Source organism: Hirundo rustica, chromosome 25 (genome assembly GCF_015227805.2).
Source record: "Hirundo rustica isolate bHirRus1 chromosome 25, bHirRus1.pri.v3, whole genome shotgun sequence".
NCBI classification, from domain to species: Eukaryota; Metazoa; Chordata; class Aves; order Passeriformes; family Hirundinidae; genus Hirundo; species Hirundo rustica.
In genome coordinates, this window is record NC_053474.1 from 1258508 (window position 1) to 1386420 (window position 127913).

Consider the following 127913-nt stretch of genomic DNA (forward strand, 5'->3'; position numbering starts at 1 on the left):
ACTGGGGTCCCACCCTGGAGTGACCTGCCCAGGGGCAGGAATGCCAGAGCACAGCAGGGCAGCACGGCTGTGCCAGCCCAGCTCTCCCCTTCTCTCAGCGTTTGTCCCTGCAGAAGCTCTCCGGGGGAACATCAGCCACTGACCCCTTCTCACGAGCTTCATGTGGCTCTGAGACCCTTTTCTCTCAGGACCAGGTAACCATTGTGATCCCTTTTCCCTGGCACTGGAGGTTCCCTGACCTCCAGAGCTGAGCTGCAGACCTGATGGACCCTTCTCCTACCTCATCCCCAGAGGATCATTTGTCAGCTGCCAGCAGTGAGGGAAACAACAAGGCTCCCTTGACGTTCTGGCTGCTGGCAGATCAATACTTGAATTCATTTGATGACAACAGCAGCGATCCACCCAGCTGACACCTGGCAGCCTCTGCTCCCAGCCTGGTGTAGGAGTGTTTGTGTGGCTTCTGACAAAGCAGGTTGCTTTCTCTCCTGCTGAAAGTCACTCCAAGTGACAACGTGAGACCTCAGCCCCCTGAAAGAGCCTGAATGCCCCAACCACACGGCAGCTGCAGACCTGGATGTGGTCACTGGACTTGCTCAGCAGTCACAATGGCAAAGTGACGTGAGGAACCACGACATATCGCCTCCAGAGCTCAGCAGTCTCCTTTTTCTGGCAAAATTTTCCCTCTGCCCCTTTGTTTTTTTTCCAGATTCTTCCACAACCTGTGGGCCAGGCTGGTTCAGCCTTGGTGCAACATAACACGAAGTGATGCCTGGCTGCTGGCTGATCCAGCTCCCCGTAACCGTGCTGACTCGTGAGCCTCACAGCTCTGGCCTGTCATCCACTGGGAGCTCATCTATGCAAATGTGCTGCAAGAAAATGAGGTCTATAAATAATGGACACCTTGGGCCTGCATGTCGGTACAAGGTAATCCATTGCCTCGCTTGAAACGCATCCGGCTATATTTCATGCTTCCACCACGTGAGAGTTACAGGGAATGAGAAGCACCCAGGATAAAATCCAACCTGGACTCGCCTTCTGACCTAAAAAAAAATAAATAAAATAAAAATAAAAAGAGGCAAAAAGTTCCTCTGTGGAAAGTGGAACTGGCACGGCAGGAGATCAGCCCTTGGACCCTGTGCTGAGGGGAGCTGTGCTGAACGCTCCTGCTGCTCCTGCCTCCCTCACAGAGCCTGCCCACCTCCCCGCTGCTTTGTCCAGAAGGAATGTGAGAAAGCTTACTGGTGCCATTTGCCCAGCAAAGGGCTAGTGGAGATGCTAACAAAAACCAGACTGTTCGGTTTCTTTAAGTATTTTCAAACAGAATGTGTGTGCCCCACAGCAGAGGCACTTCTCTCCTGGCCGCTGCTTTGGGTGGCCCAGTAGGCTTGGGGAACACAGGTCACAGAAATCCAGATCAACTGTTCAATTCTTTCTCTCTCCTAGCTGGCAAGGAGTTTATAGACACAGAAAATGTTCAGAAATGTGCATCGAGGTCGATGTGTGGCATGGAACAGCATCCACAGGAGGAACAATCTGTGATTCCGCAGTGTGAGAGACTTCAGGACTGTGAGCCGTCTCTGGAATGGGGAGCAGCATGAAGAAGGCACCCAGAGGTGAGTTCTTTTCTGGTTCTTCAAACAGAAGAAGGTTGGCTCTTTGCACAGTGTGTCATTTATCGGCAGAAATCCTTGCTGCAGAATGGCATGCACGCTGAAGGTTTACATAAACAGAAAAAAAAAAATAAATAAACCAGACAAAGTTATGGAAGGGTTAAAAAGGGCTAGTGGCTATTGAATAGCAAACCTCACTTCTGTCAAGGGAGATCTCTGCGAGCTGTCAGGCCCTGGACTACTCTGGAGAGGCACTGGGGCGAGCTTTGTGCTGTCCTGACAGTCCTCCCACACCTCTGCTGCTGGACAGAGCATTTTTCCTCTGAGCTCCTGCAGGCATTTGATGTTATGTTCCTGTGCTTCTTCTCACCCATCATTTCCACCCCGATTACCTTTTTCTAAAAATCACAGATTTAATGTTACCATTAAATTCTGCATTAGATATATTTTTTTACTTCGAAAAGCATCTGGACAATTCTTTCTGAAAGCACCTTCTGGCTACCCATGGAGCATTCTGAAAAGGATGAGCCTTTAGATAGGCTGGCAAGTCACATAAATAGTAAATACTCTTGGTTCTGAGAATTGAATTTTCCCTGGGAAGTCTGAATCTCTAGTCCTATAACGGCTTGGTTATCAGATAGATGATTTATATCTCATTAGGTATTTCCATCTGTGGATGGAGAAAGGTTCCATTGCATAACGTTCCTTACGTCTCTCACCACTGCCAGAAGTGGTTTTGGGCCCCCAGATCAGCCTTTTTAAATAATCAGGCTCAGATTTTGGGGTGCCCCAGGCCACTGTCTGCAGGCACTGGCCGCACGCCCCGAGGACAGAGCTCTGCCCCGCAGCTCCTGCCTCTCCTGAGGATGGTTTTTCCGAGCTTACACAAATCTCAGCTGCTTCTTTTTCAGCATGTGCTTGTTCACTTTTGGTCAAGCTTGACCAAAGGACAGAATCTGGGTTTCTTGCAGTTTTGGGGGAGTTTTGCAGTGCAGCTGCTCGCAGATGTTCAGCCTTGCAGGTGCCTGGGGGAAAGGACGGTATCTGCAAAGCCAAAGTGCATTCCCACATCGCTCTCCACATCTCCCACCTCGTCCATCTGCACTGCTGCTCTGCTTCTGGAGGGTGAACTGGAAAACAGCAGTGCCAAGGGTAATCATTTCCTGGGAGAAATTCACTTTGCTAAAGAACCCCGAGGATTTTAATCACTCACAAGCAGCACAGGATGCATTGCACCGAGCAGTCAGTGGGAATAGATCACCCTCACACGCACAACAAAGAGCCTGGAAACTGCATCCACGGGCAGGTTAAACGGAATATTTAAAGAGTAAAACGAGGGAGAGCGTGGACATGAGTGAAAAGAGGAGGGAAATACTGGGCTCAGTGCCTGATTCCTAATCCCTAAACTGCCTTAGAACAGTATTGTGAAAGCGAGGAGAAATAAACCCAATGCCACAGTTCCTATCAAGAAACTACGTATTAATTCTGTACTGCTAAGGTAATTAACCAAATCAGACTCAGTCCAGTGCTGAAAGGGATTTCTTCCCCCAGGGATAAGCAGATGTCTCAATCTAATTATACAAGTTATTTAATCAGAACCAGAGGCCGGGTATCTAATGAAAATGCTGCGCAGTGTCAGGGGGGCAGTTGCAGCTCTGACGCAGCGCAAAGGGGGGATGCAACATTCCGCACCAGTGCAGTTCCTGATGCTCTGCCTTTGAGTTACTGTGCTTAACTTTAGGATCTCGGGACAGGAATTTGAAAGGGAAAAAAGAACACGTTCTAGCAAAAGTCAGCTTCTCTGCCTGGTATGGAAAGAAAATTCTTCTAATAATGCGACTGGTGCCCCACCCAGCCACACTGCTGACACGGGAACAAACAGCTGTTGTGTCTGAGGCAGCTGAGAGGGCTGCAGAACCGTTTTGTGAGCCTTGCCTCACCCAGATAAGAGCTGTAACAGGTGTCTGAACCTGCCCACAGCCCAAACCTGCCAGGAGCGGGGGTGCCGCTGCTGGCAGCGCAGGCTCGCAGGGAAGTGCTCACTGTGCTCCCAGGAACAGGCAGAGCCCTGAGCCCAGCGTTCCCGGGAGACACAGGGGTCTGAAAAGCAAGTGGAGTGTCATTCCCACTGGGAATGTTGCACTGCTAGCATCAGAACCCCCTGAAAATCACAGACTGGGACATGTCCAAGCTGCCAACTGCAGCAGGAAGAGAGCAACTCTTCTGTGCTGCTGCAAGGAATTTTGTTGAGAAGGTTGCAGGGAATGTTGACCCAAATGAGTGGGACTGGGAAGAGAAGGGTTCAGAACAGTAGTCAGAGTGAAGAGATGACACAGCACTGCACCATGGCTGGAGAGAAGGAGCAGATCCTGGGGGCCTGCTGACTGCAGTGGGGGTGTGATGGCCCACAGTACAGTTAAAGAAAATACAAGAAATACAAGTTGTGGCACTGATCAGAGCTGGATGAGACAGTCCTGTAACCAGTCTGAGAAGTCCTGGGCCCACGCCAGTAGGGTACTTGCAACACACAGGAACAAAGAGAAATTTGACTTTGAACTCTGCTGTCCTACATCCATCACATGGGAGCATCAGCAGCGGTCCGGTCACCTTGGGTAGGAATAAAGTGCACAACCCAGCGGTTCCACATCCTATCAGCTGCTTCCTAAAGCTGCCACACACCCCCCAAAACAGGAGTAAGGCTGTTTGTTTCATTCTGGCACTTGCTGGGCACACGGGATGAACCAATATTGCATTTGTGAAGAGAAACCGGGAGAGACATAACGCAGAGAGAGGCTGCAGTGCAACACACGTGCTCCAAGTCCTGCAGAGCCACCTGTGGAGATGGGCATGTGCATGAATTCATCTCTGTGCACACGCACAAACCCTGCTGGAGGTGGAGAGAGGTGAGGAGAGCTGGTGGGTTATCCCTGCCTCCTCCTGCGTGTGATAATCCTAAAGGCTGCGGGTGCGTGCTGGTGGATGTGTGTGTACATCCTTTTCCCTTTGTTTTGTTTATTACTTTTAATCCCCTGGGGCATATCTCTGAGCTGAAGAACTTTAGAGCTGATATAGCTTTTTCTTTTTTTTTTTTAAAGTGGGGATTATGTAAATGCATATTATGGGGCTTTCATAAATAGGGATTATTTGTCGGCTACATTTGAGCGCTTCCTTTGGAGCCATTAAGGTCTGTTGTGTAAACAGGAATTTAGTGACTGCCTAATCTAAATTTCATTGATTCAATAAAAGATCACAGCAGCGTTTTTTTTGCATTCATTTTGGTCTCATGAGAACATATTTCTGGACAATTTTCAAATAATTACAGGACTGTATATGACTACAGCTAATCATAGTGAGCATACCTCGCACATTTGTATTAACTGTTCTCCGTGATTTATCCCCCAGTTCTCTTCGTCTCTCGTTCTATGGCTAACTTCACTGTTGTCCCAGCCATTAACTTGTTAACTGTCACTCACCAAATTAAAAATTCTACTTGCTTAGATGAGCAAAGCAGAAATAAGACTTTGCCAAAACGCACAGCCACCCCAAAAGCTGTAAAAATTTCTCATCTGTGCTCCCAGATGTCCTAGGCGAAAGACATTTAGGCAGCGTGCTAAAAATTCTGGGAAATGCCGCCTCTTCTCAGGGCAGTCCCACACTTACAGGCAGGTTCTCCTTGGAGAATTGCCTCTTGGCCTCCTCTCTGCTGACGGGCAGTGCTGGTGCCTCTCCTGGCTGCAGAAAGGGCGCAGAGCCCCCGCTCCAGCGTCCCATCCCCTTGTTCCATCGCTGTCCGGGATGGGCCCAGCCAGGAGCAGCAGCTGCTCGGGGCAGGAGGCCCAGGTGTGGGGCAGTGATGTCCTGACAGGACTCAGCTCCTCGTGGCTCTCATCCCCAGGCATCCTGAGCCCCCCTGCTCCCTGGGGCTGCCCGGGGACAGGAGCACACGCCGCACAGGGAGCAGCTCCCCGGCTGTGCACAGCACCCCCAGCCCTGCTCCCTCCGTGCTGAGCCCCCTCGTTAGCCCAGAGCCCCCTCCGGCCCCAGAGCCGGCTGCGCTGAGGCAGGGTGTGACGCTGTCGCAGCCGCGCAGGGATGGATCACATCGAGCATTGCCCATGGGGTTGTTTATCCCTTGAAGAGGGAACGGACTGCATGCCAAGAGCCCTGGCAGGGCTTAATGAAGGAGCCAGCTTTTGCTAGGAAACCTGGATGCCCTCCTACAGGGATCTGCTGGATGGTGCGGCTCTGAAAATCTGTGTAAAAATAAGGACAGATATAATAAAAATTATTCTTTTTTTTTTTTTTAGAAAAAAGGGAAGACGTTTTAGACACCTTCGACACAACGAAATCTTGGCAGGGTCTTTCAAGCTGTGCAACTCCTCAGTCCCAGACCTCAGTGGAGACAGGGATACCAGGGATGCAGGTCTGGCTCTCAGAGTTAGTGCTTTTACAGGCATCTTAATCCTTCCTGTCCTCTGCACTGAGGGTCAGCAGCCTCTCCTATGCTTTTATCTCCTTCGCGTTGTTTGATAAAAGAGAGAACTTTGCCACCTGGCTCTGACTTCTGGAGCTGGGAATCACTGAGGGAGGAGTTAAATGGGAATTTGTCATCCTCCTCTGCTGTTTGCTGTTCCCAGTTTTTAAACTGTACTTCTATTAAGCAGAACAAGCCCAAAGCACAACTGGTGCACAATGCCTTGGTTTACAAAGATCATTTGATCAAACATAAACAAACCAGCATTACTGTGTAAACAGTCTGTGATGGGGACCTCAGTTATCACACACAACGTGTTTTCTCCTTCGGTAATTTCTGAAACATATAGAACAGATGAAAGTTTGAAATGCAATCCAGTCTCCAGCCTTTGGAAATGATTCATTCTATTAATGATTTACTGATTTATACACAGCTTATTTTGCATAAAGTTAGAGCTGGGCACATTTATTCATTGTGATTCCCTTAAAAATGGATATAAATATCAAAAACAATTGGCTACCAAAAATTTTAATATTATAGCACTGCATCATGGAGACTTGACATGAATATGAGTCCAGGTCGGAAAAAAATTTACAGAAAATGCTTAACTAAGTATGATATTTTACAGCATGTCACTGAATCATTGGAAAGGCTTCTATTCATTACAAACGTAGGCAGCGTGTGCAAGGGACTCCTCAGGAAAATAAGAAAGATAAATTATTCTCCTAATGAAATATGGAACCCATCTCTCCGGCAAAGCCCAGCCTTCCTCTGGGGCTGCAGACCCGAAAAGAGACGCCGGGTTCGGTGAAAGGAACTAATTACAGGTAATCGCACAAAATGCACGTGTTGAGTCCCAAACTTGTCCCCGAAGACCGCGGATGGCTGAGGCTGCCCAGCAGCAAGGTGTGCCCCTCTCCTAGCTGCTCTCCTGCCACGGTTCGGCGAAACGAGGCCCAGCAGCTCCCCGGGCCCCTGATGGGATGCTGAGCTCTCACCACGGAGCAGCACCAACCCCCTGGCTGCAGGTTTGGCCCTGGGCTGGTGAGAGGCAGGAGCGGTTCCTGCGGGGCTGGGTGGTGCCACCCGCCCACCACAAGCCTGGAGGAGCAGACGAACCTTCCCAGCCCTGTGTGATCCCACAGGGATCCCTCCAGGAGCTGGGTGAACCAGGACGAGGGTCAGGGTGCGCCAGATCCGGGGGATCACGGGGTGGTTTGTGGGCAGCGTTTTTCACCCTGTGGCACCGTCCGTGCCCTCAGGGCCACGGCTGCACCGGGACAAGGGAAGGCAGAGGTGGGCACTGCGCTGTGCACGGCGCTGCACGGGTGCCAGGGTGGGGGGTTGCAGCTGCCCTGCTCGGTCTCCCCCAAACCCAGAGGCCAAAACTGGTTCTTCTGTCTGCTGGCTCCAACAGTCCCAGCACGCAGGGCTGGAGAAGCCGAGTCCGAAGCGGCGCTTTGGAAGAACGTTGAAATGACAAAGCGCCTGCAACGCACAGGGAAGGGATGTGGCACCTCACGAAAAGCCCTTCAGGAGACTGCAGTTAATGTCCTTAAGAGCAGCAAGCCACCCTGCCCAGCTGAGGAGAGTGCAGGGCATCCGTGTGCGGCCATTGACATGTTACACTCGTACACATATTGATCCGACGGTTCATTGTTCACCCGAGCCCTTGGCAAAGGTCGCTGTCTCTGCTCCCGTCTTACAGACGGAGCACAGAAGGCAAAGATTAATTTTCAGAAGTGAGGAATGTTCCTGGTGCCCACCCTGGTTCACTTTGGGCCTCAAGCCCCAGATGAAGTCTGGAGCTGGCTTAATTAAGACGTCCCTTGCCCCTTTCCCAGCACTGCCAGACGTGTCTGTTTCTTGTTGTCATTTTCTTTTCCCACAAATTCCTCCACCCTTTATCCCGTGCCAACCCTCAAACCGGCTCAGAGACTTGCCTCTGAGGCAGCATCCAAGACTCACATTTCCCATGACTCCCAAACCATCTCAGATCCTCATTTCTCGGCCCTTGCTGCCCTATCCTACGGAGCCCTTAGGAAGGCGCTCCCACCTTTCCGGGGTCTAAGCCCACCAAAAACCTCAATCGCGACTTTTAACGTCCCGAGCGGGTCTAGATACCCACGCGGTGCAGCGGCCAGGCGCCGGAGGCCCGCCCCGCCCGCCGCCCGCGTTCCCCACGCCGTTCCCCACCGCCCGAAACCCGCGGGGCGCGGGGTCCGCGCCGCCCCCGCTCCCTGCCCGCGCGGCGGCCGGGCATGAATGAACCGCGCTCCTCCAATCAGCGGCCGCTCCGCCGCGGGCGGCCCCGCCCGGCGCCCCCCGCCGGCCAATCCGCTGGGCAGCGCCCTCGGGCCGCCGGCCAATGGCGAGCGGGGATCGCGGGGCGGCGCCCCCCCGCGGCCGGCGGCGCCCTATGGCGGGGCGGCGCGCGCCTCCCGCGGCGGCGGCCGGGCCAATGGGGGGCGAGGGGCGGGGCGGGCGCGCGGCGGCCCCGCGCCCCGGCGCGCGGCTCTAAAGCGCGGCGCGGGCGGCGCGGCGCACACGCCATGGCCGCCGCCGCGCAGTACCTGCCGCGCTCCGCCGCGCTGATGCACCCCGACGGCGACCGCCTGCACCAGGGCACCACGTACCGCGAGGTGCAGAAGATGATGCACCACGAGTACCTGCAGGGACTGGCCCCCGCCGCCGGGCACGCCGTCGGGTTGGCGCACCACCAGTGGCTGCCCAGCGCCGGCACGGACTGGGGCAGCGGCGGGGGCGGCGGGGGAGCGCACCTTCCGCCCGCCGAGCACGCCAAGGGCGGCCCGCCGGGGCCCCGCGAGGAGCTGTCCGCCGCCTTCCACCACCGCCCGCACCTGGTGCACCAGCCGGCGGCGGGCGGAGCGGCGGGCGGCTGGGCGCAGGGCGGCGCGCATCACCTGCCGCCCATGTCGCCGCCGTCGGGGCAGCCGCTGCTCTACGCGCAGCCCTACGCGGGTCTCAACGGGATGCTGGGCCCGCCGGCGCCGGCGCTGCACCACGGGCTGCGCGACCCGCTGGGCGCCGAGGAGGCGGGCGGGCACGAACTGGCCGCTTCGCCGCCGCCGCTGGGGCCGCCCGAGCCGTCGGACGAGGACGCGCCCAGCTCCGACGACCTGGAGCAGTTCGCCAAGCAGTTCAAGCAGCGGCGGATCAAGCTGGGCTTCACGCAGGCCGACGTGGGGCTGGCGCTGGGCACCCTGTACGGGAACGTCTTCTCGCAGACCACCATCTGCCGGTTCGAGGCGCTGCAGCTGAGCTTCAAGAACATGTGCAAGCTGAAGCCGCTGCTCAACAAGTGGCTGGAGGAGACGGACTCCAGCACGGGCAGCCCCACCAACCTGGACAAGATCGCGGCGCAGGGCCGGAAGCGCAAGAAGCGGACGTCCATCGAGGTGGGCGTCAAGGGCGCCCTGGAGAACCACTTCCTCAAGTGCCCCAAGCCCTCGGCGCACGAGATCACCTCCCTGGCGGACTCCCTGCAGCTGGAGAAAGAGGTGGTGCGGGTCTGGTTCTGCAACCGGCGGCAGAAGGAGAAGCGGATGACGCCGGCCGGGGTCCCGCATCCCCCCATGGAGGACGTTTACGCACAGGCGGACGCTTCGCCGCTGCACCACGCCTTGCCCGGCGCCGTGCAGTGACTGCCCGGACCCCCGCGGCCCCGACGGCGGCGCGGCGGGCGCGGGCAGCGGGGGACGCGTTTTAATTTATTCTCAGACTTGGCCCGGCCGCCCCGCTCCGCGCCCCGCGCTCTATTTATTCGCCCGCCGGAGCCGCAGCGGCCGCCGCAGCAGTAGCCAAAGGTTTGCGATCTCTAATTTATTCCCTTCTTCGCGCTGCCGGGAGGCGGCGGCGCCCCCGGCTCGGCCCCTCCCGCTCTGCCCGGCCCGGCCCGCCCGGGGGGACGCTTCGAAACCATTTCCCGGCCCGTCTCTCTATTTATTTCTAACCGTGCGCGGAGCTCGCACCCTCCCGTCGGTGGGTTCAGTCCGGTCCGTTCCCTGGGGTTTCGGTTTTTGTTTGTATCTCTTCTTGCAAAACCAATGTAGACTGCGAGGGTACGTTTCTATTTATGTTATAGTAAATATTTTATTACTTACATAAACCATTTACCCAGGAACCGGTCTCGTGTCGTCTTTGCAGGCTGAGCGAGCGCCCGGCCGGCAGCGGTGCGGCCGGGGGAGCTCGGCGGTGCCTTGGCCGAGGGTCCCCGGTCCCGGTGGGTGCCGAGATCCCGGAGAGCTCCGTTCCCGGTGACCTCGGTGACCGGAGAGCTCCGTTCCCGGTGACCTCGGTGACCGGAGAGCTCCGTTCCCGGTGACCTCGGTGACCGGAGAGCTCCGTTCCCGGTGACCTCGGTGACCGGAGAGCTCCGTTCCCGGTGGCCGCGGTGCCCCGCGGTTCGCCCCGGCGGTGCCCGGCGGGGTTTGCCCGCCCGGTAAAACGCTTCGGGCGAGCCGCTTCCCTGCCGTGGATGCGCTGCCGTGTTCCCCGCACCTTCCGCAGTGTTTGTGGGTTTTTTTACTGATCCGAACGCAGCTCTCCGCGGTGTGAACAGAAAAGCAGCCCGCACCTAACTTTCGTCCCACACACCGCAGGGGTAATACACGCACACCGAGTAGATTCCTTCTGCCCGAACCACGCTCTTGCTTTTTCTCTGGTGTCACCAGCTTTCCTTCTCGTGGTTTCGTGCCCGAATATTTCGTGGTTATGCCAAGAAAGGCTGAAAATACGGGGTTTTTTTCTTTTTTTTGCGTTCTCAGTTCTTGGAAGAACGATCCTGCATCTCTGCTTTAAACCTTCTCTTGCAGCACCAAGGAAAGTCGCGTGTGAGGATTGTTTGCCTTTGCAGGTCCTTGGATTCCTGCGGTGTTGGGAGAACTTTTGAAACACGTCCCCATGCAGAGCTCTTGCACTGATTAAATACTTGATCGAAATCTGGTGGTAAAGGACCAAATTCTTTTTCAGTTGGCAGAGAATTTACTGATGTTCTCAGACATCTGGCACTGGGTGGTTTCCCCACTTTATTCAGCACAAATGATGTGCTGTGAAAACAGAAGCTTTAAAGGGGATTTTCTAGTGAAAGGGCTGCATTGTGCATTGCAATTCGTGTATAATTCTTTTTAATAGAGATACAAATTTCTAACATGCCAAATGTAACTTACTCTTGAGAATTTATACTTGAAAATCCTTGTCTTCGTTGCAGTTTGATTTTGTTGCATTTTGTGCCTTTGGTGGGGGTGTATATTACTTGTCTAAGCAATGTCACATTTGCCATTGATAATGTTATAATTTATTCCATTTTCAATGTTTCTTATAATGTAGCTATTCTACATCAGCCAATACAAGACTATTGAGTTCTCATTCGAAATTCTAGTAAACTGATTTCTGAGATTTTAAAATAAAGTCACTTTGAGCAGTTATTTAATCAAATACTCTGTAAAGAAATGGTTCACTCTGTGATACAAACAAGCTAGTGGATGCTGTGGGTCAGGGTATTAATAACTTCCCTTGGCATGCAGAGCATAACACAGGATCTCACTTAAAGGGTTTAGTGTGCAGTGTGTGTTCTGTCTGCTTTTGCTGCAGGCTTAGTTTCCTTTTTTGTAATGAGACTGGATTTTATGGAAGAGCAGGGATTGGTAGAGCTGTTGTGGAGATCCTGAATTCAAAAAGTTTTGCTGTTTTTACTAAATATTTTCGAAATTCTAAATAGCTTAGCACATGTAGTAGCTCAGGTGATACACTCCAGTAAAAAAAGTAAGGGAGGAGGATGATTGAAGGGTTTGAGTCAATATATCATGACAGCATTTAAATTAATTTCCAGCTCTGAGAATCTGTCTTTAGCTGTTACCTCGTGCGTTCCCCCACACACGTACCATTGTTTTTAGTGTTTTGTCATGCTGTAATTGCAGCCTTTGCTTGAGAATTTCTGTGTGGCAGCCAGGCTTTAAGGGAAGAAGAAACAAACTCAAAACCGAACAAAAGAGGGGATTTTTTTTGTTTGTTCACTCGTTTCTCAAAGAAAACCAACTCTTTAGCGCTGAATGTTTGATTGTGCTGATTTTCTATAGGAGGAGGCATTTCAGTAACCTCTCCACTCTGAGCTAACCTGGATGGCAAACAGGATTTGTATCGATACTCGGAAGGGAAGGGTCAGTTTTCACATTGCGTTCTCCTAATGGATGAGATGTGCTGTGAGTGCTGGGGAGTGCGAGCACCCTTGGGTTGTTCTCTGTGTCACATTGGATAAGGCGCCGGCAGCCCCGCTGCATTCGCTCCTTCGTGCTGTTGAGCAGCAAAATGAAAATATTCCTTGTACATCTCCTTCCTGCGGTGCCGCAGCGCTCAGCCGTTCTGGAGAATCAAATGCCCCAAAGGTTTGCTTATCTTGGAGTAACTTGTTCGTTTTCCTGGGCAGGGATTAAATAGCAATTACTGGAGGGAGACCTTTTTTGTTTTTTCTTTTTTTTTTTGGTGGTTGTTTCTCACTCAGGTGAAAGTGTGACCTGGTACTACTACATCAGTAGTAAAGCAGGGAAAGGCAGGGCTGTGGTGTTGCTGCGTTAAAGAAAAGCAGATGTACAAATACTTATTTAACAACGCTCAGACAAAGTAAATGGTAAACAAACAAAGTAGGAAGTGTAGATAAAGAACGGAAGCGCTGGCAGTGCGGCTTAAGAGAGGTTTAGGTCTGTGCTGAGGGGAAATCTTTGCTCTAACCAAGGAGCACTCTGCTGCTGAGCACTGCCTGGCCCCAGCAGATGCCCTTCAGAGCGTTCAGGCTCTGCTTGGTCCCGTGGTGGCACCGGGCTGTGCCCTTTGCACTTGGGGCAGGTGTCATCCATCACCAGGGACTGGGGTGATCTTGTCTTGCCCTGAGGGGCTGCTGACCCAGGGTTTACATCTCAGACTGCTGAGGAGAGCTGAGGTGGTGACCACAGGGTCTTTGGCCAGGTGGAGAGGTTGGTACCAGGTGAATGCAGCCCTGGTGAGGGCTCAGCCCTTCTGATGCTCACAGAAGGGTTTGAGCTGTGCTGTGCCACCCTTGCCCGGGCAGAGAGCCTGTCTGCATGCTCCAGGGACGTGGGAGGGCAGCTGTGCTTCCCCAAACGCTGTCATCTTACAAATTGGACATTGGTAATTTTAGGACATTGCTGTTTTCTGTAAGGCAGACAATATTCAATAGGGGATCACTTTTTCCATTTTAAATGGTGAAAAGGTGGACAGTTGCTGATCAGCTTTCATGCATGCTTAGGAGAAGGTTGTCGTATTCCAATTTCTTCCAGATTTCTTGTCTTAGACTATGACTGCTGCCACTTGCAAGAGCAGGGAACATTTGCTGTGTAACAACTGCAGGAGTGACTACAGCACAGCAGTTTGCCTGGCGAGGCACAGTCACTGGTAATTAGTAATGCTGTGTTCATCTTGTGCTTTCCACTGGATCTGGTCTCTTCTGACGGCTGCCCAGCCAGAGCTGTGCCTGATCCCAGCACAGTGCTGCCATGCCACTGGCCCCTAATGAGCTAAGGCAGCAGCTGAAACGCTATCATCTCTTTGCATGAAAATTCAGAGCATCAGCATGAACACCACAGCCTTGTTCCCAATTTTGCCCACTCCCGCTTGCTCTCTCCCCTAGAAGGAGATTTCAGTACCATCGGGTTAAGCCAATCTTGTGATTCTGTGCTGATGTTGTTTGCATCTATTTTAATTCGATGCTAATTCTACCGTTGGTCGTTTGGAGCTGGACCAGCCCCAGGACAGCTCAGAGTTGTCCTTTCACAGGTACTGGAAGCAGACTTGGGTCCTGCCCCAGGGCAGAACTCCCCAGCTCTGGAATTACTTCTCCTTAGCTGCCTTGTGCTTTTCTTACAGTTTGAAAGGAGCCCACCCTGGCTGGTGACCCGGAGCTGCTGCTTGCCCCTTGTCCTGTGCTGAGGACGGGCTCTCCGTGGCTGCAGCTCCCACGGGGGCTCTGCCTGCTGCCAGCACCTGCTGTCCCCTTATCCTCTGCAGCAGATCGGCCCCAGCAGAGCCAGGAGCGAGCTGAGGTGGCGTGGGGGCTGTTCTGGTTTTGTTTCAAAATGCTCAATGCCCACAGATGACAGTGTCTGGTCTCGCTGCTCAGGGGAACCAAGGCCAATGTACCTTCCTGAAACGGGCAGCTCCAAGGAGCAGGTTTTCGGCAGGCTTCCACCAGCGAGCAGAACGTGTGCTGTGAGCAGCAGCAGCAGCCCTGTTCTGCGTGTGTGTGCCTCCAGAGGAAACACACAGAGCAGGAGCTCGTTAAAGCCTCTCCTGGGAGCCCCCACTGCGCTTTGCCAAGCTGATTTACGGGCATCCAGCTTCGCTCCTGCTTGAGATTCGCTGGGAGTGTGGGTGTGTGCAGCAGCAGAGAAATGGCCAACTGTGCTTCCTCGGGTGTTCTCTGTCCTCGAAGGAAGCTCTGCCAGCAGAAGTTCCCCCGGTCCCAGTTTGGGCTAACACCACCCGGGGATCGCCAGGGCTGTGTGATGCTGCACACGGCGTGGAACGTGCCCCTTAGATCACACCTTCTGAATATTTCATATTCCTTGATGTCGCATTATTTTTGGTGTTGGGCAAATCGAGCGTTATTCCTTGTAAGCCTCGCAAAGGTTGCACCGTTTCCCTGGCTCATACGCTGTGGAGAGCGCTGGCTGCCGCCAAGAATGCTCTTCGTGCCAAACTTAAAAGATGTTTCTTTATTTTCCTTTTTCTCTCACCTTTCTTCTGGAGCGCTCTGCCTGATCAAGGCGTTTGTGCAGCACCAGCAGCATCCAGGAGCTGTTTTGTTGTGGACATTGGCTTCTCTCAGCTCCACAGGGGCAATCAGTGTGCTTTCCATCACTCGACGAGATTCTCTAGGGCCAAAACTCTCAGCAGTCACCACAGCCACAGAACAGTGTTTCCTACAGAACGTTTCCATGCTGGCTCTTCTGTCAGCACATGTAAGGAAGGTGGATGGCTCGCTGCAGCTGCTCAGCTCTGTCTCAGGAGCTGCACCCCAAACAGCAGAGTCCTTCAAAGTGAATCAGTGAGCAAGTGCACAAAAATCTCCTTGCAAATATCACATGTATGCACGAGAGGTGTTGGATGCTGCATGGAAATGCCAGCTCTGCTGCGGATCAGTAGAAGGTATGAGAGACCCAATGGGCAAATGGACATCTTTATATTTTACTGTACTTTTTGGGGGTAGTTTGGTTTGGGTTTTGTTTTTTGGGGTTTTTTTGGGGGGGGGGGTGTTTTGAGAAAACCTGTCCTGTGATTTTTCTTACCTGGAGCTCACTGTGTATTAGTACCTCTCAGTCACACTAAAGGCTACACAACTGAGATTATGCTGCATCATAAACTTGTAGCCAGACCAAAAAAACTCTAGGAAATGAATTTGCACATTTGCATCTTTTGCAGTGATTTGCGGGATAAAGAGTCAGGCTGTTGCATTAGACATCTTTACGTTTGGAGATGTTTTAAATAAATCATGAATTTTAAGTTGGAGATGTTTTTTCAGTCGTGTTGAAGACTAACCTGGTTACAGACCAACCCAACAGGAGAGGCAATGAGGGAGTTGTAGTACACGAGGGCAATTACGAGATCTGCCACAACACAGGCTTTCCTCTAAAATGCTATCAGACCTGCTGCATTTTACTCCCAGATCCCCTGCTCGTTTTTCTTGAGGACTGTGAGAAACGTTCAGGATTTCTATTTTTTCCCCAGTGTTTCTACTTCTCAAGAAGTGATGTCATAAAATACCGACGTTAAGCTGCAAGGGTTCATTGACATGGATTGCTGAGCCACCTCAGCAAAACCAGAGCTGCAGCAGTGTGAGCTGCAGAGGGAATTCTCGGTCCCTCTGCTGGGAAGAGCATCCCCGTGTGCTGGGCTCAGCGGTGCGGGCACAGAGCATCGCTGCCCCCTTCGCCTCTCCCGCCGCCATGGGATCTGCTAAAAAGCGCTCCTGACCCCGCTGCCCAGGGCTGTGGGGAGCAGGGCAGGCTGCTCGCCTTGAGGATACGTGCTGTGGAAGGGCATCCCGCAGTGCTGGAGCGCTCCCCATCAGCCCGAGCTGACAAGCGCAGCGCAGCCCGGTCTCTGCAGCTCCCGGCTGAGTCCCGGCAGCGCGGGGTTATTTTTACGCACGTGGCCTGTGGCATGTGTCTGCCAGAGCCGTCTGGAGGAGCAGTGACGTGCCGGGGGGTTGGACATTGTCCCCTGCCCCCGTTCCTTGCCAGGTAGGGGGTCAGGATGCAGCTCTGAATTTCTCTTCTTCGGGACTGAGGTCCCGTGTGCCTCCGTGTCCTCTGCGGAGCTGCGAGTGCCAGGAGCTTGAGAACGCTCAGCCTTCAGGACAGTTCTCGTGATGGGTTTGTTTTGTTTCTCCTGTGCCATGCCATGGGCTCGGGTGTCAAAGCATTTGGGAGCAAAGGGATGAAAAATGTCACCACACCTGACCTCGCATCCTACCTCCCTTGTGCTCCCCTCGCTGAGTCCGGGTCTGCAGGGTTGGGGAGAGCGCTGAGAGGTGAGAGGTGAGAGCACTGAGGAGCTGAGAGAGCTGAGAGCACTGAGGAGCTGAGAGCACTGAGGAGCTGAGAGAGCTGAGAGCTGAGAGCACTGAGGAGCTGAGAGCACTGAGGAGCTGAGAGAGGTGAGAGCATTGAGGAGCTGAGAGCACTGAGGAGCTGAGAACTGCCTGTCCCAGAGCATGAGCTGCTCTCCACCTCCTGCCCAGGGCTGGCTCTGTCCCCAGCAGGGCTCTGGCCCTTGCAGGCTGGCCCAGCCTCGCTGCTGTTGGGGACAGGCGCAGGTCAACGTCATTAAAAGGCAGAGAATCGAATCAATATCTGGAGCGTTTGATATTCTGCCTAGCGGAACGCTTGTTATGCCTTCAATTACTATTTCTAAAAGCACGGCGGAACGGAAAGCAAAAGGCAGAAAGAAATAGCGAGGGGGTGATCAATTGGGCGTGAAACCCTTGTTATTGATCACCTTTAACCTCTGCTTAAACTAATGACAGAGCGACCATTTAACTGTCCCCAGGCACAAAGCGCATCAATTGTACAAGTGCCACATAAATCACGGTGGGCTGCAGCACGCTGAGAGTGGTCCTTGGGGAGGGCAGGGTCCCCCGAGCTCGGGGGGGACACTGCAGGTGAGCTGAGCTGAGCTGCTGCTCTGATGCTCTGCACAGAAAAGCTCCCGAGAGCGAAGCCCCATCCCAGGGCTGGAGAAATGTCAGTATTGCCCCTCCACGCCTCTTTCCCCGTGGAGATAAAAGAAGATTTGTGCTGCCGAGGATCTCCTTGGTGCCTGCTCCGAGCCTCCACAGCGCTACAGAGGCTGGGTGAGTTTGCAGGAAGAAGGGCAGAGAGGAACTCCTAACAACAATCCTATGTCAGCAAGTGTTTGAAGCAGCAGAGTTTGGGGAGCAGTGACACAGGCACAGAAATAATCACTTTTTCCCGTGTGCCTTCAACTGGCTTCCTGACTTTGCTGTGCTGGAATTGCCTATGCTGCTCCTTATAGGGGTAAAAAAAAAAAAAAAAAAGTAAAAATCAAGATGTGCAATGGGCAGCAGAGTGAAGTCAGCACAGCCTTGCAAGATAACAACAATAATATTCATTAACATTCAATCTACAAATTATCCCTTGAAACCCCAGCCTGGAGATTTGCCAATTTTCAATCCGTGGCAATGTTTTCTAATATGTTTCCAGCACAAGAGCACTTCCAAGGCTGTGCTGGATATGTGGCATCACAAAGCCCTCAGCTGAATGTCCTGCCGTGCACAGGGCAGGGGCTGTGCCTGCCTTGGGAGGGGAGTGTTTATCTTTAAGACAGGATGCCTGCTCTGCAAATTCAGCTCCCCAAAGAATTAGGAGGTGATCTTTTTCTTGATGTCCACTCTTGATGTTAGTGAAAGCAGAGGGTTTTTAGGGCAGCTCTCAAAAAGCTGTTTGTTTCCAGAGCTGTTTAGGAAGCATTTGCGCTGAGCCCTGGGCAGGAAAAGGGCAGGGGGGTCCCATGGAGCAGCGTGTCTCTCTGTCCATCCCTCTTGGAATGCTCTCAGGATCACTCCTGTCTCTGTGGGGATGAGGAAAATCATCTGCAGTCAGATGGGCTGTGTGATGCTGAGCACACGTTTGGCCCTGGCGTGGCTGTGCACGTCCCTGGAGGGTTTTCTCAGGAGACCCTGGGTTAATAAACACTTTCCTTTTGTGCTGCCACTTGGAGAGTTTCTCCTGAAATCTTAAAAATCATTTGGGTGTCCTCATCCGTCAGCCACTGGGAACTTTATTGATAATACAATCATTCCTTTTTTGGTCACTCTGTTTCACGGGAGGGTTTTTTTTGTTGTTTTATTTTTTTCCCCTGATGAAGATCCTGTAAGTTGTCACTGCTGAAACGTTGAGAGATGATTGGAACCTGCAGCACGGGAACCTCGCAAAGGCAGCCCAGGGAGGGGTGGGGAGGGGAGGGGAGGCTTCTTGCACCCCTCTACACCCACATTTAGAGGTACAGCTGAGGGAAGTCTGACACAGCCCAGGAGAGACAGCAGCTTCGACACCCCAAGCTCTGCTCTGGCCAGGCTGGGGTTCTGGTCAGTGCCACCCCTCTGGTGTCACCAGTCTGGGTCTCTGGAGCAGCTTGTCCCCTCAGCTCCGGGTGCTCCCCAGTGACCTGGCTGAGCTGTGCTTTCCCAGGTGTGACCCCGGTGACAGAGCTGCTGCTGCATTGCTCCCACAGCCTGCAGGGGCTGCACTGCTGCCCTGCACAGCCCGTGCCAGGACTTGTGTTGGTACCAGCAGTGCTGCTGCCCCTCCGTGAAGGAATGGGAGCCACCAGCTTCCACTTTCTAAGAGCTTCTAAGGCCTGGGAATCTCGGGGCAGAGGGACACCCCAAAGAACCCGCACTGGGCCCTGAGCTGCCGTGGAGGATTCACCTGGATGCTCGTGGTGGCTGTGGAGGACACCAGAGGCTGCAGTCCCTGCACAGCGAGCAGCTGCTGGTCTGGCAGGGAGAGCACCTCAGTGCTCAGTAAAATCTCCTTCCATGTCAGTCCAGAGGGGCAGAGCTCCCCACCGACGGCAGCTGCACCGAGAGCTTGGCACGGATTCGCATAGATAAAATGGTTTCTCCTGCCATTCATTCAGGCTCCCTGTCTGCCAGCTTCCCTTGCTCCTCTCTGGAATCTGAGCTCCACACAGGGAGCATTCAGCTGGCCACGAGCTCCTCACTGGGCCTTGCTCTGCGCAGATGTCCCCGAGCAATGCCATGAATTGTTGCTCTATAGTCACTAAGCTGTTTGGGGAAACATTTCAGATAACTGTCCTACGCACTGGGGTGACTGAATTGATGGCATTTGAATGGTCAAAAAGATAGTGTGGATTGGAAACAATGCTGTCCCTGTCACAGGCAGCAGGAGAATTCCAGCTGGTATTTTCATTGTTAATGACCAAACCCAGAGCACTGCGTGGCCTTAATACCTTGGAAGGGGCTTGGAGAAATGCACAAACCAGCCTGTCACTTCCCCTTCTGGATTTTCCAAATGCCAGGGGAGGAATGCTTTTAAAACTGCCTTTCAGAGCTCCACAAGTGACACTGTGGCTCGCCCGTGGGGAGGGCAGGAAAGGGAACACAGTGCCGGGAGTCGCCAGAGGACTGGTGATGGCCACCGAGCTGGGGGGCCCCTCACCCTTGGGTGGCAGGGGGGCACCTGTGCCCAGCGAAGGTGGGAGCAAGCAGCCAGCGGTGCCTCCCACGCGGCGGCAGGCACGGCTCCTGGAGGCGCTCGGCGGCCGGGAGAGCGCTGCTGCGTCTGGGCGCAGCCACGCCAGCCGTGCATCACCCGCAGCAGCGGGCACTCGGCTGTCGCGTTACAATAATGCATCCTTACAGCGCTGTTGCCATGGTGATGTATTAGGGCAATTCATCATCAGGCACCTTCCACCCGTGATGAATTACTGCAACCGTGGCTCCTGCCAGCACCGGCACGGGGGCCACAGGGGAACTCTTGTGGTTTTGCACAAACTTCGCCCTTCCCCTAAGGATAAAAAACCGGAGAGTTGTGGCTTCGCTGAGGGGACACGGGGCAGGGGCTGGGCCCTCTCTCCTGAGCCTCCACTGTGTGATTTGCTCCGTGCTGAGCCTCGTGCTCCTCCCTGGGGACCCCCTTTTAGTGATGTGGGCAGGAGGATCTGCCTCTGCCGGGCAGAGGGACGGGATCTGCCCAGGCTCTGCCTCAGCCAGAGGGTCTGAGGCATTTGTGGGTGCATCCCGCAGTGCTGCTGGAGGGGTGGCACTGCTGGGACCCTCCTGGGAGGGGCTGCCTGGCCTCCTGCTCCCCGCGTCCCTCACGCTGTGCCCTCGTGCAGGGACTGCGCCGTCACTCTGGGAAACTCGTCCTCTCCTGTTCCCCAGGCAGCCAAACGTGCTAGTGGCATTTTTGGTGCCCAGGCCTGTGGCAGAGGAGACAGATGGACCCAAAAAGGAGCCCGTGGCTGCTGCCCTGCTTTTCCCTCGCTCTTCCTCTCAGCCCTGGGAGGAGCCTGGCTCTAGCCTGGAACAAAACCAAAAAGGTGAGCCCAGGAGAAGCTCCAGCCAGCTGGGTCCTCAGCATCCCCGGGGTCTTTGCAGGCCTGCACTCTTTTCAGCTCAGTGGGTTAAATAAATTGCTTCAGAGAGCAGATTGGGAAAGGAGGTTTCTTTCACTGCAAAGTATGTTGCGTGCATCAGATGTAATTTGATTTTAATTGGTGGACGAGAAAGCAGCACAGTTAATAAAGGATGCACTGCCTTTTGCAGGGATGCCAGTCCTGAATTCCTAGAAAATGCAATCGCAACAACAAGACCAGTGCAAGGTGAGCCAAGGCTGAGCATGTAAACAGAGTCCCAGGGGAGATCCCTGACCCCTGTGGTATCCCACGGTCAGGATCACAGCAGAGGAGCAGTTTGTGGAGCTCATGCTGTTATTTAGTGTGGAGATGCCCCAGAAGCCCGAGACAGAGTCGTGTGCCAGCTGCATCCTGCCTGCTCTCAGCTCGGGCAGGGGCAGAGGTGCAGCTGCCCGTTGCTTCCCTGTCTTTTTCCTGCACCTGGAGGGGTCTCAGTGCCTGTCCCACGTCCCTCAGAGGGCCCAGCCGTGACAGCGCTGCTCCTGGATCTCCCCATCTCCAGCTCTGCCGGTGGGATGCGGGTTCACCGGCAGCCCTGGGTGCAGCTGCTCACACAGAGGCTGTGTTTGGGCAGCAGCTCCTCTGGGCTCCCTTCCCAGCGCTGTGGGCTCGTGGTTAGACCACTTTAAGAGCCAGGCTGCCCCCACAGCGCCCTGCAGATGCACACTTCCTTCCCCTGAAATCCCTGTGGGGGCAGAGCCTGCCCACTCAGGCCAGGAGGGCAGGAATAAGAGGTTGGTTGTGCAGACTCGAAGTATGGAATAATTTCCCCTGGACCTGCCCCGCTGCCGCCTCCCGACCACCGTGGAGACGTGAGACACTTTTGTGTCTGCCCTCGGTGCCGATGCTTTGAGGGCTCAGCGCTCTGCCCTGTGCCCAGCACCACGAGCCAAGGCTGCTCTGAGCTTCCCAATCAACTGGGCTCAATTAAGTGATAACGTGAGCAGCCATTGCCTATCCCCGTATCAGGAAATCATCCCCAGGTGGTGCAGAGGGGTTTATGTGCCCTGGGCAGGAGGAGCTGGGCTGTGAAGCCCTGGTGAAGCTCTCCTGGGAGAGAGGAGCCGAGGAGGGGCTGCCCAGCGCCGCTGCTGTGACAGCGCAGCCCCCGGGCGGCCGAGGCAGGGTTATTTAAAGCGCTGTTTTCACTCTGTTCCCACCAGGACGCTCGGCCAGCGCCCACCCTGACGCGTCTGGAAGCGTTTTAGGGATGCTTTGGGCGTCTGGGAGAAGCAGAGCTGCCTCCGCACTGCCGTGGGGTGTGCGGGGCACCGCCGCGCTCTGAGGCCAGACCTGGCTGTGAGGGATGTCAGACATCACTAAACATCACTGTCAAAAAGGACAGGAAAAGGTTATTTATCAGAAAAACAGGCCCGAGAGGAGGATTGCAGCGCTGGGGCTGCGGCTCCGAGGGGTCCGAGCCATCATCTCCGAGGGGTCGGAGCCATCATCTCCGAGGGGTCGGAGCCATCATCTCCGAGGGGTCGGAGCCATCATCTCCGAGGGGTCGGAGCCTTCATCTCCGAGGGGTCGGAGCCTTCATCTCCGAGGGGTCGGAGCCATCACCTCCGAGGGGTCGGAGCCGCTCTCTCCGAGGGGTCGGAGCCATCATCTCCGAGGGGTCCGAGCTCGCAGCCCCGCACCGCTGAGCGCCCCGCACCGTTCCCGTGGGCAGCCCGGTGTCCCAGCCTGCCGGCAGCCCCGGCTTTCTCTCCCTTCCCCTGGTGCATTTAGGGCTCTGTGCGGTGTTCTCGGAGCAAGCCAGGCTCGGAACGGGCCGGGATTTCGGATCGGGAGTGCTGTGCCCTGGCCGCCGAGCTGCTGGGCTTGGGGAGCCGCTGTCTGTGCACGGGCTGGGGTCTCTGCATCTGCTGGGGCTGCAGTGTGTGTGGTGCCAGTGTGCTTCTCCGTGACCCGGCGGGGATGTGGGGACGGCGTTCTGCAAACCAAAACCGGCCGAGGTAATTAATTTTCAAGGTAACGCCGACGAGGACGCTGAGCCGCCGTTGGAGTGCCGATGGTTTCCTGTGCCACGTTCACCCTCGTGTACCTGCGGGTGATGCACGGGGGATGCTGGGGATGGTGAGCGGAGGGCAGGAACCCCCAGGGGCTCGGGAGCAGCGCCAGGGACAGGCACAGGACATCTGCTGGCACCCCTGATGCCAGGGCTGTTCCCAGAGGAGCGCTGAGGCCTCAGGGATGCCCCGAGCACATCCCCGGCACAGCTGGGGAGTTTTGCATCCTTCAAACCTGTCCTGACGCCGCAGTTCAAGGCACAGCCCCGGTGCCGTACCCTCCCTCTCCCCATCGCCTACCTCTGATTAGAGCCCTCAGAACAAACCTGCTAATGCCTTTCCCAAGCTCTCGCCCCCACACTTTTTGCCATATAAATCACTATAATTAAAGCGTTTGGAAAATGCTTTGGGAGCCCAGACAAGCATCCCCGCATGCTACACACCCAGCTTGGCAAGCCCGACTTCCTGCTGCACCCACCCTGCTGCCCGGGGCGCTGCATCCCTTCCCTCCCCAAACACCCGGCAGCGACAGGAGAGAGGACCCAGACCGTTCCCAGGCTGTGAACCTGCCCCCGGCTCCGCGCCCGCCCAGGGCACGGCACCGAGCAGCCTCCCGAAGAGATGGGGCAGGGAGTGGGACAGGACCCCTGGCAGCACCAGCAAAGCCTGGACAAGGCTGTGTGTGAGGGGAGGTGGGTGCTGGAGGTGCTGGGGGAGTCTCTCACACCTCTCTGTGTCACAGAGCCAGTGCTCTCTGCTGCGGGTAGAAAGCCCCTTGGGGAGGGCAGGGAGGGCACGGCACACTCCCCCCGGCTCTGGCCCTTCTGCTCATCTCGGGGGGATGAGCCCCTGGGCTGTCCACAGCCCCTTTCTCAGCACTGCAGAGGTGAGCCCTGGGGTGCAGGCAGGGCTGGTGGGGAGCAGACAGGGCACAGGCAGGGCCAGTGGGGTGCAGCAGGGCACAGGTGGGAGGCAGGGTCAGTGGGGCGCAGGTAGGTCTGGTGGGGAGCAGGCAGGGCACAGGTGGGGTGCAGGCAGGAGGCAGGGTCGGTGGGGTGCAGACAGGGCTGGTGGGGCACTGGCAGGGCTGGTGGGGAGCAGGCAGGGTGCAGGCAGGGCCAGTGGAGAGCAGACAGGGTCGGTGGGGTGCAGGCAGGGCACAGACAGGGCCGGTGGGGTGCAGGCAGGGCACAGGCAGGGCCGGTGGGGTGCAGGCAGGGCTGGTGGGGTGCAGGCAGGAGGGCAGAGCTGCTCTGGGGACTGGCAGAGCCTGCTGGGATGGCTGGGGCACCGGGATGCAGTCCCAGCTTCCCCCTGCAGCACAGCTCTGCGGGGCACGAGCAGGTCCCATCCTGCTCTAAACCAAGGCATGAGGAACATGAGGGGGGGTTTTGGCCTGTCTTTTTAACTTGGAGCAGAACAGTCCTTCAGGAGCTGGTGGGAGCCACCACCTGAGGGGAGGGAGCCATTTTTCAAGCCATGGGCAGCAACATCCATGAAACATTAATTTTTAACACCGAGCCCCTGGAGTGCAGATCAAAGCAGCTGTGTGAAGAGGCAAAGGGAAGGCACAGAGCAGCAGGCAGGGAGACAGAGCTGCCCGGATGGGAGTGGCAAAGGCGTGCGGCGACTCTCGGGAGCCCTGTGGACAGTGGCTGAGCAGAGCAGCTCCTGGCAGGGGCAGCCTCTCGGGACGCCGGTGTCCGTGTGGCTCCTCTTCTCACCATCCCTGGATCCTCCATCCCCTGGTGGCCTGGTCCTCTCCTGTCCTCCCTCCGGTGACCACTTTGGATGGTCCCCAGGCCGCTCATCCCCACTCTTTGAGCTCCAGGGTTCTCTGCTTGGCTCCTCCAGTGGGTCCCCGCCTGTTTGTCCTCCTCTCTCCCACCCACTGTGCTCTGTGCCAGGAATATTTGAGTCACCTGGACTTTCCTGTTCCATTCCCAAGAGCCCTGCTGCTCCCTGGCTCTGGCACTGCCACAGCAGCCCAGGTGCCAGCCCGCAGTCGGGGCCCCTTCCCACCCAGCCCCTGGCTCCTGCAGCTGTTGGAGGGTGGGGAATGAACCCCCCCAGTCTCTCCCCGGGGTTCACCTCCAGAGCTGGGTCCTGGTTGCACTGCAGCCCCGTGCTGGCTGTGCTGCAGGAGCTCCTTTAGCTGCCCCAGGGGTGCGGCGCCAGCTGATCCCCCAGCCCCTGCACAGCTGCACCAGGGCCCTCCCTGCATCCCCTGCTCTCCCTCTGCTTTCCCCAACAGGATCGAGATCCACGGGCAAGGACCTGCAGCTGTCCTTGAGGGTGGCCACGGCAGGGATTTCGCAGGCTGGCCGTGGGGAGCTCTGCTGTTGGCTGCTCCTCATCCTCCCTCAGCGGGGAGGCTTTGGCAGCCCTGCTCTCTGCGCAGACAGAGCTCACTCCTGCTCCCAGCTCCCGCTCAGCGTGTATTTTTACCTTTTAGTGAAAGCCACTGAACTGCCTGAAGTTGCCTCTCAGCTCTTCTCTGGGGCTTGGGTTGCCAAGAAATGATTGACGCATTTAATGGAGGCAGTGGGTGCAGAGGAATTTGGCAGGAGCCCAGGCTCACGATACACAAAGGACACTGCCGTTCCTGCTGAGGTTTTCTGAGCCTCTGCTCTCTCGGAACGCGCTGTCCTGCGTGGGGATGCTGCGCTCTGGCTCAGGAGCTGTGAGCTCAGGAGCCCTGGGAGCGGGGCAGGGGCAGGGAGAAGGGTTTGGGGAGAAGGGGTTGGGGCAGGGAGGGCTGTGTAGGGGCTGCAGGCTGGAGAAGCCAAGCCTCTCTCCCTGCCTTTTTGGTTTTCCTGCTGCTTTGAGCCGTGCAGAGTTTGTCCCCGCGCTGGGGCTGAGCGTGTGCAGCAGATTTCTGCATACGCACGCTCGTGTGTGAACCTGCACGTGGAATGGGGTTTTTTTTTCCCTTACATTTCCTGGAGAGAAACCCCCCCTGCCATGCACGGACTAGTTTGGGCCCAGCCCACACAGATTGCGTTTCGCACACCTACCCGTGCATGCGTGCTCGCATGCAACACGTGTGAGCTCCCCTGCACCTGCGGGTGCTCCCCTGCTCCCTGCCCCACACCTGAGCGCTGGCATGTGCCCTGTGACACCCACACGCCAGACAGGTGCCAGCCAGCAGCACAGACCTCTCTCGGCACCGAGGCAGGGCTGCTGCAGCCCCCCCTTCGCGCAGGAGCCAACTCCAAGGTTCAGACCAGCGCGGGCTGAGGGCTTTTGTCTCCGCAGCCTTCTGGGAGGTAGCAGAGAGTGACCCTTGGCCGCTCCTTAAGCTCAGGAGCGGGGTTAGGAACAAAGGAACAAAGCTGCCTGTCAGTCCCTGACCGTGGGCTCTGACCTCGGCTTGGCTTTGTCCCGTTTGAAAGGCGCCGTGAAACCACCACTGAAATTACTAATACCTCTCCCTTGGGTGTTTTCAGAGGGGCACCCATCCCAGCTGTCTCTAGAGAGAGGTTTCCAGGAGCAGCCTAGATAAGGCTTTTCTTGTGCATTCAATGTATGCATTGCTCATCCCCTGGAGCTTCCCTTCTCCTGCAGATAGAAAGGGCAATTTGTAGAGCTTACAAATGCCTATTAAAATATCATTGTGAAAGGGTGACACAAGCACCTGAACAGAAAAGAATAGGAAATATTTGTCTCATTAACCAGAGACTTAGCTGTCTTGTTTCCTCTTCCTTGTGTCTTCTTCCTACAGGAGGGCAACAGTGGTTTATTTCCACGTGTGGAGAGAGCAGCCTGACTCCTTGGAAGATGCGCCCGTTTCTGCGAACCCTCTGCACCTGGCTCGTGCTCCTGGCTGAGCCAGCGTGCCTGGCGCTCAGAGGCCTGGCACATTCTTTCAGATAATGCCAAAAGAGCAGCGTTATCCCCGAGCAGCGCGGCCTGAGCCCCGTTTGTGTGGCCGCAGCCAGTGTGGGCTGGAGCGCAGCACGGGCCGTGAGCGCGTACTGAACACAAGAATCACTCTGTAAGGGGCACAAGGGGTGAGGGCCAGGCAGAGCTTTAAGAATAAAGGCTTGTTTGGGAGAATTATTCACTCGGTGCCTGCTGTAGGTGGACGGCAGCAGATTAGAAGGAAACATTATCTCTCAGGGCAAGTTCAGAAGGACGAGCGAAGCCAAACTGGCACGGGCTGAGAGTCTCAATGCATTATTCTCTTTGCTCTACAAGCCTGGGAGAACAAAGTGCTCAGTGTAAATGCTCACCAGGGCCTTTTTTACCCCTGTAGGACCACAAAAGTTCAGCATGAGATGAAGGGACACGTGTTGGCTATTAGTCCGCTACAAAGAGCATTTCAGTTTAGAATTTAGAGTCTCATAAAAAACATTATTGTCTGTATCCCAGGACATTTGTTTGTTAGGGCAACATGGACTGAAAAAAAAATTTTAAAATGCGCCCCTCTGCACAGTTGTGTGCCTCAGCAGCCCTACCATGGCTGGCCCCCAGCCTGGCACCACCCTGAGGACAGCTCCTGAGCCTCAGCACCAGTCCTGTCCTCTCTGCAGGACAAGAAGGACCCTTGCCTTAAAGAACTCTTGGCCTGGTGTGTTTTGCTGTGGCAGGAGGTTGCACCTTGCTCTGGGTCCTCTCAGCCAAGCTGCAGCTCTGCACGGAGCCTCCGGCGGCGTTCCTGGCTCTGCTGTGCTCACACGTGTCTGCTGGTTATGCGTTCACCAGGTCTGAGGCGAGGATGAGGTTTATGTCCAAGTGAAAATCAGAGATCTTAGATGGCAGAGTTCTTGCCTTCCCCTGCCCCAGAGATCACGGTCGAGCTCTTGGGACCACCAAGGCATTTTGCCCTCAGCACTTCTCTGCCATCAGGAGCTCTCCTTCCTGGGGCTGCTGTGGCTCAGCCTCCCCAGGACAGACAACCCAAAACCCAGCTGGAGCTGCTGGGCTTGGCCTTGGCTCCCGGAGTGAGGCACAGTGGATGGCAGCACAGAGATGATCAGAGCACAGGATCTGACAGTCCCTCCTGGACTTGCAGCCTGGCATAAACAAAATTATGGACGAGCATTCCCGAGTACATCTGTGACACTTCTGGGTTGTAAGCTGCTTGCTGCCTTCCTGGTTTAGAACAGATTTGACAAAAAGCATCCGTATGATTTTGATACACTTAAGCCCGTGGCCAGGCTTTATCAGATGTTTGGCAATCTATGGGACAGTTTTTAGGAGCGTTTTGTTTTGCATTTGGATTGTCTTCCAGCTACCAAGACGATCGGTTTCGGGCTTAGTCAGTAGTGGGAGGAAGGTTCTAAGGAATTCTGCAGGAGGAGACTCGGCAGGGCCACCCCAGGTCTGTGGCTGCCCCAGGACACTGCCAGGAGCTGTGGGCTCAGAGCAATCCTCATCTCTCCCCCAGATCTGTTTGTCCTCCCAGCCTCAAAGGCAGCCAGAGCACAGCATCCGCCGCTTCCTCCAACAGCACACGGAGCATCTGCTTTTAAAAGGCTAAAAAAAAAAAAAAAAAAGGTGGAATATATTATCTATTCACAAAGTCATTGTAAATATTAAAGAGCCCATGAGGGGAAATGTCTCTGATGATGTCTTTTCAGGAGTGTGGGAGAAAAATCCATGCAAAGGCACTATTGAGGGGTATGGCCAAAAGGCAAGCGATGCTTTGAACTTGTTCAAAGCCACAGGGTCGTCAGTCTGCCTGGGACTGCAGCGGGGAGCAGCTCCCCATCCCTCCTCAGAGTCAGCTGAAAGGTCACTTCAGCAAATCCACAATTTAAATGAAAGATAGTAAGTCCCAGAGAGAGCTATTTGAAAATAAAAGGCATCAGAAGTGAGAGGGACGCATCTTTGTGAGTGGCAGAGGTCCTGGAGAGCTTCGGCTGAGTGACAGAGCGTGCAGTGCAGGGAGAGGACGGGGTGCTCCTGAGGGGGGCCCCTGCAAGCACCTGTGCCAGCAGGAATGGGAAGGGAGCCTCCACGTCCCTGTCTCCATCCCCCTGCAGCCCCTTGGCTGCACACAGCAGGCCCTGGGGGTCTCTCCTGCGCTGCCTCACCAGTATTCCCAGTATTCCCAGTACACCCAGGCTGGAGAACCGTGTCCCTGCTGCCACGGCGGCTCTCGTGGCCAGGAGGAAAGAAGCATCTCTCCATCACCCAGGAGAGAGTCGAGTTTGCAGGACTGTGCTCCTGAGGCGTCCCAGGCAAGGACAGAAGATCACTGAAAACTCTGAGGAGGTCCTCTGGCTGGAACGGCGAGCGAAGTGAAGCAGCCCCTGGTGTTATGTAACGCGGCTCTGTTGAAACAGCGCAGCAAAGTCGCCTTGTGCCAATAAATCAGGCGGCCACGGAGGAGCAGATGTGAATCACACCTTGCTTCATATGCCCTGCAGTGTTTTCACTTATTGTTCCAGTTTTAAAGATTAATGGCACTCAGAGATGAGTATTAGCTACGCTTCCATTTCATACTCATTATCAGAAGAGCTTTTTTTTTCGGCATAATTAGCACGGATCAAATTTTCCAAGTGGCTCGGCGGACTCGCTGCTGTTCCCTGGCTGCTGAGAACGCCTGGGACGTCCCACTGCTGCTGCTGGGCGCGCTGCACCCCTAAAGCACCCGCGTAGCCTTTAAACGTGGAGAGAGAAGGGGCACTACTGAGATGACAGCAGCCCAGAAATGGGGGTTCCCTGACCTGGGCTGCCAGGAACCCCGTGTTCTGGCACAGCTGGTGGGGGCTGAGGCGCTGGCAGCCTCTCTGCCAGCGGACAGGAGGTTCTGGCCGCAGGGGCTCAGCCAGCAGCAGGTGCTGATGCTCCCCAGCCCAGGCAGCAGCAGCCCTGAAGCCCCAGAGCTGCTCTGGGCTCCAGGCCGCTTTGCGTTGTCTGGTGCGCAGCAGAGCAGGGCACGGAGCGTTTGATACCCGGAGGAGCAGCGGAGGTGGGTTACCCACGCCAGGAACCCGGCCTGGCGCGGGGCAGCAGGTCTGGGAGAGAGGGAAGCTGGCGTGGGAGCGCCGGAGGGGGGGTGGCTGGGGAAGGGAAACTTGCTGGCATCTTCCAGGGCTCGTCTGGGGCTGGGGCACGCTGTCCCCGCCGTGTCCCCCGAGGGGCTGCGTGTGAGGGGCGAGCCCTGGGCGCTGTGCCCGCAGGGGAAGGGGGTTCAGGGGGGAGCAGGGAGGCTGTGGGTGCCCGCGTGTGCCTGCCAGCGGCGTGGAGAAGGCCAGGGAGCGCAGCGCCGAGCTCCCTGCTACACCCAATCAACCCGTGATCGTTTCTATCGCGAAGATAAACTGGCCATTGTTGCCAAAAATAAATGTTAGTGTTCCAAATCCACACTTCAATAGCACCAGCTCATTAGAGATGCATATCATTTGGCTCCAGTCCCACACCTTCTAGCTCGTTATAAATATGCAGTTGCTGCTGGCTCTACCCCAATCATCTCTGCAATCAGAGCTTTTAATTAGGTTAATTAAATTGTATCAAACCTCGCAGGGACGCAGTTCACTGATGCTGATGAGGCAGCCAAAACAGACCTTAACTCTAGCTCTAATGAAGGCCCTGCTGCAGCTAATAACAATGCATAATAAATTAGCGCTTCCCTCGAAAGGTGCATCGGGGCTTGCGCTCCAGCAAATGATGATCTGTATGCACTAATTCACTATTGCAGCCTTTAGCTCTGCCGAAGCCAGGGACATCCTGGGAATAAGTTCTCACTAAATAATGGGCTCCTGCCTGCCTGAAGCAATGCTGCTCACCTGGGTTCCATCAGGGCACTAACGGCTCCGGGTACAAAGCTGCGGGACCACAAAGCAAATATTTGCTGCTTTCGCCTTGCCCAGCCCTGGGTCTGCTCTTGGTGCCTGGCATCTCTCGACAGAAGCAGCAGCAGGTATTTCTTTATTTGAAATCTGCAATGGAATTTGGAGAGGAATGTTTTGTTTGGAGGGAAATGGGCAGCTGTGCCCAAGTGTGGCAGCGTGAACGGGGTCAGCGCCCTGTGCCCAGGCTCTTCCCACACATCAGCAGCTCTGTGTGGCTCCTGGTGGGGTGAGGAAAGGTCCAGGTGGCCGAGGAGCTGTGGAACAGAGAGGTTTAGGGCAGCCATGCTGAGCAGCAATTAGTCACTCCTGATTTACATGCTGCTCTTTCAACTCCCTGCTGTGAAGCTGCTCAGGCTTGAGTGGAGGAACTTCACCACCCTTTTCCCCTGGCTGCCCTTGGGCAAGGCACCTCAGCTGAACCTGGCTGCGGGATCCCAGGGAACAGCAGGGCCAGGGCTGCCAGTCCTGCAGCTGGAGACCCCTGTGCCCAGTCCACAGCGCCACTGGTGACCCTGGGACGGCGGCAGCTGGTGGGTGAGCAGTGGGGCGATGCAGAGGGCGCGTGGGAAGCAGATGGTAACGCAGGGGGCAGCCCTGGGAGCGGTGGGATGGCTGGGATCAAACCTCCCCTGCTCTCCTCTGTTGAAGGAACACAGCCTGGGGGGTCTCCAGAGGCTCTGCCACAGCTCATGGCCACCGATGGAGACCCCCAGAGTGGCTGTCCTGGGGACATCCAGAGCCTCCCCAGGCAAGGCAGCTTCTGTAGCCATGCCCCAGGGACCCCAGCGCGCTCTCCAGTCTGGTTCAGGAAAACGGGGCCCGCAGGAAAGCAGCTGAGGAGCCTAAGGGCTGGTGATGGTTGTCCTGCTAGTAAAATAGATTGCTGCAGCTGCCTAGAGATAACCCTGCATGTGTAGTCTGCTATTAACCTTTATAGACAGTCATTATCGATTGAGTTCTTCAGGACTGGAACAAGGAATTACACAAGGTTATTATATGGCACAATATTATTGAGTCACCTAAAATCTGAGCTGTGAATCTCTGGGGAATTTTGATATCTGTATCTTTCAAGCTGCAGGGGATCTCCTTGCTAAAGAACCTGTTGGTTCAGCTTTTGATGCTATAATTACCACAACCAAAAAACAGCTTGTGGGCATTTTCTCGCTGTCCTTCCCCCACGAGGGCCCAGCTAGAGGATGGCAGATGCCACCCCTGTCTCACTTTAAAATCCTGTGCTGTGGCACAGCGGGCTGGGTTTTTGATTCAGTTATAAGGGATTGGCTCTTTCCAGATCCTTGCAGAAACATTTCAGTGCTTCAGTAAGAGGATACCAAGCTTTGGGAGTCAAAGAGCAAGGTCTTTGAGAAGGTGGGGATTTTTTTCGTGGAAGCCATTGGGAACACTGCAGGGCAGCAGGAGTGAGTCAGCCCTGCCTTCAATGGAGAAGTTGAGAGATCAGCACCCTCCAAATCCTTCCGCACTGCAGGCAGGAATAGGTGAAAAATGTTTGTGCACAAGAGCCGGCACCTCCTTTTAGTCTGCTTTGGCCACAAGATGATAAAGCACCCCACAGGCTGTGGATTTGTCCCCAGGCTTTGGAGGTCAGGGTGCAGCAGGAAGCCTGCTCAGTGCGAGCACCACAGATGTGACAGTGCTCTGGATTCCCTTTGGTGAAACCTTCACGTTCTCCCAGGGAAAAGTGAACCAGAACAGGCACAGCTTTCGCTACCCAGAGCCCCTCTTGTGATCACCAGGCTGCGTGTCCTGGCTGGTGACTGCTCAAAGAGAACCTCGCAGCTGCCTGCTGCGTCCCGTAACACCAAACCGGCCAGAGATGCCTTTCTTCCAGGGAATTGGGCACTTGTGCCCGCTCCTGCGCTTGCTGTGCAGTGGGACACGGGGGGACAAGGCAATTGCTGGGCCTGGCCAGGTTGCCACTCTTCAATTCCTGCTAAAGGATTCCTTGGGGGTCTCCCAGCAGAACTGCTGCTTTGCTTGCCCATCCTTTCCAGCCAGGCTCTCGATGCAGATATTAATTAAGGGCAAGGATGAAATATTTATCTGTTAAAGCCTCGGTCTAAAAGAGATTTCCCTTTGGAGGCAGTGGGGGCTGCGAGGAGCGCAGTGACAGCACGGGAATGTCCCGGGGGACACCGAGGGGACACACAAGGGGACACGGGGGGGACACGGGGGGGACACACAAGGGGACACGGGGGGGACACTGAGGGGACACGGGAGGGACACGGCCCCGCCGCGCGCCGCTGCTGCCCCCTGCGGGCCGGGCCCGGCACTGCGGCCGCTCCGGGGAGAACCGAACCGAGCCGAACCAAGCCGGACCGAGCTGAACCGGACCGGGCTGGACTGAGCTGAACCGGACCGGGCTGGACTGAGCTGAACCGGGCCAAGTCAAGCCGGACCGGGCTGGACTGGACCAAACGGAGCTGAACCGAGCTGAAACAGACCAAAGTGAGCCGAACCTGACCAAACCGAGGAGAACCGGACTGAACCAGCCCATACGAGACCGAACCCAGCCGGACCGGGCCGAGCCGAAGGAAACCAAACCAGACTGAGCTGGACCGAGGCAAACCAGGCCAAGCCGAACCAAGCTGGACCAGACCAAACCGAGCTGAACCGGGCCGTTCTCACACGCTGGGCTTTGTTTTCCCCTCCCGCTCACCCCGCGGTTTAGAGCCGTTACAGAATGCACAGATTCCGTGGATGCTCCCCAGAAAGCTTCTCCCCACGGTGATCTCTGCGATGGCAGGAACAACCGAAGCTGCATTTAAGCACGTAAAAACACGGCGCTTCATCGCTGAGCTGCTGGGAAAGCTCCTGAGTAGCTAAGGGCCTGAGAGGAGCATCTTTTTTTTTCATTTTTTCCTTCCCCCCTTGCAGACCATGTGCTTTTTGCTGGCAGCGACAGGACGATGGAGAGAGATAAGGAAAGGAATGTTCGCAGGGAGGCTTCTCTGAACGTGCCTGGGCTGCTCCAGGACACTCAGGATGCGTCTGCACATCCCCCATCCCTGGCAATGCGGCGGCCCAAGGAGATCCCAGAAGACAAACCCTTGTCCCACACTCAGTTTGAACTGGAGCGACGCTGGAGCAAAAGCACGCAGTGGAATTGTGCAAACAGGAAAATGAGAGGGGTTGGGGGATGCTGGGGAAATGACTAGAGGGTAATTCACCTTGAACCTGAAAGAGCTGAGCTCAGTTCTCCTGGGTTTGGACAGGAGCTGACAATCCCCAGGTACCTTCCCTGTGCTTAAGCCACCTCCCAACGTTCCACTAGGGCCCTGACTCTTCACTGACTCTTTATGGTGCATCTCACCAGGACACTCAGGCAAATCTCACGGCTTCCCACTGTAAATATCAAGAGAACGCACTCTGATTTATTAATCAATTAATTAGCTGAAACACACTGATGGCTACCGCAGGCCCACAGTGATTTGTTTTAACAAAGTGCTGAGCTGCAGTTAAGAGCAGGCTGGCACCAGCCCTGCTCCAAAGGGATCTGGCTCCTCCTTTGTGAGCAAAGGCTGTAACAATCATTCCATGAAGCGGTTAACGTTTCCGCTGAAACTTGAATTTGTAAATAGCTGGACTGGTCTTTGTTTCTTTCTTCACCTTTACTTTATGAGTTTTGTCCTGGAAAAAAAGAACAAGTACAAATATTTGCTGCCATGCAAGAAAAAACAAAAAAACCCACCCACACAAATCAGAGTTGCTGTCTGGGTCTGACCATAAAAGAAAAATGGTCACTTCGCACCGTTTAGGTGGGGATTATAATTTTATCTGCTGTTTTCTCCTTCAGGCTGTCAGGCACAATCTGCTTTGCCCACAAGCACCAGAGAACAGGAGTTCCATTGAGACAAGTAATTTCTGTGGTCATTTTGGATCTTTAAGACTTTCTCATAACTTACAGAAATGGTTCCCTACTCCGGACTCTTTGTGAGCACCATTTTACAGGTGAGTCTTTGTCCTTGCTGACAAGGTAAGACTTGGACTAGCAGATAGAATTTACTGGAATGCCTCATCTCCTTGCTTTGTCCATACTAAAAAAGGATTAGTTATCTTTAGGAGCTATCTGGAGAATGAAGAAACAAATACAACACACACGGTACCAGACCTAATGGCCTGAACAGAACAGGTTTGGCAGAACCAGAACCAAATCCCTCACCAGAAGATCTTTGCGTGTCTGGATTTTCTGTGAGATGACAAACATGGCCTTCTCTCTCTCGATGCGCTGCCTCAGGAGGTCATATTGGTTCTTCCTCTGCTGGGCTAATTTCTGGAAATGAAAAAAAAAAAAAAAAAAAAGCTGTTTTAAGACAGAGATGAACAAGACACTATGGCCTAAATCCTCTGAATTTCAATGTCAAATGCAAGAAAACATTTGACTCCCTAATGAAAATCAACTTTATCCAGAGGATGGAAAACAAACAAAAAAAAGGACGGACACCAATTCCTGAAGTGCTCAGAGCCCACAGAGGCCTCTCAAAATGCAACTTGTTGGGTCAAGTTTGCCTAATGAGAGTGGATAGCTTTCCCAGCACAGGAACAGTATTACTGCAGGTGTGATCTAAGTAATTAAATTAAGGAGAACAGATCCCAACATGCTCCAAATATGACTCAGACATTTAGGAGAAAACTAGTCAGTCTACGACTCGTCCAACTGCTTTCCTGACAAGTCAAATTGAGACAGCTGGCAGGAGGAAAGGGACCACAGGGTGTTTATTATCTCACATCTGAGTCAGAAAAAACAGGTTAAAAATTTACCAGTCAGCAATATTAAGACAACTATTTTTACCTTACACACAACTGACTCGTACTCACCGGATTGTCCAACAGATCTGAGCTACCTGAGCAGAATCTACAGCACTAAAGCCAAGTGTAGCTACTTCTGTGATACTAAAACATCAGAATCAAAGCTGATTGCATAAGCTATTCATGCTGAAGAATCACAAAACAATTCAAATTAGGAAAGCCAGGAATTGAGACTATAGTTTAAATGGCTTTAGGAAGGAAAGTGAGGAGACAAATCTCAAGCCACTTTGGGCTCAGAACCAAACTGGAAAATACTGCAAGATCAGGAACAATGTAACAGAGGCATCTGTATTAGAATAAGCTTCTTTCTATATACTTAATTTAGGGGTGCAAGGGGTTTTGGGGAAGTGTGAGGGGAGATCTAACAGTGGATGGTGAAAAAAATTACACCTGAAACTGCAGCAGTCTAATGAAAAGACATTCCCATAGGTGTATGTTCCTTTATAGAGGAGAAATACCTCAGTTGTACAGGGACTCTGCCTAATCAGATCCACACCACCCTTTTCTGGCTTGTAAATCACAACTTATGGTATGCAGGGGATGCAGGGAAAGAGGATTCTGTGTTAGTCCAGGAGAAGAGGTGACTGCAGGTTCCAGGTGGTCACTTGGTGATTAAGTGACATCCGCTACTGCTTTGTGTCACCAGTAGAAGTTTTAAGAAAACTGTTTTGTTCAGCTCTACAATGGCACGATGAATCCTTTTCAGTGCTTGTGTTATACATAAAAGGTGTAAAACACTCAGAACTCTGTAGGACAAACAGCAGCAGTACCTTCAGGTGGACAGGATCAGTAGGTCCCTTCACCGCCTCTCTCTGCAGCGTTGCAATGGTTGGTCGGTTGTACACTCTATCCACGAGCTCAGGAACGGTGTCCAGGTGAGCAGCAATATCAAACTCCTTAACTATACATAAAAAAAAAAAAAAAATCAGGAATAAACTCCCATGTAGTTTGATAAGCAAATACATTGCTACAGTCAGCAACAGGAGCCCCAGCAACACGGCTCCTGCACAAGTGATGTCTCAGCTAGTAAGCAAAAGGGATTTCTAGAGCGTCTGAATTTTTATTCTTGAAAAGAAGTGTCTTTCTTTCCTGCCAGCCCACAGCAAGAGGGACAGAACGAGTTCTGTCGGCGGTCCCAGCCTCACCTTCCCGCGGCGTGTCCACGAAGAAGAGATGGCGGCTCGGGCCGCTCCCCGCCGCGTCCAGCAGGTGGAGCTCTGCCTTCAGGCGCTCGATTTTCTGCGGAAAGTCCAAATTTGGCCAAATTCGGAGCGGGTAAAAACCAAACCTCCCCCGAGGACATTTCTGTCCGGTCCTCGGGGTTACTCCTTCCTTCTTCTATCTCTGAAAACACATCTAGTCTATATTTATGACAGGTCTTCACAACCTTTCCAGGCAGAGGGTCACAGTGATTCTGGCTGTTACCCAGGCAAAGTGCATACATGCACCTGCACAACTGGGTCCTCTGTTTGGAGAGGGGAATGACTGCCATGGAACTGGCAGCAGAAGCATGAAGGAAAGTTTAAAGCTGGCTTTGATTTTTTTTTTTTTTTTTTTTTTATTCTCAGTGAGAATTTCAGTCTGTTTCGTGAATCAACATCAGAGCATGGAACATCTTCAGAAGAGGATCGTGGTTTTGTGGATAGCCTACCACACTCCAACAACCACAGAGGATCATTATATGGCACAGCCTACCGTACTCCAACAACCCACTTCAGATTAGGGAGACCTTCCCACAATCTGTAAGCCCCTGACAGGAGAGTGCAGCCTGTCACTTCTCTCAAGTAGCAAGTGTTTTCCCCTGCGCTCAGCACTGCTGAGGCTGCACCTCGAGTGCTGTGTCCAGTTCTGGGCCCCTCAGTTTAGGAAGGACATTGAGATGCTCAAATGTGTCCAGAGAAGGGCAAGGCTGGTGGAGGGTCTGGAACACAAACCCTATGAAGAACGGCTGAGGGAGGTGTTTAGCCTGGAGAAAAGGAGGCTCAGGGGAGAGCTGATCACTCTTTCCAGCTCCCTGAAAGGAGCTTGTAGCCAGGTGGGGGTCAGTCTGTTCCCCCAGGCAACCAGTGACAGAACAAGAGGACCACAGCCTTAAGCTGTGTCAGGAGAACTTTAGGCTGGACACTAGGGAAAATAATCTCTGGGCACTGGAATGAGCTACCAGGGACGTGAGGGAGTCACCATCCCTGGAGGTGTTTAAAAACAGACCGGATGTGATGCTCAGTGCCACGGTCTGGTTGACGAGGTGGTTTTACATCATAGGTTGAACTTGATCTTTTCTAACATAGCTGATTCTGTGATTCTAAGACAGGAAACAGCCTCAAGCTATGCTGGGGGAGGTTCAGGTTTGGTGTTAGGAAAGCTTCTTCCCTGGAAGGGTAGTCAGGCATGGGAACAGGCAGCCCAGAGAAAGGGTGGAGTCACCATCCCTGGAAGTGTTCAAAAGGCATGTGGCACCTGGGGACACACAGGTCAGTGGTGACCACAGTGGTGGCTGGTGAACAGCTGGACTTCGTGATCCGAGAGCAATCTCCCAACTTCAAGGATTTCACGATTCCTCTGTGGATATGCTAAGCAGAAATGTGTGTTTAAAGTCTTGAAATTTATGTAGAAATCACTGTGTTTTATACCAATGCACAGTGTCATTTTTGATAATCGCCACACCTTTAGGCTCTATATCCAGCACTCCACTGACACTTTCATTGTCCTTTCCAGCACTGTACAAATCAGACTTCACTGATCAAACACAATAGCCAGCAGCAACAATAAGAACAACACAGTAAAAACCCAACTCTGAGCAAACTAGAAAAGACTAAAAATGTGAGTTGTTACCTTGGCTTCCGCAACTCTTTTCATTTCTATGTATTTAATATCCTGTGTCCTCATCAGTTTCACTTGCTCCGGGGTAATTTCATCCTTTGGCTGCTTTATGACGTGGACTCCATCCTACAACCAGACAAACACAGCACTTTTAAACAGCCCATCCCACCTGCAGAGCCCTGTGCGGCCTGCAAAGAGCAGAACTTTGTCTCTTGTTCCTCATTTTCTTCAAAGCCTTCCACAGTCATCAAACCAATTTTCTCATTTATCTAATAATTCACACATACAGATCAAAACAAGGTAGAGGGGAAAAAAAATGCTACTTAGAGCAAGGAAGTGTAATCCTGCTTGAAGGCACTGGAGGGTCCCACCTTGACCTCCGCACGTATCATTTTGAAGTAGAACTCATCGGGGTTCTTGTCCAGAGCTTTCTTCTGCAGCGCCCTGAGAGCATTCTGCTTCTTGTGGTAGTCACTGCGGGGGGGATAAAACCGACAATCACGAGCTGTTCAGCAGATTCACCCCGGCTGAAGGGCCGAGTCTTTCCCAGCGATGCTCAGGGAAACCCTCCCGGACGCGGGGAGATCCCCGCAGCACCGCCCGCCCCCGGCGGCCGCACTCACCGCGCACGGAGCCGGTAATCCTTCTTCTTCTCCAGCAAGCCCAGCTTCGATCGGGCGGCGGGCTACGGGAGAGACGGGGAGCGTGAGGGGGAGAGAGCGCGGAGGGCCCGGGGGGGACGGAGGGAAGGAGCGCGGAGGGCCCGGGGGGAGGAAGGAGCGCGGAGGGCCCGGGGGGGACGGAGGGAAGGAGCGCGGAGGGCCCGGGGGGAGGAAGGAGCGCGGAGGGCTCCGCTAGGGGCCCGGCCCGGCCCGGTGCACCGACCTGGGCCCGCTCGCGGTGCGGGCGCTGCCGCGCCTTGGCGGCTTTCCTGAAGGCGGCCGACATGGCTGGGACGGGAACGGCGACGGCTCCGGGCGCCGGGCACGCGCGTCCGCACGCGGGGAGCGCGCCGGAACAGGCGGGGCCTGGGCTCAGGGCTCAGGGGCCGCGCGTCCATGGCGACGGCGGGAGCGCGTGCGCGGCCCCGAGCGCGGCCCCGCGGGGACCCCCGGGCACGGGCGGGCCCCGCCGCCGCCGCCGCCGCCGGGACAGCCCCGCGGGGCCGAGCGCCGCCGGTCCCTCCGCCGCCGCCCGGAGCCCGCCCGCGGAGCTCCGCGCCCGGCCGCGGGAGGAGAAGCGCCGGAGCCGCCGCCGCCGCCTCGAGACGGGGCTCATCCCGCTGCCGCCGCACGGGGTGCTCGGCGGGCGGCACCGGCCCCCTGCAGCCGCTGCTGGCGGCGGCGCAGCGCCTCCCGGCGCCCGAGAGCCGTGCTGGGCGGGCACCGGCCCCGGGCCGCCCCCGGCCCCGCCCCGGGCCGGGCTCCGCGCTCCGGGCTGGGGAGCAGCGCCGAGCTGAGCCGGGTCTGCCCAGCGTCGGGGCACCGAGAGCGGCAGCGCGGCCCCGGGACGCCGACCAGGTGGATTGGGTTGGGTCGGGTCGGGTCGGGTCGGGTCGGGTCGGGCCGGGGGTGGGAAGCGCTGCTGCGGCCCCGCAGCCCCGTGCGGGTCGGGCGGTGCGGGGGTGCCCGGGGGGGCTGAAGGGAAAGCGCCGGGTCCCCGGTGCCGTCTGGGGTCGGGGCATCCCCCGGGACCCTGCCGGGGTCACGGTGGCGGTGCCGGGACGTCGCTTGCCGCCGGAGAGCTCCGCTCCGGCAGCGCGGCGCGCACCGCTTTCCAAAAGGAGAAGAACCACAGTCTTTGGGCCGTGCCCCTTGGCCAGAATGCGAAGTTGAGAGCTTGAGCGGTGTTTTATGAAAAGGGTACTGAGACTTTATCCGACCAACAGACGCGGGAGTAAACTGTAACCAAATGCTCGAATGTAGCACAGGAAAATTTTCAACACATCTGGAGCGATTGCTGTTTTTCCAGAGAATCCCGGGGTAGCTATGGGAAAAGACTCTGAGCCTTGCTTTGTCTGTGTGTGTGCTAGACAAAGACTCGGAAGTCACAGTTTGGATCTCGCATTAAAAAATAGCTCAGGATTTTTGCAAATTTTTTTTCTTTCCTCAACACAGTTATGTTTCAGGTTTTATTTTCGTACAGGTAACTTTTTAATGCTTTCTTTATCCGTTTCCAGTTCTGTTCCTGTGGTTACTTTAACCACTGACACTTTCATTGAGAACTCACGGGGATGTTGGATACATTTTCCAGTTCGCCTGGGTGAAGCGTGGTGGTAGGAATTCCTCTCCACAGACTCGCAGCACAAACGAGGGCATGTGCCAGGGTTACACATGGGGCAGCGTTTGACACTGAGGTCTCTTCACTTAAATCTGACCTTGCTATCTTTAGTTCTTCCCAGTTTTAAAAACGATAAAGGAATCTTTCCAAAAAAGAAAACCTATTTCTAGGAGCGGAGGAAAGTTCGAAGCTCTTTTGGATGCAGCATCCTGGTGGCAGCACTGGCCTCTAGGGAAGAGTGTAGTAAAAGACATTTCTTTTACTCTTCTAACTCCTCTACCAAGCATTAGAAATCTGTGGCTCTCCTAGCTGCCCAGGTGTTGAAACCGCCTTATTTCCCTGAATTGCTTTGTCAATACGTGGTTTAACTTCATGATAGGCAAAGAGGAAAGAGGAAGTCTGACATTTCTCCTATCTTATTTTTGTGCCACCCTCTTTCCTTTTCCTAACATGGAGACTGTGTTGTTCCCTTGCTTTTCTTGCTGACCACTTCCTTTGAGGCATAGAATTGTCAGCAGTGCCCACTTCATTCTTCCCCAGCTCCATCTGTAATTTTGTGCACTTTTAAGTATGGTGGCAAAGCACAGGAGACAAAAATATAGGTGATATGGTTATATATATATATATATAATTATAGCAGATGCTCTACAGCAAAAGGTGTGCTTTGGAGTATGAACTCCATAAAGCTGTGCGTAGACAGGGAGTGGTGGGGCACACTGAAGGCAGGGCAGTTTTTAGAAACAGAATTCCCTAGCAGGAGGCCTTGTGAAGTGTTCCATGATCTCAGCTTCTGGAGCATCTCAGTCTCTCCATCTTGGATTTTTGGGGGTAAAATCTGTGCTTTTCCCCTGCCTGCAGAAAGCATCTGAAGAGCTGAGCGGTGAGTAGGGTGCTGAAGGTCACTGTGGTTCCCCAGTCTTTGGGAGGACAGGAGGTCACTGCTGCTCCAGCAGCACATCTCTGCCCTCAGCTCCTGGTTTGAGCTGTGGTTTCTTTAGAGCAGGCGCTGGAACAGCCCTGCCGTCTGAGAACACAGCTGATAGCTCAGCTTTCCCAGGTCATCCTGGGGAGGAAAGGCAGGAGTCTCTTTCCTGGCTGGTGTCATCGTGGTGTCCCTGATGATCACACGAGGGGTTTTTGTCTGCAGCGTACCAGGCTTGTATGACTGTAGTCAATATCACTGGTTGATTTCTGACGGGTATGAGTTTAGCCATGTTCTTTTCTGGTTTAGGACATAGCAGCTTCAAGAGTGAGGTGAACTGATGGAGCCAGAAAAAACTTCCCTGCAGGCAGGTTACCAAAATTCCCAGTGCCCCAACTTTGGAAGCACTGGGTTCTGTTCCCAGCCAGGACTTGCTTGCTCTATTGCTTGCCTGATGAGGTAAGATGCTTTCTGCTGTGCTCCTAATTGCAGCTGAGTTTCTGCTGTTACACGGTTGGCTGGTGTTTGAAATGCCAGCAGAAAGGTGGAAAAAATTGATTACTCTCAGTGCTCAAGTGTTTCCAACACACTCTCCCTTCAAAAGGACTTTTATGGTAATTGGGGCACTGATGCACAAGATTTTTCTGGGTGGTACACCAGGACTCTCATTGATGTCTGTAGGATTTTTGCTGCCTGTAACTTACATGAGGCTGTGCTTGATGAGCCACAGCTGCAGCAGTAACCTCAGGAGAGAGACAGGAGTTAAACCTTGTCACTCTGCTTCGCCTTTTGTGTGATAAAGAAAGTACCCAGAAAACTGGGGTCTGGCTACTCTGAATAAAAGCCAAACTCCTTAGCTGGACAAACAGCTCCATAATTCCTTTTATTGCTCAAGTAGGAAATCATTTTTCCTCTGGTGTTGAGTGTTCAGTGTCCCTGGTTGACACGTGGTGTTCTCAGATTGCCTGTGCCCACCACAGTGCCCAGGTGCTCTGCCAGTGACATTTGCAGTTTTGCTCAGTGCTCATTCCTTAGAGGACTTTGTTGGCTTCTGCTGAAATAGGTGCAATTTTTATGGCCAAACTGGAAAAATTCAGAGAGAACTTCATAGTGTTTTACCTTGGTGATGTCATCAAAATCAATTTAAGCATTTTACTCAGGTGGGGTTTTTTTCCCAAAAGGAGGGGATAGCCATAACCCTAAATGCCAGCTGTATCTGGGAAAGGGAGGAGACCAGTTAGGGGGCAGAGAAGCTTTACCAGTAGTAGTTAATCTTCAGATTACTGCTACCAAGAGCTTTGGGATCACACTTAAAGTGAGGCTGTGGGCAGAAGAGCCAAGCTGCACAGGCTGTTTTGCTTTCGTGGCTGCTGCCGTGGGCTCTGTCCTGCAGTCCGTGAGGAGGGGGCATTTCCCACAAAGGCTGGCGTGTGTTTACTGCACTCTGTCTGCTCTGAAGTGGGGAAAGGAAAATACTTCATTCTGTGGAGATGCAGTTGCTGAGAAAAGTCCTCGGTCTTTGTTTCTTCTCTTCCTTCCGTTTTGCTCTGGTTTTACCAGGTGTAAAATACAATTGTCAGCAGTTTACACGGAAGGGGAATGTCAGTTTTCCTGTTGAAGAAAATATCAAGGGGCTGATTGTGAAAGGAAAGGGGAAATTGAAGAATGCCACATGGCTTCCACCTTCCTGTATTTCACCCCAGCAGAACTGCCTCTGCTGAGCGACCACTTTGTTGTTATTTGCTAAACGGAGAACAATTTTAACAAATGATTCTGCCCTTACTCACAGAGGCCCACCAAGAGAATAACATTACTCTGGGAGGGATCAGAAGGTCACGTCCATTCGGGCTAAATTAATAGTTAAGAATTATTTAGTAATGTCTTAACACAGACTCCAAAGAGCAGTGGAATAAAAATCCTGAAATTTACGTTCTTGTTCTTAGTGTAGTCTCGCTTTGACTTGATTTGGCCTCTGGTGATCTGATTGTTAATACATTTCATTTTTTATTTGCCTCTGAATATGTTACTGTAGATCGTCCCACACTTGCAAACTGCAGAGTTCTTTCATATGAAGTATTTTGAACTTCCCAAGTATTAAAAAAAAAAAAAAATAAATTAGCAGCATGGATAGATATTAATTCTGGACCCTTCTGATTGGTGTCATGGCTGGAAGAACAGTTTGTTGATGTTTATGGCAAATCTGCCCAGTGCCAGTTCTTCTCAGGAATATAAATTATCTTCCAGCCCCAACCTGGTGCTGATGCCAAGGACATGATCTTGACTGCTTCCTAACTTAGCTTTGAACATCTGAGCTGTGAGCAATGAGGAATGTGCTGCCTCTAACCTGGAGCTGTTGGCGGCCGCCAGTGTCATGAATCCAGTGAGTGGAGAAGCCAGCGCAGGTGACTGGACAGCTGGAGCTGTTTTCTCTACACAGGAGGGGCAAAGAGAACTCTGAATAGCTCAAGGAAATGCTTGGTGTTGTTTGAACAGTCAGAGATCTGCTTCCCTAGTGCTTCCTTCTGCACATGTTACACTTGACCCTGCCAGCGCTACACGCCAATAGGAGTCAAGTCTTTGTCCCCAGTGGTAGATTAAACTGCTTGGCCATTGTTACAAGTCCAAGATTTTCCTCTCTCACCCTGTTTAAATGACTGCTTGGATGTGTAGCCAAAGTAAATATGAGCTAATAAAAACTAGAGATAACACATGCAGACTAGTTGTTACGGACTAACTGTAGCACAAAGAGGCACAAGTTTTGCTGGCAGCTCTGCTGCTTAAGTTTTGAAGCTCAATTACCTGAGAAAGAGTTGGTAGGGATCAAGTATAACTTCCTTTCTGTTGCAATAGGGGAACTGTGTCTGTATTCATGTGTACCTTCTGGGTAAGCAAGGCGTCTGTTAGGCTGCAGGAGCTCTCGTGTCTCCTTGCAAGGTGCAGTGCAGCAGCTCCAGGTGAGCACTTCCTCACCTGAAAGCTGGAAGTGCTGTGGCAGGCTGTGCAGCTTTGGAATTCTCTTCTGTATTTCCCCACTGTCACTTTCCTTGTTGGCAATAAACGCGTTTTCAATTGACTTTCTCAGTTCCTCAGCACTGAGCTCCGTAGTCTGCTAGGGGTTGGAAGCACAGGAGATATTTGCATGGCTTTTGGAAGTGCCTCAGCTTACAGTGAAGGGAAGAAGGAGATTGGGAGAGTATTGGGAGTGACAGGGATGGGATTGCCCCTCTGTTCCTGTGATGCAGTGCTTTTGGACTGCAAAAGTTACACATGGTGCTGTAGGAAAGAGCTGGAGAGGTCTGGGGATATGGCTGGTTGAAGTGCCTGTGTGTAAGAAGAGGGCTGGCCTGCCCAAGTCCTTCTACAGTGGCTTTCTTTGCTTTTCCCTTCCTGAGGCTCTGGAGGGACAATGTGCTCCTGCACCCTGTCCTTCAGCCCCTTCTGCACTGGAACGGTCTGTGATGACCAAAAGGTTCGGGAGAACTGAGGGCTGAGAGTGTGCTATGGCATTAAAGGATTAATGGCTACTGAGCAAAAATTACCATAAATTATGCAGACTAAATCCAGATCTAGGAACAGTTCCACCTCTTTCATTCCAAGCCAGTCATGGCTCATGCTGATAGCACACCTGGAAATGAGGTAACTGAGTAATCTGCCCACATTGTTCAGATCTGCTGGGGCTTGGGCACACACTTAGTGCGTGTTTTCCCTGCTCCTGGGCAACCTTTGTTCTCCTGCAGCCAGGAAGTCTCCCTGATGGGATAAGACAGGGTGCTTCTGTTCCTTTCTTGAGAAGGACGCTGTTAATTCACCTGCGGTGCGACTTCCCTGTGAAATTCCTTTTCCAGATGCGAAGATCTCGCTGTTATTGCAGTACAAGATGGAAACGCTTCCAGTGCTGCCTGAACATGTTATTTAGGTCAGTTGCTAGGAAGATGGCAACGTGAATCAGAGGAGTTGGAAGAGAAAGAAAGTCATTAGACAGCACCTTGACATCCCCTGCCAACACGGGGATTTTCTCTGCTGACGCAGAAGCCCGGCTGGAGCACGCATTCATTGTCTTGTGCTCTTGGTATGGCCCTGTGGCTGGGGAGCTGGACTGGCAATGAACCAGGGGGCTGCAAAGACGGAGCTTGCCTTTGCCACCCTGTATCAGCACCCAGATCCTTGTGGATCTCTGAAACAGAGCAAGGTCTCCTCCTTATCGCTCTGGAAAACAAAGTATATCAGGATCGTTGGGCTCACTGCATCCATTCTGGGTGTACGAGCCTCCAGAAGACGGTTTTGCAGAGGCACGTTCATCATGCTGTGGTAACGTTGACCAGAGCAGCTCAGGGGATGTTCCCATCCCCGGAATGGGCGTGTGGTGCCCAGTGCACTGCAGCAACTCCGAGGGAATTCAGCAGAGCCAACGGCCCGAGTGTGCTGGGCCAGCCTTGGGCTGGGGGCTGTCAGTGACGGTGGGAAACCCCTGAAAATATCCCCCTGGGCAGGGCTCTGCCAGACACTCGGTTTCCCTTCCCAAAGGAAGTAGCCTGAATTTACCCAGTGCTCTGTAGAGACCTGTAGGCTAAAACAAATTATTTTTACACAGTAGGAAACATTGAGACCAACCTTAACTGATGGAGCAATTTGCCAGCTTTTAGCCTCAAGGTCCCTAGTCCCTCAGGGCTTTCCAGCTAAATGGCTTGGGTTGGTTTCCCAGAAAGATTCTCTTGGATATGTGCTGTTGGCTCATTACTAGCTGTTTTATTTTTCCAAGAGCCAGCTCTCGTTAGCTTCGTTCTCACAGCATTGTTTTCTTTCTAGAAGAAGCTTTTGCTGGCTCTCCTAAACTATTGCATGGGAATTGCTTACTGGCTTACATTTTTTTTTGTTTGTTTTGACCCAAAGCTGTGCTTTGCTCCCCTCTGTAACACTGCCAACATAATTTCCAGTCTCTTTTAAGCATATGTTTTGCAATAATATCTAAAGTCTTGGCTCCAAGTAACTGCCTTACAGAGAGATTAGTATCTTCTAACGAAGGAATTGAGAAGCAAATAGTGAGAACAAAAGCAATATCTTGAGAGCCTGTAAGACTATCCTGACCTTTCCCAAAGGCCTCAGCCTGGCCTTCAGTGTTCAGCAGATGGCAGAAATCAGGGTGGACTTTGATTTGTAGAGGCCTCTGCCTTGCTGCTGTGTTTGCGGGAAATGTGCTCAGCACATTGTGGCCATCTGGGCTTGACTGTACTATTCTGATAATCCCCAGGGAGCCTTCTCCAGCAAAGCTCATCCCTGATGGAAGTCCTCTTTGGCTGACCTTCTAGAAGGGTAGTATTAGCAGTGTGGATTTTTGAGATTTGACAGCAGCATTCCTCATAGGAAGAGAATGGGGTTTGGGAAATGCTTTGTCCTGGCCAGGAAGGAAGGTGCCACTCACCAGGTATCCACATGGGCACACGGCTGGCATTCCACAAGAGAGTGAGGAGGTTAGTGTTAACGTTTTCTAAACTTCAGGAGGAAGTGTTATAGGAATGCAAAGGCCATCAGAAAACCAACTGGAAAATTGCCTCACTTTAGATGGGAGAACCAGATGTGGGGGTTTGAACCTGGAGCTGAGAGTCTCAAAATTGCAAGGGGGCTGAGTGATTGGCCATTCACAGGGAGACAAGAGTCAGATGAGGGGGTCCTGACAGGAGCTGGAATCTTCATCTGGATCTAAATGAAGGTCTGCTTTTCAGAAGAACTGAGCTGGCTTTACCTGAAATCAAAAGAATGATTGGGTGCTCAGCATCCCTGGAGCTGAGAGGTCAAAATACAGGCTGCCAAATTCAAGAAATAAGAAAAGAACAAAACCAAACCCTCTTCCAGGCTGTGTGTCTGAGGCTGTAACTGCTCTGCCTTGGATATTTAGCATTTCAGGGCGTATGGCAGCTCGGGTGGCCAGTCCCACGGGCAGTGCTGTCCTGAGGGAGCAGGATGTCTGCCCTGCCCTTTGCACTGTGCAGTGTGTGCCTGCAGATCTGTTCCCTCTGAATCACACACTCTCTGCTCATGACCCACCCACGGCGGGACCTGTGGCGCCCATTCTGCTCCCTCCTGCCTGTCCCTGGCCATGGCAGGGACAAGTCTCAACCCTCTTCCTTTTTGACTCTTGGGCTGTGCAGTGTGTGGAGCTTGCTCCAGGCTGCTCGTGAACCAAACTCCCAGCAGGGTTTGTGTGTTGGTGCCACAGAGGCTCCTCTCCACGTCTGTCCCGTGGCCAGGCAGAAGGGACTCTGCTGCCTCTCAGGCACGGCAGGCGCTGCTGGCCAGCCCTCGTCAGCCACACTCTTGAGAAATCCTAGTGGAGATGTCGACCTGGCAGATGGAGGCTGTTACCTCATTCCACAAAAATGCTTTGTTATTGAGAAAATGGAAACTGTCTGAGGTTTGGGAGCTGAATAGAGTCATTGGTGTCTGTTTTAACCGCAGTTTAGTGGTGACTGCTCAAAAGTTCCCCTCTCTGAGCATTCCCTTTTCCTACACCCATAATCTTCAAGCCATTGGAGAGCTTCGATGACTTAACTCATTAGCTGAGCAAAGAATGTTGAATGCTGTTGCACGCTCTGCAGAAACTTCACTAAAACCTCAGCGTCTTCCAGCAAAACAAAAATGATGAGCCAAGAAATAACCCTTTGCAAGCTGTTGGCCAGAGATGTGATCCCTACGGGTACTAAGCCAAATTCAACCCTTTTTACAGTTTCAGCTGTGTGTCTTGTTTATTTGACTTTGAAAAGCTCTGTGAAGATTATGCAGGAACTTCTTGGAGAGGAAAGACATGCTTGGAAACTTAGGTCTTGTAATTCTTAAACACGGGTATCTGAACCCCAGTCCCGAAGAGAAATTTCTTTTCATCAGTTTTTAAAAGCAGATTTCAGCCTTGTGGATTCGAGAGCATAGGAGAAAGACTAAAAATAGGGATTGAAGTGTTTGCAAGCTAGTTTTTGTATTGCTGTGAATAATGACTTGGGTTAGTCCAGAAGAGCATTAACCTAAATACAGGCCTTGTTTTACTCAGCAGATATTTGTGAAACTGGCATCTGGTACCTCTTTTTGAGAACCTTCCATAAGCATTAATCACCAGCACCCTAAGAGAAGCAAGAGCAGCAGCTTTTTGGAAATAAAATGAACACTTTATTTATGTATTTTTAAACCAATTAATCTTGGCAGGCCAAATGAATGTCTTCCAGCTGTTACAGATGGTTTTCACATGGCTAAATATTTTGGTGTGTAGAAAAACCTAGAATAGTGGAACCACAAGATATTAAGCATTTAATTATTACCCTGGAATGTAAATATGACCTTGATATTTTAAATTTGTTTGCCCAAAATTCAAGTGTTCTCTTAGAAATCCATCAAACAATACAGTTCTGATCTTGTTGTCTGTGAAGCAGAGTGGCTACTCAGCGTCTTCAAATTTATTTAAATACCAGAGTGGGTTTTAGAAACAGAAATTTGCTTAACTGGAGGAATAATCCCAGCTGCTTGAGGCAGAATGCAGGATCAAGGTTTGAGATGTAATGGACTACTTCTGTTCTAGATCCCTGCTTTCAGGTTTAGCCATAAAAATCCTTTCTAGGCTCAGCTCTGCCTCTTAAGGTCTTAAGGAGGTTTATTAACATAAAATACAAATTGTAAAAGCAATTAGCAGTTGATTTTTGGCCTGTATCTTACCCGTTCTTCTTAGCCATGTGTTGTTCCTGTAGCTGTAAAGCAACCTTATTTCTTGAATGATCCAAGCCCACAAGATTTCCCTCATGTGAGTGTGTCAGAAATAATTTCTGTTGTGGCTCAGGTCTGTGTGGCTGCAGATCATACACAACCTGCGTGTACACTCAGACTTCTTGTACAAAACGTCTTGTTGTAGTTCTTCTAATGAAACAAAAGAAAGGGAATCATATAAAATATGTATCTGAAAGGCCTAACCTTCAGCATGGCTGAAGGCAAAAATTCCTCTCTGAGGTCCACATCTGATGTTCCTGGATATTGCTCAGGATGGGAAGACAACAAAACAAATATAGCAACAAACCCCACGGGTCCTAAGCTGTCCCTGAGTGCAAGGACTGCATTTGTCAGCATCATGAGCCCCGTACCAGCCTAAACTCCTGACTTTTGCCAGCTTTTGACCTCACCTTGGAACTGCACGACCCTCATTTAAGGAAAGGCTTTTTCCTTTCTTAAAGACGAACCCTGGTGCATAACTCCCTGGTGGTGCCCTGTTCCAGTTCTGCCTGCCAGCTCAGCCTGCTCCCTGCTAAACCCTCGAGTTCAAATAGAGCAGCTAGCAGAGGCATGGTGGTGGTGGAGAGATCTGCTCTCTGGATTAGCTGTGCTCTGTAGCACAGCCCTGCGTCTGTCTGTTACGGGCTTGGAAAGGACCTTAAAGACCACGTCCCTCTCTTCATCCTCCTCTTCCCGTTTCTCCTGCTTCTCACAGAGGTAGGGTTGTGCAATCTGTGGATGCAGGTGTGGGACACGCGTTAGTGGGTGTCACACTTTCCACTGACAGGGATATGTGCTGCATCTCGGGAGGAGAAGAAAGATGGAACTTGAATCTTGGTTCCATTTTTAGTTCTACGAGGCTTGCCTGGTGCCAGAACCCTCTGAGGTGCAAATCCCAGGAGGGAGATAGCATTACTCCCTGACCTGCAGGTATTACAAGGGTAAATAATGTTTTTGCTGCTGACAGCTGTTAGGGAATTGAGGAAGCCACAATCCAATGAGGGGTGTGGGATGTCAGCTCTGTGGAAACTGAGGACCTTTTGCATTAATGATCTTGCACTGGATCATTACATATGTTTGTGTTTCTGGCAGTAGAGAGTCAGGGAGCTAAACTGCTTCCCAGGTAACTCTTTAGTTTGTGTCCTTAAATTTGGATTATTTATTCTCAACTGCCTCTTTCCTTGGCATATGGACATTTTCAAAAAGTCAGCATTTAAATCTAAAGGCATTTCAGTGGCTCCTTTTAACTCAGTGAACAGTTCACGTCAAGGAAATTGCTAAGTGTGCCTAACTCAGAACATTCTGGAATACAGAGACTGGTAGTGGTACTCACCAAGAGTCATTAAACACAAAAACTGCGCAGCGTGTTTTGCATCTATCTCAGCCAAGAGAAGTTTTATTCCTGCTATTTCTCAACCCTAAGCAAACACCATATAACTCACAGAAAGATTAAATCTGGCCCAGTGTGCATGTGTAGAAGTCCTGGATGTGTTGCTTTTGGAGAGCCCAGAGCTGAGTGTGGGAAATCAGAACTGCACGTCAGGTTGGTGAAGGTGCACGGATTGTGTCGTGCTTGATGCCACGTGAAACAGCAGCAACTGCAGGATGATGAAATAATGCTTTCAGGTCCTTGATAGCTTTGAGTTTTAATTTTAGGAGATGTAGAGCAGATCTTTGAATAAGAAAGGAAGAGCAGTGCAGAGACCTTGAATAACGGGGCCTGAATAGATCACACTGAGCCACACTGACCCTTGCAAGTGACAAACCAGTTCTACTGCTCACCTGGTTAGCACCTGACTTGGGAAGTCAGGCTGATAATGATATTCATGAGTTTTTCACTTTATGTTAGGAGTTTTGCTTCTTCTCTCTCTCTCTCTTTTTTTTTTTTCTCCCTGTCATCCTGACATTGAGCAATAGAAAGGCTTTGGAAGCAAAATATGTCTACACAAAACTGGAATCGTGTCTCTTGTGAAAATTTAGAGTAACTTTTATTGCAAGTGTCCAATTTCTAGTCACAAGTAGTGACATTTAAACCCCTTTTGGAAATACAATCCCCGTGCTGATGTCACCCTTGGTTCGTGATGTGACTGCTTTTGTTGGTGGACAAGCACTTGAGTGTTTGCTGGTGAAGTGATGATTTACTCCTGAGAGTGGCTGGCTGGTGGCACCTGCTGTAGCAGTGAGGTGAGGGGCTGGAGGAGCACCCTGGCACAGCTGGCTTCCTGCTGCTCCATCGCTGCCAGCAATGCAAGGTAATGGGACCTGGGCTGAGCTTTTATTTCCAGGGTTTGCCAGTTTGGGACAAAGAGCTCGTAACTGGAGCACTTTTGTTCTTGCCAGTTTGAGAACGGAGGGAGGGTGGTTGGCGTTGCAGTGGAGCCCCTGATCCTCAGGCTGCTTGAGTGTGAACAACTTTGGGAACTTTTCCCCAATAGTCAGAGCGCACTGTTGGTGCTGCTTCCATCAGCATCGGTGAGCGTGGAGCACCTTCCCTGCAGCAGAGAAACGAGGCATGGCTTCACATCTGCCGCTCCCAGCTCTTCTTGGTCTTCAGCTGAAAGTTGCCAAGAGAGGAGCCTCTGTTAGTGAAAATTCGGGTCTTTCTGATCCATTTTAACCTGTGCGATGTGTTTCATGTCGGTTTCCTCGTAAATCTCAGATGGGAATGAGAGAATGAGGTTCTGTAAAGGAGCCACAGACCTGGATCAGGGACTCTTGACATTACTTCTGTTCATGTGGGATTTTTTTTTTTTTTTTTCTGTAAAGGAACAGCTTTTCCTCTCTTTCTGAGTTTTTAGGCACATGTTTACTGAACTGCGTGCCAGCAGCAACTCCAGTTCTGAGATAGAAATGTCCAGTGGGCATGGGGTTGGAAACTCCACGTGTAGCTGCGTGATATAAAAGCATTCATACATTTTGTGAGCATTCGTGTCTCTTAAAAGAGCTGTTTCCACATAGTCTTTTGAATGTGGCACAGTTTTCAGTTTCGTGGGTGCCACCAAAGATATCTCTGCACAGCAGAAGCAGGAGAGCACGTGTTGCATCTTGCAAATTTCTTTAGTACTTGCAGTGAGTTATTTTGTAGAAGTTTTATGTGAAATACGTGACAACTGCAACTGATGGCTTCTATTATTTAAATTTCCCAGTACTTAAGAGCAATTTAAAGGCGTCAGAATGGTTTGAAGATAAACCAGCTCCTTATCATGAAAATAAAGACACGTGCTGACCAGATCACCTGGCAGAGAAGTCTTCAGTCACACAAGTGACCTTGTTTCACTTCCAGGCTGGCAAGGCAGTGACTAGAAAGGTGTTTCTCTTCTCCTCTCAGCCATCCCATCTGGTTCCACGCTTCTCCCGGCCGTGCTGCCCTTGAGAGCGCTGCCCTGTTTGGGGCGGCTTTGCAGCAGCTGGCACACACAGCATCTCCCGGGCAACAAACCATCCCAGGTTTTGTTTCGGAGAACCGTCCAGCCCTTCCCGGGCTGGTAACATGAGACAATTTGTCTTTGCCAGGATTCAGTCCTCCCCCAGATTTAGAAGCTGCTCGCATGCTTCGTGCTGCAGGGCTGGCACTGCCTTTGCTTGCAAGGGACACGGGCAGCTGTAAAAAGCGCTTTATAGGGACACTGTCCCTGTTCCTTGGGACAAGAGCCAGCGCAGGTGGAGAGGCCCTCAGTGATCTGTGGGAGAGAGGGAGCGCACAAATGTCACTGCAGCGTCTCCTTGTACACCTTCCCGGCTTTTATCTTATCTTATCTTCTCGTCCTTATCTTCTCTCTATTCGTCATTTCTCTTCTCTTCTTCTTTCTCTTCTCTGTCTCTTCTCTTCCTCTTCTCTTCATCTTCTCTTATCTTCTCTTCTCTGTCTCTTCTTTCTTCTCTCTCCTCTCTCGTCTCTCTTTCTCTTCTCTCTCTCCTCTCTTCTCTTCTCTTCTCCCTGCGGGTTTTGGGGAGCCCCAAAAGGCACCAAACTGCCGAGGCTCAGATGCACGTTACCTCTCTCCATCATCAGATCTGCTTCTATGCACGGAAACCAACTGCAAACACTTGTGTTTGGGAGGCAAAGGACATCAATCGGAAGAGGGAGTAGTATTTGACCTAATTTGGTGAAAAATTCACTTTGCCCTTTCAGTAATAGGCAGTGCATTAAATAACGCAATGTCCTGGATATTGTGTCTTTTCTGCTACTGGAAGTCAAAGTTGCTTTGTTTATTGAAAGGAAACATGAAGCTGGCAGAGCCTATCAGGTATGCAAAAGAGCTTTCAGGCTTGCTGGGGAGAACAGGGCATAGGGCTCAAATTGTACAGGTTGGTTTTCAGCACGTGAGCAAAAACCCACGATCACTAGGGCTGTGTCCAGTGCTCGAGGCAGTCCCTTAATTGCCTTTTGGGGCAAAACAGAGGTATAATCTCGTAAGGATCTTTTATTAAGGATTGCAAAAAGCTTTGTAAATACTAACTTAAGTTACGTATCGACTCAGAAATAAGAATGGCTTCATCCTCAATTTTAAAAGCAGCTGTCTCTAAGGGAAAGTGCAAACTACAGCGTAAGGATTCAGTTGTGAGGGAACTTGAGGGAAATAGAGCAGAATTACATTATTTTGCAGTAATATCTACACTGAGATGCACAGGCCCCAAGAACTAGCAGCTAGAGCAGTCAGATTATTTTTTCTGCACATAGGCCGTGATGTCTGTTTGAGCTGCAAGATTCTTGTGTGCTGAGCTGATCCAAGATGAAGGTACATTGGCCTCAGTGTGCAGTTAGTCATTTCCTGTCACGCTTTCATGTTTGAATTCTGTTGTACTGCGTATGACCTTTATTTTGTGGGGCAAAAAGATCTTGAGAACACAATCGCCCGGAATCCTCGGATTGTTAAGTTGGATAAGCAGTGAGGCATTTATATGGCAGTGGCTTACATGGGCACAAACCAATTCGGTCCAGAATTAACCTTTCGGTGCTGGATTGTAACATGCTCACAACGTGCTTGCCGAGAGCAACTGCACACCTGTCCCTCGCTCCTTTTTAAGAACTGACAGGAGCAGCCCTTTCCCTGGCCTGCAGCTCTTGCTCCTCCGATCACACCAAAGCTCCTGTGATCAGCCACATTCCCTGAAACTTGGCTTCTGCATCTTTCTTCCTCTTATGGCCACCGTGACCATGTGTGCAGCTGCTGCCCTCAGCCAACCCCCTGTCTGGGTGGTAGCTGTCCCCTGCTGCCACTGTCCCCTGCGTGCCACTGGCACGTGTCAGGAGAGGTCCCTGTCACGAGGAGCTCTGGCCAGGCTCGTCTCTCTTTTCTCTGCAGCCTCCTCAAAGCCAGAATCTCTCCATGGCATGTTTTTAAGCCACGGGTTTCTTAACTGCCTGACAGAAAGGTCTGCGTTGGTCTGGGCAGAAGTTTCTGGTGTGTTCCTGTCTTGCTCCTCTGCTCTCAGACTTCCTCCATCCATTAATGGTCTGTTTGAATGTGATGGGTCCAAAGTGCCCAAATGATTTCAATTCCCGACTTCCTGTTGAGTGCACAGAATTTGCTTACTTTGTGCTCATTTTGAATAAGATTAACAGTTGATCTCTTGAGCAAACATTCCAGTTTAATGTCAGCAGAATGACACAGGCGGCCTGCTCTGCGTGTTCCCAGTTTTACTGCCGTTAGCTACACCTCTGAAGGGCCAGGATTTTGTTCAGAGCCCAAAATAGTCAGTTAACCCCTAGAGATGTTTAGTACTAAATTTTCAACTCTGAAACCATTCCCTCCTTTTTTTCCTAGGCACAGTTTTTAATCTTATGGTTGCGTAGTTGGGTGTCTTCAGCTTCTTTCTCAGACCCTGCTAGAATTAGGTTTCCTTAAAGAAAGTAACTCCAGAGCGAGGGCTGAATTGTCTCTTGTGCCTGTGCTGCTGGCACCTCAGGAGCCCAGCACAGCAGTGGTGACAGTTTGCCCTTGCTCTCCTTGGAGCGGGTGTGATGTCTCCATCAAGGCTGTGCAAACAGCAGAGCGTTTCCTGCAGGCACCTCCGGGCAGGTGTGATTTTCTTACTGATTGTATTCTGTTCAGGAGTACAATCAGGCATTTGTGGGATAGGCACTGTGGTTTTGGCACTGTCCTTTATCTATATGCAGAGCTGTCAGGGGGAGTCTGTGATATGCCTTTGTTCTTTGGATGGGGCACCTCAGAGATCCCATCTGAACAACGGGAAACCCTTCTTTTGGCATTCTAAGACTGTATTAAAATCAAACAGCTTCTGAGATTCTGCTCCTTCAGTTTTAACGGATTCTGCTCCTTCTTCCTCACAAAGTTGTGGGCATTTTCGGGAAGCTGCTGACCTTGCTGACAGCGGGTGATTTCATTTAAAATGCGAGCTGTTTCTCCACAGTGCTGCCAGCCGCTTTGCTCAATCTGCTGCGGAGCCTGGAGCAGCGAGTGCCCTGGGCAGGAGGGTGTCCTGCCCGTGCTTGGGGGAAAGGCTGGGGTACAGCTGTCTCAGCAGAGCTCTGCAGTACACACATGCATGAGCACAACACCCCAGCGGTGCGGGGTGGCTGTGCCCATACACCCGGCTCATTTGATCATCTCCTGCCTCTCAGGATGGCCGTAAGAGCCAAATTCCTGTGGGTTGGAGAAGCGACCTGCAGCACCCTCCGGTTGTGCTGGCGATGGGGAAGCTGCCTGTGGCCGTCCTGATGGTCCCTGCAAAGAATCTGCTCCTCGGCATGCTGGAGCTCTCCCTCCTACTTAAGATTTGAGAGCTGTCCCAGGGAATGCTGAGGCTGGAACACAGCTTGGAGGCGAGAGCTGAGGGCAGGAAGTGACTCACTGGTGCTGCAAGCAGGCGGGTGAAGGTTTGATGCAACTCTGCTCCCAAGGGTGCCCCTTGCAGGCTTGGGTCACCCTGAGGGAGCACTGGGACCTCTCCCCAGCTGCCTCAAGCTCTCCTTTAACAGCCCCAGGGATGCACTGGGTCTGCAGCAGCGCTGGTGAGTTTGGGAGCGGCAGGGTACAGGTGAGCAGCAGCACGAGTCGGTGTGGAGAAGCTCCCACAGCACCCCAGGGTGCTGGCCCCTACAGCCCGAGAACCTGGGGGCAGGGTGCAGAGTGACCCCGTGCAGATCCCCAAACTGGTGTCAGGAAACGTGGAATGAAGGCACTCCCAGCCTAACGGAGGGGCTGGAGCTGCTCCTCAGAGCAAGCAGATGGTTTGCCTTTTAGGGTCGGCAGCCGGCAGAAACAATTTCATGCAGATTCCAGGACCCATAATGGTTCTGGAAAGCCAGCAGGAACAAAAAGTGTTCTTCTCCTCTGCTGACCTTGGAGTGCTTTGAGGACTGTCTTTCAAAGCCGTGTCCCTGGACGGTTTCATCCTTACATGGGGAACGCTTGCCTGCCCCAGCGAGGTCGTGCTTTCTCTTCTGTGCGTCTGTTTAGGTGTGAGCTGCAGCTGCTGTATTTATGCTCAGACAGCCCTGGGGAGGTGAGGATAGGCAGGGACCTGACAGACAGTCGAAAGCAGGTCTTTTCCTGTGTCCTGGAAAGATGAAGTGTTTCCCTAGGAATAGCCCCGTGGATTACTCTGGGGTGACTCTGTGGAGCAGCTGGTCGTGAGCTGACAACAAACTGGTGTGAAGTTACACGGGGTTACAAGTTCACCACACACACACAAGGCTCTGCACCTAAGGAGCTCATTGTAGGAGGAACCCTCTCAAAAGGCCAGTTAAACTCTTCAGTGATTTCAGAGATCAGGCGCTGCTCTGTCTGTATTGCTTCCTCTGCATAACAAATCCCCGGTTTATTGGTGCTAAAATTAATGTAACGATCTCCTGGGGCTGCTGCTAAGCCATAGGCTTTGGACAATGACACCAGGCTGGTGTTGGGTGCATGTTGCTCTCTAATTAGAAAGTGGACTTTGCTGTGCTTTCTTGACAAATCGCTGACCTTTCCCATACATGAGGCTATTCTGAGCTCTGCTCCGGACTGATCGGATTTGCATCGTGGAGCACTTTGAATGCTGTTTGTGAGCGGAGCTCTTGTTCCTCAAGCTGTTTGTTCATGGGCACAGGAGAGGAACTGAACTTCCTTTGCTCCATGAGCACAACCACATCTTTCAGAGGGAAAGAGGAGGCAGCTGGCAGGCATATATCTGTGTTTATTTTTGCCCTGAGACAGCTGAGCAATATCCCACATCCAGCTCCACCATCACCCTGTACAAGGGAGTTGCTTCAGCAAGCCTTGTCCCCCGGACCGGAGCCATCTGGCAATGGGCAAACGCTCTATTTGCAGCTGCAATCCCATCATTAGAGGGCAACACCTTGGTTAGCATTTGAAGGCGTTCCTGACATCAGCCCAGCACAGCCAACACACAGCTGATGTTTACAGGGTGGTGCAGAGGATGAACACATGCTCACTGGCACAGCAGCCATCGCCTCTCTTGTACCTTCCATTTCTCAGCCTCCATTAAAGGGGTTTTTAGTGCATTTTAAAACTCCACCTCTTTCCTTCATAAGGAAGGCAATTCCCAGGTTCATCATCACAATCACAGTAAGAATTGTGGCCTTCTCCACTATTTCTTTTGCTCCATTTCTTTCGCCCCACCTTCCTCTTGGCAGTGTGTTGGGTCTCACAGCACTGCATCTCGGGGACGAGGATGCTGCGTTTGCTTTGGCGCTACCCAGGCTCTGAGGCCCCTGCCCAGCTCTGCATGTGAGAGCAGAACAAAGGGAGCAAACAGCTTATCTAACACAAATAACCCTGAGCAAACTTCCTGGGCCTGTTCTTGTTCTGTTGAAAAGGCAGCACAAGGTCTGTTCCCGTGTGCGCTGTCTGCAGCCTGGGGAGCAGCAGTACAGAGACTTTGGGGAGAAACTGCTCCGAGTGGAGGCAAGCCTGGTCCACTGCTTTTAGGGTATTCCTTGGTATATCGTTCCTAGAGGGTTTGTTTTTCACTTCCTCTTCTGACAGCATCAGGGTCAGGGTAGTGCTGCTCAGGAGGCTTATTCCTCGTCACTGGTAAAACCTCAGCCTTCTTTATTCGGGTCGTTTTTTTCTTCCTTTGTGTTTTTTGATGTCCTCTGAGCCTGTATCACTGGACCACAGAGCTGAAGTGCAGCCCATGGAAAGACATGGAAGTTCCCTGCTCTGGCAGTGCCTCAGCTCCCAGGCCAGGGGTGCTCATTAGAGCACTTATTACAGACACACCTTGGAAAGTTCCCTTCACCAGGGCTGGGACGGGGAGGAGGAGAGTTGGAAATGTCATTTCATTCTTTGCCAGAGAGAAAGGTCCCAGGTAGCTTCAGGGAGCGAAGGCAGCAGGGGGTGAGAAGCAGCCAGGAGCTGTGTGGGGGTCAGGAGAGCTGCTGCCCAGTCCCAGGAACACCTCGGGGTGCCCCGAGGCGGGGGACACTGGGGAGGGGGCCAGCACAAGCTGGAGCAGCAGGTCCAGTTCAGCACCTTGCAGCAAACCCCCAGGCGCCCGCCTCGTGTCCAGTAGCAGACTGGGCATTGCCTTGCTCTGCAGGCAGCGCACAGGGCTGCTGGTTGGAGCTTTGGGGGAGGCTTGGTGTGGCCCAAAGCCCGTGTTGCTGGCAGGGACAGGCCGTGGAGCTGCTCCTGTGGCCACAGCCACGCTGGCCTGCCGCACCAGAGGGCACGGAGCGGGCAGCGGCCTGGCTGGCAGCTGGTAGCGAGCGTCTGAAAAGGGACTTTGTTCCCCCTCGCTTGGTCACGTAGCCATGTGGGAGCAGTGGATTTATTCTCCATCAGTCCTATCGGCACATACCAGGCTTGACAACAGCTGGGAGCTGTGTGGCTCGGCCAAGAATAGCCCTGGGGAGCTCTGGGCTGTGAGTCAGAGCCGTCTGGATCAGCTCCTGCCCTGGAGGCTGCCTCCCAGCCTACAGCCGGCCAGCGAGGGGGTGCAGGGGCTGCTAGGGAGCTCCCTGACCATGAAATGCTTAACTGCAGGTTGAGCTGGAATTGCTCTTTGTGAAGTGGGTGGGTTCCTGAAGAACACGGCAGCGGAGGTGCTCTGCAGCTGACAGCTCCCATCTAACTCAGTGGGCTTGTCTACACTTGACAGCAACCTGGGTTAAAGAAGGGTGTGATTCTGCAAGTGGAAAACTCCATGTTTAGGAATAACCAGGCTAAACTAAACAGGAGCAAGGTGCTCTCGTTCTGGAGTTAGTGCTCCAAAGAAAGCAAAATATTTCCACAAACCTGTTGTCTGTGAGGGAGATAAGGAGCGAGGAGAGATGTCAGGTCTCCTTCATGCCAAGCCCCAACAGGTGCTTGTGGAACACCCATCTGCCCCTCTAGCTTCTCCCTGGAGAGTGTTTGTGGTTGGAGGAACACATGCCGAGCAGTTTGCTGGGACGAGGCTCCACAGCCGAGGCACAGTGCAGAACGCCTGATTCCTGCTTCCCCATGGAGCAGCTGCTTTAAACCTCTGGAGAAGTTCCAGGGTTTGAGCTGCTAGCAGCCCCTCAGCCAGAGCTTTCAGCCATCGTGAGGAATCCTGCTACGGACCATGCTGGGCTGAGCCTGGGGCTCTGGAGGGCAGCTGGGCAGACAGATCTCCCTCAGGGTGCCTGGCTCTCAGACCTCACTGGACACACAGCCACGTGCGTGGTTTTGGTGCCAAACCAAAACTTTTCATGCAGGAAATTTCTCCCTTTTTTATTTTACACTTCACTTCTTAGGAAAGTAGCAGAGAGTGAGGAGCTTAGCTGCACGCTGACACGTCCAGGTTTTCTGCGTGGGGCCAAAGCGCTCCAGCTGTCAACTGGAGTGTAAGCCTGAGGCAAGGTTCATTGCAGACCCTTGGGGCAGGAGCACAGCGTGGGTCTGTCCCCTGTGCTGACAGCAGCTCTTGGCTCAGGGCAGGGACTCTGGCCCTTCAGCCTCTGGAGGTGGCAGGGTTGCGCAGGGACGTCTCGGACAGCCTGAGCTGATCCTGACCCGCAGCTGCCCCGATCTCAGCAGGTGAAGGAGGCCCTCAGACCGGCACCATGACAGAGTGCTTCGACTGCGACAACTGCAAGGAGTCCCTGTACGGGCGCAAGTACATCCAGATGGACAACGGCCCGTACTGCATCCCCTGCTACGACGCGCACTTCGCCAACACCTGCGACGAGTGCAAGGAGCTCATCGGCCACGACTGCAGGGTGAGTAGGGGCCCTGCAGACAAGCAGGTCAGTTCCCAGGCCCTTCGGTGCCCTCCTCATGCTGGCTGTACTCCCAGGAGCTGTACTACGAGGATCGCCATTACCACGAGCACTGCTTCCGTTGCTTCCGCTGCGACCGCTCGCTGGCCGATGAGCCCTTCACCTGCCAGGGCAAGGAGCTGCTGTGCAACGACTGCTACTGCAGCGAGTTCTCCTCCAAATGCATCGCCTGTGAGAAGACCGTCATGCCAGGTAGGAGCAGGCGGGCCTGAGCAGTTCCTGGTTCCTTGGTGTCAGCTGGGGCTGCGGGTCCAGCATGAGAGCAGCATGGAAGAGAGTTGGGTCTGTGTTTTCCTGCCCTCCTGTCACTGCACGGAGAGGGCTCCGTCCTTTGCAAGACAGTGAGCTGTGATCACCACAGCAAGCAGTCCCATCTGTCTGTTCCCCTTTCTTATGGGGAAGTGAATGAGGGAGGAGATAACAAAGGGTTTCCTGGGCATTTTCTGCTGTGTGCTGACAAGAAGAGACAGAATGACTGAAGATGTGTGAGTGTCTCTGGAGAAGGCCTGAGGCAAAGGCGTGTGTGTCTTTACTTGGCTATTTTGGCACCATCTTCAGATGTAGGTTACGTCAGGCAGCTCTGCCACGGCCTTTGTGCCAGTGCTGGGGACGTGTTCCTGCAGCCCTCCCCTTGTGGCTGTGCTCTGGGCCCGTGGTCCTGAACTGGCACGGGGAGGGGAAGCACAGAGCCAGGTGTGCAGGACCACAGCTCATCCTGCCAAGCCCCCCAGGCCCCTGTGTGCAGGTGTGCTGCTCCTTCTGTCACTGCAGGGCTCTCTTTGCAGGCTCCCGTAAGCTGGAGTACAATGGACAGACCTGGCACGAACATTGCTTCATATGCAGCAGCTGCCAGCAGCCCATTGGGTCACGGTCCTTCATCCCAGACAAGAAGGATTATTACTGTGTCCCCTGTTACGAGAGCAAGTTCGCTCCTCGCTGCACCCGATGCAAAAAGGTACGTGTGGCTGAAAGCCGTGTCAGCATCCAGCTGTGATGCAGGGACAGGGAGCTCCCTGCTCCTGCCTGAGCCCTGTCAGAGGAGGGTTCAGGTGCCTGGGTTGTTTCCCCTTGCCTGTGTGTCACCAGCCTGTGCTCTCTTCCTGCAGACCCTCACCAAGGGAGGAGTGACCTACCGGGATGAGCCCTGGCACAAGGAGTGCTTTGTCTGCACGGGCTGCAAGACCCCCTTGGCTGGGCAGCAGTTCACCTCCCAGGATGACAACCCCTACTGCATCAAGTGCTTTGGGAACCTCTATGCCAAGAAGTGCAGCGCCTGCACGAAGCCCATCACAGGTGAGCAGAACAGCTCTTCCAGGAGCCCCGTGATGCTGGGGCTACTTCTGTCCCTTTGTCTGCGTCTTTCACAGTGGTGGACTGTGTCCTGTGGGAGGAATTCCCTCTACCCACGGATAAAGGCTCCAAAATGACCCCTCAAAACATGATCTCATGTCTTTAGCTTGCCTTTTTTGACGCTGATTGCCGTGTCCTGTGAAAAGGTTGTTCACAGGCAGCGAAAGCCTAGAGCAGCACCTGGTGCAGGGGAGTCTGGACCTGCTGTACCTGCCTACGGCAGGGGAAGTAAGGGATCCTCTTCTGCAGAACCCCTGAGAGAGTCTGCCTTCCTTCCTGCCCTCCCCCACTTGACCTTTCCCCTCGCAGCTCCCAGGTTCTTGCTGCTGGGAGAGCAGGAGCAGCTGTGAATCAGCTGGTGACTCAGAGGATGGTTCTGCCTGAGGACAGCTCCCAGGCACCCACTTCCCCTTTGCTCCTTATCAGTTTGTTGCAGTGCTGGGGAGAAGAGGGTCACAGCTCACCAGTCCGACAACTGCCAGCAGAGAAAGGAAGCTCCTGTGGAGCCCCTGCAGGAGCCTGGGCCTGAGCTGCTGGCAGGATGGCTCTTCCCAGGATTCGAGTAATTCTGTCTGCCTTCATCCGCTGTGATGGTGCAGCTCTTCTCCCTGCTCCTCCTAGGGGAGAAAATCGTGATTCTGGTCCAAATCTGTCAACCCTGCAAAGTCTGGATTGTTCTGAGTTGTTCTGAAGCAATTTTAGTGCTATTCCCCCTACCAGAGCGGAGATTCGCATTTCAGATCTGTTTGATGTGTTCTGGGTGCCACCACCAGCGCCGTGTGTGAAGACCTGACCTGGAGATGAGCGGGCCGGGGCTCGGAATGTTCCGGAAGCTCATCCCAGCGACTCTGACGTTGCCCTCTGTCCTCCCCGGCAGGCTTTGGCGGTGGCAAATACGTCTCCTTTGAGGACCGTCACTGGCACCACAACTGCTTCAACTGCGCGCGCTGCAGCACCTCGCTGGTGGGGAAAGGCTTCATCCCCGACAACGATGAGATCCTGTGCCGCGACTGCAGCAGCGACCTATGAGCCCCCGAGGACACCGCGGCCCGGGGGCTTCCCCCCTTCCTCAGGGCCTTGGTGCCGGATTCCCCGGCAGCGTTTCAGGGGCAGAGCACAAGGCACAGGAGATGGGGGCTGACCCCGAGCCGCGGTGTGTTCCCCTCCCTGAAGGCTAGAGAGTACGCTGTGCTATGGCTCTGTGCAGTCAAAGATAAATAAAGCTGAAAAAGGAGCTTCGAGACCCGCCCCCCCCCCCATTATTTACTCTTTCTTTTCGCTTCCAGTCTAACCAGGCACGAGCCCAGGCTCCCCAGCTGAGCGAAGGGCAGGAGTGGCTTCAGCACTGGGCCGCTGGATCTGCACGCTGGCAAGCATGTATTCACCCCTTGGCACAGCTCTGACCTCTCTTCTTCCTCCACATGCTTCCCTCGCTCTAGGTGGCACAAGGCGGTGTCACAGCTGGCTTTGCACAGCCTTCTCATATGCACAGCTGGCCCAGGAATGAAGGGCACTGTCTTTTCTTCTGGAGGTTTGGGGGCACCAGGCTGGAGTGTGGCCAGGGGAAGAGCGTACATCCTGTCAGATGGGATCCACCTCTGGAATTCTGTAGCACCTCACTCTTTGCAGGCCAGACCCTTTGCTCAGCACCTCCATGGAGGTGCTCTCTTAGCTGTGAACGAGCAGCTCAAGTCACTTGTAGGTACGGGGCATTCTGCCCACCCACACCTACCCCATTTCTGTCCACCTGTGCTGTGACCTCCCGTGGCTGGCTGTGCTGGGAGCGCTGTCCTGCTCAGATGCATCTGGCTGAGCCCTGCAGAAGGGCTGAAGGCTGAGACCACTCAGGGCTTTATTCCTTCTCCATCCCTGTCATGAGGATCCATGGGACGGGCACAGAGCCCAGCTGCCAGCAGCACTGGGAACACCAGAGACCTCCGTTAATTCAGGGAACGGAGCATTGCCCACAGCCTGTGCCTGTGATCAGGAGCTGCTGGGAGGGCCTGCAGGAGCACAGGGCTCCAGCACAGAGAGCAGCTGAGGGGGCAGCAGGATGTCCACAACCTGCTCCTGCAGGGCTCTGTCCCCAGTGGCAGGCAGGGAGTGGTGCCTCTCTCCAGCCACACTCATCCTCCCCTGTGTCCCAAACAAGAAGCAAAGATCGCACCTGTGGGGGGACAATTTCGCATTGCCCAGGTCCCAGCTGGCCCTAACTGCAAAGCAGGCTGTGTTGAGCCATCCCAGACTCACCTGAGACCTTGAGCAATCCCTGCCCCATGGCTGAGCTGGCCCTGGGCCTGCCTTGTCTCTGCATCCTTCTGCTTCTGTCTCGCTGGGCCGCTTCTGCCAACCCTGCTTTCCTGCTTAGTCAGCCACATGCTTTTCTGAAAACCTGCTCTTGTAGGTTTTTTCCCCTTTTGTACTCATTTGTCATGAATATCCATAATTTTGTACACAACTACAGGATGAAGGGGATAGCCCCCCACCCGGGCTTCACTTAGGAACAGAAAACGTTATGCATGTTGAAGTGTTATTACTCTGTGTTCAGATCCTTGTTGAATCCTTGTTTGGAAGCTTTGATGACAGCAAATCAGAGTTTGTGTGTTTGCTATTATGAGAGGAGCATGGAGCCATCTCCAGAAGGAATTGTCCTAAACCTCAGCGTCCTCTGTACTTCCTACAGCTTTATACAATAAACCATTTTCGTGATGCTGTCTCTTCTGTGTCTCTTGAACAGCAGGCACAGGGCAGAGCTGGGCCCTGCTCAGCCCTGCCTGGCCCTTAATCCCATTCTGGGGACGGGCAGGTGCTCGTTCCTGCCTTCCCAAACCACAGCCCAACATCAGAGCCGTGCCAGCCCTGTGCCCGTGGCAGTGCCACAGCATCTCCCTCCTCCTGCTGGGTGTCTGCCGTGGGTTCCTGGGGCTGGGGGTGTCCGTGTGTCCATGCTCGCTGCTCTCCAGGCAGGCATTCCTGCGTGGGCACCACCCCGTGCTCCCGGGCTGGCTGTGGGTCTGTGTGGGGCTGCAGGATGCGCTGCCCGCCCGTGCCGCGACATTCCAAGGAGTAGCTGTTGCCGCAGCCTCCAGCCAGGATATCCGTGGTCCCTCTTGGCAGCCTTCCCTGCAGTGCTGCAACGCTCTTTACTCATGTTTATCAGTCGGGGAGCCATTCATTCCCTAACATCTGAAACTATTTTCCACGGAGCCTTTACATTTACTAGCAGCTGCCGTGACTTCCTCTGCTCTTGCCTGCTCTGGCCTCCCTGGCACAGTGGCTGGGCTCCCGTGGGTGCTGCTCTGGTGGCAGGAGGGGCACAGCCCGTGGGGTGTAGGACCATGGCGCTGGCGTGTGCACATTCCTGGTTGCTTCCAAGGCTCCTGCTCTGGTGGCTGATGGAGTTCCAGCACCATTTTTGTTGCTGTTGCTGCCCTGTGACCTGGGCTGGGCTCTGGTGCTGTGCTGGGCCTTGTGGGGTGAGTGAGCAGCTCCAGCCCAGAGTTCCCAGCTGAGCCTGTCCTGCAGCAGCAGCAGCAGCACAAGCCGGGCTTTCTGCAGCGCCGTTTCCAGGGATTAACCGCAAAAGGTTTCTGTACAAAGGGCCCCCGGGCTCCTCTTTCAGTCAGCCTCCAGAGCCTCACGTTTTTAGCCAAAAAAGGAAATGGCCCAGCTGCACGTAGCACTGGAACATCTGGATTTTATCCCTGTCATGAATGGGTCATGGCTGTACATGGCCCAGCGCCTGATTTACAGGAGGGGGAGGGTGATGTCATGCACAAACATCCCCCGAGACTCTGGAGTGTGGGTCTGAAACGGTCATGGAAACTTCATTAAGCACAAGGAGCAGCGTGAGGGGGATCAGGCCAGGGCTGTTGCGCTGGTGAGGTGGGAGCGGGGAAGCTGCTGAGGACACGGGGCAGCGCTGCAGGGCTACAAAGAGACCCTGGCACGGACCAGACCTGCCCAAGCTGTGCTCCCCTGCACCGCTGGGGATCAGGGGCAGCGTTTGCAGCCCCGACAGGCAGAGACAGCTCCAGGCCACTGCCTGGGGCATCCTGTGCAGGGCCGGGAGCTGGACTTTGATGATCCTCATGGGTCCTTCCAGTTCGGGATGTTCTGTGACTCTGCATTTCAGCTCCCAGCCCCTGACAGGCTGCCCTGAAATGAAGCGGCGTCTCTTTGGCCATCCTTCTCCCAGCTCTTCCCGTGCACGCTGCCATTTGTGGGGTGAGGAGGAGGATGGTCATGCAAGGGCTGGTTGTTCCACCTCGATCCTCCTGATGCCAGCAGCCCAAATTAAGGAGGCCACGTGGCTGGATGGGACACTGCTGGATCTCAACTCCTTCCCTTTCCAGAGACGAAGTTTCACACAAAAAGAAGAACACTAAGTTCAGAATCTTATCTCTGTTTTTATTTTTAGACAGGCACTCATGAAGAAAAGTGATGTGCTTTGGGGCAGCCTATTGTGCAAGGGAGTAATTAAAGACAATATTCTTACCTGCAGCATCATCCTCTCCTCAGTGAAGGATCATCTTTTCCATTAATTAAGACAATTTTTTTCCTTGCTTTTGGCTTAGAGTAATTTATCACGCACGGCAGAAAAATACGAATAATTTATTCACGTACAGCGAGTTAAAATGTAATTACAGCTTTGCATTTGGCGGCGCGGGGTCAAGGCAGGGCTACGATCCGTCCTTGGATTTAGGGTGGATCTGAAGGAGGCAGATGAAACCCGGGTGGAACGTGGCGGCCGGGTGCGAGGAGCGGCACCGGCATCGTGTCGCTGACAGCGAACTCTGAGCTTCCAGGCCCCGGGAGCTGCGGGCCCGGCTCGGTACCGCCTGACGCTGCTGCGCCGGCCCCGGCACCAAAGCCGAACCGGCACCTCGGGCCACGCAGTGCCACCGGGCACCGCGATCGGACACCGAGCTCGGACACGGGGCTTGGACACCGAGCTCGGACACAGCCCCGAGATCGGACACTGAGCTCGGACAATGAGCTTGGACACTGAGCTTGGACACCGAGCTCGGACACAGCCCCGAGATCGGACACTGAGCTCGGACACGGGGCTTGGACACTGAGCTCGGCACTGAGCTCGGACACAGCCCCGAGATCGGACACTGAGCTCAGACACGGGGCTTGGACACTGAGCTTGGACACCAAGCTTGGACACAGCCCCGAGATCGGACACTGAGCTCGGACACCAAGCTTGGACACTGAGCTCGGCACTGAGCTCGGACACAGCCCCGAGATCGGACACTGAGCTCGGACACCGAGCTCCGACACAGCCCCGAGATCGGACACTGAGCTCGGACACGGGGCTTGGACACTGAGCTCGGACACAGCCCCGAGATCGGACACTGAGCTCGGACACGGGGCTTGGACACCGAGCTCGGACACGGGGCTTGGACACCGAGCTTGGACACAGCCCCGAGATCGGACACCGAGCTCGGACACGGGGCTTGGACACCGAGCTCGGACACAGCCCCGAGATCGGACACTGAGCTCGGACACGGGGCTTGGACACTGAGCTCGGCACTGAGCTCGGACACAGCCCCGAGATCGGACACTGAGCTCCGACACGGGGCTTGGACACTGAGCTTGGACACCGAGCTCGGACACAGCCCCGAGATCGGACACTGAGCTCGGACACGGGGCTTGGACACTGAGCTCGGACACAGCCCCGAGATCGGACACCGAGCTCGGACACAGCACTGAGCTCGGACACTGAGCTCGGACACCAAGCTTGGACACAGCCCCGAGCTCGGACACAGCACTGAGCTCGGCACTGAGCTCGGACACAGCCCCGAGATCGGACGCTGAGCTCGGACACGGGGCTTGGACACTGAGCTTGGACACCAAGCTCGGACACAGCCCCGAGATCGGACACCGAGCTCGGACACCGAGCTTGGACACAGCCCCGAGATCGGACACCGAGCTCGGACACCGAGCTCGGACACAGCCCCGAGATCGGGCACTGAGCTTGGACACTGAGCTCAGACACTGAGCCCGGACACGGCCCCTCGCTCGGACACTGCTTTCAGACACCGAGCTCGGACGCGACTCCCGGACGCGGCCGGCCGCAGCCGCCTCCTGCCGGCCGCCCCGCGGCCCCGCAGCGCCCCGGAACCGGATCCTCCCCGCAGCCCCGGCCGGGCCTCAGCGCGGCCTTCCGGCGGTAGCGGGAACCGTGCGCGGGATGGAGACGATCCTGGAGCAGCAGCGGCGCTACCATGAGGAGCGGGAGCGGCTCATGGACGTGATGGTGAAGGAGATGCTCACCAAGAAATCCACGGTGCGCCCGGGCTCTTGCGGGGCTGTGTGTGGGGGGGAGGCCGCGTCCCGGGGCCGCGCTCACCGCCTCGGTTCTCCCCGCAGCTCCGCGACCAGATCAACTCGGACCATCGCACCCGGGCCATGCAGGACGTGAGTGCTCCGGGGCCGGGGCGGGAGCGGGGCCGGGGGCGGGCCGGGCTCCCCGGAGCCAGCGGGCCCGTGTCGGTAACGGGCTCTGCGGCGCTCGGGCCTCTCCTTTGTTCCGCAGAGGTATATGGAAGTGAGCGGCAACCTGCGGGACCTGTACGACGACAAGGACGGGTGAGTGTGCCCGGGGCCCTCTCGTGCCTGAGCGCGTCCCGTGGTTTTCAGTCATTGTAAATGTCTAAAGGATAACGCTGAATGGAGACGGGGCGGCGGAATGCAGGGCAGGACCCGAGCGCGCACGGGAGGCGTCCGTGTTGGACGGACACGCTTTGTTACGTGATGTCTTGGGGAGGCCCTGGCTGCTGCGGGGGTTTGTCAGGGGCTGCAGCGTGTGCTGGGGGATGCGGGCCCGAGCCCCGTGGGCTGGGAGGTTCCCCACGACTCGGAGGTTTGCAGTCAGACACTGCAGCATAGACCTGGACTAAGGCTGTGTCAGTGTCACACGTGTTTTCCCTTCCCTTCCCTTCCCTTCCCTTCCCTTCCCTTCCCTTCCCTTCCCTTCCCTTCCCTTCCCTTCCCTTCCCTTCCTTTCCCTGTTGCTGTCCATGAACTCACAGCCTGCGTAAGGAAGAACTCAGCGCCATTTCCGGGCCAAATGAATTTGCGGAGTTTTACAACAGACTGAAGCAAATTAAGGAGTTTCACCGGAAGCACCCAAACGAGGTGAGTAGTTACGTGCTCCGTAGGACAGGTGAGATGTGCTCTGCTGGATCTCATCCCTACAGCAAACAGAGCCTTTGTTTCCCCAGTTATGTTGCCTTCACACACAAGTACTAAGAACACTCAGCACAGCTGCTCAGGGTCAGGCAGAGTGCGAGGGAGCAGTGCAGGACACTCACCCTGTTCCCTGCTACAACGGGGATGTTCAGCTGAGCTGGCATCAGGTCTCACCTTTCTCGTGTTGGCTAAAGCCACACTTTTGCCTTTGTGCAGAAAGAAAGGTGGCAAAGCTTTGAGTCTCTTTTCCGTTTGCGGTTGCATTATTTGCCGCCTTGCGTGATTTTATATTAGTTTTATTGGTTATTCTGGGGCAGGAGCTGAAGTAAATCACTGTGTGGCTTGTATCTGCCCATGCAGATCTGTGTTCCCATGTCAGTGGAGTTTGAGGAGCTGCTGAAGGCCAGAGACAACCCGAGTGAAGAAGCTCAGAGTAAGTTTGTCGTTTGCTCGAGCTCTGGCGTTATTTAATACGTTGTTTGATCTGGTTTGCATGTTTCAAGGCCTCACCTCCCTTTTACTTAATGAACTCAAAAAATTCTCCTGTTGTCTAAATGCTTCTGAACTGCAGTCCCTGGGATGTTCCCCAGTGAGGCTGCTGTCCTGAGGAATGTTCTGCACCTTCCTTAAGCATAAATGACTTCACAGCTAACCCTTTTCCTGTTCAAAAGCAGCTGTATAATGAGTAGGGAATATTAAGCTCATAATAAAACTTTTCATGATCTTTCTTACAGATCTGGTGGAGTTCACAGATGAGGAAGGGTACGGACGATACTTGGATTTGCATGATTGTTACCTCAAGTACATTAACCTGAAATCATCAGAGGTGAGTGGCTGCTGTCTGTGGGCATCTCCAGGCCCTGCACGGGCTGGGGCTTCTCTTTTCTGGGAGCTGGATGTTAATTTGGCCGTGTATGAACTCTGACTCAGACTTTCTGTTCTTAGAAACTGGATTACATCACTTACTTATCCACATTTGACCAACTCTTCGATATTCCCAAGGAGAGAAAAAATGCTGAATATAAGAGGTGAGCCTGTTTGCCTGCCTGCTTCCCTTATGGCACGTGGTGAGGAGGAATTTTCTTCTGAAGTGTTCAGCTGCAGAGATTATAATTAATAGCCAAACTTAACTCTCATAAATTGGGTCCATGAGCTCAGTCATGAGTCTGAGCCCCCACTCAAACTTGCAGTGCAGCAGAGATGTGGAGAACCACATTCAGCTCAGAGGAGGAGCTTTAATGAACCCTTGGAACTGCTGTGTCAAGAAAATCCTGTGTGGAAAAGTGGCCTGACCTTGGTCACATCGCTCTGCAGCCCTGGGGGTAGTGGCTGTACAAAAGTGTGGTTGGAGGGTGATAGTGACCGACCTGTGCCCGTGATTCCCCTGCCAGGTACCTGGAGATGCTCCTCGAGTACCTGCAGGATTACACAGATCGAGTGAAGCCGTTACTGGACCAGAATGAACTTTTTGGGAAAATTCAGACGGAGTTTGAGAAGAAGTGGGAGAACGGCACATTCCCGGGCTGGCCGGTGAGCCTGGGGGATGTTCCTGGGTTTGGGGGGGCTTGTGTGGGTCATTTGTGTAAAGGCATGGCTGGGGGTGACTGACAGTGAGGGCTGCAGCTCTGTGTCACCACGGTGATGCTGACCTGAATTTAAAACCCAGCATTGTTTCAGGTTGGCTTTATTTTGCATCTTTACTACTGCACCGTTTTCAGTTTAGTAAGAGAAATTTTCCCTGTGAAATGAATTGTTTTTCTTGAGGTAAAAATGGCCAGAAGTGTTGTAGTATATTGTGCAGCTCTTGCATGTGTTTTTTCTGGCAGAAAGAGACCAGCAGTGCCCTCACCCATGCTGGTGCCCACCTGGACCTCTCGGCCTTCTCCTCCTGGGAGGTAAGTTTCCAGTGCTCTGTGTTTACATTTTGAGCCAGGTGGACATGCAGTCATTTGGGGTTTTTTTGGTGTAATTTTAGTGCTGTGTTTTCATCCCTGGCTCTCTGCTTTCTGGGTAAACCTTTGATGGTGCTGATGATGTAATTTCTGCCGTTGGGGGATGTAACCTGAAAGACCTGGTTGGATTTGTCACAATCCTCATGGTCCTGGGAGGAGGGGTACATTGTTGACAGTCCTTTCTTGAATACTGTTCATCGGGGTGTTTTCCTCATTAATTAGCTAAAGTGGGCTTTATCCATACTGTGTGTGTTGAACAGCTTGTCTCTTAGAGTGGTTTGTTTAATTGAACAGGAATTGGCCTCCCTGGGACTGGACAGGTTAAAATCAGCTTTGCTGGCTCTGGGGCTGAAGTGTGGCGGGTAAGACGCAGTCTTGGTCGAGTTCCTTTCAGTTCCTTTCAGTTCCTGTATCTCATTTCTTTCTGGGATACTTCTGATGTTATCCCTGTTGTGCTAGAATTAATGATGTTTGAAAGATAAAATGTTAAGAGCCGAGCAGTGGGATCTACTGCTCTGAGCTGGTCCTGTACAGGAGTCTCTGGTCCAGTAGACTTTGACTTGAGGAATGAAGACAAAGATAAAAGGAATCTCATGGTTTCCTAACATCTACATTTAGAATTTTATTGCATGAATTCAGATAGTTCTCAGGGAATGTAAAACTGCAGTCTGGACTAATCCCCTCCCTGTTTCTCTGCAGGACTTTGGAGGAGCGAGCTCAGAGGCTTTTCAGCACTAAAGGCAAATCCCTGGAAGCACTTGATCCTTCTTTGTTTGCTAAGAATCCAAAGACAAAAGGAAGCAAAAGGTGAGTTCTTAGAGGTCATTCTGCAGCTGGCAATGTTCTCTCCTCTTGGATGAGGAGTGTTCTGTGGTCACCACTCTTGTCTAGTTAGGACAGAGATTCTGGAGTATTAGAAGCTTTTCAAGTATTAGAAGTATTTTCATGTTGGACCAAACAGTGCTGAACCAAAAGGAAGGTATCAGAGCTGAACTTGTGGGTTTAATGAAAATATCTCATCTGTTTCAGAGACACTGAAAGAAATAAAGATCTTGCATTCCTGGAAGCACAGATTTATGAATATGTGGAAGTTCTTGGGGTAAGGATTTTACTTTGTTTTTGAGCTTTTTATTTCAGAGCTGTCAAGTAGTGACTGGAATGTCCTCATCTTTTCGTGGCGCTTTCATAGACAGCTTCACATCAGTGTGCTGCACCACATCTGTTTTATGCATAAGTCACACAGTACTGCAAACCTTTACTTGCTCTGCCTCGCTCCTTGCCCTCAGTTTTGGGGGATTGTTTTCAGGAGGGTGGCTGCTGCTGTAGTAACACTGGAAGTGCTAAAAGGTGATACAAGGTTTTGTTCTTTGCAAGTTGGGGTACTAAAAACTGAAATTATTTGGCTGAGTGAGGTGGGAGTTCTCTGCTTCACACTGGTCTTCTGGTTCCTCCCTCTGTACCCTGAAGAAGTTTTTTGCTACAGGAGTTTGCCCTGACGTTTTGCTCTGGTGGTGTGTGGAACAACCCCTCCTTTTCTCTCACTCCAGGAGCAAAGGCACCTCACCCACGAGAACGTGCAGCGTAAGCAGGCACGGACAGGGGAGGAGAGAGAGGAGGAGGAGGAAGAGCAGATCAGCGAGAGCGAGAGTGAAGATGAAGAAAATGAAATAATTTATAACCCTAAAAATTTGCCTCTTGGTTGGGATGGGAAGGTAAGTGAGACTATCAGGCCTGGAGAAGTGGGAGAGGTCCCTGACTCCACGCTGCTTCTCTGTGAGTTTCTTTGCCGTGCCAGCTCATCCTCCTGTCTCCTTGCTTGCAGCCCATCCCGTACTGGTTGTACAAACTCCACGGTCTGAACATCAACTACAACTGTGAGATCTGCGGTAACTACACCTACCGAGGGCCCAAGGCGTTCCAGCGGCACTTTGCAGTAAGTGACATCCACTGCAGGAATTCCCAGGCAGCGCTTCTGCCACCTGGGTCTGAGCTTGTGCGGCAGGGCCATGCAAACAGAACCCAGAGATTGCGTTAGGCACCCAGAGATGTCTTTTGCTGGTGCTGTACCCTCCCTGCCCCTTTGAACAGCCATTCCAGTGCTCAGGTCTGATGGGTGCAGTGTGGCTGTTGGTGGCTGGGGTGGTGTTACCGTCTGCAGGACAAGAAAATGACGTTTTTATGGAGGGCTGGTGGATCTGTACCTTGATAGTATGCTTTGCAGGCTGTTCAGATTGTTCCCTCTCGTGCTGATCTCACCTCTTTCCCCAGGAGTGGAGACATGCCCATGGAATGCGGTGCCTGGGCATTCCCAACACTGCGCACTTTGCCAACGTCACACAGATTGAGGATGCAGTCTCGTGTGAGTAGTGATGGCAGAACAGGGAACGTGGTAAAGAACAACACCTGTTCTGAATGAGTGGATTTGGATCTTGATCTCATGTCCCATCCTGAGCAATCCATTTAAAGTCTTGTTTGCTGCAGTTCAGTGCCTTTCAGTGACCACACAGTGGAGTGATAACCTTGTAATGGATGTCAGATACATTCCTGGATTGCTGAAGAGATGTTGTTTTAAAAGGGAGGGGGAAAGCTTATGTGTATATTTCACTGGATTAAAAATCAGTGTCTTGGGGGAAGTGGCGTAGATCCTGTTTGACTTTGTGTTTGCAGTGTGGGCAAAGCTGAAACAGCAGAAGGCTTCAGAGAGGTGGCAGCCCGATACAGAGGTGAGCAGTGGGAGGCACTCGGTGTCTCCACTCCTGTGTCCGTGGGAACCCCTTGTTCTTGGGTGTGAGCAGTGTCCTGGCTTAAGCTGGTGCCTTTTCCTAAACTTCTGTTCCAAAGCCGTTTGTCAGCAGTGTGCAGGGCAAGAGTGGGAAGTAAAACCTGTGGTACAACCTGTAACGAGTCTGGCCCCGGCTGAGCTCTTCTCCCAGGACCTGCTGGCAGATCACTGCCTGCCCTCCTGCACAGAGGTTCTGGCAGGGTGCTCATGTCCAGTGCCTGCTCTTGGAGCTAACGTTTGAGTGCTGCCTCTCATCTGTTGGTTCTGTTCCAGGAGGAATATGAGGATTCCAGTGGGAACGTGGTGAATAAAAAAACCTACGAAGACCTGAAGCGCCAGGGGCTGCTGTAGCTGTCCCCAGGTGAAGGATCACACATCTGCAGAGAGAGTGGATCTGGCAGCAGCTCTGACTTCTTCATTGTCTGGATTTTGTATGTGCATGAAGACAGAATTCAAGAATACTTTATAGAGTCACTTTCTAGTAAGCCCCTTAGACTTGTGACATTGTTTTATATTAAAAAAATACCTTGAAAAATAAAGTCATTGTAATTTAGGAAGTGCTGAGAGACTTGTCTTCTTTCGTATGCTGGAAGGAAGAGCTTTGATTACAGTGTGTTTAAAATGCTTTTCTACACAGCTGTCAGAAACAATTCCTTCTCTCATTTCCACTCTGCTGGAAATATTTATGGTGAGGGTCGACTCTGAAGCACATGGACACTTGTGTGCTGACAGGTACCGAGCCTGTTTCTAGACCTTGTTGTGAACTTGAGGTTTTCTTTACAAAAGAGCTGACCTGGCATACAGAACTGTTTTTACCTTGGGTCTGTCTCCCTGGGGAGCTTTGGCTGTTGTTTTTTTCAGGGAATTACCAAATGAGCTTCAGGTTTGGCTCTGGGGGGATTTCTGTGGCGATTTCTGTGGCACTGCTGTTGGCTCGAATTGAGGTTTGTTGTTCGTGTGCAGATCTGTGGTGCAGGAGCGTGGAGGTGGGGACAGAGAGTGCGTTTAGAGGTGCTGTTGTGGCTTCAGGAGCATCCTTGGCCCCTGGTGTCACACTCAGAGGTGTCTGTGTGTACCCCATGGATTCGTGACACCTCCAGAGCTGCAGGTCCATTGTGCAGAGGCCGTTCACATCACGTGTGGCAGTGGCAGTTGTCCTCCCCAGTCCCCTGAGCGCCGTGGTGGCTCGTGGGCATGTCCAGCCTCACAAGCCCTTTCTCCCTCGCTGTACAGCACAGTTTGTGTCTCTGCAGCCGAGGAGGCACATGTGACACTTCCCCGGGGGTTGGCTGCCAGGGGTGGGGCTGGGCTGTGGGGCAGGTGCCACAGCAGCTGCTCAGAGGTGCTCCAGTGCTGGCAGGGACTGCAGCTGCTCTGGGGCTTCAGGAACGGGCAGACAGGTGAGTCAGTGCTGGGGGTTCTTCTTTCCCTGCCAGGGGGGAAGGTTGTTCTGGGATGAGGCCATGTCAGGCAGATGTTGGTTCCTTGCCTGGGCTGGCACTGGGCTCAGTGAGGATGCCCAGAGCTGTTCTGGGTGGTGGCTGGGCTGGTTTGCAGGGTGAGGTGCCAGCTGGCTCTGTCTTTTCTGTCACACTGAAGGAATAGCCTTGGAGGTCTCCGAATGAGCTTCAGCCCCTCCAGGTCCTGGGGGAATGGTGGCTCAGCCTAAAACAGAAAACAGGAGGGGAGTGTCACCATTCTCCTTGGGGATTTGGCTTTGGAGCCTGTTTGGAGTCACATCACCATTTCCTTAGCAAAACAGGTGAACATTTGGAATGCAAATAGAGGATGCGGAGCCAGGTCACATCTTCACTTGCAGCAGCAGCAGCGAACTGCTGCATGGTGGCACTTTTCACTGCGTCCCCCTGACTCCTGCAGGGCTGTGCTGCCTGTCAGCTCCAGGGAGGGTTGTTGCCACACCAACGGCACACACAGCTCCCCAGGGCTCCTGCTCCGGCAGCCTCGGTGGATTTGGGGAGCCTCTCCCGAGGGGGTGACTGCTTGTGCCGGGGCTGAGCACTGGAGGAAAAGCACAGAGCTGTACTGGGGCGTCCACCCTGCGCCTCGGGGGAGCAGCTCTGACCTTGCCTCCTTCTGCCAGGTCTGGGGGCAGCTGCTGGTGCGTGAGGATGGCTGGACACCGATGGCTCGTGGCCCCTGCTGGAGGTAACGGGGCCCTGGTGCAGCAGGGAGAGCGGCGTCTGTCTGTCTGTCCCTCACCCTCGGTCCATCTCTGCTCCAGGGGTTGGGGGCTGTGCCAGAGGCCTCCCTGGGGTGAGGGTTGGTCACCTGGAGCTTTGGGAAGGCGGAGGAGTATCCCTGCTCTGTTTGAAGGGTGGGTTGCCTGTGCTGTGGGTAAGGCAGACAGGCGTGGTGCTCTCAGACATTCCCACTCCATTCCAGGCTCGCTGCTCTGCATCTTGGCTCTGCAACTCTGTATTCAGGACTCTCTCGCCACAGCAGGTGAGTTCTGTGTCCCAAGGGGAAATTGGGAGGCCTGCGGGGAGTGGGGCAAAGGCAGTGTGGTGCACCAGGGGCTTTGTGTGTCCTCTCCAGGCTGTGCTCTGTAGGACAGAGCTGCAGGACGGGTCAGGAACCTCTCCTCATGGATTAGCCCCCCTAAAAGCCTGTTCTTCCCAGGCAATGTGCTGGAAGTGGGAGGGAGAGGCTGTTGTAACATCTGTCCATAGTGCTGCTGCGGTGGGCTGCTGGCTCTGTCCTGCTTCTCGGGCTGCCCAGTTGGTGGCTGCCAGTGGACCCTGCTGGGGACATCCTGTCACTGGCTGCCATCTCACCTCCCAGCCACAGCGTGACAGGGCCTTCCCACAGCTCCCTCTGGACTGTGCCACGGCTCAGGAAGGGACACGGGGCTCACGGAGCACGTTTTCCCTTGCTGTTCCCTTCACCAAGCAGGAGCTTTCTGTTTTTCAGGGCATGGCACAGCTGCCAATACCATGGTGATGGCCACCAAGAATGTATCAGTGGCTACCAAGAACACCCCAGCAGCCACCAAAAATGCCTTGGTAGGGGCAGTGACCACCAAGAACACTTCAGTGGCCACCCAGAATGCCAAAGTGGTGGCAGTCACCAAGACTGCCATGGTGGTGGCCACCACCAAGAATACCGCAGTGGTGGCCACTGCCAACACCTCGGCTGCCACCAAGAACGCATTGGCAGCCACCAAGAGCACCTCAGTAGTGGCCATGGCCACCAAGAACGCATTGGCAGCCACCAAGAGCACCTCAGTAGTGGCCATGGCCACCAAGAACGCATTGGCAGCCACCAAGAGCACCTCAGTAGTGGCCATGGCCACCAAGAACACCTCGGCAGCCACCAAGAACACCTCAGTGGTGGCCATGGCCACCAAGAACACCTCGGTAGCCACCAAGAGAACCTCAGTGGTGGCCGTGGCCACCAAGAACACCTTGACAGCCACCAAGAATGCCTCAGTGGTGGCCATGGCCACCAAGAATGCATTGGCAGCCACCAAGAGCACCTCAGCGGTGGCCATGGCCACCAAGAACAGCTCAGCAGCCACCAAGAATGCCTCAGTGGTGGTGGTGACTACCAAGGAGGCCTCAGCGGCCACCAAGAACACCTCAATGGTGGCTGCCACTAACAATGCCTCTCTGGTGGCCACCGACACCTCTGTGAAGGGAGCAGAAGAGACCATGGTAAGGCAAGGAACGGCAGGAGGGGTATTGCTGGGCCATTGCAGCCCTATGGACGCTGTCACTTTTCCCGCTGCTCGGTCCCAAGGCCCAGCGGTGCCACGGGAGCATCTCCTGTGGCGGAAGGGGGCACAGTGGGCGGCCGGGGGGGGTGGCACAGTGAGGCTGTGGCTGGGGACAGCCCCGCAGGGCTTGCGAGGAGGCTTTGCTGCAAGGTGACGCCCTGGTGTCTCTCCAGCAAACCTGCCAGAGCTTCCAGTGCTCCGGAGAGAGGTGTTACCAGGACGAAGCCCACGCCAACGGAACAGCCACCTGCCACAATGAGACCTACTGTGAGGTATGGAGCTGCAAGGGGGCTGCAACAGGGAAGGCCTTTGCCTTTGTTTACCCCAGGAATCCACAGCGCTCTGTTTCTGCGTCCATCTCCCATCCCTCTCTGACGCTCTCAGTTATTTTTGCTCTTTTGTGACGGCATCCCTTCACGCTCATTTCATCCTTCGCCTCTGCCCGTTGCAGCTCTATCGTTTCTCCAGCACCAACTACACGGCCAGGTGCAGCAGCGGGTGCAGCGCGGAGCCGTGCAGCGCCAACGGCAGCGTGAGCGGGCAGCGGTGCGCCCTGGAGTGCTGCGCCGGCCCTCTGTGCCTGCGGCTCAACGCCAGCGCCTACGGTATCACCCCGGCAGAGGTGGGAGAAGGGTGGGCACAGGCGTGGAGGGGCTGTGGCTGCACCGCCGCCGTTTTTTGGCTCTGTCCTCGGAGCCGGGTGAGGGACGGGGTGGCTCTGGCAGCTCCGGCCACAACGTGAGCAGCGCCGGTGAATCTGGCCCTGCGTGGCTGCGGGCTGCGTGTGCAGCCTCACGGGGCTCCTCGTGTGTCTGCAGGTGACCTGCCGCCCACCACCAGCGTGCCACTGACCAGCACCAGCACCAGCACCACCCCTCGGCCTCCCCCCCAAAACGTAGGTACCACGGGAGCAGGGGCTGCTGCATCCACGGGTTCTGGGGTGTGCGGCTGAGCTCCCACCTGAGCAGGGCACAGGAAAAGGTCCCTCCTCCACTTGCTCTGTGGGGTAAAAGGCAGACTCTGGAAAGGCAACACATCCTGAACTGGAAGTGAGGAGTCCGTCGGGAGCCCTGTCCATCAGGCCGCTCCCCACACCAGCGCTGGCATCAGCTCAGGCAGTGAGCTGACCACGATGAGCCTTCCTGCGGCTGCGGGGTGCAGGACGCGCTGGGCTACGCAGCCCTTCCCTGAGCCTGGTGGAGGGGAAGGTGCTGATTTTTGCAGAGACCTCTTAAGAGGAAGGAAAAAGAGGCTTGAAACTTGCTTGCTCTGCTGGTCTTTCAGTAGTTCCTTGCAGTTTCAGAATGCTTCTTTATCTCTGGATCTAAAATGCCTGAGACCACAAATACCAGCAGAACAGAGGGGGTGGAGACGAGCCCTCGGGAGTGAAGGGCTGTCTGAAATGCAGTTTTTTGTCCTGCGAATCTGACGGACAGCTGGTGTCTCCCCGGTCCTTTTTTTCACAGGGCAAAGTGTGCGCAGCATTTTCCTGTCACGGCAACGAGTGTTTCAAAGGCAGGAAGACCATCACTAAATGCATTTTGGGGCAGGATTTCTGTGAGGTATGGCCTGGGGCTGCAGAGCATCCTGTTCCTGTAACGCTGATACTAAAGGCTCGGCACGACCCCCAGGCTAACGTCTCTCTCCTTGCAGATGAGGAAGACGGGCTCGAATTACGTGGCAGGATGCAGCAGTGCCTGCAAGGCTGCCAAACCAGTCTGTGCCGGTGGGATGAAGGCTGCCTGCTACCAGGAGTGCTGCCCAGCCACCCCAAAAGCCAGCTGTCTGAAACTGGACGGCAAAGTCCACGTCAATAGCGCTGGGCAGGTGACGCTGGCCCCGCTCTTGAAGGTCCTGGCATGTGGGGTGGTCCTTCTCCTGAGTTACGGGGTCTCCACTTCCCTCTGGGGTTAGGCAGCACTCAGGCAGCTCCGCAGCCTCTCCTGCAGGGTCAGTAGGATCCCGCTGCTCTCTGACTTCAGCCACGGTTGCCAGCAAACCCCCTCTGTCCTGTCCCTGTCCCATCTGCTCACCCTTGGGAGTCACTTTGCTTGCCCTGCACAGGTCCCTGCTGTTTATCCTAAACCCCACCTTAAACTGCACTCTGAATCCTGCACCATCCCAGGATGGCTGAGTCCTGGCATTTCAGTGAGTGTTGAGTACTTGAAAACAAGATTCCCCCTTTTCCCAGAGGAAAAGCACTTGCTCTGTACACTTAGAACGCTGCATTGAGGGATTCTACCCTACGCTGCCCAAATCCTGGAGATCTGAGAGACCTGCAAGCTAGTTGTGGATGCTGGGAGTGGTGCAGTGTGTGCTTCTGTGCTGCTGGAACGGGGAACCTCAGGAGCTGGACCAAGAGGGTATTAGACCTCCTTAAAACCCAGAAAATTCTGCACTGACTGAGGCACAGGGGCTGCTCTCATCAGTGACCTGCCTGTGGCAGTCTCCCTGCACCCCCTCTGACCTGTTAGTTCCAAAGTGCTCTGGCAGTGAAACGCTTCTTGCCCGTGTACATAAAATAATAACTTCACATTTCATCTCCCAGGTTTAGGCGGGGAAGTGGGATTAATCTAAAAGCATCTCACGTTTTAGATGATTCTGTTGCACATCTGTGGTTCTCTACTGCTAAAGGCAGAGCGCAGAGGTGAGCACACAGAGCACAGGTGGAGCTGGCCAGGCAGAGTTACCTGGAGCCAGTGCACTCCAGCACACGTGCACGATGCTGCTCCCTGCCACCACTTGTCCTTTGCTGCCACGGGTTCCTTAGAGAAAAGACTGCAAAATATTAAAATCTTTGTGTCAGCCTCCTTTTGGCGCCGGTGTTTCGAGTGTGGCTGAGCACAGGGTGACCTGTGGGAGGGCAGCAGAGCTGGGCTGGGTGGGTTTGAGCCCTCGGAGCCTCACGGATTTTCCCAGCAGGAGGATTCTGCGCTGCTGGCCCTCACGCAGCACTGCCAGCCCTAACGGGGTGGATGTGGGGCTGCATGAAAAACACGTCATTCTACCACAGCCGGCCCTTCCCACGCCGCAGCGCCTGTTCTGGGACAGCCAAACCGCAGCTCAACGTTTGGGGTGTGTGTTTACTTTATTTCAGGCCACTGTCAGTGCATTCATGTCAAGGGTTCTTCTATCTCCAAGACACAGCCCAGCACCACAATTCTTGTAAAGTTTTGTGCTTTGAGCAGCGTTTTCAGCCTGTTCCCCTGGCCGCTGGTGAGCAGAGAGGGGAAGTGCTGCAGAGCTGCCACTGGCCGAGACCACTCAGGTTTTCCCTTTGAGACGTCTTTCGACCTCCATCTCCCGCATCTGTGGGAGGAGCTGATTTTAGCCCAAACTCCGTCTCTACAGCGCGAAAGGCTCTGGTGATATTTTACAGCACCTACTCCCGCACTCCGCATTAAGTGATTTGAAGAAAAACCCAGCTGCCGTGGGGGGGTCGTCTTGAAATTCAACAAAAAAAAAAAAAAAAAATTCAAGGGGCTACTGAAAATAAGAGCATCTCGGGCTGTGGAAGGAGGATGTGGAAATCACCCTTTCCCATGTCTGCCGGCCCGAGCGGTTCCCCTTCTCAGTCTCCCTTTCCTTCCGGGAGGGGCCAAGCGGAGGCGCGGGCTTCGTGCCGTGCCGTGCCGTGCCGTGCCTCCCCCGTCCTCCGCATCCCGCCCAGCGGTATCCGCTCGGCCGCCGTCCCTGCCGAGCCTGACCGCTCCCAGCGCTGGTTCCTGCGCCGGCCCCGTTATTTCCGGCCGGTCCCGGAGCGCTGTAACGGAGCCGCGGCCGCCGCGCAGCCGCCACCGGGAGGGAGAGCCTCCGGGACCCGGCCGTCCGCCGCGCTGCCGGGGCCGAGATGGACCAGTCGGTCGCCATCCAGGAGAGCCTAGCGAGGGGGGCGACCTGCCGGATCGTATCCTTTCATCGGCGCCGGTGTCGCGGCGCCGCCGCGCTCCCAGCTCCGGGCTGTCCCCGTCCCCTGCGGTTTGTTCCCGCTGCTCCTTCCCGCTGTTCCCTCCGCTCTCTCCCGCTGTTCCTGCTGCTCCTTCCCGCTGTTCCTGCTGCTCCTTCCCGCTGTTCCTGCTGCTCCTTCCCGCTGTTCCTGCTGCTCCTTCCCGCTGTTCCCTCCGCTCCTTCCCGCTGTTCCCTCCGCTCTATCCCGCTGTTCCCTCCGCTCTCTCCCGCTGTTCCTGCTGCTCCTTCCCGCTGTTCCTGCTGCTCCTTCCCGCTGTTCCTGCTGCTCCTTCCCGCTGTTCCCTCCGCTCCTTCCCGCTGTCCCCTCCGCTCCATCCCGCTGTCCCCTCCGCTCTATCCCGCTGTCCCCTCCGCTCCATCCCGCTGTCCCCGCTGTCCCCTCCGCTCCATCCCGCTGTCCCCGCCGCGCTCCCTCCGGTCCGTCCCCGCTCCCTCCGGTTTGTCCCGGCCGCTCCTCCGCACGGATCTTCGCTCTCTGCCGCTCGTCCCAGCCTTCCTTGACCCGCAGCCGCAGGCGGTTCAGGGCCTCCTGGCGTCGGGGGAGAGCGTGGAGAGCCGGCTGCTGGGCCTGGTGGAGTGCCGCGGGCAGCACGCGTGGGTGCCGAACCGGAGCGTGGGGCGGGCGGGGAAAGCGCCCGAGAGAACCCTGCGGGTCCCTCACCTGAGAACCCCCTCCCGTCCCACGGGCTTCCCCCCGCCGTGCGGTCCTGTAGGGCAGCAGTTTGAAGGCACGGTGCCTGGGTTTTGGTGGTGTGGGTGGTCAGGGAGAAGCCGCAGGCCCACAGCTGCTCTGCTCTGCCAGTAATGCGAAAACACTTTATCTCAGTAATGTGAAAACACTTTATCTAAGTGATGGGGGGAGCAGGTGGGTGGGCACTCGGTTGAGGAGTTACTCCGGGATTTGCTGCTGGGCGGGATGGGGTCTGTGCTTGTCTCTCTGCAGACGTGCCAGAACTGAGGAGGTTTTGCCTCCTGTCTGCTCCGTGCTTGCAGGATCTATGTGTACACTCACCGGCGGATGGCCATCACAGCCGAGGACGTGTGGCTGGAGAGAGTGATCCCCATCACAGATGGATTCGCAGTGGAAGAAGGTACTGACACACTGTGGTGCCTCGGTCACCGGTTCCAAAGGATGGGATGAAGGGGTTTGGAGTCCATTTTCTGCCGTTCTGCTTCCTGAAATTTGCAATCTATTCTGCCTTCACGTTTTTTGCAACAGTTTGTTATCTTTGGTGAAACTTGTGCATCGCGTGGCATCGCTGGCAGGGCTGTGTGAGGACCAGAGTACCTGTGTCCCACCAGCCACAGCCACAGCCTCTGTTCCTGCAGGGAACGTTTGGAGAAGTCTCTGAGCTCACTAATCTCAAATTATCAGCGTGGCCTACAAACCTGTTGCTTAGCTTTCAACTGAACTTTGTCTTACTTTTGCAGTTGTACTCGACGGTGACCTTCACGTTGTCGGTGAGTTCTGTGGTTGCTTTGGTGGCTGCGTTACGGATGCTCTGGGCCCTGTGCCAGCTGCATGCAGTGGGGCAGGAGTGGAGGGTTCTTGGCTGACAGGGGAGGGGTTGTGCCCTGTGGCTCCTGGGGCAGTTGCCATGCTGTTGGCCATTGTTAGCTGGTGCTAATGGGCATTGCCAGCCCCACTCAGCCAAAGGAAGTAATTTTCCATATGTTTTTAAAGTGCTGCTCGGAAGATTAATTATTGTCCCTGAACAAGCAGAATATTTTTTTTTAATATAAATTATGAGTTTTACATTTTAAGTGGCGTTCTCATGTGAAATTTCGGAAAGGAACGTGGTAAGAAGGCATGGGTTGCCAAGGGGTGCGTGCATGTGCGCACCCCCCGTTGCAGAGCGGAGAAACGCTCAGTTTGTCTGCACGACCCTCAGCAGCTCTTTCTCCCGATGTCCTCAGGCTCGGACGTGACCGTCCAGATCAGCTCCGCAGACGATCGGCTGACAGTGCAGCTGCCTTTCGGCTCCCACACGCGCACGTTCCTGCAGGAGCTCAGCAGGTGCAGCTCAGGTACGAGCTCCGTGCGTGCGGATGTGGCGGTGCGGCGCTGCCTCTGCTCGTCTCCCCCGCGGGTGGAGGAGCCGCCTCTCCGCGCTGAAACTCGCTCAGCACTGTCGTGAGTCGCGATTCCCCAGCGCCAGGCACCTCGGCAGCGACGATGGTTGTTTGGAAGCGGGGCAGAGGCGGGTGCTCCGTGCCGCAGGCGGCCGTCGCTCCGCGGGCCGAACGGGCTCGGGGCGCGGGGGCGGGCCGGGGGCGGGCCGGGGGCGGGCGATGGGGCCGGGCCGGGGCCGGGGCGGCCGCGGCTCCGAGCGGAGGAGATGTCCTCGGGCGGGCGGCCCCGCCGAGGTGAGCGCGGGGACCCGCCGGGGTGGGCGGGGGTCCGCGCTGCCCGCGGGGCCGGGGCCGGGGCGCGCTCCCGGAGCTCCGCGGCGCGGCCGGGGGCGGGAGGCGGAGGGGCAGCTCCGACACGGCAGCTCCGACACGGCAGCTCCGTCACGGCAGCTCCGTCACGGCGCTTCGGGGCCGCTCCGTGGCCGGCAGCGGGAGCGGAGCTGCAGCCGGGCTCTGGCCGCCGGGGCTGCGGTGGTTTCGGCGCCCGGTGCCCGCCCCGGGTGGGCTCCGCCGGGCGGGCCGCGCTCTTCCGGCGCCTCCTCCGCTGGCTCCGCCGCTCCCTGTGCGCGCTGGTGTTTTCCCGCTTTGCCGAGTGCACGTGTGAGAAGATTCGGAGCTAAAGCAGTTCCTGGAAGTCATTGTGGGGTTCGAAACCTGGATGCTGGCATTTTGCTGTACCCTGCTGCGTTTCGGCTGGGCTGCTCTCAGTTGCTTGAAGGCTAATTTAATTCCCCCCTTTGGACTCTTAAGCATGAGAATCCTGTTTTATCCAGGAGATATACTACATTTTCTTGCTGTACCATAATGTCACTGCACATTTTTAACATTAATGCCTTTATTACTACTTGAATCTCATTTAACTGCAAATCCTGTGCAATTGAGACTTCTTGTAATCTCTGCATGTTGCTCTGTATTTCTGCGCTCAGTTCAATTATTGAAGAAGGTCATTATTCCACTTGAGAGTGCTACCATATAGATCCCTCTGACTGCAGAAATCTGTGGCTAGAAATAAGTTTATCCAAGGGAAACAGCCCTTTTCCAAAGCTAATCTCTTTCTCAGGAGAATCCTCCCTGAGGCTGATTTCTGTCCCTGAGGTTAGAATGCAGGGTGTGATGTATTGATCTTCGGATCAGGTAGCAGTTGTGTCAGCAGCAGGCTCACACGTCTTTCTTTCCATTCTGCAATAATGACTCCTGCATACTGGCGAGTGGCATGGATCCATGTAGGTAAAAAAGCCTGGGAATCTGCTCGTTTCTTGGCACAAAAGTAACCATTGTCCATTGAGGTGAAGGTTCAGGTTGGTTCCTGTCACTGGCTCTCAAGGGATGTTGCATGATTGTTATTGGCAGAGCTTGCAGAGGTCCAAGGAGTGGTAACTGAATTCTCAAAGCCCGTGGAGAAACTGCTGTGCCCCAGGTCCCTGTGCCCACACTTCCCAGTGCATCTCTGTGTGCTCCTGGTCAATTCTGCCTGACTTGAGCTGTGTGATCTGCAGTGAGCTTTCAGTCATGTGCTCTTCTGCGTCCAGGCTCTGATAAATCCTCTTACACAGTCTATTCTCAGTAGGCTCTTGTGCAGAAGAGGTTTTCCAGGCTGAGAATTTGACCACTTCTTGCCATCTGGTTTGTGTCCCCAGGGCCTGGGTGAACTACTGCAAGTTCTATTTCTGTTTAGTGCTCTTGTTCTGCAGAATGTTCTGTGACAGCAGTAACATCTTACTTTTTTCTGGGTTGTGTTGACTGGAGGAGAAGCTGAGCTGAATGCCTAGAACCCAACAGTCTTTACAATTTCTACATCATCATTAGATTTGTGTGCTAAAGGGGTATGATTTTGAGATCGCTGGGTTTGCATCTCAAACAGAGGGATGAATCCTCTTTTTTGACTGTTATTTTGCAACTTGTAGGAGCAGAATATTGCAACTGAAACAAAATGCTGAAAGACTGGTCAAATTCTGCGAAGGCAGTGTGAATGTGGTTAGTGTCACTGCTGTGGTTAGTTGGATGTGAGTGGTAGCAGCCCTGTCACTGTTTCAGGGATGAGCAGTTTGCACTGAGGCAGGTGTTTCTGCTGAGGTTCAGTGGATCCGTGCTGTGACTCTTCATGGCCCTCGAGGTGTCTTGACACCTGTGCCTTGCTGGGTATTTGCAGATAGGTAGAAACCCTTTAAATGATACTGTGGGGTTTGTTTGTTTCCCCTCTTTCCCCCTTTCTTGTACTTACCATCTTCGGAAAGGAAAAATCTGCTATTAACATAAATTTTTCAGATTCCTGGGGTAAAGCCCTGGATTTTATGCTGCTAAATCCTGCTTCAGCTTAGCTGTAAAGGAGAGCCAGCAGCAAGTGCTGGAGGGCAGTGGTTCTGCTGCTCTCTGTGGCTCCTGTCATTTCTTCCTCTGCAGGGGAAGCTGCCCCATCACAGAACAGTTGGGTCAGAGTAAGCTAAATCAGTCAGAAAGCTGAAAGAGAGACTGTGGGGTACTTTGTTTTTTTCACACAAATCTAAATTATTTTCTGCCCACAGATTTTCGCCAGTGTTTATATAAGCATGTTGATAAATTGAAGAACACTTTGTGTTTAAAGTGAAACTTTCTGGGTTTTTATTTATTTTTTTTTTTCCAGAAGCGGTTGGCTCTGAAGGTGTCAAACAAAATGGAAAAAAAGCTGCAGTCAGTCAGAGCTGCAGCCGTGACAGCAGTGACAGAAACGCTCCCAGGTCAGTGCACAAAGGTGGGGGGTCCAGAGCAGAAGCTGGCAACTTTTTGAGATGAGAATCTGCAGGTTCTAGTTAAGAGAGAAAAAGGATCAGCGTAAGCATGCTGTCAAAACATTAGTGGAAATTTCATTCCACTCCCTCAGAGACAATCCTTCCAGTCCCCTGTTGGGGCATATTTTGGCTGTTTAGTGGGACAGGACCTGCTGGCATTGTTTATTTTGAATTCAGGGAGCTTTGGCTTAGAGCCACCGTGTCTCATAGATACACTCTTAAATAAATGTTACAGTTTCATTTTCCAGTTCCCAGGACTTTGTGGACCCTGATGCAAATCATTCCGAGTCTGTCCGTGTGCTGTCCTTGGCACTGGTTTGCAGGTTGCTGACCTTAAATTTATACCATCCAGCTGCTGGTGGGAATTCCCAAGCTGTGGTGTTGTTCCTTTGCAAAAGGAGTTTCCAGAGCAGGAGACAGAAAGTAGAACCACCTCTGCCTCCACCCACGCTGGGCAGAGCTGGAAGATTTCCACCAGGGGGTTTTATAAACAAACACAGTCCTTCATTCTCTGGCTGAGGTCAGAAGGGCTGGGCAGAGGCAGAGGGAGATGAGATTTCCCTCTCCTTGCTCCAGTAAGCACAGAGGATGTACAGGTTTTGTATCATTTTCCAGGTGTGAGTAAGGCCTGCTCTGCATCAACAGGCTGCACCAGGATGATGAAAACCATTTGTTATTTTCGTTGGTTAAACTGGTTTTGTCTGGAGATCTCAACCCTGCTAAGAAATGCTCTTTTCAGTCTTCTTGGCTTATCCCAAAAGTTATCTGTCTTTAGTGAACAGACAGGAAAATGAGAATTAAGGCCTCGGTGGCAGAAATATCCCACTCAGGGTGTGGGGATAGCCTGGGCTTCATCTGTGGTTTTGCTTTCATTTTCAGGCAAAACAAACTCAAGCCTGAAGTGAGGACTGAACAGGTTCGGGCGTCCCGTGTCATGGCTTCGAACAAGGCCTCCATGTTATCAGAACCAAAGTTTGGACTCAGAGATACTATTGTGAAATCTCAGCTGGCACAAATGGAGGACTCCTACACAGACATCCAGAGCTACAGGTAATGATCATTCCTGAGAAGGAATTACTTTTGTGGTTTGTAACTTGGCACAGACTGTTGGAATAACTCATCTGTTATTTCGTCCCGTGTCCCCACAAACAAGAAATTCTGTAGAAAAGTATGATCCATTCTTTCCAGAACAGTTTTCTTTCCACGTTTAGGCATGAGCAGAGCAGAATTTCATTCATGTCTCTATCAAGACTTACCTCGTGGTTCTTGTGGCACCATGTGGTTCTTGTGGAGGAAGTGGCCTTTTTGAAATCACTTTTTTTCTGTGCTTATTTTAGACAATTACTGTAAATAAATCATCTCTGTGCCCTCCAGCCTTCTCCCTCTCAATTTCTGTCCGCTGCTTATGCGTGTGGTTGTTCCAATAACATTATAAGAAAGAGCTTTAGTGAAATATATAATTAGGACCAAAACTTCACTGTGTTTGAAATCGTTTTATGCATCTCATTCTGTGAATCTATAATTTCAAACCGCTACTGCACAGCTACAGCCTTATTTTTGTTTTCTTTTTCTTTAGCACTTTGTATCTGCGCATAACAACGCGTCCTTCTGTGAAAACCTGCCTGTAAAGACGCAGCTGTAGTTAAATCAATTTAGGGATTTCAACTTTGTCCCTTTCCTTGGTGTCAGTTCAGTGGGACGTTGTTTGCCTGGTTAATTGCAGTGCTGTTTCCCGGGCTCTGCGGTTTGCAGCTCTGGCATCCTGTCACCGCCTTTGCAGGGTTTTTGTCGGGACCTACAACGTGAACGGTCAGTCGCCCACCGAGAGCCTCCAGCCTTGGCTGAGGTGTGACGCTGAGCCTCCAGACATCTACTGCGTGGGGTGAGTGCGTGTCCCTGCCCCGTGCTCACACACCTGGGCCGTGCTGGCGGATCTGTCACGCGGAGGAGCTCAGCCAGGACACCACAGGAATGTTGGCGCTGCTGTAGGGCATTGCACAGCTCCAGGGCGGGTGTGTCCTGTCCACAGCCCGTCAGGGTTGTCGCTCTGGTAGGGTTTGGCCTCTCGGTGTTGCAAAATCCTTGATGCCGTTCGGTGTAATGATGAGAGCAATTAAGCCTTGCATTTAACATACGTCCGTGATCGGCATAACTGAATTTGAGTTTGCAGTTATAAATTTAGTGAGTATAAGCTGATTTAGTTCTTTCCCAGAGAAGGGGTTGGAGAGTTATAAACGAGTGCATGCATCCATGGGTTCCTTCTTCTAACACAGTTTTCAGGAGCTTGATCTGACTAAAGAAGCCTTCTTTTTCAATGACACACCGAAGGAAGAGGAATGGTTTAAAGCTGTAACTGATAGTCTTCACCCAGATGCCAAATATGCAAAGGTAAATGTGGCTTTTGGGGAGGTTTGAGTGTGGAATAATTTCCCACTTGGCTCTCTTTTCCCTTTGCTTTCTCTTGTTCTCAATGGCTGTGTCTTCAGAGGCCGTGCAGGTTCTGTAGGTAGTGTTTCTGTGCAGGGTGCTGGGGCAGGGTTAGGCTGGGAAACAGAGCCAGGCTTCCCCACTTACAGGGAGCTCCTGCTGTCCTGGGGAAGGAGAACAGGAAGTTCTGTACCTTCTTCCATGTCTGCCTACAGTGTGTGGTGGAATGAATTGCAAAGGTATTTTGGTAGGAATACTCCTTATGTTTTAGCTCCTGCTCCATAGGTCTGCTTCATCCCTTGTCTCTGTTGTTGAAAGGAATCTCCTTCCATGAGCTCACATCGGTGCTGTAGCTCTTGCTTTGGGCTTCACCTTCCTTTACTGATGTTGCTCCCAGCTCCTTCTGGGCTGTGCTGCTGGGGGCCTGTGCCCTGCGAGCCCTGCTGATGCACTGGATGATCCTGAAACTTTCTTTTTGGTGCCCCGTGTTGTGGATGGCTGTGCCTTCTCTCAGCAAACCGCTTCCATTGCAGCGTTGGATGGACCAGGGTCTGTTTTTCAGGTGAAACTTGTGCGGCTGGTGGGGATCATGCTCCTGTTGTATGTGAAAGCAGAACTCGCTTTGAACATCTCCGAGGTGGAAGTTGAGACTGTGGGGACTGGAATCATGGGGAGGATGGTAAGAACAGCATGAGGAGGGGTGAGATTTGGAAGAGCCCAGCTCCTTGGATGCAATGGTTATTCCTCCAGCTTAGGGAGGCATGGGCTGTGGCTCTAGAAGGAGTGTGGCTAGGGCTGTGGCTGCCTCTAGAAGCAGATAATCCTATCCCCCTGCCAGCCCAGGGCACTGTGAGAGGGAACTGCCAGGTGCTCACCAACGTTCAAAGCCGTAATCGCTAATTAGCATTTTCAACCTATTCCTTCCTCTGGAGTTAAACAGTCTGTCTCAAAGTCTTCTGCCTTGTCCACTGCTAGTAACTCATCTGCAGTGTAGAAGCTTCTGACCAATGTCTTTGTCTTTCTCTTGCAGGGTAACAAAGGGGGTGTTGCCATCAGGTTTAAATTCCACAACACCAGCGTGTGCGTTGTGAATTCTCACCTCGCAGCTCACACAGAGGAATACGAGCGGAGGAACCAGGACTTCAAAGACATCTGCTCTCGGATGCAGTTCTGCCAGGCGGATCCAAATTTGCCCCCTCTCACTATTGGCAAACACGAGTATGCTGTGGGAATGGTGGCAAGTGCAAGGGAGCACTCTGTGAATGTGCTGGGGGGTGAGGAGAGGGGCCCAGTGGCATAAACATCAGCTGGAGTGGCCAGGAAAGCTTCCCTGGTTTGGACAGGGCTCACCCACACAGTTCTGACAGGTCACTTGTCACCTTCTGCTCTCCCAAGCCTTGTTTTATTCTCAAGCCTGGAGTGGGGTTGGGGCAGGAATAAGCACTGACTTCCCCAGCTGTGGAATTCAGTCCAATAACAGCATCGGTCATTAAGGGACAGTGACAAACATGCAGAACAGTGATTAATAACGGCAGAAGTAGAAAAGGTAGCTTCTCTTTTAAGTTTTCACTGTTGTTATTCCTGATGAGAGCAGCTCATGAGAGGGCTTGTGATGGGGAGAGCCCCGGCGCTGCCGAGTGGAGCTGCTGTCCAAGGCTGGCTGCACTCTGGGGCAGCTTCAGGCCTCTGCACATTCTGGTGTGTGTTCTCTTTCAGCGTGATCCTGTGGTTGGGGGATCTCAACTATCGTCTGGAGGAACTGGATGTGGCAAAAGTGAAGCAGCTTGTAGAGGAGAAAGCATTTCTAGAGCTTTGCCAGTATGACCAGGTACTGATGTCTCACCTGCCTGCACATGGTGCTCGGTACAAACCACCCAGCTCCTTGGCCTTTTCTGTGCTCAGTGTCCCCCTTTTACTCCATATGGAAATTGTGCTTGGGATTATCTGAAATTAAAGTTTTCATCTTTTCTTCTCTTGTAGCTGAAGAGGCAAATGAAGGCAAAAGCAGCCTTTGAAGGCTTCACAGAGGGAGAGATCTCTTTCCAGCCGACGTACAAGTATGATGCTGGTTGTGATGACTGGGACACAAGGTACGGTGATTGCCTCAGATGTGATGTTACAAATGGCTGATGTTATCACTGAAGGAAGTAAAAACAAGGCTAAAAAATATTGCAGGTCTAATGGCTGTAAACAGGAACAGTCCTGACATTATTTCTGGTTCTCTCTCTTTGCTCCAAAATTCATCTCCTGTCTACATCTATTTATGTTGTTTTTCTCCCACAGCTATTTGTCAGATATTCCTAATATTTTTTTCCCAGTAATAATCCTGTTAGGTTTCCTCTTAGAGGTGTACAAAGTTAATGAATCCTTTTAGCTAGTTTAATTCTTTTTTTGTTCTGGTTTGTTGGTTTGTTGGTTTTTTTGTCAGTGAAAACAGTAAATGCAAACTTCAAAGCAGAGCCTGAGTTTTTATTTTTCATGGCTCTCATGGTCAAAAATACCTGAATATTGCTTTGGATGTTAATTGTATCTTGCACCTTTGAAGAAGTAGGAAGTAAAGCATGAGCTAGAGATACCTTATAGTAGACGCTCAAACTTTTTATATCTACACAAAGAAACTGTTAAAAATACCACTCTGGCAGAGAATGAGCTCCAGGCCGTGGCAGGAAGCCCTGATCTCTGGGCGAGCAGTGTTCTGCCCTGCGTTGTTACTGCACCTGCACTGTGCCTGGCAATGGTGATTTTCCCCTCTGTTTTAGTGAGAAGTGCCGTGTTCCAGCGTGGTGTGATCGGATACTCTGGAAAGGGCAGAACATTTCCCAGCTGAGCTATCGCAGCCACATGGCTCTGAAGCTCAGTGACCACAAGCCAGTGAGCTCTGTGTTTGATATTGGGGTAGGTATGTCAGTGCTGGGTGAAGTAACTGCTGACCTCATCCCCTGCGTGCTGGTTTCTCTCTCCTGCTTTCAGGCATCCGAAGAGAACAATGGTTTGAAAGGTGGGCTGGATCAGATATGGAGATGGGGTTGTTGATCACAGTAAGCAAGGGTTGTGTAAATGATACTGTGGTTCAGCTGGACAAGCCTGAATATCTGTTGGTGTTCTTTGGGAACACAGTAGTGTGTTGTCAAACTTCTTATTTTTTCTGAGGGGGGAAAAAAAACCAAAAAGTTGATCTAGTACTGACTGACTCTTGTTAGTTGTGGCAAGGTCCTTTACTGTTGGATCATGAGAAGATCTTGGAGATTAGTGCTCCGAGCAGCTCTGCCCCTTCCCCGTGTTGTGTACTCTAGTGTGCTGCTAAAATCAAATTGCTTCCCACGTTTCCAGCTGTGTGCCAGCAGTCCTGCAGGGGCACAGTCGATGCTCGCTGGTGCAGTGTGTGTTCTTTTCAGGTGAAGGTTGTGAACGAAGAGCTCTATCGAAAAGCCTTTGAGGAAATAGTCCGCTCCCTGGATAAGCTGGAGAATGCCAACATTCCCTCGGTGACACTGTCCCGCAGAGAGGTAGGGCATGCTCGTGTGCCAGCACTCCCTGCAGGAGCTGAGCAACCCTGGAGCCCAGCAGCAGAAGATGGATCCTAGATCCTTGGGTCTGGTTCCAAAAAAGTAGAATATTTTGACTTTCAGCTGCTCTCTGTTTACAAGCCCTAGGAATCTTTGTTTGTATTTAGCTGCTGGTGAATTCCATTCACAGCCCAAGGCTGAAACACGGAGTGTGTCATTCCCTGAGGTGGGAAGAGAGAAAGTAAAGAGGTGGTTTGTGACCCTTGCTCCGATTTGTGCTTTCAAACATAAAATCTAAAATTGTAAGGATCTGGAGAAGGTCACAAACCAGCATTTGCTTTGTGTGTTGGGACTATAAAGATAAGCCCAGGAGACATTTGAGGCTACAGCTATCTCATTCTCAATTTTATTGTAGTTATTTGAGGGCAGCATTTGTTTTAAAGGGCCCCCGACGTGAAGGACTTTGGCATTCAGAGTAAGCAAGTGTGATCCTGGAAGAGAGAGGAGTGGGAGCAAGGGGTTAATCTAGTTGCCTTGCTGCTTAATAATTAATTATTAAACCACAGGACAGGAATTGCTGGTCCGAAAGGTGGAATTGGCTGATGATGTTGACTGGCATTTGTTTCTAGATCCACTTTGAAGATGTTAAATACATGCAACTGCAGGTAGAGAGTTTTACAATCCGCAATGGCCAAGTGCCCTGCCAGTTCGAATTTATCACCAAACCAGATGAGGAAACCTACTGCAAGAAGTGGCTGACTGCTAATCCCAGTAAGGGCTTCTTGCTCTCAGGTGAGCTCCTCCTCGTTTGTCTCATGTTAATGAGCTGATATTGTCCCCTTCTGGCTCAGTTCCCTCTGCACTTTGGAGAGTGCTGTGCCTGTCTGCAGGCTGTTGGTTTAATACTGGTTGTAACTGAGTCTGGGTTTTTCTGTCGTCTTCTGGCAGATGCTGAGATCACAGTTGAGCTGGAGGTGTTTGTTAATAAATCAACAGCTACTCGCTTAAACTCTGGAGAGGAAAAACTTGAAGATATCTTAGTCTTGCATCTTGTCAGAGGGAAGGATTATTTTCTATCCGTAACAGGCAACTATTTGCCAAGTTGCTTTGGGTCTCCCATCCACACACTGTGTTACATGAGGGAACCAATCCAGGACATGTCAGCAGAATCCATTCGGAGACTTGTGAGTTAAAGACAAGAGTCCCTTCCAAACACACAAGAGCGTTAAAACTAGATGCTCAGGCCTGTCTGTTTTTATTAAGAAGTCTCAATTCTCAGGTATAAGCTTTGTGAAGTATTTTTGCCGAGTTGAATAAGAACTTGGCTAGCTACCTTCTGTTTGTCTCCCTCCTGCCCGCACTGCCCTCCCTCAGACCCTGATACCAGTAGACATGAGTGATGATCCTGCCCAAGATGAAAAGCCTATGGACATCCCAAAAGAGCTGTGGATGATGGTGGATCACTTGAATCGCAACGCTTCCCAGCAGGTTGGCACTGGAAACGCAAAATGAGATGTTTGCTTTAGGTTAAGTTTTGAAGAAGATACTGGTAACAGCAATCACTGTGAGCTGGGTGTGTTTGGCCAAAGGCCATGGGAGATGAGTGGTCCTGATGCCCCAGGTTGTACTGGTTGGTGCTAGCGACCGTGTCTGTGTGTCCAGGCATCAGCAGTGTGCTCCTGCACTGCTCTCGCTGCAGTGCCATGGCCTTCCTTGAGCTCTTTGTGCTGAGCCTTTGGGTGATAACCACCAATTTGGAGAGGCTTTCCAGGCACATTATAAGGACATTGTTCTGTTTACCTGAAATCCTTCTGTTTCCCTAGAACTAATAAAGGGTTGTCTTTGCAGGAGGATCTGTTTCAGCAGCCGGGCCTCAGATCTGAATTTGAGCAAATCCGAGACTGTTTGGACACGGGAATGTACGATACCTTCCGTATCCTTTTAGACTGATGTCCAGGAAGGCTCACTGTGCCAGAGTGCCAAAACTGAGAGAGGTTTTTAGGTTGCTGTCTCTCCTCCCGGGGTAACTGAGCTCTGCATTTCCTCATGGCTCTGTGTCATCCTCTGCTGAGTCCTGGCGATGTCAATGAATTAAACAAGTGCCCAGCTGCTAACAGCAGCAGCTCCTGTGGAGGCCAGGGGGTTAACCCAAAGCTGTGAGCTGTAGGCAGCTGGGACACCAAACCCAAAGTTCATTCGTGTTTCAGCAGAAATAGGACCAGCCTAGGTCGTGCTATGCTCTTCCTTGACCATGTTTGGATCAGTGGGCAGCAACCACTCAGTGGCAGAGGCCCTGCTGCTCTTCCTGGAGAGCCTGCCCGAGCCCGTCATCTGCTCCAGGTTCTACAGCTCCTGTCTGGAGAGCGCCAGCAACTACAGCCTGAGCTGCCAGGTACTGCTGCCTTTCCTGAGGGACCAGCTCCAGTTCCAGAGGAGGGGGAGGCAAACCGGCTCCTGGTACACCGGTCACCGGGTCTTGCTCTCAGTGGCTCAGTCCTCTGTCAAATGATCTGGGACGGGTGCTTCTGGGTGGTAAAGAGCTGCTGGCACCTGCAGCCAGGGGGATTTCGGGGGCAGCTGGAAGGCACTGCTGTGTCTGCAATATAAATGTCGGTGTTTTACCCCTCCTCAGATTATCTCTGACCTACCGGTGTGCCATAGAAACGTGTTTGGATATCTGATGGCATTTCTACGAGAACTACTGAAGAATTCAGGGAAAAACCATTTGGATGTGAATATTCTTGGTAAGGCAAGCAAAATAACCCTCTGTTCAGAGGGGCTGCACTGTTAGGGCAACAAAACGCTTCATACCCGACTGCATTTGTGGCTCGTACCGCTTTGAACTTTTTATTATAAGTGAATGGTCCACAGAAAAGCAGAGGTCTGGGAAAGCAGCCCAGAGGTGTGGGGATCATCAGCTTTGTCCTGCCTCGTTCCAAAGCTAGCACTCTTCCCTGGGGCTGGTGGAATGGCCCTCAGTGTCCTGCTCTCACTGCGTGTCCCTGTGGCTTTTCCCTGCAGCCAGCGTGTTCGGTGGATTGTTACTCCGACCTCCTCCTGGACATCCCTCGCCCGACATTGCCGAGAAGAGGAGAGCTCAGCAATTTATCCACCAGTTCCTCGTGAGAGAAGATGATGTACCATGAATATCAGATGCAGTTAATAGGACTTTTAGACATTGAATTACTGTAAAAATATTTTTGTACATTATACTGGCGTGCTTTTTTTGATATCACGGTATTTTATACAATCTGTTGTTTTCGAAGGCAGAGATCAGGTGGTTTGACACCTGATTATGCTGTAAAGCACATAAAGTTTCCCAATAACCTGTACGTAGACAAGCTAAAAAATACGAGAGCCGATATTTACACCGTATTTTATTTAACGAGAGTTTTAAAGTCCCTGCTATTTAAAATAAAAGGATCTGGAGCCCTTTGGCGGCCTGTGCCCGGTGTCGCTGAGGGCCGTGAGGGGCGCGCGGCCGCGCGGGGGCGCTGTGCTCAGCCCTCCCGTCAGCTCCCGCGGCGGGCGCGGCGCTCCCGGCGTGCCTCGCGCGGCCGGAAGCGGAAGCGGGGTCGCGGCGATCATGGTGCCGCTGGGGCGGGGAAGGAGCCGCCGCCGGCACCCGGTGAGCGAGCGGGGCGGGGGAGTGGGACAGGGCACGGGAGGAAGGACGGGCCGAGCCCGGCCGAGCCGGAGCAGCGCGGCTCGCGCAGGCACACCTCGTGGCTCTTCGCGGGACCGGGCGGGGTGGGGGTAGCGCCTTGCTCGGGGCGGGACCGCGGCGCTCGGCCCGGCCCGGCCCCGCCGCCACCGGCCGCCCTGGGGCTGTGCCTGCGAGCGGGTCGGGACCCGGGCCGGGCCGGCCCAGCCGCCTGACCCCCCGCCCCGCCCGCGGTTGTGTTGCAGATGAGCCGTTCCGGCCGGAGCTCCCGGTAGCGCGGTGAGAGGCGCGGAGCCATGGGCGAGAACAGTCCCCAGGGCGACGCCATCTACTATGAAGGGGAGGAAGACGACTTAGCCCAAGATGAAAATATGATGAGGTTCGCTGACAAAAACGGGCTGGTGTCCTCCTCGTCCGGGACGGTCTATGACAGGACGACTGTGCTCATCGAGCAGGACCACAGCGTGCTGGAAGATGAGGAGGATGAAGGACAGTGTGGTGATCACTTGCCTTTTTTACCCGAGGGCCATGAAGAAGGATTTCATTTAATAGCAGATCATGAAGGGATGTCGCAGGGTTATGTGCAACATATTATTTCTCCAGATCAGATTCATCTAACAATAAATCCTGGTTCAACTCCCATGCCAAGAAACATCGAAGGAGCAACGCTCACTTTACAGTCTGAGTGCCCAGAAACCAAGCGTAAGGAAGTGAGTAGCTAAATGTGATTCTGGGTTTTGAGCACCTTAAAGGCTTTGAAAATCCGCTTTCCCAAGGCTGTTTTTCAGGAGAGGGGCAGTGGCTTTGCTCGTTTTGGAGGGGTTTTGTGTAATGGAGTGAATTGCCCTCCACTAAATCTGCTCTCATTGTCATCCCCAGTTTCACGGTGTGCTGGGCAGAGCTGTGTCCCAGCAGAGCTGCCAGGGCCATCCCTCTGACACCCCCTGGCGCCCTAGGACCCTGCCAGGAGGCACTTCGTGTCACTGGATGGCAGGAGGGTGTGGCACTGACACGTGTGTGTCATTGATGTGTGTGATTTTAACAATCTTCAGGTTCTCTTCTGGTCTGGTCGTTTTTTTATGAGTTCAGTGGTAGCTGAAACAACCTGAGCTGTTACTCTGGGATTGGCCACATTCTCAAGAAAAGCACATCCAGGTCACAGTTAAGGGCCAGGCCCTTGCTGGGAGCTGGAGTACCGAATTTGAGATGCCAAATTTTAAATTTTCTGTAGTTTTACTGTGTCACAGGGGGACTGTGAGAAGAACAGGGACACTTTAGGCTGCTATCTGGTGTATTTTGAAAGCTCAGGTCAGCCTGCACGGTTAAAATGGAGTTTACTCTTAGTTGTGTTTCCCTGATGAATTCTATCTGGATGCACAGTGTGGGGGGCTTGTCCTGGGACTCTCCTTTTTGGGTGCAAGAGCAAAGGGAAGTTGACTGTGACGACAGCTCAGTGCTCCTTTCTCAGCCTGCCTGAGTTATGTGAGGGGTGGTGAGTCCAGGTGTGATTGGCTGTGACACTGAGTCCTGTCCATGAGCACAGAACTGGCTCAGGAAATGGAGCTTCTGAGCTGAGGTGTGTTCAGCAAGTTTGAGCCTCCTGCTGTCAGTTACTCAAGTTAGCAGCTGCTGCAGCCTGGAGCTGCTGAAGTGTTTCACTTTCTCTCCTCTTTGTGGGACCCTGAGCCCCAAAGTGGGTGGCAGCTAAACAGGTCAAATGGCTGCATGTGCAATTAAACTGACTTCATTTTTTCACCCTTGCTTTTTGGAGAAGGCTTGTAAGATGTGGAATTTCCCGGTGAAATGCTCTATGTGAATTTATTTTCCATTTCTGGAATTAGTTTCCAAGAACAGAGGGCAGTGAAATGTGAAAGCAGTGGCACTGAGCACGTGTGAAAGGCCTTTCTGCTGTTTCAAAGGTCTGATAAGTTGTCTGGAGGTGAGGGAAGGAAAGCTCTAAAGCTCCCAAACATCTGGGTCATCTCTGAAAAGCAGCAGCTCTGTTCTTTGGTGCTTCCAAAACATCTACAACAGTTTTAGCACTTGGAATAATTGTTTTAAAGTCTTAGATTTTTGGGTCAGCCTTAGACATGAAGTTACAAAGGGGGTTTTGCACTTCAGTTACTTTCGGCTTTTTTTTTATTCTGTTGTACATCTCTCACTGGAATTGCATTGGCAAGAACAAACATGATTACAGTTTCATATTTCAAACTCAGTTATTTGCTCAGCGATGACACAAAATTTAGCCATTTAGGGGGAGTATGGTAGGCTCAGGAAGAGTTAAAGGCAAACAGAGCAGTTACTGTAGACTTTGAACCAGGGTGTGAGGCTCTGCTTCCCCGTGGGCTATTGCACAATGAGTTCCCATTTCTGAGGTAAGTGCTGGATCACGTCTCTTCAGCAGCTCGCTGTCCCTGGCCAAATGCCACAGCCTTTGTCCTCAAAGTCCCTGGGCCCTGTCCTGCCTGTCCTGGCCTTGGCCTCTGCTGCCTTCTTTGTTTTCTCTTGTTCTTGGGTGCTGTGGCAACCTGGAGCTCTCGTTGCTGTCTGTGAGGCTTTCAGATCAATCTCCCTTGGTTTTGTGTGTGTAAGCAGTGTATTAATGTGCTAATGTGAAAGGAGAATTAAACGCTGTGGTGCTTCACGGAAAGGTTTGTTTTGCTCAGACCGTGGTGGTGCCTGTGGTGTGCTGGGAAGGATTTGTGAAATAAAGATTTGGCCTTTGAGGGAGGGGGAGCTGCAAGGCCATTGTCCATTCAGGCCGTTAAACTGATGTTGCTGCTGCCACCTTCCCTCACACACGGGCAGTGACAGCTGGGAACCAAACAGCTTCATCTCTAATCAATACTGTCCTTTTTCTTCTAGACTTATAGGTAAACACTTAGAAAGCTTAACAGAGCCCTCCCTTGATTTTCAGGTGCTTCCTGCCTGTGTCAGATCCTGTGTATCATGGGCAATGTTCTGTAAAGTGTTAATTTCCAGCTGCCTGAAAGCTGTAACAGGGAATGTTTTACTTCAGCACTGATACACAAATTGTACTGGATCTGGTGATCCCAGGGGAGGATGACGTACCCTCCTCATGTGATAAAATGTGCTTTCTGGTGTTGGTGTGTTACTGCTCTGTGCTCCAGTGTTGTGGCTGCCTCAGCACAGCCAGACTTCCTAACTGCATTGTAACCATGCTGCAGTTCTTGGGCATTTAGTGGTAACTTCTGCCTGATTTGAATTGTAAATGAAGGGCAAATTGCTCAGAGTGAAATTACTGTTTCCTTCTCTGAGAATGCTGAAATGTTGAAATGTGAAGGGATGAATTCCTTACTTCCCGTGGCAGGCAGGAGCAGGAGCTCAGCCATGCCCAGGAAAGCTGGCCTCCAGCACACCTAACAGAGACTGGAGAACACAAAATGCTCCCCGTTCCTCCTCCTTCCCCAGCGTTCTATACTGAGTGTGACGTCACTTGGTCTGGGATATCCCTGGATCAGGCAGGGTCAGCTGTCCTGGCTGTGTCCCCTCCCCACTCCCTGTGTACCCCCAGCCCCTTGTTGGTGGGGCTGAATGAGAAGCATTAAAAAAATCCATCTCTGTATCCTCAGCCCTGTGCTGAGGACAAATCCAGAACACACTCTATACAAGTGAAGAAAATGAGCTCTATCACAGCCAAAGCCAGCCCATGATGGGATTTCTGTGCCCTGTGTAAAGTCTTGTACGTCTCACAGGAAGGTTTAATGTTCTCCAAATACAAAAATTTTATTGAGGCAAGGTGAGTGCAAACCTGTCTTGGGAGCAACAAGAGACCGTGGATTGAGAAACACAAAAGATCCTTCAGCTTTAGAGAATTTTCTTAAAGGGGTCCTGCTGGCAGCTTTGTCCCCTACAAAACAGGTTGGAAGTAACCAAGAAGCCATTTCTCTTTCATTATGGAGAACTGTCTAGAACCTGATTTAGAGCTGGTGTGACTTGCCAGGTCTTCTGTTGGGCTCCTCAGTCACCTTTAGGTGTTGAGGTTTCTGAGCTTTAACAGTCAAATGAAAGCCATCAGTCTGGTAATTAACAGTGGAGGATAACTTTATGCAGGCAGACCGGGAGTGTATTCCTTCTGCTTCACAAGCTGCCACTTGCACACTGGAGGCTTCTAAACAATCCCTTGTGCCTGTTGCAGAAGCGGGGAAGGTACCAAATGTAGCTCCAGGTGAAATTGTCCTAGGGATCTGGATGGCTTGTTGAGAAATCTGTGACGCCTTTGTTTGGGTGTCCTTGTGACCTGGTGTGATCCTTTGCACTCGAGGCGCTGAACTGTTGCAGTAGCCACAGAAGGAGGGAGTGAGGCTCAATGAAGGCTGCTTTGGGATAAAGTGAAGTGACTGGACTGGTGGTTAGAGCATGGGAGATGGTAAAAACTCTTTTGCTCAAGGTGTTGATGGGAATTCAGCACACAGGGCAGTGGGTGTGAGCATTGTGGCAGTGCATTGTCCTTTGTCTCCCTGCCGCACAAATAAGTGTTGGACTAAAGTGCAGGTGGGTAGTGGACAGATCTGATGACTCCTCAGTGTTCTTTCCAAAGGTTTTATCAGATTTTTAGCTAGAAGAATGTTGGATTATGTTTTACCTCTTTCCTCTTCCATTAGATTCTTGTTCTGCAAGGTAAGCTGCTTTCCCATGTGCCACTCCTTCCTTGCAGAAATGTTGTTAGAGAATGAAGAGGCAGAAAATATTTTGGGGGGAGGGGCTTTGGGATCAAAATATGTTGCATTGTCTTTGATGTCTGACTGCATCAAAAGACTACATCTATGTAGAAAAATACTAAAAATTATTAAACATGAAGCATTTTGTCCTTTAGGTTAAGCGGTACCAGTGCACCTTCGAGGGCTGTCCCCGCACCTACAGCACCGCTGGCAACCTGCGCACGCACCAGAAAACCCACCGGGGGGAGTACACCTTTGTCTGCAACCAGGAGGGCTGTGGCAAGGCCTTCCTCACCTCCTACAGCCTCAAAATCCACGTCCGGGTGCACACCAAGGAGAAACCCTTCGAGTGCGATGTGCAGGGCTGTGAGAAGGCGTTCAACACACTGTACAGGTGAGGGTGTGTTCAGCACTGTGCAGGTGAGGGTGTGTTCAGCACTGTGCAGGTGAGGGGTGTTCAACACTGTACAGGTGAGGAGTGTTCAACACTGTACAGGTGAGGGGTGTTCAACACTGTACAGGTGAGGAGTGTTCAACACACTGTACAGGTGAGGGGTGTTCAACACTGTACAGGTGAGGGTGTGTTCAGCACACTGTACAGGTGAGGGTGTGTTCAGCACACTGTACAGGTGAGGGATGTTCAGCACACTGTACAGGTGAGAGTGTGTTCAGCACTGTGCAGGTGAGGGTGTGTTCAACACTGTACAGGTGAGGGGTGTTCAACACTGTACAGGTGAGGTGTTCAGCACTGTACAGGTGAGGGTGTGTTCAGCACACTGTACAGGTGAGGGTGTGTTCAGCACACTGTACAGGTGAGGGTGTGTTTAACACTGTACAGGTGAGGTGTTCAGCACTGTACAGGTGAGAAGGTATTCAGCACTACAGGTGGGAAGCCTTTGGCAAGTTTTCTTGCAGGTATGGCTGTTGCTGTTCTGCAAGTTGCCTCTACTTTGTGTTTGTGTTTGAATACAGTTGTTTTGCTTCCTCCATGTACAGGTATGAATATAAACCCCTCAAGTGTGGCAATGCTGTCCAAAGGGTAGGATGACAGAACTGTGGTGATTTCTTTATATTCTGATAGCATTGAAGGTGGTGCATGAACACAATGGGTCTCTGAGACTTGTTGGGGCGCTTTGGAACTGATAGCAGCCACTTCCATGAGCTCATTCCCTTCTGCTCAGGATGTGTTAAGCCTTTGATCCTGTCCTGCACGTTTGAAAGAATGTCTTGCTTGCCTCAGGCCAGGGCTGTCTTACCCTACCAGTCCTAAGAGGGATTTCTTTTAATATGTTTTTTAGGTTGAAAGCACATCAAAGGCTTCACACAGGGAAAACATTTAACTGTGAATCAGAAGGCTGCAGCAAATACTTCACAACGCACAGTGACCTGAGGAAGCACATTCGAACACACACAGGAGAAAAGCCATTTCGGTGAGTTGCTGCGTGGCAGTTCTGGTTTCTGTGGCTCAGGTGAGGAGGCACCTGTGCCCAAAAGCAGCTGTTAGGGCTCTGGATGGAATGGTGTTCTGAGAAAGAAGTGAAGGTGGCTGGCTGGCTTTGGAGCACGTTTGTTCACAGTGGTGTGGTGTGGTGGGTGCAGTGATGATCCCAAAAGACAAAAATAGTTAAGGTGGTTTTTTAAACATAAACCTATGCCATGATGAGCATCCTTTAAAACGCATTGCCGCTTTCTGCTGGGATGAACTGTGTATTCCATGAAGGAGAACCTCCAAATGCTGTCTCTGTGCCTGGATTTTAAAGTCCTGCTCAGAGCCCTGCTATGATGTGTGTAGCATGCACAGCAGCTGCTGGGAGACACCTGCTTGCTAACAGAGCTTAGCTTTGGGCCTGCTTTTTACAGTCCTGGGACTGTTGCAGAGCATGATTTAAGGTAGCTAATGCATTGAAGGGGGCTGATGCTGACTCTCCTGTGATGCCTCATCCAGGTGTGAGCATGATGGCTGTGGGAAGGCTTTTGCTGCAAGCCACCACCTCAAAACACACGTTAGAACACATACTGGTAAGTTCTGTGTTATTTTTTTAAAAGTTTTCTTTAATTGAGCTTATTCAAGTTTATACTAACTCTCAGAATCCTCATATGAATTTATAGTTACATATAGTATGGGAGTGACACCGAGCTGAGTGGCTCAGGTGACACATGTGAGGGAGGGGATGGCATCCAGAGAGACCTTTGCAGGCCTGAGGAGTGTGCCCATGTGACCTCATGAGTTTAAAAAGGCCAAGTGCAAACTCTTGGCACCTGCATCAGACCAATCCAGATTTTCCATCTGTGCAGTTATATTTATGCTTGACAGGCCTTGAATTCAATGAAAATGTTTTCACGAACGTATCAGGAATGATGCACAACAATTAAATATTGTGTGTCAGTTCCCATGGTGAAATGGGAGCAGGACTCCAGGAACAGGGAATGTGTGAAGGGACATTAAAGGTCTTGTTTGTATGAAACACTGTTCTCTCCATGCTCTAAAAGTGTGTGTCTGACGGAATGTTTTAAAGTGTGTTAAATGTGTTCTGTGCTGCCTCTAGGGGAGAAACCCTTCTTCTGCCCCAGCAATGGTTGTGAGAAGACTTTCAGTACTCAGTACAGTCTCAAGAGTCACATGAAAGGTCATGAGAAGGGACATAACTATAATGCACTTCCCAATAACAATGTGTCTGAGGTCAGTAGCACTTCTGCTGAATGCTTCTGTGTTAGGTGGATATAAACCTTACCTTGAGGAAAAACCATTTGATCTGCAGCTTGTTCTCAAGGTGTAGCATTTAAGAGTGGGATTGTCGAAGGGAGTTGTGAGTTCTCCCTTTGCCATGTGGGCAGTTGTATCCATCGGGCTGCTTCCCTTGTGTGTTGCAATCAATACTGTGCGGGTAAACATGTGGAGGAAAAGAAATACTAACTAAAAATACATACTGGAAAGGTTTAACTTTTATTTTCTAAAAGTTTATTTGTTCCTATGCTAATTTAAAATTCTGGGTTATGTGACTTTTTGGAAGTACTTTGACAGACATGTTAATAATCCTTGATAGCTGCTAAATATCCTTTGCTTAAAAATCTTACTCCTTTGATTTTAGAACTGAAATCTGGGTCCTGTATAAGCAGACAGCTCTCAGAAGTAATTTAAAACATTTCTGACATTATTCTTTTAATATATAATTCAAACGGTTTTTCTTTTTCACAGGATACAAGTCACTCACTATGTCTGAGTGATTTAAGCCTCATATCAACAGATTCAGAATTGCGGGAGAACTCTAATCCAGTGAGTTATTGTCCTGGAATTGCCTCATCCTCATTTGAGTTCTGATTTTGTCCTCCACATTTTGCAGTACTTAGTTCAACCTGCTGTAGAAGGCTCTGCATCTGATTTTAGCGTAACAGTGTTCTTGCTTCTTGATGAGTGTTGACTGAGCTTAGATTTTACGTAGAGGAAGATGAGATGCTGAGGAGACTGTGCTGTGCTTTGTGCTGTGGCGTGGGAGCAGGGTGCAGCTCTTGTGTATATTCTGCTCCTGGAGCAGTGTGGGTGACTAGAATTGCACAGCACAGGATACAGTCTAAATGGAGCTGGTTTTTTCTGCTCCAGAAAAGGTTCTGCAAGCAGCCAATTCATGTCTGTTTTTGATGGAGTACTGCAAGAAATAGGGGTTGAACAAAGTGTGGATGCTGAGGAATATATTTTACTTTTGAAGCAGTTAACTTATTTTTGTAGGGGTTTGCTCATTACGTTGGTGAATTTGATTACAGGTAATAAAAACCAGGTGTAAATTTATAGCATGTAAGATTTATATGTGTCGCCATTCCTGAAGTTGGGTGGTTCATTGGAGGAGTGTTTCTGATGTGCACACACTGCTTGACTGGGGTTTGTGGAGACCTGAGGTACAACATTGATGTCTTCCTCTTTGTTTTCTATTTGTCAGACACACGGACAGGACCTCAGTACAATCTCACCAGCAAGCATCTTTGAGTCTATGTTTCAGAGCCCAGACCACACTGCAAATCAGGATGACTCTCAGCAGACAGGTACCAGTTGTATCTGCACTGCTGTTAAAGAGAGCTTTCGACAGCTCTGCGTGCATGTACTGAATCCAGCATTTTAGACTGCAGCCGAATGCCCAACGTGACTCTGAGAAGCGAAAAGAACTTTAACTTCAGTGTTGAAATTCATTGGTGTTGGGATGCACGGTGCATGTGACACTCAGTGACAGGGGAGGGGACCCAGCACACTGTCCTGCAGTACTGGCACTGCAGCTCTCAAGCAGTCTGCATCATCCTGCATTCAAGGGTCTCTCTTGAGGCTGCTGCACAACCTGGCTGATAAAAGGCTTATTAGAGAGAGCTGATGAGCCTGATCAGGCTCAGTGTACAGCCCAGTGTTAACAAACTTCCTGAATTTGCAGCTACTTTCAGATTTCATAGTCTAGTATTTCTGAGCACTAGTCTGAAGTTAGGAGCGTGGTAATGCTTTACTTGGCAAAAAAAAAAAATCCATCAGCTAGCTGATAATAAGGTCATTGAAAAAGCAGCTCATTCAGACCTAATGAGAATGGATGTATTTGTATTTTATATTTTCAATTTTTTTTTAAATATATTTTTTCTGTGTCTCTTTCAGCAGCTCCCTTGATGGAAGGGTTTAACGGCGACGCAGACCCGGTCGCTGCGGTCCCGCCCCCGGCAGCAGACGCGGCCTCGTTGTCCCTCCCCCTGGTCCTGCAGCTCGGCCTCCCCGAGCCCGCTCAGGCAGCGCTGCCAGCCTCGGCAGCCTCTGCTGCTCCCTCCTCCATCGCCCCCGGCTCACAGCCAGCTGCGTTTGGGAATCCTGCAACTGTTTTACAATCCCCAGAAGTGCCTGTTCCTCACAGCACAGCGTTTGCAGGCGGTCACCAAGACTTCCTGCAGCACGCCCAGCCTCCGCCGCAGCCCATGGTGCAGGGACTGTCCGTGGTTGCTGGGGCTCCTGCCCCGACAGCCCCCAGTGCAGCTGAGCCCCTGCCAGCTGTAGTTCAGACTGTGCCTGTTGGTGCAAGCCCTGTTTTGACCAGTAACCCCACTATAACCATTACACCTTCTCCAAGCACCGCCATTCTGCAGTCCAGCATCGTCATGGGAGAGCAGAACTTACAATGGATCTTAAATGGTGCCACTGGTTCCCCACAAAGCCAAGAACAAATGGTCAGTACATCCAGCAGGGCTTTGGAACAGCTTGAGCCGTTCCTACTAGAGCTCTTGCTTTTGAAAAGGGAGGGGGTGAAACCTGTAAGATAAACCCTGGGATGCAGTGTGGTATAATGCTTGTGAATGTGTGCACATGTCACCAGTGCAGCCCCGGGGACAGACAGGGAAATAAGTAGAGCACAGAGAAAATCAGGGTGCAGAAAATCTTTGCTTCCTTCTTTCCCCTCGTGGTGGGCTTCTGCCAGCAGGTAACTGTGTGTTTATCCAGGACAGGGCACCACCAGGCCTGAGGATATATGTGGGCCTTAATGTATTACTTTTAATGCATAGAAGCACAAAGGACTCTGTAAAGGTTGTGTTTAGGCATTTTGCAATCTCTGTCTCTGCCTAATTTTGACTGATAACAAAAAGAGTTTTAATGAAAGGAGAATGTTTGCGGTTTTCCAGTAAATCTGGATAGCTGAAACTTCAGGAGTTTTCTCTTTGACAGTATTGGTGCCACTTCAGGCTCTCAGCTGTAGGTGGACACGAGGGAGTGGCTGCAGGTCCAGGCAGTGGGAGCACACACAGCAAAGTTTAAGAATTCAGTCACTGAATTGTCAAAACCCACAAGCTGAGTTCGCCAGCAAATAATGCAGGGGATGTTCTGCCCAATCTTTAGGGCCACTGGAACAATACTTTGAGGCCAGTTTTCCTGTGTCTCTCTTTGGAATATGTATATAGCTGTTTAGAGTTTGAACAACAGAAATTTGATTTGAGTCAATTCACACTTTTTTCTTGTTTATTTTTTTTCTTTAAAGCCACAAGTTCCAAAAGTAGTAGAAAAGGTGTTTTTTACCACTGCAGTACCAGTAGCTGGTAACACAGGTAAGCGTGACACTGAACTAATTCAACAAAGCTGATTTCTCTCTCCCTGCTGTGAAATTACATAGTTCCATTGTGTTTTCTCTTTGTTTCACCTTCAGGAAACCCCGTTCAGCAGATTGGTCTCAGCGTTCCTGTTATTATTATAAAGCAGGAGGAGGCCTGCCAGTGCCAGTGTGCCTGCCGAGACTCTGCCAAGGACAAAGCCACCTCCACCGTGAAGAAGGAATGTTCCTCACCTGATTCAAAAACTTCGGAGCAGCCAGCTTCCCAGCTGCCGCCTCAGACCTTTCCTTCCTCCTCTGCTCCTCCTCCTTGTGGGCAGAGCAGTCAGATAGTTAACCCTTCAGACTCCCAGACTGAAACATTAAGTGCCATGGATGTATCGGACTTCCTGTCCCTCCAAAGCCCTGAAACCCCGTCTAATATAATTCCAATCGAAGCACTACTGCAGGGTGAGGAAGAAATTGGTTTGAATAGCAGCTTCTCTAAGTGAAGATGTTCCAGATTTTCCTTTGCACCTGGAAGGTAAAACCCTTCTCCCTAGAAGCAGAAACTGAAGGATTGATTCTTATTCCTTCCTCTTTGGAAGTTTTGTGGCTTATTTCTGCTTCATGGATGTCATCTTAGTCACGTCCCAGGTACATCCACCTTTGAGATTCTATCTTAAAAAAAAGGTAAAAAAAAAAAAAGAAATAGCTAAGTTATATATGAACTGTTTTGGCTGCACTGTCTGTCACTTTTGCTTGTCATATGTGAACACAGAAGTTAAGGTTACTCGTGTGCAAAATGATTTTTATAAGGAAAAGGGGGGTTACTTTGTCTCCAATTGCACATCACTTAGGTTTGGGATTGAGGTACTGGCAGCAAGTGGGTCTTTGTTACAACTTCTTGGGTCTCTTAATTTTCTCCTGTCTCTCGTGTCTCCACTAACCATGCACTAAAGGGGAGCCCAGGAAAGGAGGCAGCAGGGGGAGGAAATGGCACAGCTGGGGGAGGAAATGGCTGAGGGTTTACCTGCAGTGGGGTCTGGGGGCGATGGTCGCGTACCTGCTGAGGAGCTGGTGCCTGGTTTTGCTGTGTACCAATGTTCTTACTAAAGCCTCCAGGAGCTTTGGGGGCGTTTATTTCAGCAGGGCAGAGGTACCTTGTGCCCCTGATAGATCTGGTCATTTAATTCCACTAGGTGTCAAGTGTTTTGCAGACATTGTGTCACAACATGGGAGCGCAGTCGGAGCCGCTGCTGGCTCCAGCTCCAGAGTGTTTTCTTGGCCTCTCTGAAGGGTGCAGGTGTGGTCAGGTTGGTGCCTGCTGTTCTTTTGATTTCTTAGGCTCTGTTCAGCAACAAGTCATCCTCCTAACCCTGGGACTGTTGAATCAGGAGCACGGTGCCTTTGCTGGTTACTCTCATCTTTTGTGAAGAACAACCCTTAAGAAAATTTTGAGAAAGGTTCAACATAAATTCAGTTTGAATCCAGTGAGTCTGTCCTTCAGTTGTCCATACATGCTTCTTTTTTTTCCAGTGAGCTATCTAATTTCTGCCTGACTCTGCCTCCAGCCTACTGCAATGCCAGCTTTTTGTGCACGGGGCTATTTCTTGACTAAAAGATGTTACGCATCAGAATAGTTTTTCATATCAAACTGAGAGTCTATATTCTAACCTACTCAGGGTAAATCAAATCCAAACCCCCCCCTTCCACCAAAAAGCCTGTAATGTTGCAATAAATGCAGTCTCATTCTAAATGGTTTATTTATGCTGCATTATTTTAAAAGATGTAATTTTATAGTTTTTATCCATCTTTCTGGCTTTGGCTGTCAGTTTTCTTGTGTTAAAGGAAAGAATATTAAATAGTCTTTATTCAGTTTACAGTGTTGTCATTAGTGAGATACAAAGATAATGACTGTAAGCCAGTTAGTGGGGAGTGTCCCTGCGCTCAGTTTAGGAATGCAAACGGTAGTGGATAGAGATCTTTCACTCTTGCTGTTTGATCAGAGCTGCTCCTCCGGGGAGGGCAGATCCCTGTGAGTGCTGCCAGGTGTTTGATCCTCCTGTGACACGCTCGGTGTGGCCTGACCAACGCTGAGACTGGCTTCAGCGACCTCTCGTGCTGTTCCCCTGAGAATGCCCTGCCCTGGCATGGGTGGAAAGGGGCTGGAGGGAGCTGGCCTTCCCCTCCTGGACAGCTTGCTTCTGCTGAGGTGCAGAGGGGAAGGCCGGTGTCCTGTGAGGGCAGGCGGGTGTGCCAGGGACACTCCGTGCCTGGGACGCGCCGTGTGTCTGTGCCAGGGCAGAGAGCTCGGTGTTGGCAGCTGCAGGGGTGAGCTCCAGGCCATCCCCACGCATGCTGGTGGTGTTTCCTCTGTTGTAGCGGGTCCTGCAGCGACACGGTTTGGCATCCACAGAACAGGTTAACAAAGCATTTCTTGTTTTGTTCCTGTGATGGCAGTCCTTGGAGGGCAGCGAGCTGGTGGCCCCTTTGCTTTTGCCCCACAGATTGATTTTGTGCTGCAGTTGGGTCGCAGGGCAGCAAGAACTGCTTTGATCACAGAAATCAGTCCCAAGCCTGCATGGTTGGGATTGTCCTCGCAGAGGAGTCTCCTGCCAGCTGCTCTGCGTAGAGCTCCACTTGGGAGGGGAGTGAGAGCTGCCTGACAGTCCCTGTGGTGCCTCTCACTCTGGCCTCGGGCATTTTCTTTGGTGAAGTGCAACTGTGCTGTTTGGGGGTGAGTGGGTGTGGGTGTGTGCCTGTGGGAGACTGCTGATTCCCCAGGAGCTGTGGGGGTTACCTCTGGTGGGGAGCAAGGGTCCCAGATGTGGCCTGCACTGTGACAGCTGGGCAATTTAGCAACTGCTTCTGAGCCTTCGCAGCCTTCAGGGAGGCTTTTTTACTTTTGCTACTTATGACTTAGTCAACCTAAACCACGCTTCTGGTTGGACCAGAGAGCATCTTCAAAAACTCTTTTGTGACTGAAATGAGTAGAAGAAACTACCAAAGTCTCTGGACTGGGAAGCTCAAAGTGGAGCTGCAGTGATGGGCAGCACAGTGCCCAGGGTCGATCTCTGCTGTTTCTCTTCACAGCTGCTGGGTTTTTGTTGTTGTTGTTGTGTTCCAGGAAAAGCACTATGTTCTGCTGATCCTTTGGTGCATTGGGTTTGCCAGTGCCCTCTTACACATGCATCAGGCAGGCTGCAATTCAGGTGGGACTGGTTAGAGCTTGTACTGAGGCAGGAGCGTGTGATTCTGTGAGCACACAGTGCATCCACTGCGTTTTACAGGTGTGTGCTTTTGTTGTTTGTCGTCCATCCGCTTTCCAGAGTGTTTGTGCTGCGTGTGTCTGAGACGTTTTCACATTTGCATCATCCCCAGTACTGTGTGGTCAGACTGTGCTCCAGGGCAGTCTGTGCCATGCTGGGATGGGAGGAGATCCAAGGGCAGCTGCAGCAAAGCCCTGAGATCCTGCAAGGCCAGACATTTTCCTGTCCTCTCCTCGTTGCCCCAGCATTTAGCATATTCACTATTACATGGTTAATAAAAGGGAGAATTTCTGTCCTTACAGATGTGGGGAGATGTTGGATTCCCAGAAAAGGGTTCTTCTGGGAACAGCACGCCTGCCTCTTCAAAGTCTGCATGAGCCCCTTTAATGATCAGTCAGAGAGCAAAACTGCACTGCTCTGGGTCACCTGTTTTGTGCTAGTGGGGGTTTACTTGGTCACTCATCATTTCTGGATGGGTGTAGAAGCTTAAATATGTAGAGGAGGTCAAGTTACTGACTTTGGTAGCTTTGGTCACCAAAGCAAGCAGACTTGGCGTGCAGCTGAAGGTTGGAGATTTGCTTTTTGTGCTAGTAGGTGGGGGGGTGGGAGGCTGGGGTGGAAAATCAGCACTGATTGAATGCTGGTACCGAATTACATGGAACAAAGTACGAGCTGGACGCTTGTGTAATGCTGAGTGTGCCCAGGAAGACAAGTTCGCAGAACCTCATACCGGTATCTAAAATGCACTTTAGGTTATTTTATCTTTAACCCAATTGCTGCAATTTCTTTTGTATATACTTTCACAAAGTTTATTTTTGCTCTGAGTAAAAGTTAACAGGGGTGTGCAAAGATGAGCACTTAACTTGGTGCAATACCTGTAGCTAAGGATCCTTGTCCCTCGTGGTCCGTGTGTGTCTGTCTGACAGAACAGGTGTGGTGGGTGCTGTGCTGCCCTTCCCCCGTGCCCCAGACAAATTATGCATCGTTAGCAAACGTCCAATCTATGCAAATAACCCTCTGAGAGCACTGTGCTTCAGCAGCCTTTTCTCTCACGCTTTCCTGGGGGCTGCTTGTCGCTCCTGTTGGACAGGCCGTGTCCCTCGATGTGTGTCCTCCTTTCCCCTGTCCTCCTTCTGTCACCCACGTGGGAACACAAGCGACGAGCTGCTTTCAAACAGGCATGTTTGCACCTTTGAAATTTGTCTTCAAAGAGATGGTTTCTGATGTCCTGTTACTGCCTTATTTCTTGGGGGTGGCGTGGCCGTAGCCGTCCGCAGCGTTGTCCTTGATCTGCGCCAAGGCTGTGAAGTGTTTGCGGCGCTCCTGCTGCAGGATGAACCGGGCTCGGAGCTGGCGCCGCCGGCCCCTTAGGCGTGGAGCTGGCCTTGGAGGGATCGGAGGCGAGCAGCCGTTGCTGGGTTGTTGCTGAGGTGAGGCAGCCGGGGCAGTGGGGCAGAGCAGAGCAGCTCTGGTGTCACGTCCTCGCTTCTCCCTCGCTCCGGGCGAGGCACAGAACCTCGGCTCCTCCCCACGGAATGAGGGCAGGGCGTTTGGTGACTCTGAAACGCTTTGAGATCTGTGGGTGAACAGTTTTTTGGCAGGAGTTACCTGAGCTAGCTGGGCAGAGGGCTGTTGGGAGTCGGTTTGGAGTGTAAGGCAAAAAAGAAGAGCATGTCTTTAATAAACCCTATGAATTTCTGACTGCAGAGTTTTTAATTGTATACTATTTTTTCCGTAACATATTTTGGAAAGCAATGTCGAGTTTTTATAAATGTTACCTGTAGTCAATTCTCATGGACAGGGCTGAACTTTTAACTTTTTTGTGTCTTGTCTTGATATCTATCACATGTTCTAGAAGTTGGAGTCTGTGTCTGCACTGAGAAATGCAAATTAAACTGGATATTTATGTAGTAGTGTACATAGTCTAAGTGTGTGTTTTTGGAACTAGGTGAAACCCCACACCATGCTGCAGTGGTGTGCAAGCTGGCCAAAATTTGGTTCATTATGCAGTGTACACTTTCTCAATTAAATGCGGTTTCTACTTTTTCTTAAAAAAAAGAAAATAAAAAAAAAAAAAAAGATTTTTTTTTTCACATGGCCTTTTCCAGCAGACTCGAGGGTGTGTTTGCAGTGCTGTAGTTGCAGTCGCTGGTGTTCCTGGTTTGTGACTCTTGTCCTCCCTCTGCTCAGGCTCGCCCTGCTCTGTTTTGCCTCACCCAGCCCAAACCCCAGCCTGGCTCCACAGCGGGGCAGCTCCAGCTCCAGCTGAGCTGTCGGGGCTGGGGGGCTGCACTGCCTGGGGCTTTGGAGACAGCTGAACTAAACCCCAGTTTCTCAAGAATGTGTGTATGGTGATAAAGGAATTTATTTAACTCTGAAACTTGGGAACAAATGTGCTTACATTGAGCAATGTGAAGATGTTAGTTACAGGTACAGTACTTCCAAAGGAAGAGCATCTCCAAAACCCAAAAGAGTAAATATGAATTTGTATTTTTTGAAGAATGTGAAATAATGGTGTTTGCTTAATTGCTCATTTTGTATGAAGTTAATATTGTACTTTGAAATATCTGCAAAGAAGTGGAAATTAACCTTTTTGGAATTGAAAGCAATATTAATACTAATGGAATCCTAATTAAATGCTTATTTAAACATTGTGTTTTAACAGCTTTTTTTCCTGAGACTGTTCTGTGGGAGAGGAGCGTGAGCATCCTGCCCTGTCCCCTAAGGAGGAGGAATTCCAACCCTGAAAGGCAGCGTTTGCCTTTTCACCCTCCTCCCTCTCCCAGCACTGGCCCAGCGCGGCTGCTGTGGTGCCGTGAGGTGTGGGTGGGAGTTGAAACCCGGAGCTGGGGCATCTCCCATCGCAGCCCCTATCCCCATTTCCATTTCCATCCTCGTCCTGCAGCCTCCAGCGCTGGCTGGGCAGGGGCTGAGCAGGGCTCGCTGCAGGGAAGAACCAGCCTTGGGAACACACGGGCGGCTGTGCCTCCTCCTCAGGAGCACACGGAGCAGGGGGGAGATACAGACCAGGCCCGTCTCGCTTTATTTTAGCGTAAATTTAATTAAATTAATAAGGCACGAGCGCGGCGAGACCGAGCGAGCTCCAAGGCCAAGGCGGTGCCGCCGATCCCTGCGTTCCCCCGGCACCTCCCGGACGTTCCCGGAGCCCCCAAACCCCTCGGTCCCTTCCTGGGGCCGATCCCCGGTGTCCCCGGCGCCCCTCAGGGCCCCGCGGGGCCGGGGCTGAGCGCCGCCCTCAGCGCGGCCATCGCCGCCCTCAGCTCCTCGCAGGCCGCGATGCGGGACCGCAGCTGCCGCTGCCGGAGCTCCAGCAGCTCCCGCAGCTCCCGCAGCCTCCGCGGGGACAGGTCCGGAACCTGCGGGCAGACGGCGGGGACAGCGGTCACGGGCGGCCGTGGGTGCCCCCGGAGCCCCCGATCCCGCTCGGCCCTCCCGTTCCCCCCGTTCCTCCCCTTTTCTCCTCTCCTTTTCTCCCCTTTTCCCCTCCCCGTTCCCCCCGTTCCCCCCTCTCCTCACCCCCCGTTCTCCCGCCGGCTCCCTCCGGCCGTCTCGCGGCTCCCGCGCGCCCCCGGTGGCCATGGGAACGGCGGCCCCGCCCCGCCCCGCCCCGCCCCGCCCGCCCCGCCCCGGCGGCGGTCACGGCCCCGCGCCGGAAGTGACGCGCATGGCGCGGGCGGTGCGCGTGCTGGCGCTGGCGCTGGCGGCTGAGGGGGCGCCGGGGCCGGGGCCGGGCCGTGCCCGCCTGGTGCCGCTGCCGCCCGGCAGCGGGGCCCGGCCCGGCCCTCAGGGTGCGTGCGGGGAAGCGGCGGAGGCGGGAGGCGCGGGCTGGAGGGAGGCGGTGACGGCCGCGGCCGCCGCCCTGCAGGCGGGCGGGCTGGTGGCGGTGCCCACGGACACGGTGTACGGCGTGGCCTGCCTGGCACAGGACTCGGCCGCCGTGCGCGGCATCTACAGCCTGAAGGGGCGGAACGGCGCCAAGCCGCTCGCCATCTGCCTCGGGGACGTGGAGCGGCTCTACAGGTGCGCCCGGGGATCCCGGCCTGGTGCGGTTCCTCCCCTCGCTCCCGGAGCCCCAGGGAAGGGGTGGGAGCTCCAGGGCCCGGGTGACACGGTGTGCACGCCGTGATCCGGCTGTCTCTGACCCTGCAGGTACTGCCGCGTGAATGTTCCCGACGAGCTGCTGCGGGATTTGCTCCCGGGACCAGTGACCCTGGTCTTAGAGCGTTCAGAAGAGCTCAATAAAGACTTGAATCCCTTCACATCGGTAGGTCATGGCTGCGGGGCTGGTCTTGTGCTGCTGCTGTGACATTTACCTGGCCCCAGAAGTGGCTCCTGTGTTGTCCTGCTCCCTGTGACTGACCTGGCTTGGCATAAACCAGCGCTAGGGCCTGACTTAAGTCTTGTGTTATTGCTGGTTCAGCTGATGTAGATCTGTCAGTCCTCTAGAGCTTTAAGTCAAGAGAGAGCTTTAGGCACTGCAGAATTAAAACCATTTTATCTGTATGTGTGTGAAACCCTCCTCTCTTTCTCTGCAGCTGGTTGGTGTTCGCATTCCAGACCATCCCTTCATGAGAGACCTGGCACGGGCCTGCCCGGGACCCCTGGCTTTGACAAGCGCCAACATCAGCTCCCAGGGCAGCACCCTGACCGTGTTGGTGAGGTTCCTGCACCCCTCAGGGATGCTCCAGGCTCTCTCAGTTCAACTCAGCTTTAGCAAGAAACCACGGCTTGCTCTGCTGCTGTATTTTTACTTTGTTTAAGTGATACTCGCAGACGCTGTCAGGAGTGTTAACCCGCAGCTCTCTTGCAGGAATTCCAGGACTTGTGGCCTCAGCTGTCCTTGGTCATTGATGGAGGCCCCATAGGAGACATCCAGAGCCCAGAGTGTCGCTTGGGGTCAACTGTGGTTGACTTGTCTGTGTCGGGGAAATTCTCCATCATCCGGCCCGGCTGGTGAGTGTAGCTGGGGCTTTTCCTTTGCTTTAAATGAAACAAAGCTTTTGGATAGGGCTGGGTCGTGCATGACAGTTCTTTGTTTTGCTCTGCTTTGTTTCGTTTCGTTTGCTTTGCTTCTCTTTCCACAGCAGTTCCACCTTCCCATTAATATGAACCTAATTGTAAGCACACAGAGGAATCCTCAGGAGCTCTCAGATTCTCCTTTCTCACAGCTTCTGTGTGAAGCTGGAGTTTCTGGAGTTTGTGCTCTCCTTGGCTCTAAGTGCAATCCTGTGTCTTGCCCATTGCTCTTCACCTGAAAATGCAGATTTAATGCTCCAGACCCTTTGTTCTCATGGCTCTGTTTCTCCCTGCAGTGCACTGACGCCCACAGTTGAAATCCTGAAGAAGAAGTATGGCTTGGTACCAGAATCCTCCTAACCCTTGGGACTGGGAGCTGTTGGAGCTGGGCACTGTGTGCCTGTGCACTCAGGAGTGGGTGATCATGGCCTTGTTTAATAAGGTCAATGGGTTTTGTCAAGATAATAATAAAAGTATTAAAAAAGACTGGAAAACCCTTTCTGACCTCTTTGTGCTGCTGTACCGTTCCCAAGTGTGTGTTCTGTTAGCCTGACCAGGCTTTGTGAATGCAGTGGTTGTGGAAGCTCAGCTCTTGTCAGGATGGTGTGGGGAAGGCCCTGTCCCCCCCGGGACAGGGGGATCAGACACAGCCGCTGCTGGAGAGGGGAGGTGCCTCTGGAAACACGGCAGGCAGGACCAAAAACACCTTCATGAACCTCCTCACAGAGCAGGGTGACGCTGGTGTTTGCAGCCCTGGTGGAAATCCCGTCGGTGTGAGCAGCCAGAGCAGGACATGCATGGTTTGCATTTTAATTCACTGCAAACAAAAATGCAGCTGCAGAACCTCACCAGCAGAGCCGGATCAGACTCGAGGGGCAATGGTTCAAAGGAGGAACGCCAGGCCAGCCTGCCTGGGTCAGGGCTGCTGTTGGAGGTGAAGCTGCTTGGTGTCCAGCCCTTTCCAGCCCTGTTGGAGCTCTTGGGAATGCTGCTAAGGCACCCAAGAGCCCTAAGCAGGGAGAGGTTTTCCTCAATCACTGCAACCACGGATCTGTGATGCTGCTGCTACTGTCCTCATTCTGCTTCCCAATACAATGAAAACCACACTCGGGCTAATTAAGCTGGCAACACAAAATTGCAATTTGCAGCCGATTAAGTCTTTCAAACAATATTTATGTTAATCTTCTGATTTATTTTCCTGTAATGCCTTGACTAGGAGATAGTCCACTGCCTGGGGAGATGCTTCCAGATGAAGCCAGCCTGCCCTGCCAGATGCTGGGAGCTCAGGGCGAGGGCTTTTCACTGATTTAAGGAATTAGTCTGTAGAAGTGTAGATGATACAGACAGAAGGGACCTTGAGATCATCTGGAGAGTCTGTTTCCTCAGACAGCATTCCCTCTTCCAGGTCACCCCTGGCACATTTGTCAGATTTGCTCTCAGCTCTCTTTTCTGGAGGATGTTCTGCCTGGCTGCTCTTCCTATTTTCCAGTTCCTCGAAAACATACTTATTTGTACTGGAATTTTTCAGGGGCTTGAAGGTAACGTGGTCTGTGTTCCTCCACCTCTTCCCCATTTTTTCCCTTTTTCACAAGGCTGTGGTTTACCCAGCCTGCTCTTGACACCTGGTGGATGGCTGCAGGGAGTCCCTGGGGAGCAAAGGCTGAGGTGTGGAAGTGCTGGGGTGCCACGGGCTGTCACCACTGCAGGAGCCATGAGCAGTCCCTGCATGTCCAGAAGTCAAGGGCTTTTCACTGTGGAATTGTTAAATTAACTATTAATTTAATTTTGATTAAATCAGAACTTTTTTTTTTTTTTCCCCTTACCAGCAAATGATTCTCTGCATAATTAATGCTGGCTGAGACTGCTGATTCACCCGTGGGACAGAGCACTCCGCTGCAGCCCAAGATGTGCTGGGTTCCAGTGCTGTAGGAAAGCCTGGGGAGCACTTTGGTTCCCCAGGACAGGGAAAGCACTGGATCAGATCCCCCTTGCAATTAAACCATTCATTTTTATTGATGAGCCTCTTTCCCTGGGTCTGGGGTGATGCTCCCCATTAACTCTGCCCACAGGGGCTGGGAGTGGCCTGGCTGCAGCTCTGTCAGGTGCAAGCTGTCATCAGCCACAGCTTGGTTGGATGAGATTTCTGGGCAACCAGGAGCTCCCCAGCTCGTGGCAGTTTCCTGCCCGAGGTGGGCGGAGGGGAATTTCCAGGCTGTTCTCCTTGGTGTGTGGCTGTATCCTCTAAACACCCTCCAAGCGCTGACAGGCTTCCCCAGGTGTGGAGAGAGCCCGTTCCTGCCTCCAGGCGTGGGAAAGCAAAAGAAATGGTGAGTTCACAGGGATTTGGGGTTGTAACCGTGAAACATCATCTTTAAAAACCCACAGCGGGCGGGGGACAGTTGGTTTCGTTATTCTGAGCGTGTTTGGCCAAAATTCTCTGCTGGTTATCAGACATCCACTCCCCTCTGCAGCTGTGGTGAGACGAGTGGTGGGACAGGGAGGGATGGAGGTGGGACAGGGATTGATGGTGGGACAGGGAGGGATGGAGGTGGGACAGGGATTGATGGAGGTGGGACAGGGATTGATGGTGGGACAGGGATGGATGGATGTGGGACAGGGATTGATGGTGGGACAGGGATGGATGGAGGTGGGACAGGGATTGATGGTGGGACAGGGATGGATGGTGGGACAGGGAGGGATGGAGGTGGGACAGGGATGGAGGTGGGACGGGGATGGATGGAGGTGGGACGGGGATGGATGGAGGTGGGACGGGGATGGATGGAGGTGGGACAGGGAGGGATGGAGGTGGGACAGGGAGGGATGGAGGTGGGACAGGGATGGATGGTGGGACAGGGATGGATGGTGGGACAGGGATGGATGGAGGTGGGACAGGGAGGGATGGAGGTGGGACAGGGAGGGATGGAGGTGGGACAGGGATGGATGGAGGGACAGGGATGGATGGAGGTGGGACAGGGAGGGAAGGAGGTGGGACAGGGAGGGAAGGAGGTGGGACAGGGATTGATGGTGGGACACGACAGGGCAGGAAGCACCACACCTGGCTGATGTGGGAGCCCCAGGGCTGGCAGAGGGAGCAACCTGCAGTGCCTGGCTGAGCGTGGCTGCAGTAAAACTGAACTCAGCATCCAGGATGTTCCTGAGACACCATCAAGGTGCTGCTGGTGTTGGGAGCAGGCTGGTCCTGCAGCACTCAGTGCAGGATGTTTGCTCTACCTGTGGTTAACACTCTGCAAATAACTCCTTGGCAATGACTCCAATTAGGCCAGGACATCTCCCTGTAATCTGGATCCCTGTTGTGCTGTCAGATTCAATTCAAGTTTAATTTGCTAAAGGTGTGTATCAGGCAGATTTTTTTCCTTAAAACAAAACGGAGGGGAAGATATTGTTGATGGAAAAAAATAATACAAGTTCATATTCTCCTTACCTTAAGGAAGGAAAAGAGATGCCAGAAAAAACCACAGCTAAATTTACATTTTAATGGGAAATGTTCTGAATGCCTGCTCTGAGAAACACAAATTGCTTTCTGGACGGGACCCTCACTTTATACCAAAGTGTAGGAATTAACTCCAGCAGCCCCTGATGAGATGGAAGGGACGTCTGGAGCCACAGCCGGTGGCAAGGACAAGCCAGGTGCTGGTGGTGAGCCCAGGCTGCTGTCCCAGTGAGACCAGGGACACAGGCAGTGGCTGCTGAGGCTGAGGGACGCAGCTCCTGGCCCAGCAGCTGGAGCAGAGAGCCAGGGAGCAGAGAGCTGCTTGCTGTATTCCAAACCCCGGCTGACCGTGGCCCTGCCCCTGCTGGGGTACCCCAGCCCATTTTGGGGGTGCTGACAGGCACAGGGCTGGCTCAGGGGGGTCTGTCCTCACTTGTGTGTGACAAGGTGGGGTCTCAGTAGCAGAACTTCACCTGTTCCTGCTGCAGTGGGAGCCTCCCAAGAGCCCGAGCCCAAGGCAGCTGTGCCCTCTGGGGTGTCTCTGCTCCTCATCAGAGCAGCTCAATCCTCAGACAGGCTCCAGCAGCCTCCCTGCGGTGTCTCAGACCCTGTGCCCAGGAGAAGCTGCTGTTAATTTCTTTGCCTCTTAAAGCAGATGACAGCGTGGCACAGCGCTGCGTAGCCTTATCCCTGGCAGGGCCTGTCACCTGCAGACGTTTCTGGCATCTTCACTTGGGCAAAGGCTCGTCCCTGCTGGCCCTGAGTTCCTGGAGAGCGTCCCCACCCCATGTGGCGCTTTTCCAGTTGTCAGAGCAGTTGCATGCAGTGGATGAGATGTAAATTCGGCGTCACATGGCAAAAGCATCGCTCAGACAAGGAGACAAGATGCTTATTGGGGATGCTTCCAATCCAATAAAATAAGCAAGGCCATCCCTGTTAGAGGCTCAGTCAGAGCAGATGTGCTGGCACCCACGAGGCTGCTTCCCTGGGGGAAACAGCATCACTGTCTGGAAAGAGAGGCAGTGATAAATCACAGGTGACACTCAGTAATCTGTTACTGCCTTGTGCTGGGCCAGTCCTGTTCACCTGCCTGGGATCACAATGATCCCCGTCTGCACCATCACCATGCCTGTGTCACGGGCTGGATGATGACAGGAGGCTGCAGGAGGACACAGACGTGCAGCTGCTGGCAGCAGAGCAGAGCAGGGCCAGTGTTTGCTGCTGTGGGCAGAGCTGTGCGTGGCTCAGCTGCAGGTCCCTGTGCCCCGGAGCTGATGAGAAGGGCGAGGAGGAAGGGGCACGTTTGGAAATCCCAGGGCTGTTCATTGCCCGTGTGTGCATCGTGGGCACAGCCTCGGGTGTGTGCCAGGGAGGAGAGCTGAGAGGGGTCCGAGGGCACAGGGGTATAAATGAGACAAATGGGGCGGGGCTGGAGGTCAGATATTCCCATAAGAACAGGAAAAAATGGGGTGCAAAGGGGGAGATATAAACTGAGGGGGCTGGTGGGGTTACAGGGGTGTGACACTGGGGCAGATTTAACCCAGTGGGGCTCAAGGGAAAGAAGAACATTCTGGCACGGGGGCGTAAATGGTGACAACGTGACATAAACTTAACAAACCAATAGAACAACAAAACCCAAGAAATATTAACCTGTGGCTCCAAAGCCCCGTGGGAGGGAAGTTTTCCTCATCACGACCTAAAAGGGGATCTCTCCCCATTTGCCTCGTTCCCTCCAGGGCTGAGGCACCGCTGCCTTGGGGATAAACCCCTGGACTCCACGCCGAGCCTGCTGGGTCTGCAGGGCTGCTGGAGGCCCTGGCGGCTCTTGTGTGCTGGGACAGGCAGAGGTGTTCTCTGGTGTTTTCAGGCTGCAGATTGCAGCCTCAGCCCTGCCCCAGTGCGTTGGGAGCAGCAGGGCTGAGGCTGTGACTGGTGCTGCTGCTGGTGGCGGCACTGCGGATGCTCTGGGAGAGAGATGGAGCAGCTCCAGGAGAGTGCCGGGGATTTGGGGTTCACACTGATGTGCCCAACCCCTGCCCAAAAGCGGAGCCACGGTGGTGGGGTGGGAGCTGTGGAGTCTGTTGGTCGGGGTGACGCTGTGGGCTGGAGCTGCGTACGGGGCCGCGGTGGAAGAGAGGGTGCTGGACCCTCCAAAAACATCGGTGGGCACCCAGATGGTGCAAATTGCAGCTTTGAGGGCTTCTCCTTGCACGGGCAGGCGTGCACGGCTCTCCCTGGCAGCAGGATGCTCTGCACTGAAATGCAGTGGGGCTGGGAGCCCTCCTGCCACGCTGGTGTGATGCTCACGGGTTGATTTGGGAGCCACACCAGCGCTGAAGGGAATTCTGAGGACTCCCTGCAATGATCCAGCCAGACCCAGAGGCAGGTGCCCGAGTTTAACCAGCAAGTTTGTGTCACGAGGACTCGGTGGGTTTGGCTGGAGCGAATGTTATTTCCTCCCCCCCTCCAACAACCCCAGGGAGACAAAACTCCTGCTACCAACAAAACTTCCCGTGCTGCTTCAGCTGCGAAGCAAAATTTATGTTTTGATTTTGGAAATCAATGGCAATTCACAAATTATTCTCCTGCGCTGCTGCAGGTCATCCATCAGCGCTGGGCTCTGCCTGGCAGGAGCCATCAGGGGCTTTGTTTGGTTGTTTGTTCGATATTTGTGGTTCGTTCAGCTGCTCTCCAGGTCGGTACGCTAATGACAAATTACGGGCTCGTGGGCTTTTTTTTTTTTTTTTTTTTTTTTTTTTTTTTTTTTTTTTGCCAAACAGTTTTAAGAAAGGTTTGCATTTCTAGACATCATCGCAGTGCTGCAGTTTTGGGGGATGGAGCAGCGGTTCAGAGCCCGTGGGGACACAAAGGGGGTCCCAAGCTGGGGTGGGTGTCCCTCAGGAAGGGATGGAGCCATCCCAGACTCGCTGGGCTCTGCAGCCCTGGGGCTCTTTGCCAGCACCAGACTTGTGCTATTATGGGCAAAATTACCTGCAGAATGCTTTCTTAATCTTGAGAGAAATAACTTGATTAGTAATTATTGGTGCAGAACACTTGGGGAGTCTCTGCAGAGGGTGAGGACAGGCTGTTTCACTGGAGCTGCCTGTCAGCTTTGTCACCTAATTATAAGACTGTTCCGTGCCAAGACTCCGGACAGAGAGAGGGAAAAAAAAAAATCCTCAGTGTAATTGTATTGGTCATATTTTATAGCCTCTAATTAGTTGCTTTGCAATTAGCATTTCTCTGGCTGGCTGGGGAGCTGTCACAGCCCTGGCTCGTGGCGCACAGCTCAGTGCTCCAGGGGCTGGCAGGGCAGGGGATCGGCCCCGTGTGCTCAGTCTGCAGCCCCACGGCACAGGACGGGAGCTGGCCATCACCTGTTGTTAGAGGACACGAAAAGAATGACCTCACACAGTCTGTGGTCAGGGCAAAGAGAGGGGAAGTTTATTTTTGACCTTGATTTCTATAGATCCTGGACAATGAGCAAGGTTTGGAGAATGAGGCTGACACCTCTCCGACCTCACTGGTCACACCAGAAGTCCATCAATTGTCCCTCCTCTGAGGAGGAATACGAAAACAATCACTTTGTTTATGTTACAATGTGTGAGAAAACTCCACTACAAAAATCAAACACTCAGAAGCCTGAAAATCTCCAAAAACAATCACCGGGGTGCAGGTGAGGGATCTGATGGTTTCCAGATCTGGGACAAGATGCTGGGTCTGGGCTTGATGGCTCCACCTGAGCTCGGTGTGATCGTCAATCAAAATTCTCACGTGAGCTTTGGCTGCATCCATAAATTCTTCATTTGTCATTACTAAAGACATTATCGACACTCAAACTCTGGTTCGTAGCTGGACATTTACATTGTATTATTGTCTCTGGTGCAGGAAGTGCCCTCAAAGCCCAGCTGGGAGTTTTCTACTCACTAGGAATTAACGGCTCACGGAGCAGAGCCGGAGCAGGCTGCTGGTGTGAATGAGGGGAATGCTGTGGCTTTTGGGGTTCCCCTCCTGAGGGATTATGGAGGGACCCCAACAAGCAGGTGATGGGGTCAGTCCCCCCTCCCAGCTGCACCTCCAGGTGCTCTCCTCTCACATCTCACAGTACATGTGTTAAGCCTCTGGTTCTCTCTGCACTGGCAAATCTTCAAAATCCTTCACCTCCAGGAAAGACCATCTGCTGCTGCAGCAGCACGGGAACAGCTTTTGGCAAGCAAAAACTTCAGTTTATCCTTTTAATTCAGCCCAGTGCCAAAAAGTTCAGTAATTTATTGTTGTGCCTTTTGCCAGGTTCTCCTCTAAGTCTCTGTACGGCTGGTGTTTGTTTGGGAAGTTTTAGGGAGTTTTTTGCGAGGGTCTCAGAGTTGTCATGGTGTGGTGAGAGAACCTGTCTGGTCTGAAACTACCCTGGGCTGAAACTTTCCCATAAACACATCAAGTCCTAAACCAAAGCCCTTCTAACGACCAAATTAAATGGAATCAAATATAAATCAGCAGTTAAATGCGTTTGTGGTGCTACCAGGGGACTGGGGATGATGCAGGAGCTGCAGCCTGACGTCCTCCTGGGGCCCAGAGTGGGCTTGTACTGAATTGTTTGTCCATTTGTTGCTTCTTTTTGTCTTTGCAGATGAAGTTTTGCATCCCAGTGTCTGATCTGCTCGCTCACTCGTGAGTGACAAGCTTGTATTTTGGTTAAAGCCTCACAGAGGGTTGCGGTGTGATAGAATGTGCAACGTTATCTTTCAGAACCAATCGTACTTCATAATAGGAATTAATTAGCACTTCTCACTTAAACCAAGTAGCTAATTACAGACCTTTTAGTTTAACAGAGTGCGGGAAGGGATAATATAAATGGTAATTATTGAGTTAATCAGAATGTAATGTGCATCCAGGGCTCACCTGGGACATCTCAGTCGATACTCAATTACTGCACTGCGTGGCAGCTGAAGGCTCCTGCTTCCCTCAGCGACACCACCAGGGCAGCGACGTGCCAGGGCCACAGAACAGCCTGGTGAGGGGCTGTGCCCGCTCCCAGTGCCCTGCCCAGCCTGGCCCAGCCATGCCCTGTGCCATGTGCTGCTGGCCTGGCTCTGCCCGGCTCCTTCCTGTGGCCTCTGCACAGCGCTGGGCTCCAGCTCTGGATCCCGCTGCTGCTTCCCAGCTCTGGATCTCACAGCTGCTTCCCAGCTCTGGATCCCGCTGCTGCTTCCCAGCTCTGGATCTCCCTGCTGCTGCTTCCCAGCTCTGGATCTCACAGCTGCTTCCCAGCTCTGGATCCCACTGCTGCTTCCCAGCTCTGGATCCTGCTGCTGCTTCCCAGCTCTGGATCTCACAGCTGCTTCCCAGCTCTGGATCCCACTGCTGCTTCCCAGCTCTGGATCCCGCTGCTGCTTCCCAGCTCTGGATCTCACAGCTGCTTCCCAGCTCTGGATCTCACAGCTGCTTCCCAGCTCTGGATCCCTCTGCTGCTTCCCAGCTCTGGATCCCGCTGCTCTGCAGCCTGGCAGAGCTCCTGGAGGTTTCTGCCATCGCTCTGCTCTGCAGGGAGGCAGGAGTGTTTTGTGGTGAGGGTCTGTGCTGCTGGCAGAACCTCTGGCCCTGTGCAGCCGTGCCCTGCTGAGACCCCGTGCTTCTCCAGCACGCCTGGAGTGAGCATCGTTCCTGGCACCGCTCAGCCCTTACAGTAACGCGGGGGAGAAATTCATTTAGCGAGGCTTAAGGTCAGATGCTGAGAGTTAACAGCGGCGAGGTCAGGAAGAGAGAGTTACAGGAGGAAATCAAACGCAAACCGCAGCCCTAGAGCGAGGGCAGGGGACAGGCTGCTTCCTCAGCTCTGCTCATGCTGCTGCAGGGCTCCGCGTGGCCCGCGCTGGTTGTGTTTGCAAAAACGGGGGAACGCTCCTCGTGCCTTCCTTTGGGAATGGAAGGGAATGGAAGGGAATGGATGGGAATGGAAGGGAATGGATGGGAATGGAAGGGAATGGAAGGGAATGGAAGGGAATGGATGGGGATGGATGGGGATGGATGGGGATGGATGGGAATGGAAGGGAATGGAAGGGAATGGATGGGAATGGAAGGGAATGGAAGGGAATGGATGGGAATGGAAGGGAATGGAAGGGAATGGATGGGGATGGAAGGGAATGGATGGGAATGGAAGGGAATGGATGGGAATGGATGGGAATGGAAGGGAATGGATGGTAAACCACCCCAGACCAGCTGCCACGTTCCCTTCTGGGGGTGCCTGGTGAAGTGAACCTTTCTGCAGGCGTGGGGTGGCCCTGGAGAGCACTGACCACAGCCATCCTGGCACTGCAGCAATGGTGATGTGAGCTTAATGAGCTTAATGACAGCTGATGTGTGCTTAATGACTGCCTGTGGATGTCCTGCCTGGCAGGCACTGGGGCTTGCTGCCCGGGGAACTGGAACTTGACACAAAGCCAGAGGTGCCTGCCTGGAGATTCCTGGCTTGCTTGGGGAAGGTCACCGTGATGCTTCAACACTTGAGCTGGTTGGGTTGTGAAGAGCTCCAAAAACCCAGCAGTAGATGGAAAGTGGGAGAAGATGTCCCATGGGCAGGTGATGCTGCACGGAGAGAGGCAGGGCAGGATCCAAACTGCAGCCCTTGCAGGCACAGGTGAGGTGAGGTGAGGTGGGGTGAGCTGCTGGCCAGAGCACAGTGAGCTCAGCTCAGCTGACAGCGGCTCAGGGCAGCTCAAGGGGCTGCTGTGGTGAGGGCTCGGTGCTGTCCCTGGCACGGCCACGGCTGGCAGAGGTGCTGGGAGGGATCGTGGCAGGAGAAACCCTCTGACGTGGTGGGGACAGGTCCTGCTGGCTCCCCGTCCTGCCTCCTCCCCTTCAAAGGCAAAATGCTCATTTCTGTCTGTACTAATTGTGTATCAGCCCTTTCTGGGTGCGTGCTCCATGCAGCCCCTCGGCAAAGGGTTGGAACAGGGATGAAAACCTCCTGCTAAGGAGAGAAGTGGCTGAGTGTGGTGCTGGCTGGCTGCAGGTCTGGTCTGTGGTGAGTGTCTCAAAGGCAGGGGTGCCATCAAGGGTCCCCAGCCATCTGCAAGGGAAGAGCTTCTTTAGAATTACTCACAGTGGCATCCTGCGTCCTCTTTGGTCTGAGCTGATGTTTGCTGAAGGATATTGGAAGAATTATTTCTCTTTAATCCTGTCCCAAGTGACAACACAATCAAACTAAAAAGCAGGAGACCCTGTGCTGTTGTTTTAGGCAAGAGCCCAGCGGCATTAACAAAGGGTTTTATCATTATGGGGGCTCTTTGATTTGGAGAATAAAACAACCCAAGGCACCAAAGCTGGGTGAACTAAAAGCTTAACAGCATGAAGAGGTGTTACAGCCCCACGAGTTCCTAAGGGAACTTGTCTGGGCTATCCCACTCCTCCCTGAGACCAGTGGCACTGCCAGCCCTTCCCTGCCCTTCCCTCTGGGGCTGTCAGTGCTTGGGTGCTGGATTTACCCTTTCTAGGAAAGAAGGGGTTTAGGGGCGGGCAGGTGCTGGCTTTTGGCAGGGATGCAGCATTCTGTGGCTGCTGGGGGGGTTCGAAGGGCCAGGACAGAATTTCTCACTCTTTGTGGTTTAGCTTTTATTTGATGAGCCAAGGGATATAAATAAATGGGCTGTGTTGGCAAGGGTGAGGCTCCTGCGTCTCTGAGCGGCACGAAGAAGGGCTGGGGGGGAAACAGAGGGTAGGGATGTTTCTGAGAATCTTCTTCAGTCTTTGCTCTCCTTTCCTGGCAATGCCAGCAGCACTCCAGCACCGCTGCTCTCTAATCTAATCAGAGCTGGGGAAACAGGATTTGCTGCAGCGTCTGACCACTCAGATACCCACCAGCAGAGCAAACACCAGACGTGTCCTGTGAGAATGGCCAAAAGCTATTCCAGCCCCTTTCAATGCAGAGACAAGATCTCTGGAACCTGGACCTCTCCCTGCTTTGGGCTGCTGCTCCAAATTCCACCAGTGCTGGCCTTTAGCAGGACTCTGCAGGTGGGTTGGTGGCCACAGAGGAGGATCTGTACGTGGGGAGCTCAGCCCCTTCCTTCCCGTGAGCATCTATGGGTGTCTTCCAAAGTGTTTTCCTTTATGATTCTTGATTAGTAGATAAAAGGCCATTTCCTCTTTTAAGGGAGTCTCTGATGTTAATGGTCTCCCTCCAGTCAGATCAAGGTGTTTGGGCCCGTTTTACTCCGATGGAGGATGATGGAAAAATATCTGCTTCACAGCTGGCTCCTTGCACTCTCACTGTTCTCTGCTGCTGCCACTGAGACACTGCCGGGAAATAATAATTTAAAAAAAGGCTGGAGGAGTTCACCCCCTCCCTTCACAGGGGCCTCAGCACTGCCTCCCACCAGCCCCTTCCGTGCTGTGGGCACACCCCAAGAAGCACAGGGAGAGCAGGAGGGAGGCTCTGCTGGGGCTGTGCTCACCCACTGAGCTCCAGGGGCAGCTGGTGCTGCAGCCACTGCGCTTCCCAAATGCACAGGGGGCTGTGCTGGCCTCCTGCCTGGTTCTGCCAGGTCCTGCCCAATCCTGCCTGGTCCTGCCCGGTCCTGCCTGGTTCTGCCAGGTCCTGCCCAATCCTGCCCGGTCCTGCCCGGGTCCTGCCCGGTCCTGCCCGGGTCCTGCCCGGGTCCTGCCCGGGTCCTGCCCGGGTCCTGCCCTCCCTGCCAGCCTCTGCTGTGCACAAGGGCAAAGCGAAGCGCTGGAGTCCGCTGGATAATCAGAGCTGTTAGCTGCACTGCTGTGTGAAATGCAGGTGGCTGCAGGGCCCTGGGGACCAGCAGAGAGCACGTGGGGACGTGCCCGTGGCTGTGGCTGCTGGCCTGGGGGTCCTGGTGTCCCTGGCCTGGGGGTCCTGGTGCCCCTGACCTGCCCCAGGCTGTGCTTGGTGCCGCTGTATTAACAAGGCATCACTTCTGCAGCCCAGGTGTGTGCTCCTTGATGTTGTCCTGCCTCTAAACGATCCTGGAAACGCATTGTCTACTTAACTACTTTTTAATTAAAAGTCGGGGATGTTAGAAAAGAGAAATCAATTCTTGTCACAATTAAGACTCGGTTTGAACAATTGCAGCATGTTTCGGTGAAGGATCCTCTCTGGGCTTATTGATCTGTATTGTCATAATGCCTAGGTTATTGCCGTGGCTCAGACAGCCTTAAATGAATATTTCACCTGAATTATGGATGTTATCTGCTGCCTCTCAGAGCCTGCAGGGCTCCCCTGGCCCGGGATGAGCACCTTGTCCCACAGGGTCGCTGTGACCCTTGCTGCACTGATTGTGCCAAGGGGCCGGCACTGGCTGGGCAAGTCAGGGGGGCTCGGGGTTTGCAGCCCCAGGAGATGTCTCAAAGCCTGGGGGCAGCCCCGGGAGATGTCTCAAAGCTTGGGGGCAGCCCCAGGGCAGCCAGTGGCAGCAGCAGAGCAGGAACTGGTAACTGGCAGTGCCCCAGGGTCCTGCACGCAGTGCAATCCTGCACGCAGTGCCATCCTGCAGTGCTGCCTCTC

The 127913-nt window shown here is 52.9% G+C and overlaps 7 protein-coding genes and 1 long non-coding RNA gene across 17 annotated transcripts; 7 read left to right on the forward strand and 1 right to left on the reverse strand.

Moving 5' to 3' along the window:
• Positions 1-8636: 8636 nt before the first annotated feature.
• Positions 8637-10164, forward strand: POU3F1 (POU class 3 homeobox 1). The gene has a single exon (XM_040086295.2). The coding sequence runs from the start codon at positions 8637-8639 to the stop codon at positions 9747-9749; it is 1113 nt and encodes a 370-aa protein (XP_039942229.1). The 3' UTR covers positions 9750-10164.
• Positions 10165-30627: 20463 nt separating this feature from the next.
• LOC120763214 (uncharacterized) lies at positions 30628-35784 on the forward strand. 2 transcript variants are annotated; one of them, XR_005704048.2, is made up of 3 exons: positions 30628-30687; positions 33515-34588; positions 34700-35784. It is a non-coding gene; the product is annotated as an uncharacterized LOC120763214 (long non-coding RNA). The 2 variants fall into 2 exon arrangements; XR_005704047.2 differs by having other exon boundaries at positions 34434-34588.
• UTP11 (UTP11 small subunit processome component) lies at positions 33994-39286 on the reverse strand. Its single transcript, XM_040086366.2, has 8 exons — positions 39152-39286; positions 38890-38951; positions 38638-38740; positions 38279-38392; positions 36592-36685; positions 36217-36347; positions 34800-34910; positions 33994-34267 (listed from the first exon to the last, which is right to left on the reverse strand). Exons 1-8 carry the CDS (start codon positions 39212-39214, stop codon positions 34184-34186), a joined length of 762 nt encoding a protein of 253 aa, XP_039942300.1. The 5' UTR covers positions 39215-39286; the 3' UTR covers positions 33994-34183.
• A 379-nt stretch (positions 39287-39665) lies between these two features.
• On the forward strand, positions 39666-64485 carry FHL3 (four and a half LIM domains 3). 4 transcript variants are annotated; one of them, XM_040086324.1, is made up of 6 exons: positions 39666-39786; positions 60182-60366; positions 60444-60618; positions 61212-61381; positions 61533-61719; positions 62654-64485. In XM_040086324.1, exons 2-6 carry the CDS (start codon positions 60211-60213, stop codon positions 62803-62805), a joined length of 840 nt encoding a protein of 279 aa, XP_039942258.1. In that variant the 5' UTR covers positions 39666-39786; positions 60182-60210; the 3' UTR covers positions 62806-64485. The 4 variants fall into 4 exon arrangements, with proteins under 4 accessions (XP_039942258.1, XP_039942259.1, XP_039942256.1 ...); XM_040086325.1 differs by having other exon boundaries at positions 39668-39786; positions 60185-60366; XM_040086322.1 differs by lacking the exon at positions 39666-39786 and adding an exon at positions 51311-51463.
• A 3439-nt stretch (positions 64486-67924) lies between these two features.
• SF3A3 (splicing factor 3a subunit 3) lies at positions 67925-74267 on the forward strand. The gene is made up of 17 exons (XM_040086405.1): positions 67925-68071; positions 68155-68202; positions 68321-68373; positions 68817-68922; positions 69337-69409; positions 69711-69802; positions 69922-70004; positions 70368-70506; positions 70803-70871; positions 71223-71290; positions 71628-71735; positions 71958-72027; positions 72476-72640; positions 72751-72861; positions 73197-73287; positions 73596-73651; positions 73984-74267. Exons 1-17 carry the CDS (start codon positions 67976-67978, stop codon positions 74059-74061), a joined length of 1506 nt encoding a protein of 501 aa, XP_039942339.1. The 5' UTR covers positions 67925-67975; the 3' UTR covers positions 74062-74267.
• Positions 74268-81241: 6974 nt separating this feature from the next.
• On the forward strand, positions 81242-95644 carry INPP5B (inositol polyphosphate-5-phosphatase B). Of its 3 annotated transcripts, none has more exons than XM_040086290.2 (22): positions 81242-81353; positions 81930-82009; positions 82409-82506; positions 82847-82876; positions 83333-83443; positions 86169-86262; positions 87193-87363; positions 88094-88195; positions 88587-88701; positions 89303-89419; positions 89771-89958; positions 90457-90568; positions 90721-90830; positions 91500-91635; positions 92136-92246; positions 92876-93038; positions 93195-93430; positions 93621-93734; positions 94095-94179; positions 94511-94638; positions 94879-94990; positions 95268-95644. In XM_040086290.2, exons 1-22 carry the CDS (start codon positions 81297-81299, stop codon positions 95390-95392), a joined length of 2595 nt encoding a protein of 864 aa, XP_039942224.1. In that variant the 5' UTR covers positions 81242-81296; the 3' UTR covers positions 95393-95644. The 3 variants fall into 3 exon arrangements, with proteins under 3 accessions (XP_039942224.1, XP_039942225.1, XP_039942227.1); XM_040086291.2 differs by having other exon boundaries at positions 86172-86262; XM_040086293.1 differs by lacking the exons at positions 81242-81353; positions 81930-82009; positions 82409-82506; positions 82847-82876; positions 83333-83443 and adding an exon at positions 83734-83782.
• A 150-nt stretch (positions 95645-95794) lies between these two features.
• Positions 95795-112645, forward strand: MTF1 (metal regulatory transcription factor 1). 4 transcript variants are annotated; one of them, XR_005704021.1, is made up of 12 exons: positions 95795-95874; positions 96156-96620; positions 100748-100986; positions 101891-102022; positions 102538-102611; positions 103139-103272; positions 103789-103866; positions 104525-104627; positions 105217-105776; positions 106580-106646; positions 106745-107284; positions 112565-112645. XR_005704021.1 is itself a non-coding variant. In XM_040086139.2 (11 exons), the coding sequence occupies exons 2-11, from the start codon at positions 96207-96209 to the stop codon at positions 107137-107139; spliced, it is 2196 nt and encodes a 731-aa protein (XP_039942073.1). In that variant the 5' UTR covers positions 95795-95874; positions 96156-96206; the 3' UTR covers positions 107140-112548. The 4 variants fall into 4 exon arrangements, 2 of the variants coding, with proteins under 2 accessions (XP_039942073.1, XP_039942074.1); XR_005704020.1 differs by lacking the exon at positions 112565-112645 and adding an exon at positions 107975-112548; XM_040086139.2 differs by lacking the exon at positions 112565-112645 and having other exon boundaries at positions 106745-112548.
• A 939-nt stretch (positions 112646-113584) lies between these two features.
• On the forward strand, positions 113585-115418 carry YRDC (yrdC N6-threonylcarbamoyltransferase domain containing). The gene is made up of 5 exons (XM_040085969.1): positions 113585-113940; positions 114070-114184; positions 114456-114575; positions 114731-114873; positions 115233-115418. The coding sequence occupies exons 1-5, from the start codon at positions 113585-113587 to the stop codon at positions 115294-115296; spliced, it is 798 nt and encodes a 265-aa protein (XP_039941903.1). The 3' UTR covers positions 115297-115418.
• The last annotated feature ends 12495 nt before the right edge of the window (positions 115419-127913 follow it).

Excerpts from the sequence above, each read along its gene's own strand:
- POU3F1 (XM_040086295.2), top strand. The coding sequence starts at position 8,637 with ATGGCCGCCGCCGCGCAGTACCTGCCGCGCTCCGCCGCGCTGATGCAC.
- UTP11 (XM_040086366.2), bottom strand. The coding sequence starts at position 39,214 with ATGTCGGCCGCCTTCAGGAAAGCCGCCAAGGCGCGGCAGCGCCCGCAC. Across the intron at positions 36,686-38,278 it reads AAAGAGTTGCGGAAGCCAAG|AAAATCGAGCGCCTGAAGGC; the intron begins GTAACAACTCAC and ends GACTTTCCGCAG. Across the intron at positions 34,268-34,799 it reads AGACACGCAAAGATCTTCTG|GACAAAACTCATAAAGTAAA; the intron begins GTGAGGGATTTG and ends CTTTTTTTCCAG.
- FHL3 (XM_040086322.1), top strand. Across the intron at positions 60,619-61,211 it reads TGAGAAGACCGTCATGCCAG|GCTCCCGTAAGCTGGAGTAC; the intron begins GTAGGAGCAGGC and ends CTCTCTTTGCAG. Across the intron at positions 61,720-62,653 it reads CTGCACGAAGCCCATCACAG|GCTTTGGCGGTGGCAAATAC; the intron begins GTGAGCAGAACA and ends CCTCCCCGGCAG.
- SF3A3 (XM_040086405.1), top strand. The coding sequence starts at position 67,976 with ATGGAGACGATCCTGGAGCAGCAGCGGCGCTACCATGAGGAGCGGGAG. Across the intron at positions 71,736-71,957 it reads AAGACAAAAGGAAGCAAAAG|AGACACTGAAAGAAATAAAG; the intron begins GTGAGTTCTTAG and ends CATCTGTTTCAG. Across the intron at positions 73,288-73,595 it reads GATTGAGGATGCAGTCTCGT|TGTGGGCAAAGCTGAAACAG; the intron begins GTGAGTAGTGAT and ends TTGTGTTTGCAG.
- INPP5B (XM_040086290.2), top strand. The coding sequence starts at position 81,297 with ATGGACCAGTCGGTCGCCATCCAGGAGAGCCTAGCGAGGGGGGCGACC. Across the intron at positions 81,354-81,929 it reads GGGGGGCGACCTGCCGGATC|GCGGTTCAGGGCCTCCTGGC; the intron begins GTATCCTTTCAT and ends CCGCAGCCGCAG. Across the intron at positions 90,831-91,499 it reads TGTGATGACTGGGACACAAG|TGAGAAGTGCCGTGTTCCAG; the intron begins GTACGGTGATTG and ends CCTCTGTTTTAG.
- MTF1 (XM_040086139.2), top strand. The coding sequence starts at position 96,207 with ATGGGCGAGAACAGTCCCCAGGGCGACGCCATCTACTATGAAGGGGAG. Across the intron at positions 96,621-100,747 it reads CAGAAACCAAGCGTAAGGAA|GTTAAGCGGTACCAGTGCAC; the intron begins GTGAGTAGCTAA and ends TTTGTCCTTTAG. Across the intron at positions 100,987-101,890 it reads GCGTTCAACACACTGTACAG|GTTGAAAGCACATCAAAGGC; the intron begins GTGAGGGTGTGT and ends TATGTTTTTTAG.
- YRDC (XM_040085969.1), top strand. The coding sequence starts at position 113,585 with ATGGCGCGGGCGGTGCGCGTGCTGGCGCTGGCGCTGGCGGCTGAGGGG. Across the intron at positions 114,185-114,455 it reads ACTTGAATCCCTTCACATCG|CTGGTTGGTGTTCGCATTCC; the intron begins GTAGGTCATGGC and ends CTTTCTCTGCAG. Across the intron at positions 114,874-115,232 it reads TCCATCATCCGGCCCGGCTG|TGCACTGACGCCCACAGTTG; the intron begins GTGAGTGTAGCT and ends TTCTCCCTGCAG.